At 47.0% G+C, this 143,680-nt stretch overlaps 2 protein-coding genes, 4 long non-coding RNA genes and 1 pseudogene across 7 annotated transcripts; 3 read left to right on the top strand and 4 right to left on the bottom strand.

Moving 5' to 3' along the window:
- The first annotated feature begins 2,813 nt into the window (after window positions 1-2,813).
- On the top strand, window positions 2,814-3,572 carry LOC148120257 (large ribosomal subunit protein uL16-like). Its single transcript, XM_087912240.1, has one exon. It carries the CDS (start codon window positions 2,851-2,853, stop codon window positions 3,493-3,495), a length of 645 nt encoding a protein of 214 aa, XP_087768366.1. The 5' UTR covers window positions 2,814-2,850; the 3' UTR covers window positions 3,496-3,572.
- Window positions 3,573-36,988: 33,416 nt separating this feature from the next.
- LOC146892197 (uncharacterized) lies at window positions 36,989-39,375 on the bottom strand. Its single transcript, XR_015004669.2, has 2 exons — window positions 38,748-39,375; window positions 36,989-38,287 (listed from the first exon to the last, which is right to left on the bottom strand). It is a non-coding gene; the product is annotated as an uncharacterized LOC146892197 (long non-coding RNA).
- A 9,415-nt stretch (window positions 39,376-48,790) lies between these two features.
- LOC146892198 (uncharacterized) lies at window positions 48,791-61,895 on the bottom strand. The gene is made up of 3 exons (XR_015004670.2): window positions 61,767-61,895; window positions 60,205-60,288; window positions 48,791-49,937 (listed from the first exon to the last, which is right to left on the bottom strand). It is a non-coding gene; the product is annotated as an uncharacterized LOC146892198 (long non-coding RNA).
- Window positions 61,896-85,193: 23,298 nt separating this feature from the next.
- LOC125392207 (uncharacterized) lies at window positions 85,194-86,026 on the bottom strand. The gene is made up of 2 exons (XR_007229432.3): window positions 85,923-86,026; window positions 85,194-85,483 (listed from the first exon to the last, which is right to left on the bottom strand). It is a non-coding gene; the product is annotated as an uncharacterized LOC125392207 (long non-coding RNA).
- A 1,772-nt stretch (window positions 86,027-87,798) lies between these two features.
- On the top strand, window positions 87,799-120,334 carry Serp2 (stress associated endoplasmic reticulum protein family member 2). Its single transcript, XM_085698314.2, has 8 exons — window positions 87,799-87,931; window positions 89,305-89,448; window positions 90,590-90,727; window positions 95,890-95,973; window positions 96,662-96,779; window positions 102,326-102,398; window positions 113,297-113,468; window positions 119,904-120,334. The coding sequence occupies exons 4-7, from the start codon at window positions 95,912-95,914 to the stop codon at window positions 113,299-113,301; spliced, it is 258 nt and encodes an 85-aa protein (XP_085554440.2). The 5' UTR covers window positions 87,799-87,931; window positions 89,305-89,448; window positions 90,590-90,727; window positions 95,890-95,911; the 3' UTR covers window positions 113,302-113,468; window positions 119,904-120,334.
- LOC146892199 (uncharacterized) lies at window positions 97,977-104,685 on the bottom strand. The gene is made up of 3 exons (XR_015004769.2): window positions 104,403-104,685; window positions 101,632-101,776; window positions 97,977-98,289 (listed from the first exon to the last, which is right to left on the bottom strand). It is a non-coding gene; the product is annotated as an uncharacterized LOC146892199 (long non-coding RNA).
- On the top strand, window positions 113,318-120,334 carry LOC146892200 (uncharacterized; annotated as a pseudogene). The gene is made up of 2 exons (XR_015004768.2): window positions 113,318-113,468; window positions 119,904-120,334. The product of XR_015004768.2 is annotated as an uncharacterized LOC146892200 (transcript).
- Window positions 120,335-143,680: the final 23,346 nt, after the last annotated feature.

Raw genomic sequence — 143,680 nt, 5'->3', positions numbered from 1 at the left:
GCCCAGTGATGTAGGAAAATGGGCATAGGCTTCCCTGATATTGAATTTGCAAGGATAAATTTAGCAAAGCTTGGGGAACACAGTTCTGGGCGTGGCTTACAATTCTGTTCCAGAGAACAGAGTAATAACTACTATCAGACAGCAGACACGTAAAAAAGCAGGCAGCACCCAAGACCAAACTCAGTGGCCAACAGCGGTAAGAAAAGCACAGGGACCATAGCCATCGGATCCCAATTGGCTGCGCACTGACCCAAACAATGAGAGGGATATTTATTCCTCGAGAGTAAGCCGTGATCCCAGAAAGAATATGTCTTCAAATGAAACATTACTCTTTCTGGTTTCGCTTTTCAAAGACCTCCAAATACTCCATTTGGTTTTCTTCCTTTCTTTTCCTTTTCTGTGAGCTCACTGTCCTTTTGGAAGCTCAGGGGACATCAGATTTCTGCCTGATCTGGGGTCACCAAGAAATGACATCATGCTAAGTGAAAGAAGTGAGCCGCAGCTGGCCACTTCTGGGTGATTCGGTCTCTACGCTGCACTTTTAGACTTGCCCCATTGTTTGTCTTTGTTTTTTTGCTTCTGGGGGTTTTTCTTGGGATAGTGTCACACTCAAGGATTCTTTTCTCAGCCACATTCAGTCCATGTAAGAATCATCAAGTGAGTCCTATCAACCCTCCAGAAGCATTCTTTTGTCTGCTCAGGGGTTCTTTATCTGTGGCATTTTCCTAGCCATTCTTGGAATTCCCATTCCTCAGCTTATGTTACCCAATAAAGCAGTTTCCCCTGAGGGCAGACCTAGTTCAGAAGAGCAGAAGGCACTGGTTTTTTCAGTTTAGTTTCTCTCTTCCTTCTGACAGAAATGTGAAGAGATCCCCCCCACACACACTATTCACTATGAGACCGTAGTTGGGCCCCTGGGGTTAAAACTCACAAAAATGTGATCCCCTATAGAGTCCCTCTGAAGGTGTTTTAAGTGGGGTGTGAGTGTGTGTGTGTGTGTGTGTGTGTGTTATATGAACATGTTTATATAAATGTAGATGAATGCATGCACACATACATGAGGAGGCCAAAGGCTGATATTGGGTCTCTCCCTCAGTTGCCTTCTGCCTATTTTTTAAGGGTTTTTTTCATTGAACCTGGACCTCATGGATTCAGCTTGACCAGATGGCCAATGACCCCTGGGGACCCCTTGGTTCTGAGTCTATAGCACTGGACTGACAAACACACCATATCTGACTTTAACATACGTCTGAGGGTTAAACTCAGGTCCTCATGGTTGCATAGGAAGCACTTACCGCTGGCTAAACCATCTCTCTGTCCCCTACGCTCTCCCAATGTAGGTTTTGTTTGCCTTGGTGTGATTTTTTTTACAGATGCTGGAGGTGGTAGAGATGGTGGAGGTGGTGAAGGAGATGGTGGTGGAGGAGGAGGAAGTGGAGGTGGTGGACATGGTGATGGAGGTGGAGGTGGTGGACATGATGGTGGAGGTGGTGAAGGTGGAGGTGGTGGTGGAGGTGGTGGAGGTGATAGAGGTGGAGGTGGTGGAGGTGGTGGAGGTGATGGAGGTGGAGGTGGTGGAGGTGATGGAGGTGGTGGTGGTGGAGGTAGAGGTGGTGGAGGTGGTGGAGGTGGTGGAGGTGGAGTTGGTGGAGGTGGTGGAGGTGGTGGAGGTGGTGGAGGTGGTGAAGGTGGAGGTGGTGGAGGTGATGGAGGTGGAGGTGGTGGAGGTGGAGTTGGTGGAGGTGGTGGAGGTGGTGGAGGTGGTGGAGGTGGTGGAGGTGGTAAAGGTGGAGGTGGTGGAGGTGATGGAGGTGGAGGTGGTGGAGGTGGTGGAGGTGGTGGAGGTGGTGGAGGTGGTGGAGGTGGTGGAGGTGGAGGTAGAGGTGGAGGTGGTAGCTGTGTTGTTTTGTGGGGAAAGGCAATAAGGAATTATGCTGGCTGGCTGTTTATTGACAAAGGGTCTCATTCTGTAGACCAAGTTAACCTGAATTCATGAGTAACCCAGGCTGGCCTCAAGCTCACAGAAACCCTCCTGCCTCAGCCTCTTGCATGCTGAGATTAGAGAAGACTGAGTTAATGGTAAAAGCCTGTCAGTTTTTACCCTCTGCACCCACAGAGAGCTTTCCCATGAACTGTGCTACCTGAATGACAAAGCAGACCGTGTACGTCTCTCTCAATGCTGGACAGTCTGTGGAGGTGTGCTTGTCATCCGCGATGAGACCAAAGTTCATGAAGGACAAACGATAGATTTTGGCGTCGTTGCCACCTTACAGTGGATATCAAGTAAATATTTACCAATTGAGCAAATACCAAGAGAGTCCTGCCTCCATGACACAGGGCACAGTAAGCTAGCCAGAAATTGCTCCCACTTCCCACGCCCTGTAGAAATGCATTGCCTTCCCCAAGGAAGTGTCTGTGCTCTCAAACTTCTACACCAAGTTAGAATTTTTTCTTTTTCCTTTCAAAGAAGGAAAAGTAATGCTTTGAGAATTTCATACAATTTACTTTGATCACGTTTACCCTCTCCCCTAATCCCTCCCAGATGTACCTCTTGTATCCTCTTAAAAAAAAAAAAAAACCAACAAAACCTCAAGTCCAATCAGTGCAGCTGTATAGTCTCAGATGTGTGACCATCCACTAGAGTATGGTCAACCGACCACAGCCTGCACTTTTAAAGAAGACTGACTCCCTTTGCAGGTGGCTGTCAACTGCCAACAGCTCCTCAGCTCTGGGGGAGACTCTGCACTCGCTGCCCACCTGACTTAGGCTCACAGAGGTCATGTGCATGTTGTTATAAATGCCCTGAGTTCTCTTTTCCTCCAGCGCGCTACCGACGATCCTTTTGTCATCATGGGTCGCCGCCCCGCCCGGTGTTACCGGTATTGTAAAAACAAGCCGTACCCAAAGTCTCGCTTCTGCCAAGGTGTCCCTGATGCTAAAATCCGCATCTTTGACTTGGGGCGGAAGAAGGCAAAAGTTGATGAATTCCCACTTTGTGGCCACATGGTGTCAGATGAATATGAACAACTCTCTTCCGAAGCTCTGGAGGCTGCCCGTATTTGTGCCAACAAGTACATGGTAAAGAGTTGTGGCAAGGATGGCTTTCATATTCGAGTGAGGCTTCACCCTTTTCATGTCATCCGAATCAACAAGATGTTGTCCTGTGCTGGGGCTGACAGGCTCCAGACAGGTATGCGTGGTGCCTTTGGGAAGCCCCAGGGCACAGTGGTCAGGGTTCATATTGGCCAGGTCATCATGTCCATCCGCACTAAGCTGCAGAATAAGGAACATGTGATTGAGGCTCTTCGTAGAGCCAAGTTCAAGTTCCCTGGCCGCCAGAAGATCCACATCTCAAAGAAATGGGGCTTTACTAAGTTTAATGCTGATGAATTTGAAGACATGGTTGCTGAGAAGCAACTGATTCCTGATGGCTGTGGGGTCAAATATATTCCTAATCGTGGTCCCCTGGACAAGTGGCGAGCCCTACACTCCTGAGGGCTTTCTTGGTGCTCTCCTATACCCTACCAAATCATGTTCAGTAATAAATCTCACATCCAGCCTGAAAAAAAAAATGCCCTGAGTTCATCTGTGCAGCTTCCCTGGAGTCTCTGGAAGTCGCCTACTGCCTCTGGCCTCACAGCGTCTCTGCCCCTTCTGCAGTGGTCCCTGAGGTGTGGGAGGAGGGGAGGTGATAGAGACTCAGAGATTACCTATTATATTATTTAGACCGATACGGGATTTGAAGAGGAAACAGTGCACAGTTTCTTATTCTCTGAACCTTGGTTAGTTCTAAGTCTCTGTGCTAATAACGTTTCTCTGAGGAGGGCTGAGAAGCGCCCTAAAATCTATGGGTATAATGATAAAGTCGTTAGACATCAGTGTAAGGCTGTATCCATTAGCAGATTATTAGTAGAAGGTTCTCCCCTCGGGCCTGTGATCTGTGTAGTCAGGACATTCAACATGCCTCTTCTCAATACGTGAGTTTGTAGTCAAGGAGCTCCAAAGAACCCCCTCCCAGACGCTGGCAAAATCCCCATGGCAACGACTGCAGCAGGGGAGGCAACAGCTTTTGCAAGGATGGCTGTGACACCAGACAGATGTGCAAAAGAAGTCTTGGAGGCACAGACAGCATCAGAAAATAACAGTTGACCAAACGATTTCCGATGACTTTGCGTTGGTCCTGGTTAGGTTGTGTCAACTGACACACACATAGATATGTCTGGGGGAGAGGGACTCTCAGTTTAGGAGTTGCCTCCACAGATTGGCCTGTGGGCATGTCTGTGGGTTTTTCTTTTTCTCTTGATAAATGAATCATACAGGGGGACCCAGCCCACTGTGGGTCATGCCACCCCTAAGCAAGCGGTCCTGGGGTGTACAAGAAATCAGGCTGAGCCAAGTGGTGGTGGCACAGGCCTTTAAAGGCAGGCGGATCTCTGTGAGTTCGAAGTCAACCTGCTCTACAAGAGCTAGTTCCAGGACAGGCTCCAAAACTACAAAGAAATCCTGTCTTGAACCCCCCCATCCCTCCCCCCCCCAAAAAAAGAAGTGGAAGGAAAGGAGGGAAGGAGGGAGGGAGGGAGGGAGGGAGGGAGGGAGGGAGGGAGGAAGGAAGGAAGGAAGGAAGGAAGGAAGGAAGGAAGGAAGGAAGGAAGGAGAAGGGAAGGGAAGGGAAGAAAGAGAAAGAAAGAAAGAAAGAAAGAAAGAAAGAAAGAAAGAAAGAAAGAAAGAAAGAAAGAAAGAAAGAAAGGAAGGAAGGAAAGAAGGAAAGCAGACTGAGCAAGTCAGGAAACAGTATTTTTACACGGTTTTTGCTTCAGCAAAACCTGCCTCCGAGTTCCTTCCCTGACCTCCCTTGATAATAGACTGTGATCCTGACATGAAAGCCAAGGAAACCCTCTCCTCTCCAGCTTGCTTTCTCATGAGCTTTATCACTCCAATAGAAGGCAAATTATGATCTGCTTGACCAGTATGCATAAAATAAACTCACTGGGCGTGGTGGTGCACACCTTTAATCCCAGCACTCAGGAGGCAGAGGCAGGCAGATCTGAGTTCAAGGCCAGCCTGGTATGCAGAGTGAATTCCAGGCCAGCCAGGGCTATACAGAGAAACCCTATCACAACAAAACAAAACCAATTAAAACTGAGCAGCTGCTGAAGTCACATCTGGCAGTCTGTGTCCCTGAGACAAGCCTCCTGAAACGAAAGGAACAGCCAACCCTAGAACTGATGAGAAGGGACAGGGAGGGTGTGAAGCACAGAAGACGGTCAGACACACCTAAGAGCAAAGGCTTGGAAACGGGCAGGACAATGACTCCCTGAACATAAGCAGGCTACTTTTCATATTTACAGTCGTCTCTGTGTTTATGCTGAAAGCCAAAGACATAAATCCTCAATCCAAGTCCAGTCATTCCCAATAAGTAGTTGCGTTTGTTTCACACAGTCTGACTCAAAGATCTCCGGGTTTGCTCACAGATAGACCTCATACGGGGAGATCAGAGATCCCACACTTGCAAACATGCCAGCACAAACATAGGGACATACACACACACACACACACACACACACACACACACACACACAGTTCTACGGAAATAACACTTCAGAGTTCACAGAACCACATGTGATAAATAACTAACTCCCTGTACATCTTCCTGCTGAAGCGGACTTGGGGCGTACTGTCGGGCGTGGCGTCGTCTTTGCTGAGTGTGTCTTGCCTACGCTACCCCGTGTGTGGAATGACTCAATTCTCCCACCACTTTCCTCACTTTCCTTGGCGCCAACACCTCCATTCATGCCAAGGCTCGTGGTGTCGTTCGCCCTTCCCCAGCGCGAATTTGATCACAAATGTGGGCGCTGGAATTGTGTCTCGTAGCCCTGCTAACCCGATCGCCTGCTCGTTCTACTGAATCAAACCTATGATTTTTATTTCTATGATGAAGGGGAGGCTACTGTAAGATTGCAACACTTCACACTTGAGAAACATTCAAGCAGGTCTGAATGCCACCCTGGTAGCATCCTCCTATCTGTCCAACTTCTCATGGCTTGTTCCTAATGGGAGACAAAGGAGGCAGCTCCTACACCATCAATCTTGACAACATAGAAGAAGGTACTTCCAGCCAGGCGGTGGTGGTGCACACCTTTAATCCCAGCACTCAGACGCAGGCAGATCTCTGTGAGTTTGAGGCCAGCCTGGTCTACAAGAGCTAGTTCCAGGACAGGCTCCAAAGCGACAGAGAAATCCTGTCTCAAAAAATAAAAACAAAATTAAAAAAAAAAAAGGCACTTCCACTACAAACTTCCCCTATGTGTCATGATGGAGGGATTCTCAGGAAGCCTATGTCAAAGACTGGCCCACCCCTGCTCCCAGCAAACCTCCCCTGACCTTGCTCTGATGACCACACTCGACTGTGTCCCCAGGCATCCTAAGGTACTAAACAAACAAAGCCATTCATTAGTGAATTGTTTTAGAACTGCCTTTTCTTGACTTATTTTGATTTCCCACATTTTATCTATAGCAAATATACATACATGTAGCAGTCACTTTTTCCGTGGGTGCAAACACTGAGCATATTCACACTGGTGTGCAAGTGCTGCCTAGACCCTTCTCATCCTGTAGGGCCTAAGTGCTGTGTTCAATACACATGAGTGCCTCGCTCCCCGCATCCTCAGTCTTTGCTTCCTGCTTTCTGCTTTAGAGTTTGTCTGTCTTAAGGGTCCCTATATAACCAGGGCTGTGCAGGATTCCCTCATCTGTGGCTTACCCCACTTAGCACAGTTTCTCTTCACAGTCCATCCATGTTGTATGGGGTCAGAACTGCCTTCCTTATGAAAGCTGACCGGTTGCCACAGCCAGGGTTCAGGTCCTGAGATGGCGAGAAAGGGGCGTCGGCTTGAGATGGGGAAGGGGTGTCAACATTGAGAAACGAATTGTCTGACCTGCAGGTGAGTTTCACACAAGAGACTGGCCTCTTAGAGCTCCAGCCATCTTTATTTGTACATCAAAAGCAAGCATGTTTTTCCCAATCCTCCAACATTTTCCAGCAAAAATAAGTTTGTCAAATCTGTTTTTTCCCAACTCTTACATCAAAACATCTTTAAACCAAAACAACACTTACCATTTTGTTTGCTTGGCCAGGTATATCTCGTCTTTACAAAACTAAGAGGTGACTGACTTAGGCACAGGTTTTCAAGAGCAACCATCTCATTCAAAACAAATTTATAAAAATAGGGGTGATCTAACCCGGATCTTGTCAGCACTGATTCAAAACAGCTCCCAGGGTCTAAAGTGACAACTGACATCCCCAGACAAGAAACCCGAGAAGCATCAGCTCCCAAAAAATTTTAGGGAAAGATACTCAAGAAAAAAATCGGGTTTCCAGGAATGACCACATCTATCCTCTTCATGGTTGACAAAATAACACTAAAACCACCAAGAGAATCATCAATATTATGAGAGCGAAGTGAGCATGCAGGCCGGGTGGTTCCAGCGGTGTTCTGCACTGTCCCAAAGTCCGCTGGTCCTTGCAGGGTGAGACTGTCCCCATGGGCTTTTGCCCCATCTGGGGACCCATTGACAAGCACTCATACACTGGTTCAAAACTAGGCCCCATGGCTTCCAACAGTGCTTTCTGCCAAACGCTTTAGTTGCTTCTGTATTTGGATTATTGTAAGTATAGCTGCTGAGAACACGGACATATTTAATGGTTTTTTTTCCCCCTGAATTGTTTGAGTTCTATCATGTTTTCTAGATATGCTAAATCCCCACCGAGGCCTGGGAGAAATCGCCTTTAGGACTTGGTGGCACGTCTTTCCCACCAATGTATAATTTCATGCACCTTCTGTTCCAGGCATGGGCACAAAGCCGCCCGGGGTGACATTTTAGTGGGCTATGCTACAGAATGCCCCACATGCACAAACAAGAGCGCATGGCTCGGCTGCAGTGGAGAGGAGCTGAGCAGGTCTTTAGGGTCACTCTCGTCATTGGCACGGGTCCTCACGGCAGTGTGGAACCATCCCGCATGCCCTTGCGCGGGCTCTGCTGGAAGCTCCTCCCTCGTCGATTTTCCAAATGCTAAAGCAGAAGCTGTGTCTCTTGTGACTGATAAAGGCAACCCAAAGTTAGCTGCTCTTGTAGGTGGAGGCTGTCATTCCCGTGCGAAGTCTCCTCCAAGAGTGACACATTGGAACGCGCTGTGCCTTTCATGGAGAAGTACTCAAAATGCCACCGTCGATCAACTGCCCAAATTGACGTACACCCAAACATGTATGCTGGAACATACGCACACACAGAGCATGCATGCATCCCACAAAGACCCGAAGGTAGAGTCAAGAGCCTGCTGACCTTCTGAAAACCATTCTTCCAAAGGAGGGGCCATACAGAAGCTCCCTTTCTCATGGCCCTATTTCCTACTGGTCAGAGGAAAGACATCTTCCTGGTCCTATTTGTTTCTCCCAGTGGCTTCAGGACAAAAGGAAGTGAGTGGTTCTACCCCCACCACAGAAGCAAATGGGCTTTCACGAAAGGCAGAACCCCAGAGACCTCTCCCTTGTCATGGGTCCCCCGGCTTTCCCAAGTGATCAGCCCTCTCCGTGCAGCCCTGGGACCAGCTCATGGGAAGCTGGAGGGCAGAGATGCTGGAATCAGCTCTTTACAGATGGATTCACAGTGGGCTGTTCCCTCCTTCACCTATATGCATAGCTAATATGAAGAATAAGCATGAGTTACAAAAATGTTTCACAAATGCTAAAATGCTTTACAAGTAGAATGCACCGTTGCTTGTTTGAAGCCCAGCTTGAGAAGATGTTTCTTCTCTGAAATGCTGCTCAGGATTCTCATGCCTGCCAGGTAGGATTCAGTCTTAGGAGTGAGCAGATGATCAAACCAGGCTCCGTTCTGCCTGGCCTGTTGCACGGCCAGGATCACAAGGCTGCTTTAAAGAGCAAACAGCTCGAGTCCAGAAGCAAAGCTTGTACAAGCCTCACCTCCTTCTTAGAGAGGAGCCGGCTCTACAGAGCAGCTGCCAGTGTCCCCCCTCCGTGTTCCCAAGCAAATCCCACTTTCATTTCCTTCCATCCCCTGTGAGCAGTAAGAGCTTCAGGGGCAAAGTTGGGAGAGAGGCTGGCAGGCGTGACCTGCACTTCAATTGGGGGCACGGAAGGGGGGCCTTCTGGCCTCCCACACACTTCTCAAAATAAGGGACTGAAATGTCAGCAGCAGGAAACCTCTCTTTAGGAGGAAATTCAAGTGCCTGCCTTTCCTGTTCTATCACGAACTTCCAGTAATAAAATTCTGCTAAAAATAGGTTTACTTGCGTTCCCTAAGTTTCTTAACGTCTCCCTTCGAGCTTGAAAGAACACAAAACCGCCCCCACTTCCATCCTCCTGCCAATGGTCACCACATCAATCAGGAAAATGAAATCTGCATATTTTCCTTTTCTTCAGTTACTCATCCATTTCCAAGACTGAAAAACCTAATATTCACACAACTGTTGGGATGCTATCTCACAAAGGAGCTTACTTGAGAATGAGAATCAACAATACAGCGACCTTCACCTTGGAGGATACCAGCAAGAAGAAATATCTTAGGACTCTTGGCTCCACTGCATCTAAAGGGAGAAGCAATAAAACCCTCCCACGTATTAGTTCCAACAGAGTTCTTCCCAAGTACCCTATTCAGCTCTATCAACCTGATGTGGTCTAAAGTCACCCGAGAAGGGTCTAATTGGAGGACTGTGTAAATCATTGGGCCTATGAGTATGTCTTTGGGGAATTGCCTTGCTTCTTGTTTGATACATTAGGGCTCAGCCCACTGTGAGTGGCACCTGGGCAGGTGCTCCTGGGATGGCTAAGAAAAAGTCCAGGATAAGCCTGCGAGCTGACCCAAAGCAGTGTCCCTCCATGGTTTCTGCCTTGTTTCTGCTTGTGCTCTTGCCCTGACTTCCCCTGAAAGAAGGACTGTAACCTATAAGCTAAAATGAACCCCTTTCTCCCTAAGCTGCTGTTGTCCCAAGAATCTTATCACAGCAACAGAGACAAAACAAGGACCGCTAGCATCTCTGGAACGTCCACAGGAGTCCCTTGGATGTTACAGGTGAACCAACATCCAGGAAGCTGCTACTTCCTGGCCAGGTACTGTACACCCCAGTGCTTCTTGCTATACTTTTCCAAGTCCTTAACTGTTGCCTTGGACTTTTCTGTGAATACCCAGACCTCGAAACAGGCACGCGCTTTCCCGAACCAAGCCCATGAGAATGGATTAATATCCTAAGGGTTGAAGCACAAAGACAGCAAGAGACCTGCTCATTCACCAAAGAGTAAATGGCCACTTTATTAAACTCAAGTCGGGTATATATATACTAGTGGGCAAGGGGGCAAAAGGGCAAAGCCCCCTCCTATCAGGAGAAGTGGAAGAGGATAACAGGTGCCCAGCACCCTAGGCCAGAAGCAGCTGCGGGAGGCAGGCATGGCAGGTGTACAGGGCCCTGGGCTGGAACCTTGTTTACAGGTGGAATTACCATAACAAAAGAGGGCCAAGTTCTTTCTAAACTAAACCCTCAGGCCGGTGCAAGTGCAGAAAAGCCAGAGAGCCAGAGGTCAAATGACCCTGCAAATCACCACGAACAAAAGGGGGAAAGACCTGTGTACCTACACTTAACAGTTTTCTCTAGATCACTGTTCCAGGGTAGCTCTGTAGCTGTGAACCCTATCACCTCCCAACCTAGAAGCTCTGGAGCCAGCCAGCTCCACTGTCCTCTTTACAATCTATGGTGTGACTGCTCACGCCCAAATGTCTGAACAGCTACATCAAGTTCGTCCTCACTCAGCCTCTCAGGTACCGTCCCAACCCTCGGAGGGCTCCAAAATAAACCTTCCTCAAATGTTGAAGCTATGTCCAGCTGAGAGGAGGCAATCAGAAACATGCTGAGGATTTATGGAACTGGACCAACACTTCAAAAATGTTAATACGGAGCCAGGTGGCACCTTCTGTGGCGAGATAAGAAAATATGGCCCACAGCTCAAGGGTCACCTGGGCTGAACAGTAGTAGTACTGTCAGAAAGGAAGAATAGAGTTTTTGAAAAATTACCTTAATGTCATGGAAGGATATAAAGTGTCTGTAGATCTGTTCTCTAAATTAAAGGAGAATGAAGAGGTGTGGCAACTGAGTCTGACAACTTGTATTAGATCCTGGCATGTCCTTAATGTCAATAAAATAGACTAAGTGGATTGAGAATCTGAACCTGAATTGCACAGTAAACAATATTTTATATAATTATAAAAATCTTTTGGTGGGAAAGCTATACCGTATTTACATTGCCCCCTAGAATGTCAATAAAAGTATTCAAATATGAAATATCATGAAGCCTACATACAGCCAACTCTCAAGCAGTTTTACAAAACCAAACACCTGCGTATAATCTTAGTTAGGTTTCTATTGCCATGATAAAACACCATGAGCAAATGTAACTTGGGGAAGAAAGGGTTTATTTCACGTTTTGCCTCTCGGGACATACTCCATCACTGAGGGGAGTCAGGGCAGGAGCTCACAGAAGGGGCCTGGAGGCAGCAACTGAAGCAGCCAGTATGGGATGTACAGCTTGCTAGCCTTATCCTCACGGCTCAGTCAGTCTGCCTTATGACATTCCCTAGGACCACAAGCCCAGGGAAGCACTGCCTACAGCAAGTTGGCTCCTCCCACACTAACCATCAATCAAGAAAATGTATCATAGGCTTGCTCCCAGGACAATCTACTGGGTGTGCTTTCCCAATTGAGGTTCCTTCTCACCAGATGACTCTGGTTTCTGTTGAATTGATGTAAAACTAGCTAGGGCATCGATACACATGTATGTGCATATATATGGTGCGGGAGAATTGTACGTGGCCAACTCAGAATCTTTCTGGAAACTAGAAAACTCTACAGCTGTAAAAGGGTCACATTCATAGGGATTGCAATTGTGTTTGGACAACGTATGCCTAGAGACGGTATTTGCTGACCATACGCACTGACGATGAGAAGTCTTGAAACGTGGGAGCGGCTTCAAATAAGTCTCGATTAAGTCTTAAACAAACCATCACAGTCAGATTTTGTTTAACTTTGATTCACATTCCCCAACGGAATGAGTGAGGAGTGGGTGTGTGCACGTGAGGAAAGACCAGTGGTGAGTGCGTGCCGTCGGGCAGACAGTGGTGGTCTCCAGCGATGGTCTGGTTTTGTGCCACGATTCAATGTGCCATTTAAAACCAACTCCTTTTGCACTCCTCTCTCTCCCTTCCTCATTCTTTAGCCAGTCTGAACCAATGCCAATAAGGATAGCAGAGCTGTAGTCTTCTTGGCTACAAGAAGCACCCTAAGTGAACCAAGGAAGCTGAACTAGAGTGCAGGCCTGCTCAGAGAAGCCCAGAAGTCCCTCTCAAGTGCAATACAGATCCACGGTGATACTTCTGACACACACAACGTAATAGCCAACAACTCTCGAAAACCTATCAGGTGCCAGGCATTTCTCAGACATTACCTCATTCAACTACAAGATAAACATTAATAATCTCATTTCACAAATAAGAAAATTGGAGGCTCAAAGGAGCCAAGTATTTTGGCCAAGACTTCTCAGCTAAAAAGTAAGAAGCCAGAATACAAATCTCATTTGTGGGGTTTTTTTTATTTAATACTTTTTTCAGCTGTACCAACCATTTCACACACACACACACACACACACACACACGCTGGGGGGAGGGTACCAAGAATCCCACAGAGAATATCATACATGCCAGGGCACAATCAGAAAGCAGAAGCCCTGCTGGTGATTTTAACAGAGAGAATTTAGCATAGGCAAGCGGCTACATCCTGGGACTATTGAGAGATGAGTAGGTAACACTGAGTAACAAAAGCTGGTAACTGCAGGATGGGCACACCAGCTCTGGGGCTGGGCAGGCACACGAAGACCTTAGACCTTAGGAGGTTGGCAGTGCTTAGAGCTGGGACTCAGATTCAGAGGAGAAGACATGACCCTCCCCGCTGCTGGTCCAGGGAAGCAGGTATGCTGCTACTCCCTCCACCAATACTGTCTCCAGAGTGGAAGGCCTATTTTGTAATGCTCCCAGGAGAGCAAGGAAGCACAGAGGGTGAGTTTGTCCTCCTGTTTTGTCACTCAAATGCCCTCTGGTTGACAAAAGAGACAAGCGGTGGACAGAGTCTAAAAGGGTGTCTTTGGAGTTGAGTGGGAACAGCTCCCCTACCAGAATGACGCTGTGTGTAAGTCCCATGCAAGTGGTTTGGGACAAGTGCAAGAATTACTTCTGCAGTAACATTAGCCACCACTCCTGAGTACCCGAAATGTGACACCCACAGCCTTGCTCCCTGCCCGTGGCTCCACTCCTTGTCTCCTCACACATTGTGCACAACTGTGTAGATGCACAAGCCAGAGTTAAAAGACACAGAATGATATGCAAAAGATCAGGAAGAGGAGAAGCCAAGTAGTCAAGGACAGGCCTGTCTGCATACTGAAACCCTATGACTCTTCCCCAACCTGAGGGTTCATTCGCAAGCATTGCTGTAACAGCATCACCAACCAAAAGGAATGGGACTTTAGTTGGACACGTTTTTGGAGGTCTATACCTCAGTATCTTACCACCATACTGTGTGAAATGACTCCCGGCTTAAATGCCCTTCTCAGCAAATCCACCCACAAGGAAACCTGTATTCTTGTAGCGTCTTGGGCATCTAGAGCAATGTCTGGTAGGCAGACACTGTACCATTTGTTGTTTCTGTCCCTTTAAGCTCTCTAGTCCCCTCCCTAAAGTCAAGCATGCAATGACATCTTTGGTGGCTCATGTCACCTGGAACAACAAACCCACCCTGCTTTGCCTCATCAACCCGTGATCTCATTTATCTGGAAACAGCTGCCTCTCTCCCCTGTTCTGCCTCAACTGCTTCCTTTGACTTGAATTTAGTTGGCATTTGCATCCTGCCCTCCCAGACAGAATCTTCTGGCCACAATCGATTCAAGTAGTATGGTTCAGATGAAATCAGTTCATAATCCCCTTAGCTATAGGAACGGAGGCTACCAAAACCTCCATCCCTCCCCCCTCTTCCCGTCCTGGCCAGAGTCCGCCCTCATTCTTAAGCCTTTACTCAATATCCCAGTGGGCGGGCCTTCAAATTCCAATTTCTCTTCCTCGTTGGAGAAGAAGAATGGCCCAGTTTGCAGTTCGCCTAGATAGGGACATAATTTGAAAATCTGCCTGCCATGCATATGCATTGCTTCCCTTCTCCTGTGTGTGAGTTGCAAAAAGATCTCTCAAGGAAGCCAAGTTTAAGGGAGAAAGGTACGCGTTATATTTTGCAAGACACTGTGAGCTGAGAGATCCCTAATGCATAATGAAATGCATTGCCTGCTCTTGGGCTGAGAGAACGCACAATGCCTTTCTTGCCGTGTAAGTATGTCAGACACGTCGTCCTCAGTGTCTGAAGTATTTATTAGTGAGTACTTCCCAGCATGCCTAGCACCAAATCCTTTGGATATAAATTCTGACGTGTTCATATTTTGCTTCCAGAAAGAAAAAGAAGGAGTATATTAAAAAGCAAAATCCTGAAAACTGTCCAGGGTTTCTGTCGGGTATGTGAATAAGTCACCAGTATATGTCTGAATCTTAATTTTCAGAAAGTAATTTTCTGCCCTTACAAACACAGCTATTGCTAAGACAATATTACTCCTCCCACCCCCCACCCACCCACCCCCCACCCACCCACCCCCCGCAAAGGCCTAGGAAACATCTTCGCCCATGGAGGACACGTTTGACGTTTGTCAAGATAACCCCTCAGCCCTCAGCGTTTCATTTCTTTCCTGCAAGCTCCTCCTCATGTGTGGGTTCACAATGTGCTTTTCTTTTTTTCCGGCAGCAGATGAGAAGGGCAGAACAGATTGTTTCAGACATGCCCCCACCCCCCACCCCGCACTCCTCCTCCGCCACCCCTCCCTGGTTTGGTGCCCTCTATTAATGGGAAAGTCGTTAAACCTTCAATACCACATTGCAAGTTATTAGAAACAGAAAGAAAAAAAAAGACTTACAAGGAATTATTTTATGCAATCTTATTTCCCAGTATAGAGCACAAAGAGGGGGATTTTTAGGGGGACAGAATTGCTAAAACAGCAAGCCATAGCTCCAGGCCACATTCTGCCACACCCCTCAAAGCTGGGTATAAGCCTTCAACTCCAGTTTGCTGAAGAGAAAGCAGGGTATTGTTCTAGTTAAGTTCCCCAGGTCGGCACTCCTGCCAATCAAGCATGCATCCTCTCACTTCCTTCAGAAACAGCAGCCATGCGGTTTCACGGCCCTTGGATAATTCAAGAGACCCTCGGTCACAGGAAAGATGTGTCCCCAGGTTTCTTGCTCACCACTGGCGTCCTGCTTACGGCCGAGACACCTCTTCCAAGCAGGTTTCTTGTCCACAGATCCAGCCAAGACAACTTGATACATATTGGCCAAAGGCAACATGACTGAGTGGGTAGTTTGTGAAGTCCAGAACTTGCTAGTACCAGAAAGATGAGAAATAGGGGTGAGGGTTACATATTCTCCATTCTTCCAGAGAACCATTTTGTTTGTGTTCTCGCTACCCGAAATGCTGTTCTGCCTTCTAATGCTGAGCGAATCTCTCCACCAATGTCCAAGGATGTCTAACCAATGTCTGCTGGCAAAATTCATGATGCTCAGAGGTATAAGTCCAAGTTCATAAAAAACAAAAACAAACAAACAAAATGTCAGATGGTGGTGGCACACACCTTTAATCCCGGCACTCAGGAGGCAGAGGCAGGTGGATCTCTGTGAGTTCGAGGCCAGCCTGATCTACAAAGCCAGGACAGCTAGACTGTGACAGAGAGAAACCCTGTCCCCCCAAAAACCACACACACACACACACACACACACACACACACACACACACACACACACACACATTAAAACCCTTGAAGGATTATGAGAGACGGTGGGAAGAATGGGGTGGACATCTGTTGGGAAAGTGTGACAGGATGACGCAGAAAGACAAGCCTACGTTTGTGCGTCTGTATGTGTGGCATCTCTAAGCCGACACATGCCAAAGAGGCTGGATAAAGATGGGGGGAAGAGCTGGAGATGATGTAACCCCAAGCCCAGGTGCCCTGGTTCGTTTTGTCAACTTGACAAGCTGAAGTCGCCTGGAAGGAGGGAACCTCAGCTGAGAAAATGCTTCCATAAGATCAGACTGGACACAGACAACCCTATGGGGCATTTCCTTAATTAGTGGTTGATAGGGGAGGCCCCAGCCCATTGTGGGTGGGACCACCCCTGGGATGGTGGACCTGGGTTCTATAAGAAAACAGGCTGAACAAGCCATGAGGAGCAAGCCAGTAAGCAGCACTCCTTCATGGCCTCTGCACCAGCTCCTGCCTCCAGGTTCCTGCCCTGCATGAGTTCCTGTCCTGACTCCCTTCAGTGATGAACTGTGGTGTGGAATTGTAAGCTTTCTTCCCCAACTAATTTTTGCTCATGGTGTTTCATTCCAACAGTAGAAACACTGACTAGAACAGCAAGGAGCAGCAGGCATTGCTATGAACCTCCACAAGCATAGCAGATGGGCATGGAAGAGGTTCTCAGAGCTTTCAAAAAGAACCAATTGCTAATATCTTGATAGTACATTTTTAGCATCTAGACAGTGAGAAAATACATCCCTGTTGTTTTAAGCCACCAGATATAAAGTAATTTAACACAGTCACTCTAGAAAACAAATAGACATGTTACCCTAGGCAGTCAGGAAGTATTGGTTTAATGAGTCCCATTACAATCCATAATGTATTTAATAAACAGTTTCATAGCTATAATGGTTAATTACCATCAACTGGATAGATCTAGAATCATGTTGACAAACTTCTGGACAGACTGTGAGAGAGAATTTAGATTAGGTAACTTGAGGTGAGAAGACCCACCCTCACTGGAGAAGATATCATTCCACTGGTTGGCACCCTGGATTGAAGAATAAAAAACTAGTAGCGGGTCGGTGTGCGCCGGGTCGGTGGTGGCGCGCACCTTTAATCTCAGCGCTCAGGAGGCAGAGAGGCAAGTAGATCTCTGTGAGTTTGAGGCCAGCCTGGTCTACAAGAGCTAGTTCCAGGACAGGCTCCAAAGCAACACAGAAAAACACTGTCTCGAAAAAAATAAAGAAAGAAAAGAAAAAAGAAAGAAAAGAAAAGAAAGGGAAGGGAAGGAAAGGAAAGGAAAGGAAAGGAAAGGAAAGGAAAGGAAAGGAAAGGAAAGGAAAAGAAAAGAAAAGAAAACTAGCTAAATACTTGAAGCATCATCTCCCTCTCTGCTTCCTGACTGTGGGGCACAATGTGACCAGCTGCCTTCCACTCTGGCCACTGTACCCTCAGACTGTGGCCCCAAAGGAACCTTCCCTTCAGCTGACTTCGTCAGATATTCTGTTGCAGCAGAGAGAAGAGTCACTAAGGCAGCTATTGATGGAAGACCTGCCTGCCAGTCTGCTTTTTCCTGACTTTGGTTAAGTAGAAGTCATAAATCAATAACTACAGCAGGGAGTGTCAGATGACAGTGGAGATCAAGGGTCCACAGAAAGGAAACCAACTCTGTCAGCCAGAGAGAAATCAGAAAAGACTAATGATCCAGGTCTGATGGTGCACAAAGGGCTAAAGCAGGCCGGACACAGCAAACACAGGCCAGAGCACAGCAAACATGGTACCAACACAGGCCGGAGCACGGCAAACATGGCACCAACACAGGCCAGAGCATGGCAAACATGGCATCAACACAGGCATGAGCATGGCAAACACTGGCAGAGCATGACACACATGGTACCAACACAGGCCAGAGCACGGCAAACATGTCACTGGCAGGTTTTGCCTTTACCCTTCTCCCCGTTGCTAAACTGTTGGGTGGCATTTCTAAAGCTAACCCCCAACATCTATTCCCTTAATTTGGCCATTGACTCATTCTTGAGACAAAACACCAAGGTCCAACAATCAAAACTCATTATGTGTTTCCCAAAATTCATAAGTGGGACATATAATCCACAACCCAACAGCGTTGAGAGCTGGGACCTTTGAAAATTGAGTAGGTCATGAGGGCTGTATGAATGAGTTAACGTCATTATGACAGGAACGGGCTCACTGCCAAGAGCGCGATTTAACTATTAGTCTCTGCCCTCTCTCTATTCTGCTTTCTACCAGGAGATGAAGCAGCAAAACCAGAGGCAACTTCCCACTCTGAGATGCCCTTGCCTCCAGAGCTGTAAGCTAAAGAAACTGCGGCTTGTTAAAGTCTTGAAGCATAAGACAGAATGATACACACACACACACACACACACACACAGCCCAATATGTCATGGATCCACTTCAGATCCCCAAACTATTTCTTAATTGCCAGCATTCCTATACATGGGGTGTGGGGGGAGGGGAGGTCATTACTGTTGTATACTTAAGGCACCTGCTGGTAAATTGCTGTGGGTTCCTCATATAAATGATAAGAATCAGACAAGCCAGCAATAAAGCTAAATGCAGACAAGTTTGGACCAGGAGTCGTCCTGAAGATTAGCGATAACACATCACTGCACTAAAGCCTACACAGAGAATGGGCTACCTGGATGCCTAAAGGTAGTTTAGCATCGCAGGAACGGTATGGACTTGCGGGTTGACTCACCGTTGTACAACTAACAGCCGCACAAGCTTGAGGCTTTGGACAACTCTCCATAATGTAGAGGCACTCACCTTGCTGTGTATTTATAATGAGATGAAATAGACGTACAAACCTGTAGAACATAGAAGCTGCCAAAGACAAGAACATTACTCTGGTGGATGGCCCAACCTCCGTGGACGTCCTGGCAGCCAGACTCTGAGTTAAAGACATGAACTTTAATGTCTTTAAAGGCGAATTTAATGGTAGGGGATTTAATGGAGTTGGAGCAAGCACTGAGAAGTGGATATGATCCAATCAAAGCGTATACAGATAAGAAATTCTCAAAGAGCACATTAAAAGTATATTTTAAAAAAAACAGAATACTATACCTCCATGAGGTAGGCTATGTTCTAGTTTCTGGCTAAGCCTCCTTGTTCATTCACACACACCAATGAGAAAGCCAGAAGACAGCCAATAGCAGGATGGCTCACAGGTAGTTGCTCACTAGGAGTCAAGGTCTGATCGTACACACCTGTCATCCAAGCTCCTCAAGAGACTGAGAGGGCAAGATCACAAGCTCAAGTCCTGCCTGGTTAAGTTCTTGAGAAACTATTTCAACATATAAATGTATTTCAATTTATAAAGGGGGTGGGACTATAGCTCACTGATGAAGCACAACCTACCATATTCAATGCTCGGGGGTCCACCTAGTCCCCAAACAGAATCAGCTTATTGGTTTGTCCTCCTTATACTTCATTTATGTGTTCATTTACTGAGCATTTATTATGCTACTATACATATCAGACACTAGATCTAGGCTTCTATGGCTTCCCAGCATTCCCAATATGCACTGTGAAATAGACCTGTGTCTCCCTTTGGGTTTCTCCACTGTTACAAGTGAGAACCCCTGAACAGGTCCTAGACTCCCTCAGACAGTTGCATAGACTCTTCAGAGCTTCTGGGCCGCGGGACGATCATAGTTCCTCCTTAATGCTTCTCCTCCCGCCTTCACGGGATGCTTTTCTACACGTTATGCTAGGAAACAGTTAAGGCAGCAAAATCTAAGATCCAGACTGGGTATGGAGTAGAGGAAACACAAGATCCTTCAGCCTGGGAGGTCCAGCTCGCTTGACAGCACTAGGCTAAGAGACTGGCAGACTTAATATTGGATAACTACAGTAATAACAATATACACTCGATCCCCTCTGTGGCCATGGGTTCCACAATTGGGCATTCAATCTAGCTCACCTTGAAAGCATTTGGGGAGGAAAGCATCCGTCTTGAAAATCTACAGGGCTCTTTCATCCCATAAACAATAGAGAACAATAAATTAGCGGCAGAGTAGTTTCATCATATTAGGCATTCAAAGAAATCTAGCAGTTATTTACACTGCATGGGCAAATGTGTTTGGGTTATGTATAAATACCACCTCAATTTCTCTGAGGGCCCTAAGCATCTGCAGGTTCTACTTTCCCAGGGAGGGGGTCCTGGCATCAATCTCTCAAGGATACCCTATAAGAGGTGACTGTATTTGTAGCCCCTTTTAATTCTTAAGGGAATCATGTGGCATATGTTGTCCTCCACATTTTATTCCTGAATAAACAATACCCCCCAACAAATTAAAGCATTATCTCAAGGCCCCAGAGCCGTACATACCTACCTGACCAAGGATTGACCTCAGTGCTCTGACTTGCTACTTGTTTCCTCGGGAGACCAGTAGTCCCCAAGCACTGTCCAACAGAACTGTCTAGAATGGTTGGGTATTCCAATCTGTACAGTCTAATACTGCAGCTACCAGCCCAGTGTGACTTCTGAGCACACGACGTGTGCCTAGTACACGGGACCATCTAATTTCTTTTTTCATTTTCTTTCATTTTAATTGATTTACCCACATGCAGCCAGTGGCTGACATTTAACTCAGCATGGGACCTTAACATTGAACTTGAGCTCCACAAAGTGTCTGCGGGTCAGTCACTCCTTCCCCTACAGCTCTAGCCCAAGCCCCATGCCCATGTGAGGCCAACCATGAAAAATAACTGAGTATTCTTGGGTTCTCTGGAGGGCCTGAGCCTAGACAAGCTCAGTCTACAGGCTGTCCTGAGGTTTGAAGAGTCCTGGTGTCAGTGTGATGCCCAGCCCACCTGACGGTCAATCATCCCCAACTGGGCTTTGATTTTTTTCCCATCAACCTCACTATGGCCAGGTACTGGACACTATGAAGGCAAAGGGTAATTTGTCTCTTTCTTATGACCAGTCATTTCCTTGGGTCATAAGAAACCAGAACAAAGTCCGTAAGAAACAGAAAGACAAAGGGTTATGGCATTGCTTAGGACAGAAATGCAAAGGAGAGGCCTGCAGGAAGTTTAGCCTGAAGCCTTATTTCATTGGTCAATACACACTATAAGTAAAATAAAACATATCTATTATTAAAACTCATTGGCTCTCAAGTATTTAAGTACTGTGAGATTTCAAGCAAGTGTGTGTGTGTGTATGTGTGTATGTGTGTGTGTGTGTGTATACATCTATGCACCATGTTCATGTGTATTCAGGTGCAAACGTGAGGGTGCATGTGCACCTGTGTGGTCATGTGTGGAGGTCAAAGGACAACCACTGAGGCTGTCCTTCTGATGTCATCCACCTTGTTGTCCTGAAACAGGCTCTCTCATTGGCCTGCAATTGTTGAGTCAGCGGGTAGATGGCTGGTGAGCCCTAGGGATCAGCCCGACTCCACCTGACCGCCGCTGGATTTAGAAGCACATGTCACACACACCACCTGACTTTTTTCTTTTTTTAACCTAGGTTCTGGACCTTGAATACAGGTCCTCACATTTGTTTGGAAAGCACCTTATGGACCAAGTTCCCCAGCCTCAGTGAAATGTCTAATAACAGTTGTTCTCACTCCCCTCTTGGAGCCACCTTGAAATATCCAATCCCATGGGCATCATTTGCCTCAACCCCACGACAGCTGTCTGCTGAGGCGGTCCCCACTGACAGTGCTGGTTGCCCCAGCAACCCTCTTTGCTCACCCAGCTAACCTGGCCAGTATCTGCAGGCTTTCGTGGGTACAGGTCTGAACCTACCTCTGGGGAGGGCCTGGAAGGGTCCCACAGTGCTAGTGAGATACCTGAGACTTTGGGGAGACCAATAGAAGGAATGGATGTTAGGAGAGAGGAAGGGGTAACAAGAAGAGCTGGAATACCTCGAAACGCTATAGCCTACCTCTCCTGTTCTGGAAAATGCCAGTTTGTTTGCTGCTTACTTAATAGCTTGATTGACCATCCCCCTAAGTGTTTTTTTTTCCTTACTCTTTCTTCCAGTACCTTCAACTATGGCAACCACATAAAAAGAACTTGAAAGTCCTTTCTAACAAAATGGACTCACTTCCGAATTCCCCCACTCACGCTCGAAGCGATGGTTTCAGTCTGTCATTTTCTCCACTGAGCCCTCTGGATTCTTTCCTCGCTGAGTGCTGAGTCTTGTGGTCATTCCCCCACCGTGCTGGTTACTTGTCTCTAGGACTCTGCCCACAGCTCTGTCAAATGCCACACCACATAGGGACCATCCCTTCCCTGTCTCTCAGCGTGGTCCTGAAGCCAGAGTCATACTTATTGCCGAAATCCTAGTCCGGTATATGGCTTTGACACATTTCCTTTCTGTTCTTTTTTGATTCAGTCTTTTCCCTTGAGATGTTCTCCATGCCTGTGAGAAAGAGCTCGAGGCTTTCCTACAGCCAGTGCATCCTTTGCCAAGAGGGGCTTTGAGTTTCTGTATTCTATACCCTAGCAACTGGCAATGTCTCTGATACACAGTGGGAGTGCTCAAAGACACAGTTCTAGGTGAGGACCAGACCAGAGGAGGAAGATGTGAACAGAACAAGCAACAGAATGCAGTCGCTAGACAAGGAAAGGGTTAAGTAAGCATGCGTTATCTGTAGCTGCCAAGCTCATGCCCTAGCTCTACCAGATTGGTTAGCTAGCTCACCAATCTGATCTTCTCTTCTCTGGGCCTTGAAAAGCAACGAATAATACACATACTGTCAATCAATAAAACAAGCATCAGGCAGATGGAGCAGCACTTGGCAGGTGAAGCACAGAAAGGTACTCCGCCATCCTGGTCCCAGGAGCTCGTGCAGCAGAAACAAAATGGTTAGATGCATGAGGTTCCTTTAGAATTGTACCCGTTAACAAAATGGCCGTGATGGGAAATAATGGCTCATATAACATAGTTCAACATGATAGACTATTCTCAACAATTAAAATGTTTGTGAGGACTGAACACCCAGACAATATGCCACCCTCAGTGCGGTTCTGGCAGGCCCTTAGAGTCCAGATCTGCTCCCACTGAATTCAATAGCAGGATTGCTGGATCACGTGGTCATGTAGAGTCAAATCCAAGTCTCCAAAACAGAAGTGACAGTAAACTTTCCCGCCAGTGGTGTGTGCGAGTCCGCCTTCTTCTACCCTTCCCGGCACTTACGATGGTAAATCGTTCCCATCTCAGCCAGGCTGAATGATGTGCACTGTGTCCCCATACAGCTTCTTGTTGTTGTTGAGACCGGGTCTCACATCCTAGAATCTGCTAGGGTAATTTGTTTTCCTCCTATCTATTCTTCAATACCAATGGGAACCTGCCTGAATTTCTCTTCAAGGTCAAATCTTGTAGTCACAGCATCCTGTATCTACCTCTACTCCGATGTTTTTACATCATGGTACCCATGTGAATATTCTTGTCTATTCCCCTTACTTGGCTTGGAACATCTTTTAAAGTCATAGCCTGCTTTATTATGTTCTTAATACCATTACCAGGGCTTGGTAAACATTGCTTAGCAGGTATTTAATCTCTGAGTGAGTGGGTGGGTGAGTGGGTAAGTGAGTTGGTGGGTGAAGGGCAAGGGAGATCTCTGAGAAGAATTCAGTCAGGATCCAGAGGTGTGCCCCCTGTGTTCAGCTCTGTGAACGTTTGATTTGGCTCCGTGATATGGTTGCACGGCCAAGCCTGTGCCCTCTGTGAACTTCCACCTCCATCCCAGGGTGCAGCCGGCAGAGCTTTGCCAGTTCCTACCCTGGAGTCCAGAATCAAAACTTCCAAGACGATGTGCACATGAGGCAATCAAGAGACACTGGATCCAGAAAAGCCTGTACTGAAAGATTTGTGGCAACTCCTCTGCTCCACACACAACTCACCAATCTTACAGCACATTTCCCCATTAAACAGAAGTCCCTGAGTGATGAAACCCAACTGTATTTTCATTTCTAAGCACACCTATTTATTTAGAATGCACTCTTGCCTCTTGATTCCAACAAGGAGATGCCACTACTATTTGCCCAGGCAGACACGAAGTAGCTCTGCCCTCACAGAGACCCCTTGGGGGTACTTATTTGACGACATGGAGCTGGAGACAAGACTTTCGTGGCTGTGATCCACTCTCCTCACCCTTGCTGGAGCTCTCAGAAGAAACCTCCTCTCTGTCACCACCCCGTCACTGACCAACATGTCTTTTCTGCTCCCCTTTCTGCCTTGTCAACACCACCTCCAGCCTGAGTGTCCCCTGGGTGGAGAATGGCAACTTGCCTAGATGTCCCCCTTCCAAAGGAAGGCATTTCCCACATCATTCACACTCTTCACCTGCCTTCATTTTAAAAGTGCTTCTTCTGCGGTAGCTGAGGCCCACGAGAGACCCGTTCCGTGTCTGAGGCAGCAGTCATTGGCCTTCTTTGTCACTGTCTGACACCTGGACGTTTATTACCTGGTGAGGTCTGACCACAGCGAGGAACCTTCAAGTCCATACGCAGGGGCAAGTAGGGGAATTCCTACAGAGGGTCTGGGGAAAGCTGCCCAAGAGGCTAGAATAACATAAAACTTGGAATTGAATTTCAAGTCCTTCCCCTCACCCTCCACGCTGTGATGGGAAATTCCTTTGTTTGCCCGTTTGTTTGTTCTTACAATCTGGAGAGACCTATGGCCTCCTGGGAAATTGCCAAGGCTGGCCTCCTCTCTAACATGGGTCCAGGCTTCCAGTTCTATCAGAGACACCAAGTCTCTTGAAACCAACTCCTGCTCACCCTGGAGACGGACGCCTTGCACGCATTGGATGGATACCCAGGGAGCTTCAAAAAATGGTTCTTTTGGGAGAGAGCCAGGATATGGAAAGGCCACTCTCAGCAATACGTCCACTGCACAAACAAGCTCGCGCCCCGTGAGTGCCAAGAAAGGCTTGGAATGCTCGCTCGCATTTTCCTAAAATACCCAGTGAACCATGAGCCTGAGCTGCACACCTGAGGCAAACTGGGAGCTGCTATTTTAACAAAGCGCAGCTTAGGAAACAGTCTGTGCATGTTCTGTGACTTGAGCCAGCCCCAGAGGGATCCCTGGCAGCATTTTCTGGGTGATTGGCATTCGAGTTAAAATCAGCGGGGTTTTCCAAACAGCTGCTCAACAGGCTGACTTCAGTAGGCCCCGCCTCCCCAGAGCTGAGGGCCTGTGCTGCTGGGCAGACAATGGCCCTCTGACGACGTTCAGGGATGTTATGGTCAAATCGCGGCTTGTTTCATTTCATCTACTGACAGAACTCTTAGGACGAGAGAGGAACGTGCAACACAGGCCAGGAAAGGCACCCGTTCATCCTACACCAGCTAGGGCAGAGCTCTGCTCTCCAGATGATGCAACTGGGGACCAGCGGGCGACTGAAGCATGGTTGAACAGGGCAGACGTGAGAACAGATAATTAACACAGCCAAATGCTGAATAAGGTTTGTACTGATGGCTGAGGGAACACAAAGAGGAGATAAGTCATTTTGCCAGAGGGAGGCATGGTCAGTTGTGTGGAGGAGGACCTCTGGATGGCATCTTAACCAGGTAATCTAGAATGCTCAGGAAAGAAAGAAAGAAAGAAAGAAAGAAAGAAAGAAAGAAAGAAAGAAAGAAAGAAAGAAAGAGGGAGGGAGGGAGGGAGGGAGGGAGGGAGGGAGGGAGGGAGGGAGGGAGGGACAGAAAGAAAGAAAGAAAGAAAGAAAGAAAGAAAGAAAGAAAGAAAGAAAGAAAGGAAGAAAGATGTTTACAAAGACACAGAGGCATGAAATCCCCTGAGATGTGTGTGGTGTCTGAGGTGCAGGTTACATGGGAACAGAGCCAATGTGAGTCTGCTACTCTAGGCTGGGGTCGGATATGAAGGCACACTATGAAGTCTATAGTAAATTCTTTGGAAAAGCAACTGAGGGTGCCAAGCGTGGCTATGATTTGTCAGATTTTAGAAAGACACATCGGGCAACGAGCAAACTTTGGCATGTAGACGGAAGGCCAAAAGTTTGCATCAAGGGTCAAATAAAAGATAATGGAAGCCTGAAAGACAGGAAGGCTTTATGTTTGTGAGAAATTATCCAAGAAAACCTTTTTAAAGAAGAAATTTTTATTTTGACTTATACTTTCAAACTCTTCAGTCCATGATCATTGGTTTTATCTGGTTGAGTCAAAGGTGAGGTCAAAAAAAAAACATGGTGGCATATATGTTGTGGGGCAAAGCTGTCCTTGTGGCAGCCAGGAGAAAAGAAGGAGTGAGGCAAGAACCTGGGTCCCAATATATTCCTTCAAGGATTTCATCTTCAACCACCTCCTCTCCCCAGCAGGCCCACCTCCTGATGGTTCACCAGATCCCAAAAGTGTTGCCATCTAGGGACGAGTCTAAGGCATAGGAACCTTTGGGGTGCTTTTAAGACCAAATGCTAACAGGGTACCAGGCAGGAGGTCTTCAGAAAATGGTGTCGCTAACTCTGAGTGGCGAATTAGATCTGAAGAGTGAGGAGGTAGTTAAGGGTGAGCCTAAGATGTCTAACTTGGCTAACTGAGTCAATGATGATGCTGATAACTAAGCTAAGGAGTAAACAGCCCAAGTAGGCAGAAGGCAGGAGATTGAGACATCAGGCCTTGCCCTTCCAAACTGCTTTCTGTCAGCAGTAGGATACTAAATGGTCTAGTGAATGACAGCTTCATTTAGACGTCACTTTTTTTAATCAACTGCTGTATACTTAAGATATTTTCTATGGTTGAGGCTAGCCTTAGGTACTGTTCTCTAAGAAGACCCGTCAATGCCAATGTTGGTTCAGGGCCTTTCCCTGCCCTGTTTGGTTCTCAGGGATCAGTGCTACTGGAGACCACACACTGAGCAGCAGGGACCTTTAACCCTTTACTATTTTCCACACCTCCTGAGTTCCTGGGTCAGATGAGATAATGGGAAGAGGCATTGCAGTGCACACTCAGGGCCAAGGATTCTCACGTGAACGCCCGGGGAAGTTGAGGTGAGACTGTGGTTGTCACCTTGGTAGATTTAAGAAGTAGAGGTGGGAACAAGTTGCCCTAAGAAGGCCCTGTCTCACCTGAGAGAGTGTCCAGGGACCTCAGAGTTACTTAGCCCCTTTCCGGCCCTCCAGTCTGAACAGCTTTAAGCTGCAGGGCTGATTGTCACTTTGCATAATTAGCCACTCCTTGGCCACCTCCCAGGGACAGCCTTGGCTGGGAGAACAGTGACGTCCCTGTGTATCATCTAAAAGGCTTCTGTCTGAAAATCCAAAAGTGTAAATGTCTAAAGGCATTGAGATGGGAATGAATACACCAAGGTACAGATAACCTGCGGGAAGGAGATGGCCCTGCGCAGGGGTAGAGAAAGGATGGGGGCAAGGGGAGGCTGTGTGGTGAGAGAAGATGAGCCTTGTCCTGTGAGAAGGAGGGAGGGCATGCTCAAAGGGTGACGGCTGGACCAGCGGTAGAGCCAAAGCCTCAGATGGACGGACAGCTTTGATGGAAGTTCCAGCCTGGTGGCAGACAGAAGCATTCTCGCTGGCGGAAGGTGAGACCCTGGAGGCTGCCCCAAAGGGGCAGAGCAGACTGGGTTTTCATTTAGCTAACTGGGAGCCAGCCAAGGTATCTGAACGTAGATCTGACTCTAGAGGGAGGTCCGTTTAGCAGTAATATTGGATATATATAGACAAAGGAGAAATGACAGGCAAGATCAACGAGGTGGCCCCTGAAAGATGGGGTGGGGGAAATCTATGACTTTTATTAAGTCATGTGCAGGACGAAGGCGTGTTTTTTACACACTGCTCATGAAAGGACTTCTTGTTCTGATTTTAGAGCTAGGCTAGGAGATCCTCAGTGAGTTTAAGAACACCCCTACGTGTGACATCATCAAGAATTCACATCCCATTCTGTTGGACTGCCAAAGCCATATTTCACTTCGCGGCACTAGAGGAGAGAGGGCTAATGAGACAGGCAGAGTGACGTTCAGCCCAGGCTGCCCATGTAGATAGGTCTGGGGAGCTCTGAAAAGCTGGGATACCCAGGACCAAGTGTGGTGGTCGCACCTTCAGTCCCAGCACTTGGAAGGCAGGAGCAAGCATGAGTTCCAGGCCAGTCTAGTCTAAACAGGGAGTGCTAGGCCAGCCAGCGGTGTACACGCTGGGGATCTGCATAAACAAACACACACACACACACACACACACACACACACAAATAAATAAGTAAATAAATAAATAAATAATCAAACAATCAATCAATCATGATACCCAAGGCTGGAAGGACAGCTCAGCTGGCATAGTACTTGCTACGCGCCCATGGTAACCTGAGTTCCATCCTTAGAATCCACATTTTAAAAACAACAAACAGTGTGGGTAGTTCACACCTGTAGTCTCAAGCACTTGAAGGCAGAGACAGGCAGATCCCTGGGAGTGGCTGGGCAGTCAGTCGGTCTTGCGTACTTGGAAAGTTTCAGGATAGTTTGAGATTCTGCCTTTTTAAAAAAAAGGGGGAGGGGGAATGATGTAGGATCCAGCAATGACAAACTCAATAGAGTTTCAGATTACCCCAAGGCAATACCTGGTTCCAGGAAAGACCACAAACTGAGACCACCCAGGAACAGGTCATCCAAGGAGAAAGTGCCTAATTTCCAAAGGAAATTCCTAACCTTCCAACCATTGTAGATAGAGGATCACCTGAGTCCCTTAGCCCAGCACACACCCATCCCCTTTCCCCAGGATACCCCTAGGCTAATGTCAATCAGTCAGGTGTCCTGAACCTTAGAAATCCCTCACCCCAACCTCTGCTATGATAAAACCCCCAACCCAACTGAGCTGGAGGCTCTCTGGTCCTGCCAAAGCGTGGGACACATGGAAAGTCTGAGTTCAAACTTGAATAAAGATTTTTTTTTTTTTGCTTTTATATATGGAACTCGGTCTTCTTGTTGGTTTTTGGGAGACTCTGCAATCTGGGCATAGCAGATGATGCCTGGGGAATGACATCCAAAGTTGTCCTTTGACCTATATGCACAGGCACGCACGCAGGCACGTGCACCCACACACAAATGTTCACACAGAGTTAATCGTGATGCCCAGGTCCAGATACTACACATTCACAGATTGGGACACCCAACCACAGATCCCAGAGTTTAAAAATCTCTCCCAGTGATTCCACACGCAGCCAAGTTTGGGAAGAAACTGTAATCCCTGTTGCAAAGGAAAACCTGACTGAAAATTGTGGCTGGGAAAATCTGAAGCCCCAGAGACCAGGTGCAAAGACAGCGTCAACTTCCTAACTCAAATAAAGACAGAAAGGGTCGCTGGCGGAGAAAAGAGGAAATTACTTTCACCATTGTTTATTTATCATATCAATGTGACCTTCAGATAGAAATGCCCCACCTGTGCTGGACAAAGTGAGCCAGACGTTTCCAAAGAGTTAAGGCCAAACCAAGGTCAGCACCACCAACGCTGTGTCCTGTAATTTCAGTTACAATCGCTGAACAGGGACAGGCAACTCATTTTCTGAAAATTTGCAAGCCATTTGTTAAAAACTCAGTCATTATTAAGTAATAAACCTTCACGATTACCAACATTACATTTCTAAAATTAAATAACTTCTCAGAATTAATTTAAGACATATTTTTGATTATGTAAATGTGTGTGCACATATATACATGTATTAGTACAGGCACCCACAGAGTCCAGGAAAGGATGCTGGGCCCCCAGGAGCCAGAGTTAGAGGTGGTTGTAAGCATCCAATTTGGATATGAGCTTGGGTCCTCTACAAAAGCACTTTGTGCTCTTAACCATAGAGCATCTCTCCCGAACTCAATTCACAATGATTTTACTGAGCTTTATTATTAGGTAATAGTGTAATTCGGCGATACAAATTTTGGTTATGTCTGCCTTGTCCAAATAAGGAGCAGACCAATGAGGACCTACTGAGTCTCTTCCGGGACTCCAGCATCATCTGTTGCAAGCAGCCATGGCTAAGGAACATATGCATCACGAAGACGGACTTGTGCTACAGACTGGGGCTGCTGCCAGGCCCGGACCCCCAAAAGGCCAGTGTTAATAATTCACCAGCACACCCCTGCCAGCAACTGTGCTGCAGGCTGCACGGAGAAGATGGCGTGTGAGCATGCTAGGAACCTCATTATGGCACAAACAAAAAGAGCAAGACAGAAACGAAAGCGCCACGAGTCAAGGAGAAACCGATGCTAAAAACAGCTTTCCCCTGCCTGGCGGTCCCCAACATGAGCTTTTCATACTGCTCCAGTCCGTGAAATTGCTCCTATTTCACATAAATGTTTTATTTAGCTCTGTGAATAAGGCTGTTCCAGCCAGAGAAGACAGAGCTTAGAGGAACGCATGAAATCCCTCTAAGCAGAAACTCTTTCCCTTTAAGGCATTCACGCCAATCCTCTCTCTTCCAGCAAACACGCTGGGGAGGTAGCCTGTGGCAGAGAAAATGGGGAAGAATAAAAAGGATGTTGAATTAGAAACCGTAGCATTACCTACCCTCGCTGCTATTAAGGAAGAAATTTTCTTCCCATCCCGGGAAACCTCTTTAAGAGGGTTCTGAAATTAGTCTCCTATCACCGGCATTTCTCAAAGGCAACTCACCCGTAGCTTTCTTTCTCCCTCATTCCCTGGGTTCCTCGTTTCTACCCTAACCAAGGACAGGGCTGGAGCCTGAAACCTCACGTTGTGGACTCCATGGCCTCAGAAATTTCACTCAGGAGCCAAGGCCAGGATCCCTAGATCAGGGGGTCTTCTTGCCTGACTTATTTTGTCACTGAAGACACCTCCTACTATACCTGCTACATTGTCCCATGTGGCCTCTTGCCCATTGCAAACAGGCCTCTGGAACATTCGTCAATTTATACTTAGTATCCTTCCCATTCTCCCAGGACTCAGCTGTGCAGCCAGCCCAGCAGAAAGCACAAGGTCGCTGATAAAATGGATCAAGGTTGAGAACCTGGAGCTGGGGTATGTGCTTACCGGCTAGATAAAGGGACTGAGAAGGAAGGAGATAGAAACAAAGGGCAGGAGGAAGGTTTGCAGAGCCAGTAGGGGGTTCCTAAACAAAGAAGCTGTTTTGTCTGGGGTTGTTTTGTTTCTAAGAATCGCAAGAATTTGTTGAATGTGTTCAATTGCTGGGAGGATAGTTTTGTGTTGTTGTTTTTGTCGCCCCTCCCCCAAGCAAAATTTCCTGAGGACTAATCCTGGGTTCCACCCAAACCAGATCCTCACACACTCTGTAAATCCTGAACAGCCTCTGGGAACAGCTGGGCTGGACAGGAATGACATGCCCAAAAGACCACTAGTGGATGTTGGACTAGGCAGGACCCAACTATGTCGATAGCAACAAGTATTCTTTCAGGCTGCCTGGACCGAGCTTCTCATTCAGATGGGAAATACTGGGGTGGAGAATTTCTCTCAGGAACCCACAGAGTCACTCTTGGGGACCTAGACAAGACATGTAAAAGAAATAGACCAACTGAGACAAGCAAGATCAGAGCTGGGGAGATGGCTCAGTTGAATTTATTTGGTAAATGTGAGAACCCGAATTCAGATCCTTAAACAGACAAAAAGCAACATGTGTTTGTAACACAGTGCTTGAGATGAAGACAGGACGACCCCCAGAAACCCATGGGTCAGTTACCTGCATCAAAAATTCCATTTCGAACAAAGTAAAAGTCAAGGAACAACTCCTGAGGTTGTCCCTCGGTCCCTACATGTACACCGTGGCATGTCTACACCCGACCGCCACATGTGCACCGTGGCATGCCCACATCCGACCGCCACATGTGCACCGTGGCATGCTCACATCCGACTGCCACATGTATACCGTGGCATGCCCACATCCGACTGTCACATGTACACCGTGGCATGCACACACCTCACCACCGCATGTGTAATGGTTTAAGTAAAATGCTACAGGTCCCTAAGTGGCGACAGGCAGTGGGCAGTGGGCAGTGAGTCCCAAGACTATGGCAGGCCACGAAGGCAGCCAGGTCCCAGGCAGGAAGCCGTGTGGCGGGTGAAAGACCGTGATGAATAGGCACATCATGCAGAGTGAAGTTGGCTATTTATTTAGTGGGTTATGAAAGGGAAGGGGAGAAGAGGGAAGAGCAGAGAGAGAGAGAGAGAGAGAGAGAGAGAGAGAGATGGGGCGCGGGAGGCTCATGCTAGAAGCAGATCAGCTTGCCTAGGCAAGACAGAGGAGGGAGTGGGCGTAGCTTGTCTCTTAAAGGGACAGGATTGACCATTACAAAGGGCCGCCCTAAATCTTCCTATGCATCCAGAGGGCCTCCCTAACCTCTCTAGAAGTGGGGAATCCAGCTTTCACTCAGTAAAAGTGATCAGTCGGCCTTCTCCCTCCTTCGCTTGTGATGTAGGTGCAAAGCGGTCTAGCTGCACCCCTGCAAAGAGGTGTGAGTGCTCACAGCATCTGCCATGATGGAAAACATTCATTGAAGATGTCCGTCTACTTTGGACACTAAGGCAGAGAGGCACAACCCAGCTGCCTAGAAGTTTCTAGAACCTCTTGCCCACATAAAGGGCAGACAGCTGAGCAAACACTGATAAAATGGAGCTGTCAGCCAAAGAAACAGAATGTAAATGAAGGCCTGAAAAATGGTGGGTGAAAATCAGCAGAGGCCTTTGCTGGGATGAAAGACTCTGCCCCTTACTAATGCCTGGAACACGCCTAAAGTCATGAAACCAGTGTGTGTGTGTGTGTGTCGGGGGGGGGGGGGTCTCTGAGAATTTCTCTCACCCACACACAGGACAATCCTTCTCTCCCGTCACCGCACCTTAACGTCTTCTGTCAGAAGCCTTCTATTGTGTTTTTATCAGACTGAGAAAGAGTGAGAGATGCTAAATGTGTGGCCGAGGAGAACTGAAGGAGGGCGGAGTCTCCGAGGCTTGCCCCCACCCGCAGCTATCTTGGCTGGATCCCTGATTCTGTCAGGTTCACAAGCTCTGACATAAAAGGCAGGAAGTTACCCGTGCTACACAAAGCTCCTTAGATGTCAGGAAATTAACCTGGGAAATCAGAGCCAATCGTGATGAAAGACAACGCAGCCTGAGTTCAGAATCGGTATGGTGTTAGATCAAAAGCCATTTGCTGGGCACCCCAGGCTGGGCGCTGCCAAACTACACACCCCCTAAAAACTCCAGGCAACAGGGCTGCCTGCACTGTGCTGGGCATTTTTCCTCTGGTAGGACTTAATCCTCAATCTGATCTGATCTGTAACTTTTAACTCTGTTTCTCTTGGAGGTTTGCATGCCTGCCCTTGGTAAAACTGCCCGCAGGAGAGCTGCTGGCTGGCCACTTCCTTATAAGGGAAGAAGAACAAGGGGTCCAGCAAGGGGCCCCAGAAGAAACAAAGAAATGCCTTAAAAGGAGAGGGAGGTGAGGCAGCCTGAGGATTCTGACCTTCCCAGCTAAGAAAACAAACCGCCTTGTGGAGGGTAGAAGGTCAGACTGGAGCATACCGCAAGGCTGTGAGAATCATTATTTACACACACGCGATAATAACATCATTCCAAGTCCCCATTCTCTTATCTTTACAATGATGGGGTTAGACCAAGTGTCATGCCATCCTGGGATGTGTGAACAACCTTGACATTTACGTCCATCTAGAAGGCCTAGGGCTTTTTCTACACTACCTCCCTGTATCTCTAGCCCATTAGGATACCAGGGGACATGCACCCATTTTACAGAAGAGAAAATGGAGGCACTATCAAGGGAAAGGGCTTGCCCAGTGTCACACACTGAACCCTTGGGTTTCTCACTTGTGGCCCCAGGGAGGACGATTGTGACATGTACCACGTTTCTTATAAACGCGCTTTCAAATGTTGGCAAAAATAGGCTCACCGTGGTTACCACCTCTGGCCTTTCAAAATCAAAACGTGGAAAGGTCAGAAGGGACCCAAGTCAGGAAACAGCACAAGAGATGCAAACCCCACAGCAGTCCCACAAGCTTCAATCCCCTTTTTCTGAGAGGGCAGAGGGGTGGTAACAGCGGCTAGCAGAGCCCTCCGAGAGGAAGAAACCTCCACTAAGGAAACACCTCCACGATCAGGCTACAGGCAGCCGGTAGGGCATTTTCTTCATTAGTGATTGACCACACAGAACTCAGCTGTAGTGGGTGGGGCCGTCCCTGGGCTGGTGGTCTTGGGTTCTAGAAGAAAGCAGGTTGAGCAGGCCGTGTCAAGCTAAGAAGCAGCACCCTTCCATGGCCTCTGCATCAGCTCCTGCCTCCAGGTTCCTGCCCTGTTGGAGTTCCTGATCTGACTGCCTTTGCTGAGGAACGGGGCTGTGGAGGTGGAAGCTGTAGAAGCCCTTTCCCCCTCAATGCTTTCGGCCGTGGTGTTTCATCGCAGCAATAGAAACCCTGAGACAAGGAGGAACAGTGCTTGTCTGCTCCTCACTCCACAACTCCAACTTCAAGCTCCTTTCCTGCTTTGATGGGGAGGGGGGGGAGTTCTAAGATGTCATGTGACTGGAGCAAATCAGAGTTGCTCTCCTACATACAGGTCAGGTGTTCAAACCTGGAAAACACCCCAAACCTGAAGCCATACAACTCCTGTTCGTGTGATGGTTCCCAAGAAAGAATGGAAATAGGGTGTGTGCTGAGGCTGGGTGGGAGGGGGGGTTACAAGGAATTTGTTCATACAATTCTAGGGCCTACAGGTCCTAGAGTCACAGGCAGGACACTGGAAATCCAAGAGAATGGATGCAAAGCTGTGTCTGTCATTTAAGAGGCTGTCCAGTTCTAGAAGGAGAGGGACAGCCTTTTTGTTCTATTCCCGGGTTCAGTTGATGGGAATAATGGCCCAGGGAAGATACAGATATATACCCACTACTGTTTTGCTCAGCACGCCAACTTTCCATTACTCCGACAACCTGAGAAAATCAACTGAAAAGAAGTTTCTTCTGTGTCGTGGGTTTAGTCTGTGGTCACTTAGCCCTGCTGTTTGGGCCTGTGGTAGCGAAGAACACCATGGCGGAAGCACACGGCAAGGGAAGCCTGTTCAACTAACTCATGGTAACTGGAAAGCAAGGAAAGAGGCACTCAAGAGCTTGCATTTCCATACCACTTCCGATATCTCTCCCATCCCCCCACTCCCCCATCCCCTCACCCCCCATCCCCCCCCTCCCCCCCCATGACTTAACTTCCTCTTACTAGTCTCACCTTATAAGAGTTCAGTACTACTTCCGAGAGGCTGGAGACCAACCCTTTAATGCATCAGCCCTTAGGAGACATTCCTCTTCTAAACTATAGCGCTCACATAAAACATCCGGCAGAAACACCCGGAACAGCATTTGACTGTCAGTTTGGGCAGCCCTGGTTCAGTATAATTGACACATCAAATGAACCATGACGATCGTGTAGAGAAGGGCCAGGTCAACACTGGGGCATGCCAGAACCAGAAGAGACTGAAGGAGAAGGTGCCGGAGGGTGCCAGCAAATTCAGCTTCAAGAGAGGATCAGGCATGATTCTTGGTGAGAGACAGAGGGGCGGTGGGAAGGAGGGAGGGATACAGTATGGAGCCTTTCCAGGTCCCCACGATGCCTTGCCTCTCGCCTCCCTGTCCCTAAGGAGGTCTGTGAGTGGGGCTCTTTGCTGGCCTAGCTTCCCTGCATTAGAGCAAAGGCATTATGAATCCTCCACACATTGTCAGGGGACCCCATTCTCAAAGTTTAGATCAGCCGTGTATCATGGGCACATCATGTAGGTGGTGTCACGCCACACAGCACACATTCCCGTTCCTAGGTAACTTCTGTTAGGCTTTCACTACCCGCAAACAGCCAGAACAATTGGAATAAAATGTGAGTCCAAGGGCTTGAAAATGATTTTGATTTTCTTTCAAGGAAGCGTCTTAGGCATTCCAGGTTGGCCTTGAACTCGTCTGAGCCTCTGGACTCTGCGCCTAGGATGCTGGGATGTGAGGTGAGTGCCACCGCTCCCAGATTACATGATGCAGAAGACCAAGCACAGGTTCTGAGCATCACAGGCAAGCCCTCCACCGACTGAGCTGCACCCCCAGCCCTGAGTAATGCGTTCTGATCTGTAAGGCGTAGGTGCAAACAGGGAGTCAGACAGCAAGGGGGCCACATCCAGTTGCCCAGCACCCACACCACAACCCAGTTTTGCTCTTTTAATTGTTCTGGAAGAAATCAGATCTTACTGATATCAGGGTTTTTTTTTTTTTTTTTTTTGGTTTGGGATTTTTTTGTTTGTTTTTTAGAAATTTCTCTGTCTTCCACATTAGGTCTTTGGAGGACAAAGCTCCGTGATGTGTACAAGGATACGACCTGAACAGGACACAGTATCTGACTTGTATTGTAGATACAATATATTTTTTAAGTTCACTTTTGAGAAAAAGCCCATAGGGTAGTCCATGTTGTGGTCAATGGTATTGGTCAGTTTAAGCAAAATGCTGCTGCAGTAACGGACATGAACCCTTCAGGGATTACCTCATCAAAGGTTTACATTTTAGTAACACTAAAGGCTCAGCTATAGGTCTTCTAGAAATTCTTCACTCTAAGACCCGACAAGAAAGAGAGAGAGACAGCAGGACCACAGTAGGACTTGGTCTCGACAATGGTGGCACAGTTCCCTGCACTGGGTTTTGCCAGCCAAAGCAAATCTCCAAGCCAAGCCTGACGTTAATAGGGCAGGGATACAATCTTTCCACAACAGTGAGGGATGCCAAGACTCACAGGGCCATGCCTGGCACTATGGGACAGGACTGCATAATCCTCTATCAGATAGAGACAACAGGACAATTGGGACCTCAGACAGTATACAGTATGGCCTCTTACAAAGAAATGCAGGGAAAGCCATGTGCGCGGTGGAGGACCTAACTCATGGAAGGACAGAGTCTTTGAAGCAAGCCTTGACTCCAGAGCCAAGGCTTTTGTCCCACTCCACCACAGCTGTCTCCAGCTCTTCAGGCCGAGAGGCACCTGCCCAGCCCTGTGGTTTATGTCAGCCTTCAGGGGTGTCACATGGAGTTGTCACAGGGAAACATTTGGCCCTCGAATGTTTTATTCATAAAGATCATATGTCCAAGGGAATCCAAACTAGCCAAGTCAGATGAAATTAACAAGCATAAATCAAGAAATGCAGATAGAGCCAAAAATGGGAATTTTCAGAAAAGTGAAGTAATCGCAAGTGTTGCCTTAGCTTACTCAAGGCTATAGACAAACAGAGGGTTGGCGACACCTGAGGAAAACAAGCAGCTGTCACCCTCCGAGGGCAAAGGAAGAGACGTGTAGGCGCCGCCATGGCAGACTTTGGCGGCTGGCTGATTGCATCCTGTATGAACTGGAATGAAGAGTCGGGGAAGAACCTGGCACCAACTCTTCAGAAAGGGCCTTAACCGTGACCTTCCCCGCGTCTCCAGACGTCTTATTCCCAGCATCATGAACAGCACCAGTCTCAAATGGGCACCCTGGTTGCCCATGCTTAATAGATCTGTTCTCTGGGGCCAGCAGGCAGCTTAGCGCAAAGAAAACGCCTGACCGCACACAGATCCTCAAGTGGAGAAAAACAGCAGAATCAACTATTATTCTAAACCTCGTCTCACCTCGTTAAGTTGCCCGATGGGACCCTCTGCCTGCCTCCGATGGTGACTATAACAGCTCACTGTCACCACATCAGCAACGGGGACTTATGAGATGCCTGCCCCCTCGATTCACCAGTAACCTTTCCAAGGACATCAGGTTCGATTAAAATACACAGGGCTAGGCAGGCATCCAAACAGAGCAGGACGTATCAGGTGGGCCAAGTGTGATCTGGCACATGTTGTCCTAGGTGGTCTCTCAAAAGAACACAGAAGATGCTGTCCTTGGCCAGAAGACAAATTCCTTTCTGACCCCACCACCCTTCACTTTGGACCCAAGCACCCACAAGCCACGGCTTGCCGATCACAGTCCACAGTACCACGCTGCCTTTTCAAGCCCTCCACAGCCTGGTCTGAGTCCTTGCCTTCAGTACGTGAGGAGAGACAGTATCGGGGACACTTTTCAGGACAAAAAGGCTCCACGAAGCCACTTCCGTGGCATCTTGCTTGCTAGCTCTGCTCTGCTGTAAAGCAATTGGCAGGCTTTCGTACGAGGGGCTTCTCAAAAACACAGTCCAGAAGGCAGGCTCAGAATTGCAGCCTGGCTGCAGGCCACAGCATGGCAGATGCGCGTATTCATCAGCACGTCAAATACATCACTCCACTCCTAAATCACAGGCCCAGCACTGATCAGGGAAGTTGGACACTGGGCAGCCCAAAGCCTCCTGGGAGTGGCTATAACGACTTTCCTGTGGGTATCGGTGCTGGTGGAACACAAAGGGACACAGAAAAGTTATCTCCATTCTTGGAGAACAGCAATCATAAAGGACATTGCAGAGTTCAAGCATGCTAACACAAGAGTGCTCAGCAGACAGTGCAGAAAGCAAATGGGTTTGCAGCTGAAGCCTTTCGTCTTTGGGCTGAAGCATCTTTGGACGTTCAGTGTACGTTTGCTATGAACCCCTCTATAGTAGCCACCACATGGGGTACAGTAGAAAACAGAGATAAATGAAACCGGGTTCCCATCAGATAACAATGACATGTCTGCATCATCTGGGGAGACAGCTCCCCAACACTGGTGAGGCTAAGGACAGCTCCCTGGAGAAGAACCGAGTCTTCCAAAGGATGCAGGACCAAGTAGGTGGGGGGAAGAGAGCATGTCCACCGTAGCCATACGGTTGTAGAGGTGTTCTCCCAGACCCCTCTTCACCATGTGGGACTCACCTTCTGGATGCTAAGATTTGGCGGGGAAGGGGCATTCACAGCCGTTCTTTGTCTCTGAAAGTTTCCCTTTGCCTGTCACAGCACTTCACCGGGACATTGAATATGAAACATCCTTCCCAGGCTTGGGTGTTAAGGCCTTCATCCCCAGCTGGTGGTATTGTTTGGGCAGGCTCTGGAAACACGTTTAGGAAGTGAGACCTTCGTAGGTTATCATGGGAGAGACCCAGGATAATAAGTCCACGGCCCCTCCCGTCTCTCATGCTGATTCCTGTCAGTCATGAAATTCAGCTCTTGGTTACTTGAAGCCCTGCCCACATGAGGCCCTCCCTAACCTGCGTAATTTTAGTGCCCAGCGATGTGTTAAAACATGTATCTATTTTTCATTTTTTTCTTCAGACGATGACATCAAAGCTTAATCATCAGAGTCAACGCAATCACTTTCAAAACGCTCATCTCGGGTGATTAATCACTTCCTCCAGTGTAGCCACGGCCCATATAATTTAGGGATTCCTCATCTGCCAGAGTGCTCTCCTCAGGCCGCTGAGCATGGCGGCCTCCAGAAGTTCTGTCCTTTTAGGTTAGGGAGTCAGTCATTCAGAACCGCGACCGATGACTGGGAATTCCAGAGTGTTCACCTCCAGAGTTGTCCCTGGCTCTCTGAGACGACTCCTTCCACCACGCTGCTCTCCACCTATTCCAGCCCAGGGGTGGCAAATATTTGCCCTGGAAAAGTGACTTTTCAGCCATTTGGATCCTTGCCTGGTGAGTAACAGGTATTGATTCATCCGTCTAACAAATATTTATCAAGAACTTCCTACATGTCGGGCAACGCCCTATGGTGAAGCTGTAAAACCCAACAGATTTTACTTACATGGAGGCCAGATTCTTTAAGAGTGAAATTACCAGTAAATAGACAATATAAAATAGTGCAATGAATGTCACCATACAGACACACTCAGGGATACTGGAGGATAGGATGTTAGAAAGGTAAAGAGACTCTTGGGAGCTCTGTTTTGAAGAATTATTAGGAATTTGCTGAATGGAACTTGTCAGGGAGGTGAGGATATGAGCCCCTAAGACACAGAATTTTGAGGTCGTGAGGCTCATTGTAGACTCTGTATTAAATGGGGGGCTAGTAGAATAAGGATGGAGAAGAAAGAGGTCACGGTGCTGCCCAATTTCTTGAGAACAGTGGGTAATCAGTATAAGGCTTCAGTAAAAACCTACCGATCAGCCAAAGCCAAGGGATGTGGTTCAAAGCTGATGGGATCTTTTTGCTGTGTGTGCTCAGGACTTCATAGTGGCTCTTTCCTTTCCCTCACTTCACAGAAGAGAATCAGAGACCAGGGAGGCTTAGAAACCTGTCCAAGGTCACACGGTAGTAAGTGATACAGTTGGGATACGATGTCCTGGCCCCCAAGCTTAGGGTAACCTCCTCAAAGAACCCCCACAGATAGTATGAACGGTTAACACCACTGGAAAGGCAATTTTGAGCTCTTACTAAATATACAGTGTTCAGCAAAGGCACGGTCAAAGCACTGCCATGTAAACCGATAACACTAAGCCTTCTCATAGACACATATGTAACAGGCATGTTATTAGCATGCACAACAACATTTACCTTGCATCCCTCCTCTGCATACGCTGGTGAGCATATGGTCTGCATATCTAGCTGTGGAAATAGTGCGATGTTGTAGATCAGGAATCCTAAAAACAATCACGTCCTTTCTAAACTGAGAACAGCCTAACTGTCAGGGGCTGGGGCAATGGTTTGGTAATTGCTTTAGAGCAAATCAACGGAAAGCTATGTAGTCATTGAATGTGCCCTTTGTGAGGACAGTGTGATCCTATAGGCACTAAGGGGAAAGCAAAGGAGTAAATTGTAGAAGAGCTGAGAAGAAGGGCCCCATTGGCCTTCAGAGGAGAGTGGCCCCACATCCCCACAGATCCCCAGTTTGTAAAAACAACCCCCATGCAACCTCCCCCACCCCGTACAGTGACAGAAGTATTAAACTTCCCCAAAGACTCAAATGAGCCCATGAACTTGGTATTTGCTTATAAATCAATGCAACTAAATTCTGCCAATAGATTCTAGGTTTCATCACACCGTCAGCAGGCTGCGTACCTAAGTCTGCCTAAATCTGTAAAGATGTGCCAACCTTTCCTTTCCCCAGAGTTCCTTCAGAAAGCACAAAGCTGAGCTGGCCCTGGAAACAGTGGCCGAGACTAGTTCATAAGCTGTGTGAGTCTCACCCTCTGGCATACCATCTTTGAAATCTAGAAATGTCAAAATAAAACCCCTAAAACTTTAATTAAACAAACAAACCACAACAACCACTATCATCTTGGAAATCCAAAGCAAACAACTGAAATAGAGAATATCCAATTCAGGAATGTCCACAGCCTATGACCCTTCCTAGGTGTGTTGTGGCTACCGTGATTTGTAAATGTAGAAGCTGTGTTAAAAGACAAGCAATAAGAAGAATCCTATTTGGGCGAAAGAATTTTTAGTAATGTTTTTCTCTTCAAACCCTACAAGTATATTTTTGCTTCTCAACTAGCAACATTCACAAGTGATTTATTACTCCGCTGCTACGCTCCAGTAGGTGGGACTCATTCGGCTCAATAGTAAATAGTTTTACTACCTTCTCAGGGAATTCCAGCAATAAACAGGTAAGGCCTGGAGGGTAGAATTAAGCAAAAATTGGCCAGAGAACTAGCCTCCTGCGCTGCTATGACGGTGCTATGACGGTTGACCAAAGGTTAACCCAAAGAGCCCCGTCTCTGTAGTCACACACACACTGGCAAAATACCCCAGGATTTGCTTGGCAAAGTGGGGCTAATGCTCTTCCACTCAACTAAGGAAATACATTCATGGCTCCTGATACCTTAGAAGGACTTGACAGTGACGAGTTACAGCCGCAGTTGGATCAAGGGGACACCGAGAGCAGAGAAGCAGGAAGAATGGAAGGAGGAAGGCAGTTGTTCTGCACTCACGAAAACAAGTCCTGGGAACCAGTTTCCTTCTCCCTTTTCACAGCTCCTAGCGCCCACCTCCAGGTGCCATCCTATTTGTCGCACGGATGTGTCGCAGACACCAGGGGAACAGACAAAGCCCATGGGAGCCATCTGCCTACTATTAGCACAAACCGTGCCTGCAATCCCTCCTGGGGACTCTCTGTAGAGAAATCTGAGATCTTGTGTCAATCACTCTAGGGCGCTGTGACAGTGTATGCTGCTGGGTAAACACCATGACCAAAAGCCACTTATGGGGGGGTGGGGGTACTGCTTCAGAGGGAGAGACCAGACAGCCAGGGGAGCCACGGCAGGAGGTGGCCAGAGCAGGAAGCTGAGGGAACAAACCCGAAGTAGGAAGAAGAGCCATAAACTCTCAAAGCTTACTCCAACCCGTGACGTTTTTCCTCCAATAAGACCGTGCCTCCTAGAGGTTCCATAACTTCCCCAAATAGCGCCACCAATACGGGCGACTGAGTACAAATACCGAGTCTATGGGGGCATGTCTTATGCAAATCATCACATTCCGCTCCTTGGCTGCCATAAACTGATGGTTCTCCCTGTGTTCTCACATGAAGAGAGAGGACAAACTTCTGGGTGTCTCTTCTTAAAGGGATACTAATCCCATGGGATTAGACTCAGTTAACCGTAATTACTTCCTAAGAGGCTCCATGCACAAATACAGCCACGGTGGGAATGAAGGGGTCAGCACATGAACCACAGGGACCAGGGCAAGAACATATAGTCCTCAATGTGTAAGCCTTCTGTCTTTGCGGGAGGGAAGAGCCACAGCTGTTTAGATGCACCAGGCTTGCAATTTTCAAAAGCCTTATTATTCCTATCTGAGGAGCTATTGGCAATTGATGGTGGCTGAAAGAGAGAGCCTCCTTTGGTAGGTTGCTCACGCCCCAGTGAATTCATTCGTGTGTGCATGTGGGGGGGGGGCAATATTTGAACTTAAGAGGTTATTAGTAACAAAGAAATTAGGGATAAAAAGAAGACTTGAAGTTGGGAAAGAGATGGGATAGGGGAAGCAGAGGGAATTGAAGGATGCGGTGGCAAGAGGGTATGGTTCACGTACATAGCATAATTGCATGGAACTCTTAAAGACTAAAAGGTGCTAGTTTTACAAGTGCCGTTGTCTTTTCACCGAGTGTAAGTAACACGTAATAATAATGCAGAGAAGGTACTGCATTCTGATACTAAGGGATGAGATAACCTTAAAGATAATCAGTAACAAAGACCAGCAGATGTAAGGAGCAGCAAGAATCGCACTGTCTAGCTAAAATCTGAATGAAGTCACACGTTTCCAAAGCAAATCAATTTTTCTTTTTAATAATTGGACTCCATGAAACTCTAAATGTCTGGGGGGTTTGTATTTTTATTATCAGCTGTATCAACAGGAAATGTATTCAATAGGGAGATGGGAGAAAGATTAGAGGCAAGAACAGAACGTTGGAAATCGGATGCATCAGCACCTCATTTGTTCCCTTGCTGTCACTGTCCCTGCAGGGAAGGACGAGAGAGCGGCAGAATTAAGCAGATTTAGTTTGCACCTCTGAGCACCAAGACCTACCTGTCAGTATTCTTCATACACGAAGGACACACACAACTAATAAAGACTAGGCATCCTCCACTGCTCAGGCATGTGCATCTTCATCACGCTGCATCTCCGGATGCATCGTTTCACAGGTGAAGACAACGAAATGCAAGCTAATTGGGTACCACAAGGAAAGCATGGTGGGGGCCTCTCTGATGTGCATAAACATGATGCCAATGGGAAGCAATCAACTGCTGCGGTCCCAGGAGAAACATGTACAGTCATGTCACTGGGACACACATGCTCTAGAGAGCGCTTAAAGTTTCCCCTGTTCTGGAAGCACCCCAGAGACCCTTCTCTATCCTCTAGCAATGATGTATTGTATCCTGCTCCCACAATGACAGTGCCAAGGGTTGGGGGAGGTGGCCACTCAGTAAACTACCTGTTGTGTAAGCAGAAGGACTGGAGACTTTGGAGTACTAGCATGAAAACCCCCGGCAGAGCCAGGGAGCTAGAGACAGGAGTGGATCTAGTTTGCTCCTTGGCTAGCTAGCCGAGCCAAATGCGTGAGTTCCAGGCTCAGTGAAGACTGAAAAAGTGAATGTAGAGAGCGATAGAGATAGACATCCAGTGTTAACCTTTGGCCTCCACACACAAATACATACCTACATACAAACATGGATGCATGCACACACACGAGAGATGGATAAATGACAGATGACAGATAGATAGATAGATAGATAGATAGATAGATAGATAGATAGATAGATAGATAGATAGCCAGTCAAGGCAAAAGGAGGGGGGTCATGGTCTTGAAGGACATCACTAAGGGGTCCATGCTCCAACCCAGAGCCAGCCCAACTTCTGGACTTTGTGTGCTGTGAGATACTTGGGAGAGCAGATTTCCTAAGTCTATGGTATCATTAGTCAGATTCTAGTTTCCTTTCATCAAAAGCATTCTGGGTTATACAACAAAAAGGCAGACTCCAAACTCAAGTCTGGTAATTACCAAACACCTCTGCATCCCCAGAGTCCTCAGATGGGAGAGGATGTCTCTACAAGTTCTTCCCGGTTGCCAAGTGACAGCTTCAGTGGCCCTCAGTCACAGCTTCGGATGCACTCCTGGCTCTGCCATTAATTAGCTGTGTGGTCATGGGCGAGTTTCCCCTCTGTATGCCTCATCCGAGAAACAGGGGCCAACGAGAGCACCTGCCCACAAGACTTCCAAGACACGGCACTCTGAAGCAGCAGAGATATTCTGTGACTGAGTGCACAGATAAAGGGGCCTGCGCAACACAATTTTTTTTTCTTGCTTTTTGCTCCTGTCTGAACTTTTGTTTTGTGTCTTTATTTGGTTGTTTTGGGGTTGGCAATATTAGGAATCATTTGCTAGGCAAGAACTCTATCAGTGAGCGCTCTCTCTCTCTCTCTCTCTCTGCTCTGCTCTCTCTCTCCAGTTAAACATTTTTAATTAGTTAGCTGTCCTTGTTCGTTTCAAAGAAGACATTAAAGGAGGCATTTAAATGCTACTCATGATGTCTCTGCTATTTTTAGAAATGCTTCCCAAAGGTCCATCTGTTAAAGGCTTGGTTGTAGACTGTGGGGCTATTGGGAAGTGATGGACCCTTTAGGAGTCGGACATGGTGGAAAGAAGTTAGGCTATTGGGGTGTCACTAAAAGGAGTATTATAAGAATTCTCTTCCCCTACAGCAGTCACCGTGAGCCCCTCCCACGAGGACCATGCTACCCCAGTCCTGCCAAGCTAGGTGACTATGAATTGAAACCATGAGCCCAATAAACCATTCCTCCTCTTAAACTGATTTTTCTCAAGTATTTGTGAGTGGTAGGAAGTCAACTAACACAATCATACTTTCTATTCAACTATTTTCCCCCTCACACTACCACTGGCGTGCACTTTCTAAACAAACATGCTCTTTTGCTCATTTCTAAATATAATTTAAATGAATTTAAATATAATTATAATTTAAATATACTAATATATATTCTTTTTTGCTTTAATAATTTTATAAGACTAGAACACCAATAATTTACTAACCATTGTCCTAGAATTTAAAAAAAATACTAGGGTCTCACTATATAGCCCAGGGTATCCTCAAAGTCACAGGTATCCCTCTGTTTTTGTCTCTTGAGTGGAGTGATGGGATTGATGGAACGAACCACCACACATCACTCTAAGGACTGATATTTCTAGTATACATGAGTATCTTTTTTTTTCATCTTAAAGATGACAAAGCCCTGAACATTTTGCATGTACTTCTTTGATTTCTGTACATTGTTTCCATGAGAAAAAAAAATCCTTGAGGTACAATTACTGGGTGCTTTTACCTCCTGCTAAGCAGTTCTTCCCAAAAGGAGTGCTCCAGTTTGTAAGTAGTGATATTATCTGAGCTGCACAAGGCTAAATGGCAGTTTTTCCAAATAGGTGGTCAGTTTGAAATATCGTGTGAACCTTTGTACTGTGGGGAAGTCAGTGTTTTGATTGCCTTGGGTTTTAAGTTTTATAAGTTCTTTCTTCTGCCCAAAAGCTCCCTCCTCAAAGGCAATGGTTTTTATGCCTCATGGGCCCCGGACATTTATATGCCTGTCTGGTTTTATCTTCCTTCTCTCTTCATGAACTAGATTGGATCTATATGGGACCTCCCACCAAGAGGGCATAGATGGTTCAAGGACGCTGTCTTAAATGGATGGTAAAGACTTTTCTCGTGTGCTCCAAACTGCCATTTGGGAGTGAAGCGGAGAAATCCCTTTATCCAGATAGAATAGCCCCCTGACTGCTTCATGGAAAACTCAGGTATGAATTTATGAATAACTAAGAAAACTCTGTCCAACTGAAAGTCATGGCCTGAGCCAGTCTCCCATCCAGCAAAATATTTGCCCCCCTTTTCCCTTAGCGTAGGGAATGAAACGGATTTAGTTATGTCAGGATAATTCCCTGGGGAGAAGAAGTCCCTCCCTTTTTCTCTAGTGCTAAATATATCTGACTCAAAGGCAGATGCCTTCAAGCCACAAGTGAGGTGGCTTACAGGTCCTCTGATGCTTCTACAGGACTTGGTTTGGTTTTTGGTGAGGTCCTTCTGTCTTCCCATCTCATGTTTCTAACAGGATCATCACTCAGATCCAGGCAGAGACAGTGTAGCACCACACCCAATGCTGGGTAGTTATTCAAGGAGCACAGAGCACACTTATGTTCATTATAAAAACCCTGATTATTACAGATGTGAAAACACACCATTGAAACATCCCAATGGAATTCCAAAAGTCTAGAGATCATCGCAAACCCCAGGTTAAAAAACACATCAAGTTCAAGAATCTAGAAATGTTTGAAGCAAAAGTCCAGATAATAAATATGACAGACATTGAGGACAATGCAGTCTTTACGCCAGCTGAGCAACTCTATTAGCATGAAGACAACCACACACAGCAGGCAAACAGACAATTATAGGTGCTGGACAACAACAGACATATTTGGCCCCCAAGCCGCACTTCGCCAGCCCCTGCTCTGGCACAGGGAGGTATCATGGGAAGCAGCCCCTCCCATCAGCTGTGTTCTTCCTACCTTTGGTTCCCACCTTCACTGTCTGTCATGAGCTGCAGGTTTAAGAGAATAAGAATTCTTTCAAACATTCGAGTCCTGCCAAACTAAGATGGTTTTGCTCCTCGAGCCTCCATGGACATTAAGTATGACCCAAGACTACCCTTTACGGTGATGTAAGAATTGTTAAGGAAATAAATATTGGAGAATAGCAAGAGCCAAATCAGTCACAGACCTTGGAACAACAAGTGAATCCAGGCTCCTGGAGATGTGGGCAGCCTCTTCAAGTAGCTTCTCTGGGTGTCAGAGAAGGGGGGATGGGACGTGATCTGATCATCAGAGGGCATTCTGGGCCTGGGACTGATTGCTGATGCTGATATTTTTTGATATTAAAATAAATTGATGTTGTGAAACTTTGGGTGAGGTAAGTTTTCTGAGATTCAATTTCCTTCACTACAAAGCTAAGAGAGTTGCATCAAATGAATTGAATCAGGCAAGTTCTAAAGCTTTGGAAGCTTTGAACACTAAAAAAAAAAAACTGTCAACCAATTTATGCTGAAAAGCCTTCAAACACGTCAGAGAGCAAGAACTTTACCAGAGAGTCTGGTCTCTGGTGAGTCCAAACACAGTCTACGGCGCTCTCTCGCTCTGTATTCTCCTAGAACCAAGACAATTCATCCGTCTCAGTGACAATGACTGTGAAAGTTCCCTGTTCAACTGGTGCAGAAAACAGACTGTCAGCTGCTAACTGATACAATCCTGGGCAGAATTAAATAGAAGAATAAGTTCTGGGGGAGCATAGAGGGGAGGTACTATTCAGGGAAGCTGTTAAGTTCGAAGGGATGCACAGATTTCCAGAAACATGGAAGGGTATGTTGGAGCCCACAAGACTCTACAGTGAATGCACAGCTGACAGATCCATGGGCAGATCCACAGGAAGTACATACATACATGTCCACATGGAATAATCTGTTTCTCAGAGCTGCGGGAACACTTGTCCTTTGGAAAAGTCACAGTCATATCTGTAAAAACCTTGTGAAGCAACGATTCTTCCCTTCGAAATGGGATTTGTTCCCAAAACACCTCAGCAGTGTGACTTCTGCGTGGGTAATGAAATGACCTTGCTCCATTCCCACACACCACAAGGCCTTGAAGCAATGGTATTCACTCTTTGTTCTAACAGTCAAAGTTACATAGAGTCAATCCTACAAAATTACCTGCTAACCGACCACATAGAAATTTCTATAGAAGACAGGCACTGAGCAGGAAGGCAGCATGCCCCACTTTTGCTAATTTACAAATCCGGGTGATCCCAAAACTGGTTATCACAAAAGAGATTAGCTGAGGAGAATGAGTGAATCCAGGATTCGGGGATGTTTAGTAACAACTTTATCTAACAGTTTGGAATGTCAGGTACTTCCCCCTGAATGCTGACTCTTTCTTGGGTCAGGTCACCTGTTATGGAGTACAGCTTTGTCCAGGTTCTACCTGCCCTTTTTGTGATTTTGATATGCATATTATCATTGTCCTTGCCTGTGGAATTTTCCAACTGTGTCTGTAGAAACTAGAAACCTCGTAGAGATCAGCCCTTACTCTTCTTCTTCTCTTCACTACTTCTACTTCTTCACCTTACTCTCCTTTCTTCTCCTTATCCCTCCCCTTACCCTTCTTCTTATTCTTCCTCTCCTCTGTACCCCCTTCACTTCATTTTTCCCCTTGCACAAAAAATAAAGAAGATGCAGAGATAATGTATTTGAGTTAATGTTTTACCCTCAAATCCTTGCCTGCCATAGACATCCAATTCTGAGCCCTGAGGGGGTACTCAAGGCCCCCGATAGTCTTAAAAGTGCTTGCTAATAAAATTAGTTCAAATGGAGAAATATGGTAGTTGTGAGTCAAACCAACCAATAGAAAACAGGTAGGTAAGTAGGTAGATAAATAATATAGATAAATTTATATGAGAGATTTATCATAGCAATTCCCTAACAGGGTTACACAGTCTCCAAATCTGCTGTTGGAAGCTGGAGCGCCAGAAAAACCAAGAGAAGGTTGAACAAGTAAGCAGGGGTGGATCACAGGAGGAAGGAGTCAGTCCTGGATCTCACGGATCGATGTGATTCTTCGGCTCAAGCAGTAAGAAAAGCTGCTTCTTCCTCTGTCGTTTTTTGTTCTGTCCGGGGTTTAGGCAAACCGGATGATGCCACCCACCTTGAAGTGGGCGGGGCCATCTGCTCTGCTCCCTCCATTGATTTAAATGGTGACCTCCTCCAGAAACGCCACCAGAGATGCATTCAAACAATTTCGGTATTTTTAATGACTCTCTGGGTATTCTTTGTCCCAGTCAAGTTGACGATCAAATGAACCATCACATTGAGAGCATGGAAGCATCAAACAGAGCCGCAGTTCAGAGCAATTGACCCTCACAAGCAGATACATTGAACAGATCCTTTTTAAATTTGTGCCGATCGCCAGTGGTTCATCGCAGAAGTCATTCGGGCAACTATACCATGAAGAGTTTATCATTTGGGCTTTTTATAACTTTTCAACACGGCATTTGGTTTATCCCTTTCATCTGGCTGACCCTGCCGTGGTTTAGAAGCAGGTGAGGTTAAAATGGAAGAACCACGCCTGTGCCAAGCACAGCAACTTCAGTGTACCCAGGAGCCATGCTGGCAAGTGGCATGAAAAACAGATGCCTTGCTCTACAATTAAGCCCAACGCAAGCAAGTCCGCTTCCACCAAACATCGCCACACGCATGAAGCGGATGTTGTCAGGTTAAATGTTTTCGTGTTTGCATTTAACCGGTAAATATTTTCCTGATGGTGTAATGGGCATGAGTGTACGTAATGCACAGCTCTCTTCCCTATTCGTACACTTGTATATAAGCACTGTAATAAAAAATAATTTAAAGTCCAGACTCGGGCTCTGTCGGAATTGTTCAAAGGTATTCATTACCAGCGTTCGCCAAGCATCACATTAAATGACCTCGGAGTTTCTTTCTTCGCCTATCAGATGGAGATGATAACTGTTTATTTGGCAGGGCTATTTAGGAGATGAAATGAGGTAACAGTTGGAAGAGGCCTGGAAAACATAAAGTGTTACATAAAATCAAGGAGGTAAAACAGTATTTACCATAACACGCACACAGTTTAAAAGCAAAACAGGTACTCTGCACCTGCCTCCGGGGCCACGACACAGCTCTGGGACGGGACTGTGTTTACAGGCAAAGCGCAGTGACTCACAGCCTATCTGCGGTCCCTGGGGATTCCTGTATATGCAGCAGAATGTGACCTGCCTCTGCCTGATTGCATCACTGTCTCCGTGAACACAGAGACACACATTTACACAGGCCGTCTCTCCGCTATTGGAGTCAAAATCCCAGCCCGGGACCAATGCAGCTGCTAATGCGTGAAACTGAAGCATTTCAGAATGGCCCGCAAGAAGCAGAGGACACACTACATCCTGAAGCCTGGGCTGGAAGGCTTTGAGGAAGGCAGGTGGATGCGGTTTCTACGGTGCGCTGTGTAGCATCAAAGGGCTCGGATGGCGTGTGCACATCATAAAACACCGCAGCCCAATCTGAGGTCAGGGAAGGGGGATGCCTGCAGGACCTTCCTGTAGGACCTGAAGGTTTCATCTGAGCACATCACACAGACGGCAGTGACTTGGGTCAGGATTCCTGTGTGACACCACTTGATGACACTGCAGGGTGGGTCTGTACTAAAGCAAAAGCAGGGCACAGCACCCACTATAGTAAAGCTTGGATAAGCACAGCCCAGCAGTAGCGGGATTGGAATTTTGATCTCTAGGGGTAGCTTTGCCCTTCTTTACTTAAGGCACACGGATGGATTCATAGCTCAAGGGTGTCCAGAGGATGCCTGGGCACTGAAGGTCTGGTTGGATCATTTCCACGACGGTGACATTCTCTTTGCCGAGAACAAGCTTCTGTGGTCTCCAAGAATCTCTGAGTTTCACAGAGGTAGGATTGTGATCATTACTGGCCAGTGGTATCTATGGCACCAAGCGCTTTCTCAAAGTCACTGAGCAAAACCAATTTTCGTGATGACTATTTCCTTCACTCACTCAGCCCAGCCTAGACTGTGGCTATCTCCAGACCACCAGTCATGCTCCTTGTCTGTGAAACGAGGGTCGGGAGCACAACCAGAAGTCTGTGGCCACAGCGAAAACGTCCTCTGGCCACCCGCAGAGAGAAGGCTCGAGTATCAGCGTTGGTTTGTCCAGTGGTCACCCTCTCTGTGTCAAGATGACCCCTGGAAACGAGGCTGGTGATGCTTCTTCCTTAACAACCCATAAGGTGCGGGCTAATGAAGTTGAAAGTGACTGAAATGGCTTTGCAAGCAGAATAAATCTGGGGCTGAGCCCCAGTCGTAAAGTCACTCCCCGGCCCTATGCCTTTTCTGTGGCATTGCAGAATTCCCCCTTCTGCACCAGATTTCCCAGGGAGGTCTGAGGGCTAACATCCCCGTCTGCAAAGTGTGGGTGGCCTGCAAAGGGGAAACCCCAAAGAGTTACGGTCGTTGTTAAAGCAGGATTGGAGAGGCGTAAGACTTTAGACAAGGGATCAAGAAAGTTCTCAAAGAGAAAGAGCAAAGTCAAGTAGCATGTGAGGGTGTGTTGAGATAGTCCCTAAGAGGTACGAGCCAACAGCACTGAGCCAGGTACTAAATGTTCAGCTGAGGGTGCAGAGCACAAGCCGTAATATACGGACCGGCTGCTGCCTGGTCATTCTCTCTCGTGTGTATGTGGTTTTGTGTGTGTGCATCTGTGCGTATCCGTGTGTTTGAGTGTACTTCTCTTTCACACATTTGAAGGTCTCGCCCTCTCAAATCTCTCCACCAACCGAGGGGACTGTTGTCCATAAGGACCATGTTCAGTGCTCTGGGAAGACAAAGTAGCAATATGTGGACTCAGCCTTTGTGGAACACTAGTTTAGAAGGAGGTCCTCCAAGTCCACATTACAAGGCTTGTTGTACCCCAGCATATTAGGGAGGTGGCGCCCAGTAGACGGCATTCAGGGTACTGGGAGCATACTCTAGAAGGAGATTATGGGATCCCAGTCCTTTTCTTATCTCTTTGTGTCCTTGCCATAAGAAGAGAAACGTCTCTCCTTCATCCCTGAGAGTGACAGGGTCCACTGTAGCAGAACCTCACAAACCTTCCATCTCTGTAAACCAATCACCTCCCTGATCTGTTCGTCACAGAAAGCTGACTGACCTAAGAGGACCCCAAATAAGCCAGCCCAGACAGCTCATGTGCCTGCCCATGAGTAGGGGATGCTTCTCACGTACTCAGACTCAGGAACCACCTAAGACATTGTTCACAGTGCAGACTCTGGGCCGGGGCTGGTGATACAGGACTGTAATTCCAGGCACTCCAGAACTGAGGTGGAAGGGTCACAAGTTCGAGGCTTGTCCGGCCTACAGATTTAGTGAGATGACTCAAAATGAAAACATCAAAAGTAAGTACCTCCCAGGAACAAAGCGCTAGGGTCTACAAAGCCTCTACCCGATCCCAAGTATCATAAAAAGAAAAGATACGCTCCCATTCTGCAACTCTGGCTGGGGTGTGAGATGCTGTTTATGAATTTATATTCATTGTACATTATGACATTTCTATACATGTATAAAATGCATTTTGACCATACTCCCTCTCCCTTGGCCCCATGTCACCTCTGATTCCCTTCCTCCTGCCAACTAACCCTCCTCTACATGTCTGCGTGATTGTCACGGTTTTACGGCTGCCTGAAGGGACATGGGTCAGGGTTGTGGACAGGAACATGAACCCCTTTCCAGTGGCTACACCAAAGCCAGCAATTCTCCCTCCCACATCAACCACTGACTAGGTCTAAATCTTGAAAAAAACATGAGTCAACATGATCCACTCCCCACTCCATGACAGGGCGTTGACGGGACCAATCTTATACAGGCAATCCCAGTTTTAGCATTCAAGAATGTCTCAGCTATGCCATGCCCAGAAGTCAGGATTCCATACCCACGTCTTTACTTCCTCTGGATCTTACATTCTCTCTGTCCCTTCTTCTAGATGTTCCTCGAGTGCTGGGGTGGTGTGTGACACAGATGGCCCCCCTCACGGCTAAGCACTTAATAGCCATCCCATTCTTGGTACTTTAACCAGTTAGGAGTCTCTGCGGTCACCACTGACCACTGCCGAAAGAGTCTTCTCTGACCAGAGCCAACGCAGCACTAATCAATGGGCATAAATAAGTTACTCAGAAGGCAACTTAATGGGTGCCTTGAGTAGCTTCCCAACTAGGGACCATGACCCCCCCCTCCCCCCACCACCGGCCACAGGGTTTGACCTGATCAAAAGTACAGTACCAGACATGAATTCCCTCCTGTGGAGTGAGCATCACATCCAATCAGAAAGCTGTTAGTTACCTCCCCATAACAGACTTACTACTATTGGACCGGTAAGCCTGTCTTGCCCGGATGGGTCAGTAACCCAGCATACATGGTTGACAGTCAAGTAGGATGTATAATGAGTGGTAATGACAGTTCTCCCGGTAGCCTGCATGGCACCTGCCAGCCCTACCAGGGCTAGCCAGGATGGAGAACGCTTCAGTCTCAGCTTGATGTTTCTGTTTCTAGTGATGAAGGCGCGTGTTTCCATCAGTAATAGACTCTCACCATCTAATTCTGGTGGCCAATGAACAGCAAGCAATGACCATGTCTGAATTGTTTTGGGGGACTCAGCAGCTTCCAGGACCAACAACTCAGGAAATAACCCACACCAGCAGTGGATTTCTTTTATTTAATAATTTTAGACCTCTGGGGAAGAGCTTCATGAACCCAGAAGGTGCTTCGCTTTAAATCTTGTAGATTTTTATTTTTTGACTAGGTTACCGTATCAGATTTCCTTATGGCTTTTTTATGCATCCTTCTTCGTTCATCCTACCCCTAGTTTTCTCTCCCTCAGCTCCCTTCCCCCATCCCTGCTTGAGCCTTTTAACATCCACTTTTGCATCACATACATTTTACTACACATGCATGCACGCGTACGTGCGTGCACACACGCGCGCGCGCGCACACGCACACACACACACACACACCCACACACACACACCTTAAAGAATCTTTCTTCCTTACGTGGGCCCCTTTCCCATTTCCTGAGCTCTGCCGACACATGTACATATACAAGAGAGGCTACAATCTGCATATGGTTACCTCACTTAGTATTTCCCCGTTTCATCCACTTTCCTACAAATTTCATAACTTCATCTTTCTTTAGCGATGAATAAAATTCCCTTTTGTCTTCATGCCACGTTTTCATTGTCTGTTCATTGGTTTGTAACTGGGGTGCTGGTGGTGGTCATCTGGAGGATCACCCAGTTAGCACAAAGACAGAAGATCAAGCAGCTGACCTTCAGGATGGGAGGGGCCTTAAGGCTGGCCGTTTGCTAAATGGCCTCGAGTTTGGGTATTTTATAGGGCCTCTGGATTCTCCCCCTTCTCCTCTTAGTCCTGTTGAGACCCCCCCCCCCAACCATGCTTTCTGGCTGTATCTTCACACAACAGCTTCTGGGTACCAGCCGCTGCCATCTCAGAGAGCCTGGCTTTGCTTTCTTTGTCTCCTATACCCTCCTAACTCTGCTTCAGTGTCAGCCCCAGCCCTGCCCCCCACCCAGAGATCTACGCATACATAACAGCGCCTTTGTATAGACTGTTAAATCATGAGATTTGGCACATTCCCAAGTAATCCTTAAGAAGAAAACACAAGACATTCTTTACATGGTACATGAATGATCTGCCATATTTGTGCTTTGATGTAGAATGAATGTAAGTGGAGGAGCTTTAGATCATGAGAGTTGGCGACAGCGATTTCACTCTGGCTGGTTTGTTCCCACTGCCACAGAGTCAGTGGGCCAGCTGGACTCGGGAAAGGGGCTTCTGGGGAACACTGAGACAAACATGTTTGGGTCTAGAGATTGGGCCAAATCTGATCTCTACAGTCAGCTCCCAGCGAGCTCGGATATCACAAGAAATTTTGCAGATGGCATTTGTTTTTCCATCAAACTGAATTAGTGCTTTACATGGAGTGGGAGATTTGCTGTTGGATCAGTGACAATGGGCTGGTTCTGAAGCAACTGTCCTTATGACCATTATAGATCTGTCCCAATGAGTTTTAATCATCCAGATAAGTCTTATCATTCATTGGCTAGTATAGTGATTGACCAGAAGCAGGAAATAATTTCCCCTTTAGAATCTTTCAACCTTATAAGATACATATATGATCAAGGAGGATAAAGCCAACAAAAGACTATCTACTGATGTCTAACCTAAGACCCTAGGTTAGACTCGTAGTTCCCTACTCCCTGACAACTGTATCCACAATCAGCCGTGTGTACACCTCCACTTGGAAGCAGACAACCTGAAAAATTTACTATGCTTTAAGGATGCAACTGAGTGACAATTCTGGGGGAATCTTGGAGTTGGTTGGTCCCATCCACATGACAGAGGAGAAAAGACAGGGAAGTATTGAGTCAGGGTTGCTCTTCCCCTACCCACATTCCCTAGCCCACCAGGCATTCTCTAGCCTAAGAGTGGGGATCAGCAAGTGTCTAGACTGTCCCAGGAAGAGGTGAGGACTAGGGAGCGGGGCTTCCATGTCTGCCCGCAGCTTTGTCCCCTGCCATCTCTCTGTTTACTCCTTTAGGTGTTCTTAGAGCCACCCTGTCCTTCCCACAGGGACATGGTCTCAGGTTGCTCATAGTTCTGTTTGTATCCAAGATTCTTGATGTCACTGCTCCTCAGGATGCTCGTCTTGTCACAGATCCACTTTCTATGTCTCAATGTGATATTTAAACCACACGAACCCCGAGAGGCTCCCGAAGCCCCGTGTACTGAGTCCACCTAGCACGTGCTATGTGATGGGTGCTGTCCAGTGGTTTGTAACTCACTCAAGTTTATGGAGCTGGAGTCAGAGGCAGACGTAGATGGTAAGCCGACTCTTGCCATTAGAGTACAAATGGCCGAGCGCCTACTGGGGAGAATGCTTTACAGGTAGCTCTAAGAAGTTGAGAATTCAGGTTCTGCCTCATTCTGGGGCCCATACACCGACCCATGCAGAAATTCTTCTAGTGTCCTTTGCAGAGATCTCAGAGAAACAATTAGAATTCCTAGCCCCGATCAGCCACAGCTGCCATGGGCAGGGTTGGCTCTCCCTCACAGGTCTGTCTCTTGTGCCCATCACATGCCTATCTGGTTCTCAGATGACCATGCTGGAGGCCTAGCGAGGAGATGACTTGTGGTTATGTAAACTCCGTCTTCTGTAACTTGGCCCCTGCCTCTGCCCATGCTTCAACAGAAACTGGCTACTCAGAACCACCTCCCCTATTGTCTCTCACTATCCAGTCACGAGGCCAGAGTTTTCAGGCAGGAAATAGTCACAGAGAGGGTGACCCTTCAACGGGGAGAGGCCTAAAACTATCCTAGCGGAGCAGGGCGGTACCCAATTAGAAGGGAAAGTGGTCATCGTCTCAAGGATCATCAGAACAGAAGGGTCCACCATGCCACCAGTGGACGTCTTTGAGGACACTCGTGGTTGGCCAGCACAAGGATAACACCATCCTCTGCCCTCCAGAGATCCCATGACCAGGCCGGGGTCAGCCCAAAGGGGTGCAAGCTAAGGCAGAAAAGCATCAGGAACAGGGCAGAGGTGATACTAGATGTCCCACAAGAAATGAGAACCTAAAATGAGGATCCCTCACTGTGGGGGCTCAGAACACTGCCTTCTGACCCCAGATCCCCAGCGCTTAACTCTTCTTGTCCTGGCCTCGCAGGCATGAATGGTTTCTGTGACACCTAATTCACCCCTCTGTTGCTTCGAGGGGCTGCCCTGAAAGTGTTTTCTTTTTGGACAACACTTAAAGAAACTGTGAAGTACTCAGAAACATGGGGACCCACCACAGTCTCCGGTGCCTCACCCAAGCAGGAAACCAGCGCATCCAGCTCTCCGTCCTCAGCCGGGATCCACCCACAGCGGTGGAGACTCCCTGCCCTGCTGGCTTACACATTTAGTATACTGATCGATTTTCCTACCCAGACCACTTTTATATTCTCCAGTTTATGCTTAGGCACCTGGGCAGGGAGTCTTTGTTGATGACTCTCCATCGAGACAAGATAAATTAGAACCTTCCAGAAAACCACACACACACACAGTCCTCTGGTGAGTTTTTGTAGACATGGGAGTAGATTCTCGTTATCCTCTCCTTCCTAACTAGTGACCTTTAAGAAGGGATGCCTGTTGACAATGTTTTCTCTGACCAATGAGATGTTTTAATATCCCGTGACCTTAATGAACTCCCAAGCTTGTCTTGCCCATGGAAGATCCCCGATTCAAAGAATTTCTGGAGCAAATATTCCCTTTTGCCTCAATTTTACAACTTGAAAGCAAGTGTGATGAGCCCTAGAGTGAGCAATTTACCCACAATGGAGAGAATATGGGATGTTCTTTTGCCTTGATCGGTTTATACCATAGCCAACTGGAAAGTGGAGGCAAAAATAGGGGTGTCCGGAGTATGATGGGGCAGAAACAACAGCAGTCAGCAAGTATCAGATCCAAAGGAAATTCCACTCCCCCAAATTCCAAAAGGCAGTCCAAGTATGTGAGCTGAGGCTGGACTATAGGACTCCTGGGGTATAGATAAATGCCAGCATTGCTCAGAAACTTGTGAAACCAGTTCCCATCTACCGGAAGGGTCATTTCCCTTACCTCTGGCAGAAGGGACAGATGGCTACCCGACACCTCTCAGTATTATCAAAGCCCATGCTGGTCTCCAGGCTTCCTCGGCATCACAAAAGTACCTGTTATACATTTCAAAGTTCACCCTAGCATCCTGATCCTTCTCAACTGCCCCCCTCATGGGCTTCTCTCTCCCAGCTACTCCTCCTTATAGCCCAGCTATTCTCACTAGTCTCTGCTCTTGTTTTTATTACGCTCTCTCACTTGCTCCCACTTAGTCTCTCTTATGCTCTCTCTTACGCTCTAATCTCTATCTCCTCTCCTGGCTTCCCTGGTCCTGGCCACGTTCAGTCTTTTCTCTCTCTGCTCTTGTTTCTCGCTCCTCTTCCAGACCCCTCTGGCAATATTCCTTCTCCCTGTCTCTCTGTCTCTCTCTCTGTCACACACACACACACACACACACACACACACACACACACACACACACACACACCTATAATAAAAACCTTGACCATATCATGGAGAGGTCATGTCGGCAGTTTCTTTATTGTGCCCCCTTGAATACAGTGAAGATAAACCAATAGGGCAAAACAGAGAAGCAAAAGGAAAGAGCAGGCTTTAAGACCCAGCAGAGCCCTCATCTCCAACCTCCAACCCCAGGCAAACTGATCCCGCCTTTGCCTCTAGCTGTTCTAGCAGCAGCTTTGGTTGCACCTGGCCCTGGGCCGCTGGAAATTCCCGCGAGTTCCCCAGGGTTTGGCCTCTAAGGCTAGAGACGCATGGCTGGGGAAACTCTAAAGTCTCCTTCAGGAATCAGTAACTCTCTGAAACTGAGGTGCAGAGGCAGATGGTCCCTCATTTTCTCTATGGATTGACTGTTGCAGGGCTGGGGGTGGAACCCAGGGCCTTGTGCTTAGGCTAGCTTCCCACTGCAGAGCCCCACACCGGGATCTTGTCATTTTCTTCCCCTGAGGACCTTCAGAGTCCAGCGGCTTTTCAAGGCCAACAGAGAGCTTTGCACAGACAGCATGGACACGGGGAGGAGGAGCTGGAGAAGGGGTGTATGTGTGGCGGGAACATCTGTGCTGTCACCACCACGGAAGCCACGTGGGCTCAGGACAGACAGCTAAAGCCCCTCAGGGATGCCTTGCTACAGAGACAGAACTTTTCCCTTCTGGTCACTCCCCGCCATTTGCATCTCAGGCACTCCCCACCTTGACCACAAGGAAATTTAGAATCAATTTCTTTTCTCTACACTAGAAAACTTCCAAGACTCTTTCGGGATGGCCTCTATGCTAGAATGGATTAAGACACAAAGCAGAGTGAGACAGCACCCCCTCCACACACACACAGCCTATTACCAGGTGCCAACACTTCAGTTACCCAGAGTTCAAGCGCCCAAGAGTAAAGCAGTGACCTTCCCTATGGACATTTCCCAGGCCTACAGTGTGTGTGTGTGGCGGGAGGGGGGGTGGGGAGGGTGGGGTGGCAGTCTGTGCCTGCCCTTCCTTCCTTCCTTCCTTCCTTCCTTCCTTCCTTCCTTCCTTCCTTCCTTCCTGTAAAGTTAAATGTTCCTGGGGGTCTGGGTCCCTGTGTTTCTTGGCTTAGGAGAGGTGGCATAAGCCTCCACCCTTGTTCTAAAAGAAAAAACCTGTTTGGCCTTGAGAGATCAATGCCTCCATCCCCACTGGGGAGGAGGGCGTCCACCACCTTCCATATTCCCAGTGGAAACAGAAGACGGGGAATAAAGTACTACATCATGCTCTTGGTGTGTGGACAGAGGGAGCTAAACAGAATCTGACTTGGGTAAAGAGCCCCTGGGTCCTCCCCTTCCCCTTATTGGTCCTGTTTAGATACAACCCACCTCCAACCCAACCTCCAACCCCCATCTGCCTTCCTAGTAATGTTTTCCTTGTCAATGTCTTCCAAAAACAAGCAGGCCCCATATCATAGAGCCTGCTTTCGCCTCCCTTATCTCCCTGAGTCCCTCTCACTCTCCTTCACGTTGATGGACATCTAGGCCAATTCCATTCCCTTGGTATAAAGGAGCAAGAAGCATCAATGTGCAAATACTTCTGAAGTAGGATATGAGTTGCTTGGGTGTTCACCCAGGAGTGGTGTAGCTGGGTCATGAGATAGCTGTTTTTGGTTTCATAATACACCTCCACACCGACATTCTAGTGGCCGTACCAAAGCTACACCCCTACCATAGGAGATAAGGTTCGTCTTTCTCCATATCCTCGCCGGCACTTGTCGTCATTTGCTTTCTTGATGATAGTCATTCTGATTGCGACGAGAAACAACCTTAATTTTCGTTTCCCCTACGGCTAAGGATGTTGGATACTTTCATAAGTCTATTGGCCATTTGTATCACTTCCTTTGAATATTCTATTTCGTTCCTTATTACATTTTTGCTTGAGTTGTTTTCCTTGCCTTTTAAAACAAACCAAAACAAGGTGCTTCGTATGTTGTGGTCATTAACCCTCTGGAAACTGAGTTGGAGACTGAGCAGAGAGCGAGCCCTGTGAGCTGGGATGGCTGGAGAAGCCTGGGACTGGCGACGGTGGAGCAGGCACTGAAATACGGACAGGGTGCTCAGCCCTCCGAAATGAGACGGGAAACATACCTGCAAGGGTGAACATCTCCAACAGAGCGGGCGCCACAGAAAACATTCCGGAGCAGTTCCTGATCTTGGCTCCTCTGCAAAGCCCTGGAGTGGGAGAAATGTGAATTTTTTTTAAAAAAACAGTTGGGTCTAGGAGGAAGATATTCTGAAAGGTTTGGGGTGGCTCGGTCCTGTTGCTAAGCAGGGAGTCATGGAGGGCACTTATTAGTGTTGCTGTTGCTAGCTGTAGGAAAAGCTGGGGACACGTGTGGCTTCAGCAGGGCAATCTTGGGGCGGGGAAATAGATTCCTGTCATTCAAAGTAAAAGATATGAGTAATTAAGAAAGACAGACTCTTTGTGACATGTGGAACCCATGAGCGGGGCAGCCAGAGTGGAAAGAACTGGGGGAGCCCTTCCTTTTCACTAGGGTATCACCTTTTAAAATCCCAAATTCAAAAATGCTATAATGGGGGCATAAAAAGAAACAGGTATGCCCCCTTGCACAGTTTGAGCTGGGCCCTCATAGTGTCAGGGGGTCTTACAGCAGAAGGCTACCTTGGGAGAATGTGTTCCCCTCCTTGGCTTTCTGCACCGGAAGCTGCATGTGGGAATAGAAAAACCAGCAAGGAAGGGCAAGCAAGTGTTCAGGCTAATGTTCATAACTATTTAGAGCAAACACTGAGTTGCAGATCTTCTAATCCAGAAAAAAAAAAAAAAACAAAATAACAACAGCAAACCATTTTCCAAAAGAAGTAGAAAGTACTTAGAGGAAGGAGGGGTCCACTTTTTGACACTCACTGAATTCAAGTCTAAACAGCCCAGCCAGCTCCCTCAAATGCACCCCCCCCAGGTAGAGTGTGTTTGCAGATCAAGCTGTGAAATGCTGTCCTCATCTGCCACGCCGCTGAAAACATGGCAGTTGGACCGCAACTCCGAAGCCAGCAAGGTTTAGGCAGGAGCCGTTCATGGCAACAAGCTCGGCTTCACGTATTCTGCACAGTCGCCCCACGAGCAAATATTTGCCCTGGTTACAGCTTTGCACTTATCATGTGCCAGCTGTGTTCGTGCTGGGAAGCCCCGTCAGTCCCAGTTTTAGTTGGTGGCCTTGTGAAGAACCGGATGGGGAGTCACAGAGTGCCCCTTGGGAGGTTCCAGGACTGCAGGACTGGCAGTTAACTGCTTAGCTGTAAGGAAGCACATTCTTTGCAAAGCTCCAAGCCCATGGCTTCCTTAAAAGCATAGTCCATTTATGAGAATGCCAGTGGTTACTTGGGCGCCTGGGAATATCTTGGAGCATTGCTGTTGCTTTTCTTTCGTTCTCTCTAATTCCTACAAGTAGCCTGTTGTCCTGGCACGGGAGTAAGAAGGGGAGTAAGGGTATCTATGAGCCAAGTGACAGTGGGCAAAGTCTTCCCAGCTCTGCAAAACCAAGGTGTTGTGGGATGTTTTTCTCCTTTTGCTTTTTGAGGGACCCACACCCAGGTCCCACATAAATCACACATGGAGACTCATTCTTACTTATGAATGCCTGCCCTTAGTTTTGCTTGTTTCTTGTCAGTTTTTCTTAAATTATCCCAGTTACCTTTTGCCTCTGGGCTTTTATCTCTTCTTCCTTCTGTATGTCTTTCAGTCTTATTCCATGACTTGGCTGTGTAGCTGGGTGACTGACCACAATGTCCTCCTCTCCTTGTTCTCTTGCTACTTGGTCATCCTTCTATTGATACCCTGCCTACTAGCCCCGCCTATCCTTGCTCCTGCCTCGCTATTGGCCGCTCATCTCTTTGTTAGGAGCATCAGGAGTTTTAGACAGGCGCGGTAACACAGTAACACAGCTTCACAGAGTTAAACAGATGCAGCGTAAACAAAAGTCCCACACCTGGAAATAATCTTCCCCAGCAGCTGAGTCAGAGGAGGCCCCAAGTAATATGTTCCATAGCCCAGTTAACACCGTTTTGTTTTGTTTTGTTTCTTAAAGACAGGGTTTCTTTGTAGCTTTGAAACCTGTCCTGAAAATCACCCTGTAGACCAGGCTAACCTCGAACTCGCAGAGATGCACCAGTCTCTGCCTCCCGAGTGCTGGGATTAAAGGCATGCGCCACCACCGCCCAACTTCCTGTTGACACCTTTATGTCCCTCTCTCTATGCCTTTATCTCTTGCCTCCTATATATCAAAACTTCCCCTGGTCTCATATGACCCTGAAATCTCAACCCTGTCTCTTCAAATCCTGGTCAGCTTCTTGCCCTAACTATGCTTTGCTCCCTCCTGAGGGGCCTGATTCTCCTGCATGCATCTCAAGTGGTGCCCCATTGTATATATGACCGGCTCCTAGTAATTCGCTAGCCCAGCCAGGCTCCCCGCCATCGCATTCCAGACCTCCCTATGTTGTCACCTCTACACACCCTGTACCTGCCCTCAAATCTTGACGATTTCAGCAGCAGCATGAGTGACACCATCTTCAACATCCCTCCAGCGACAGGCAGACAAAGGGCTCCGGGGATGCCCAGGTCCAAATCCCTCTGATGTGTGACTACGTTACACAGTGTCATGGGGCTGAATTGTGTCTTCCCAAAATTTATATACTGAAGCCGTAAGCCACAACACAGCATCATAGAGCTGTACTTAGAGGGGCCTTTAAAGGTGGACTGTATTAAAATGAAGCCTTCCTTCTTCTAGCTGGAACTGTGATAAGACCAGACCAGAGGTTTGACCTGTACAGGCCTGAGGAGGCTATAGCATGAAGGATGCTATTTACACGACAAGCAGACAGATCTGGGAAGAAACCAGAGCTGCCAAGGTTTCTGCGACTTAAGCTTGCAGCCTGTGAGGTTTGTTATGGTCGACCTAGACCTAGGGACATGATATAAGGAAACGGGGGAGTTAGGTGGCAGGCAGAATGAAGACTGCTAATGAACTGGCTTTAAAGGAGGTAGAATGTGGGGGAGGGGTGCCGACTGGATGTTGGCATGCCGGCTGTGCAAGCCTGAGGTTCTGAGCCAGGATCCCCAGCATCGACACCAGGTAAAGCTGAGCTCAGCCAAGTGCATCTGTAATTCCAGTGCCAGGAGGAGGGAGGAGCCACGGGGAGGATCCCAGGATCTCAATGGCCACACCCACTAGTTAAATTGATACCTTCTGGATTTACTGAAAGACCCTGTCCCCAAAATTAAGGTGGACAGGAATTAAGGAAGACACTCTGTTGACCTCTGTCCATGTACACACCTATGAAAGCATACACTCACGAACATGCTCCACACATGCACACATGACATATATATATATATATATATATATATATATATATATATATATATATATATGGTGTCAAAGGTTAACCAAAGTAAAACAGAAGCAAAGTGTCCCAAAGGAGGACTCCACTCATTGTCAGTGTCTCTGAAGATGAAGGAAGAGCCCACCAGCCAAGGAATGGAGGTAACCCTGCCCAATCTGCAAAGGACAGGAGACAGTCTCCAGGTGTGATCCCTCTTACAGCCCTCGATATCAACCAAGGGATGCCTAGGTTAGACTTCTACCCCAAAGAAAATAATACATGGCTTTTATGTGTTTTAAACCACTGAGTTCCCATGGTGTGCTACGCCAGCAATAGGAGATTAATGCATCTTGGCACATGCCCTTGTGATTTTAATATTCACACAGAATAGGTGAAGCTCCCAGTAACTAAGTTCTCTCTGCTCACTGATGCTCTCCCAAGGGTCTTGACCTGCCATTGACCTCAGGACACGCCCCCTCGACCTCACTACTGCCTACCCCTCCTGTGACCTCACATCCAATCACCACCCTCTTAATTGTCACATCTCAGACCTTTCCACTTTGCTTCCTTGGGTCCAATTCCCAGACCCCAAAAGTCCTTCCCCTATACTTTCTCTCCCCCAGCTAAGGTATTATGAGCCATGGAGGCTTCCCTGCATGCACCTTGTTCAATTGTACTCTCCTTTACTTCATCCTCATATGGAAAAGAAAACCAAATCCTGGGAAAATCCACCACTCCCACCCTTGTTCTACTCTAAGGAAAATTCTCTGCAGACCCATCTGGCTCCACTTAAAAGGATGGCGCCTCCCACGAGCATCCTCGGTGCTGCCAGGGTCCTACCTCCTTCCACTCTCTTCCCACATCTCCTCTCCTTGATAAACATAGCACACCTGAGACCCAAACGAAGACACCACCTCCTACAGGAAGCCATCCTTGACCTCCACCCCGACCACCCCAAGGCTGTATAAAGTGTCTTCCTCGGGGCTCTTAAGTATTCTGTGTACATTTTTTTCCTCCACCAGCTCAGGGTTTATTTCCAGACCCATAGGAGGGAAGTGGCCACGGAACTCTTCTACATCTTGTTCAATAATGCTTGAAGAAACTAGAGTTAACGGGAAACAGCGTCTGAGAAACACCAGCAACATGCAATTTTATGCGGTGTTCCATTTTCTTTTCCTCTGGACCACTTTTCCCCTTGAGGAAGAAAAACTAAGGTGGCCCGCCAACTGTCCAAAGGCCTTCAGTGCACGAGGTAAACATCTTGAGGTCACTGAAGTAGACGCTGCACGTGCTTAGTCCCTTGGCGATTTCTCAGATCCTCTATCGTGAAATCTCAGAGTAGGACAGGGTCTTGGGGTCAAGTGATGACCTTCTCTGAGCTTCCACACCCATCCCCAGGACAAACCTTGGCTTCCAAACAATCCTGTTTGTTCTCGGTGTTAGTAAATTTACCACCATAATAATTCTTCCGATCCCAAACTCTTGAAAACATCAAAAGGGCATTGGAAAGTGGAATATTCAACTTAGAATAAAGCAAATGAAGTGCCTGCCGTCACAATTGTGTTTGTTCGAAACACTGGACGACACCAGAGAGAGATGTGAATCAAGGGCCGGAAAGCAAGACTGATTCTGCCCCCTGGGTGTGCTTGTGCAAACCTCTGATCCATTTTTGGTTTTCATCCCATACAATAAATGGTATTGCACCTCCCATCTCTCCTCCTCACCCAGACTACATTAGGTAATGCCTGTAACTCCACTGAGTCCCTAGAGAGCGGATCTGAGCAAAAGTTATACTGCTGGAAGGGCGCCTTAAAGCACTGAGGAACCAATGTTCTTCTTTACTATTCCCACATACATACACACACATGCACGTGCACACACACATATATAATATATCTTATTTATATATATTACACACACATACATACATTAATAATAAACCGCATGAGTTGACCCAGTCAAGCAAGAGAAACATCCCTAATGATTTGACCCAGCCAAGCTGTGAGAGGCGCAGCTGGCCATCCTAACCCAAGTAGAAACGTAAGTATTTTGACTGCTTTTCATAAGAAAGAAGATTTAAAAGTCAAAATAAGGGCATATGCTGCTTCCCTGAGGCCCTCTCCGTGCTGTCTGTGGTGTTAATGGTTTGGACGTCCACTCCAAAACTCGGGTTTATATTTCATTGTCTTTGGAACAGCATGAAGAGATTTGGCTCTTCAAGATGTGCTTAGAGGTGTTAGAGCCATAGCTCAGTGGTGGAGTGCTAGCCTAGCATGCCTGAGGTCCTGGATTCAATTTCCAGCATTGTGGGAAAAAATATTAGATCATAAAGACAGTACCCTTATGATAGATTAAGGCCATTATCACAAGAGTAAGTTATGTACAGAGGGAAAGAGTTCAGCCAAAGCATCTCCCGTGTCTCACACACATTGCCTTGACTCGCTGGACCCCATTATAATCCAGTAGGAAGGCCCTCCTCACCAGCCAGACATCCTGGACTTCCCAGCCTGTAGAACCACAAACTCAACTTCTACTGTTTGCAATTTATCCCGCCTGGGTGTTCTGTTATAGCAGGGGGGAAAAATAACTGGAAACATATGGTGTAATTGTTCATTGTTGTTCTGTTTATTCTTCTGCCTGTGAATAATGGCAGGGCTGGTTCTCATGTCATAGCTGCCAGGGTGAGGACCAGCAGCCCCTCCGCGCTCTAGTTCCCAAGGCTTTCACCGGGGCGAAGATTTACACCCTCGACTCCGCTGCTTCTCATCTCCCCAGGCTCAGACTGATTTATGCCACTGGCTTTCCTCATTCTCCAGTCAGCGGGCAGACCATGGGACTTCTTGGCTTCCCTAACTATGAAAACCAATCTCCCACAATAAATGTGTCTGTCGTCTTCCAGCGCATTATGCCTCAGCCAGCACAACTTTGGGACCAGACCTGACTGCGGTAGAGAAGGAATAGAGAAAAGACAAACATAGGCGCGTGGACAGAAACACAGGCTCACGGAAAAGCTGAGATCAGACAGACATTCTGGGTTTTCCAATGGGGGTCCTTCGGCATCCTGGAAGTTCATCAAGTGCATCATATAGAGTTGAACAGAGAGGCAGTTTATTGCACACAACAGAACAATGAGGCAGGGTGTATGGTGCCCAGCTGAACTGGGAGGCGGGGTTTGTGGTGAACAGCTGAGCAGGAAGGCGGGGTTTGTGGTGTACAGTTGAACTGGGAGGCGGGGTTTGTGGTGTACAGCTGGATCCAGGGACCAGGTTTAGCTAATCTCAGTAGGAGAAGCCTCTGAAGGGAAGCAGTCTTCAGGATGTAAATATCCTGGAGGGGTGGGAGTGGGGAGAAAGCTGTGGCTGACTTTTTCTGCACACAGTATCAACGTTCACAGTGGGACCCCCCAGGAAGGCTTTGCCACCCCTCTGACCCTGAGGCTGTGAGTCCTTGGCATGGCTATCCCTGTGTTAATGGCACGTATTCACTCAGGGCCTCATTCACTGGGGGCTTCCTCCGCTTCCCATAGTGTCATTTAGCCATCATCCACCCATCCTATTATTTCTGTTTCTCTGGTTAGCTGTGACTAGCACATCTTCCTCATCTCACTGGAGGAATAAATCTAGTCGCCTTCAATGATCCCTAGGACCCTGCAACAACCTGGCTTCCAATTTCCCTTCTGAGCTCTCTCTATCCCCTTTCCTCACAGGCTGCGCTAGAACTTCATGGGCATCCTCGCCGGTCCTTGAACCTGACACTCCAGCCCCAAGACCTTTCGGCTCGCCATTATCTCTACCCAGGATGCTGCAGTCTAGGCACCTGAATGACCTTCCTTCCTTCATATTCCACCTTTGTAGGGGTGCTGTCCCCAACACCAGCTACATAAAATCACTACCTCCCCCTGATTTACTGCTCTCCGTAGCACATATCAGCAGCTAATGTTATATACTTTTAAATTCCTTTTTGTGTAGTATTGAAAGACCCCCAGTGTAGGGAGACTCTCACTCAAGTCTCAAGATAACACGACCCCCCCACACACACACACCACCAGTAACTCACGAGAGACCATCCTTGCTGCAATCACATGAGGTTTATTTGACAGGACAGGAACCAGTGCACTGGGGCCGAGACTCATAACCCACGCAGGGGAGAAATCCGACCTCGAGTAACTGGGAGAAGGAGTTTTTAAGGGAAGAAACCACAACCCAGTAATCCAAAAGAGGGCGTCATTGAAAATTCCGAAAATACCAGTGACAATCACTTGGGGGGGGGAGGTAACTCCCTGTTTCTCAAGATTATAATCTAACTTTATCTTCAGCTAGTTCCTGAAACAGAATCACTGAACCTAGATTTTTCGCCCTATTTTTCCTGCTAGAGGGATCTGGATTTATCCAGGTCTTTCAGTATCTGTGTAGCAGTGTTACTATTAAAGCTCATTAAGCAAGAACTTCTGTTGGGTGGTTTTTTGTTTTGTTTTTCAAGACAAGGCCCCACTGGCTGTCCTGGAACTGTCTCTGTAGACCAGGCGGGTCTCAAACTCAGAGCTCAGAGATCTCCCTTCCTCTGCCTCTCCAATACTAGGATTAAAGGCGCGCGCCACCACCACCCGGCTACCCGGAGTTCTCTTCCCAGTCTCCTGCTCAAGGGCCAGAACTCCAGTTCCCACCCTCTCTGAAACCAGTAGATGCCTGAGGTACCGAGGAGGATCCTGCCCTCTTCTACCTGGGGCCAGATGAGTGCGTCATCGCACCGGGCAGGAAGATGAACACATCCACAAACTGACTCCTCACCCAGCCTTCCACGTGTTTACTTCCTAATTACACAGGCTGTACTCACGTCCTTCCGGACAGACTGAGCAGGCGCAGAGTGGTCCTAGCCACACTGCCAGGGAGGCCCCGTCTTCAAAGCCTCACTCCCCCAAACGAGTGGAGGTCTTCATGCAATAGTGATGCGTCTACCCTGTCTACAAATGTGGGAATCAGAATTAGCTCCGGACAGATACCTGCTACCCCTTAGCACCAACCTGGGCTGCTCCCGTAATGATATGCTTTCTTTTAAGGTGTTGTGAAACTTTTAATTGAGAAGTGGACCCTGGTGGGAGGAAGTAAGAATCAACCCCACCCCACCCCCCCCACCCCCCACCCCCGTTAGCTGGAAAGTCTCAGTTGTTAGGGCGATGAACAGCTGGCAAGGCGGTGGACTAGTGAGAGCCAGCAAGGTGAGCTCAGATAGCGTGCAAATCAAGAGGCAGATAGGCAAGTCTGGCAGTGGTGGCACTAGCCTTTAATCTCAGCACTTGTAAGGCAGAGGCAGGCGGATCTCTGTGAGTTTGAGACCAGCCTGATCTACAAAGTGAGTTCTAGGACAGTCAGAACTGTTATACAGAGAAACTGCTGGTTTTGGCTAGTTTTGCTTCTACTTGTAAGCCGAGAAATAATCAATTCAATTCTGCTGTCTGAATAACAAGAATTATTTACATGGTATATGTTTTTAATATGTAGCTTTCCTACACCTTCTAGTATTAAAAGCAGCTTAACGTGGTGGAACACATTTTTACTACCAGCACTTGAGGGGCAGAGGCAGGGGAATGGATCTCTGTGAGTTCAAAACCAGCTAGTCTACAAGTTTCAGGACAATTAGGGATGTTATACAGAGAAACCCTGTCTCAGAGAAACAGCAAAACAAAAACCAAACACCAGCTCCAAGGCAAGGAAAAACACAAATAGCCCAGAAAATTTCAGTAGACAAGACACGAAGTCATTGTTTTGTCTGTCTCAATCGCTTTCATAATTCATTCTGGAAAAGCTGTTTATTGTTATTGTATTTAGTTTTGCAGAGAACGCTTTTATGTATAGAAAATGATTTTCTACTTAGATTACTGAATGTCTTTCAGCCTTTTTTTTTTACATTTGCAGCATAGTTACAGGAAAGAAAATGTGAACTTCCCACAGTTTAATATGTGTAAGAATCACTTGAGAATCTTCATTAAATGAAGGTCGAGAGCAGAGCGTGGTTCTGTTTCCCTGGTAAGTTCTGGCTGATGCTTCTGAGATAGTCTATAGACTACCCCTTAAGTAGCAAGACTATAGCCAGCACTGGAGCAGGCAAATGAATGAATGAATAAATAATAAATCCTACTGTGATTAAAGTTTGGGGCAGTTGACACCATCAAATGAGACGAACTGAAAGGTTGAAAGAATACAGTGCCAGGATCAGAATCCGTCATTGGGGTCATCGTTTTGCCCACCGAAGAAAGTAACTAAGGAAGTCCCTCCCAGCAAGCAACTTCATCCTCTAGAGTAGAAACAATGGGGCAGGAACCCTGCTACAGGTCCCATCTCTGTCTCTAAGATGCTTGATCATTTGTTATTGTTGTCATTGTTGTTGTTCTTCAAGAACTTGCATGTTATAATCTTCCAAGAGCACAGAGTTGCTGCCTTCCTGTTGGATGAGCTGTCTCTAACAGCCTTTGCCCTGAATCATTCAGGCAAAGAGCAGATGTCTTGTGTTAATCAATTTTATGAATACAAATGGAAAAAAAAATCCTAGGCAACCTGGGCACGGTGGCATACATCTTTAACCCCAGATTTGGGCAAAAGGATTTCGGTGAGTTCAAAGTTGGTCTGATCTATGAAGTTCTAGCAACCAGGGCTACATAGTGAGACTCTGTCTCAAACAAACAACAACAACAAAAACATATATATGTTTTTGGTATTTGGGCTCTAATATACTTCCATTATGTATAGAGAACATTTAAGAGTTTACTGTCTCTCTTGAGTCATTTCTTCTCCACTTATCCAAGGGTGAACAATGAAGAAACCATCTCTTATGGAATTCTCGAATAGCTCTGTACGATGCTTTTTTTCAGTAGCGTAGAATGGTCCCCTTGAGGTCAACAGCTGGAAGACACAAACAAGCAGACCAATGGACTTTACAAATAAGTTCCTACTGGAAACTGCCAAATTTTAGAAAAGCCCTGACATCGTAGGCACTGGGGGAAAAGTGTACCAGACTGAACAAGAGACTGATTGTATGAACACATGTTTTAGAAAGGCTTTAGGGATGTATAATTTGAACACCATAAAATTTACCCACTTTGCATATGATTTCATGGATTTCAGTAAACTCACAGAGCTGGCAAACCATAGCCTCGGTCCTGGTCCTGATGTAACCAGCATCCTTACATCTGTTGGTTCTCAATCTCCAGTTTTACCTTTTTTCAGGAACCTCACATAAACTGACCTGTACATTATATAGCCTTTGATGACCAGCGGGGGACGGGGTGGAGAAGGGGGCAGCTTTCTTCATCTCGTACAGTGCTTGTGAGTCTCACTCATGTTGATGTGTTTTTATCATCTGTCCTTGTTACTGCTGAGGACAATGATGTGGCATGACTGTATCACTTTCTCTGCCTACTCATCTGTTGACTGACATTTGGAGCTGGTAGGAGCATCATACACAATTCTTTGTTGGATATGCATTTTAATTCCTCTTGGACTTTATATATAAAAGGAGAATTGCTGGGCTGTATAGTTATAGTATGGAGGAGCAGGCTGCATCCCCAGCGCCCGGCTAGCTTAATCCCTGAAATAACCACACGGAAATTGTATTCATTTAAACACTGCCTGGCCCATTATCTCTAGCCCCTTATTGGCTAACTCTCACATATTATTTTAACCCATCTCCATTAATGTGTATTTCCACTTGACTGTGGCTTATCGGCATGAGTCTAACCAGCGTCCGTCTCGGAAAGGAGAGCCATGACGTTTGCCACACTGCCTTCTTTTTTCCAGCATCCAGTCCTGTCTTCCCTGCCTGTCTAAGTTCTGCCCTATCAAAAGGCCTAGGCAGCTTTTTTATTTGACCAATGAAAGCAACACATAGAAAGAAGACTCTCCTACACCAATAGTAAATGTATACTTAATTTTTGTTTGTTTGTTTGTTTGTTTTGAGACAGTGTTTCACTATGCAGTCTTTGGTGGGCTAGAACTTACTTTGTAGACCAGGTTGGTGACAAACTCACAGAGATCAGTCTGTTTCGGTCTCGACCTCCCAAGTGCTGGGATTAAAGATGTGGGCTGCCTTGCCCAGCTTTAAATCTTTAGTAGCTTTCTAAAGAGACTGGACCATTTTTAAAATTCACACCAGCTGTGTGAGGGCTCCTGCATGCCAGTCTCTCCAGCGCTTGGTGGTGGGTTTTTGTTTTTTGTCTGTTTGTTTGTTTGTTTATAAAGGGTCGTGTACTGGTTTCTCACAATGTGTGTGTGTGTGTGTGTGTGTGTGTGTGTGTGTGTGTGTGTGTGTTTCCCTGGCTAATGAGATAAGTGGCTTCCTCCAAGCTTTTGTTTGCACTTTGCTTTCATGAACCTACTGGTGATGTATCTACTTAAACATGTTTAGTGTCATCTTTAAGAAACTATTGCCTAACCCAAGCACACAAAGATTTTCCTCCTATGAGGTTTTCCTAGAATCTTCTGTCCAACTTCCCTTTCTGTGGTTATGATAAAATATCCTAATCAGAGGAAGGCTGGGTAAGGAAGGGGTGTATTTGGCTTCTACTTCCACATTTACAGTTCATCATTAGGGGAGTCAAGCCAGGACTTCAAGGCAGAAGCCTGGAGGCAGGAACTGAAACAGAGACTATGGAAGATTGATGTTTCTTGGCTTGGCTCCAACAGCTTCTCTTCTACAACCCTGGACCACCTGTGCAGCAGTTGTACCGCCCACAGTAGTCTGGGCCCTCCGCCATTGGTTAGCAATCAAGATGTTCCCCACAGAGGTGCCTACGGACTCATTGGAAGGAGGCAAGTCCTCTGTTTTCCCAGGTGTGTCTAATTTGCGTCAAGATGACTAAACAGCATAGCCTTATGGTTCGATCCCATATTCAGATATGTGCTATAGTGTGGGTTCATTTGTGTGCACAGTGTACATGACGGATTGAGGTGAATGAAAAAAAAGAAATAAAAATGTAAAAACATGGCTACTCCTGGATATGGAGGAGGAGAAGGTTTATTGCAGATAGAGGGAGAGTCTAGCCAGAGAAAGAGACATCTGGGAGAGTCCCAAGTGGACATGACCCTGAGCCAGGCCGTATGGGGAGACGGGGGAAAGGGGCAAGAGACCAGTCAAGGGAGAGGGAAAGGACCAGGTAACCAAAATGGCTGGAAGAGTAACCCCACCCCTGGGCTGGAAAACTTTAGGGTAGGGGGCAGGATATGCCAGCCATACCCGGTAACAGGGAGAGACTGAAGGATGCTGGGAGAACCTGGTGTCCAGGTCTGCTTTGTTATGCTAAATAGGCATCATGGTTAGCCTTTTGTCCCATTGGAGACCTAACATCAAGCACGTCATTCATCATTCTAGTCATTATAAAAATAGATATCCAATTTCCCCAAAATATTTTCCTCCATTGTACTAGTGCATTTCAAAATTGACCACAAATATAGCAGTTATTTCTAGATGCTGGTTTTTATCATTGATTTATACACTGTTCCTTTTGCCAAAACCACAGGTATTTTGCTTATTATAAAGTATTGAAATTGAATCATATACGCCTCTAACTTTGCTGATCTTTTGTGAAACAATTTTGACAATTTCAGCAACTTCAATTTTTCATAGTAGGATGAAAATAGGAAAAGCATGGTTCTCTTCACTATACCTTTTATCTTATGGGAACAATGTAGTATTCTATTTTTTTTTTGAGAGAGAGAGAAAGGTCAGAATTCAATCTGATTTGAACAAAAACGGTTGTCAGAAGTCTCAAGTATATAAAGTTGATCTTGGGGTAAAATCGGCACTAAAGGGGGTACACACTTCTTCCCTTCTACATCCCAGCTTGCATTTCCACCAAAACTTAGACTTCAGAAGAATAGAGATGCAAATCCTGCATCTGCCATTAACCAAGCATAAGATCGCAGGCACGCCACTAACCTCAGTGATGTTCATTTCTGTACTGAACAAAGCAGGAAAAAGCAGCCAACCTACGGCCTTGTTGCAACCATCAAATGTGATGTGCCAGGGACATTAGCAGGTTTATCCTGACCATTTATAAATGAGTAAATAAATACAGGGAAGAGTCAGTAATTAAAGTAAATCAGAGAATGAACTAATGATACTCAGAGGCTATGTGAGAGCAGAGAGTTCATCTCTAATTTCCCATAGGCATTGGTGATAAGAAATCAGTCTTCTAGATTCAGCCTGCCTCCAGCAAAAGATAGAAAGGATATTAGCTGACACGGTCTCGGGAGTCCTGGCTAAGATTCTAGAATTTAGGGATCAGCTGTTCTCTTTCTTGGGTTCCATCTAATGCCCTTGCAGCTTAGTACTTTATTACTCTTCTGACAAAGGACTTATTTAGCCAACAAAAGAATTACTAAATGCTCAATTAACATGGATTTTGAGTAAACAAAGGACAATTTTTAGTATAAGTAGATCCCGTGCAATATTTGGGGCATACTTAAATTAAAATGTTACACTAAGTATCGCGTGGGATATAGCTATGTTGAATAACAATAATTAAAATTTAACTGCCTGAACTGTTATGTAGAGAATGCTACATACTAAAAATGTAAGTAAAAATGTAAGTAAAACAAATAATAAACGCAGCAAAGAAATCCACCAATATTCCGGCAACATATTTTGAGTCTTTTGTACATAATATTCAATGGTTATTTGGATCTCTATTATTAATCTAAACATTTTCAGCACATCAGAAATCACAGACATGGACAATAACACATTCAGTCAAGTATGCCATCTATCAGTTCAGGGAAAACCTTTTTTTTTTTCTTTTAATTTTTTCGAGACAGGGTTTCTCTATGTTGCTTTGGAGCCTGTCCTGGAACTAGCTCTTGTAGACCAGGCTGGCATTAAATTCACAGAGATCAGCCCGCCTCTGCCTCTCGAGTGCTGGGATTAAAGGCGTGTGCCACCACCGCCCGGCTGGAAAACCATTTTTTATTGCGTATCTTTCCACTTGCGGCCAGTCTGCCTGATGGGCCGCTGTAGCACATTTTTCTCACCAGCTCTTAGCTCCTCCGCTGAATTGTCGATGGTTAGACTTGCGGGCCGTGCTTCTCCACCGATCGGACTAAACATCACACTTGTTCGTGCTGAGCAGTCTGAGAAACCCACGGGAGGAAAGAGAGCAGCCACGATGCTCTGGATCCCCGGATAGAGTGAGAAGGTAGCAGCTGAGAGCGGCTTCCCGCACTGGTTTCAAGGAAGCTTGGCTCTCGCAGCCCTGCTGAAGAAGCAACATCGAGGCGGGGAGTGAAGACAGTGTAATATGTCTACGGGTGCCCACGGAGTATGGAAGAGGGTGTCTGTTCCCCTGGACCTGGAGTTCCAGGCAGTGTGAAAGAAGACAGAACCAACAAGGTCCTCAGGTGCACAGCAAAAAAAAAGCTTTGCCTAGTCATTGACCTCAACCTTCTCAGGGACAGAGTTGGGGGGCACCTAGGGGTAGGTTATCCTCAAATGAGAGCCACATATTACTTGCAGCTGAGACTGAATCTAAGGCCCTGCCAGGAAATGCAACTGAAACTATGCCTGAAAAGCGACAAGAAATCACTAAAACTAGACACAGCATGGCCCAGAAGGGCAGACGCTGAAGAACTAAAGGCCAAAGGTTTGCTTTGCATAGTTGACTAGCTGTTGCCTGGCTCTGAACTGCCAGAGGACAGCATTCCAAGAGACCATCAGTTTTCTGCTCCTGCTGGAGTATCTGGCAATAGCCCTCCCTTCCTGGTGCCCTTTGCCTCTAATCTGCAGGAAGCTAGGTGCCTCACCCTGCAGCCAGGGTTCTCCCTGCCCTGCCCTGCTCTGCCCTGCATCCCTACCTTTCCAGCTTCCTCTGCAGAGCCCCACCCCTACCCAATGCCCATCTACTTTATTACACCCAAAGAGCTGACAGGCCCTCCTGAGCTGTTCCATAGGTTCACGCTGATCCCTCTGCCTTTGCCCCCTCCTATCCTCTTCCTGCTTCTGACAGAACAATACGAACCTTCAAGGCCCAGCCTAGATCATCAAGAAAGCAAGACACCAAGTAAGGACTCAGGAAAAGAGGCCCCCTCTACACCAATGACTGTGAGAATCAGTATGAGGCTTCTCAGAATGCTAACAGTAACTACTGTATGACCTAGCTGTCCTAATCCTGAGCTTACACCTGCAGGAATCTAAGTCAGCATCATAGAGAAATGCATACTCATGTTCACTGTGGCATGAGTCACAACCGCCAAGATAGGAATCCAACCAACAGATGAATGGATAAAGAAAATGTGGTAACCATATGCAAATGGAGTTTTCTTTGGTAGTAAAGAAGAATAAAATCGTGTTTGCATCAGATCTACTCAGAGAATGAAATCATGCGCAGGAAAACATAGATGGGACTAGAGGTCCCCATGCTAAGCAAAATAAGCCAGACTCAGAAAGACAGATCATATTTTCTCTCGATGACAATGATGACGATGACAATGACAATGACATCATGATGATGACGATGATGACAACGACAATGACATCATGATGATGACGATGATGACGATGAAAGATGGAGAAAGACTCATCACGGTACCACTTTGGGACTCGTGGACAATTTCAGTGTTTGTTCCTAGTGTCTGTCGTGCCTAGCACAGGGTCGGCACTCAAAGCTGTGTGCTGCCTGAATTGAACAGAATCTCTCTTGATCTTTTCATCACCAATCAGAAAGCAATGTATTGTCTCATTTACGTAACTGAAAACAAAGTCTCAAAAGAAGTTTCTAGGCCCAGTCTATTCTGTCTCCTGAGACACACAGACGGCTTTCTACTCTATTCTGAGTGCTAAAGTAAGTGGCTTTTTAAGAAAGAAGGTTTCACCAGCTATGAATTCTGTTTGACAAATAAAAAGTGGCCCCCACCTTTGACGCTATGAAGCAACAGCCATGCAGTTAAGCATATGCCTTAGCCAATGAGAATTGTTTCCGAATCTTCCCTTTGCATAAAGTTGAGTCGGTATCATTAGTTGGGAAATAATTACATAGTTCAGGGCACTCAACCCGCAGGAGTCTCTGCTTTGTTTTGATTTTTTTTTTTAATCAACCCTTTTACAGGAAGTTGGTTTTCACCCAGGTAACTGTTGCAAAATATTTATCCAGGTAAGAAAAAAATATATCATTCGGCCAATCAGAAGCCTCTCTGTGGTGAGACTTCATCTACCTCATTACCGTTTACTACACTGGCCATCTAATTACCTTCAGTATGGAACGTATCCTGTTTCCACTTGCCCAAACTCTCTGACATGCCCCTTGGCTTTCCAGAGCTGGTTGAGGAGGCTAGGGCAACAGACAAGCTGGAGACAGCTCTCTCAGCCCAAGATCTTTCTCGGAGCAACACTGCAATAGAGTCAAACTTGAATCACCCCAAGGGATTAGTCACGCCTCTCACTTGGGGGTGGGTGGGTATTTTCACTCAGACAATAAACACTAGGGTGAGCAGAAACCTGGCCACCAAGAAAGGAGGGTGGCTCCGGCCTTGGCACACTAACCAGTGCCCTGGGGCTCCCACCTGTGTGCCCTCCTCTCCACACCCTCCTGCTCTCCAGGAGAACTGCAGACCAGCAACAAACAGCGGCCCACTTACACCACCAGCGTCTCTGATAAGCTAATTTTCTATCCATGGACAGGACTTAATGAGCAGAAAATGGGCTTGGTCGTCTTAAAAGGCTGTTTTTAAGTACCTGCCCTGCCTCTTTGCAGCCCCAGCGACCTCGGGCGAGTTACTCAACAGGCTTGCTCTGCTCCTGCTGCTGAGAGAGTAAGAATACCGTGTACCTGTAGCAAGACAGTGTGTTACAGCACAGCACACAGTTGGCAGGTGCAAAACCAAATACTAAGCCTGCCTCTCTTTTCCCTACTCCTGCCCCTGAACTCGAGACCGGTGGTTCTCAACCTGGGGGTCGCGACCCATGGAGGCAGGGAGTCACATATCACCTATACTGCATATCAAATATTTACGTTACAATTCATAACAGCAACAAAACTACAGTTATGGAGTAGCAACAAAAGACATGCTATGGCTGGCGGGCTCACCACAACATGAGGGACTGTACTCTGTACTAAAGGGTGGTGTAATTAATTAGGAAGGCTGAGAACCACGGCTCTAGTTAGAGACACTACAGATCTAACCAGAGAAAGATGGCTTAAGGAGCCTGAATGAGCAAGTGGCCAGGAAGACGACCAGAAAATCCAGATCCCTGCCAGGTCTAAGATGAGTATGTGTATATACGTATACTTTATTTCCAGTGTGTGAGTGTATATTTTAGAAGAGTTTCCTATAGTCTCAACTGGAACTGAATGTACAGTGTAGCAAAGAATGACCCTGAACTCTCGAGTCCCTGCCTCCACCTCCCAAGTGCTAGCATTACAGGTGTGCCCACTGGCTCCAATAACATTATTAGGCATGCTCAGTGTATGTACATTGGAGAAATGAAATAAGAGAACATGCCATAGAGAGAGAGACCTCTGGGGATTAGCTATATAAGCATACAGCCGGCCCAGTGTTACTGAAACTAAGGGGTATTTTTGTTGTTTTTCTTTTTGTTTTGTTTTGTTTTTGCTTTTTGGAAATACAGAAAATCAAGACATTCATTGAAAGTCCTCAGTTTTAAAAGCTGTGTTAAATTAACATTTGAAATGTGTTACACAAGTCAAAGACCACATGACCATGCTTATGAAATGGCTCCGTGGATAAAGGGACTCGCTCTCCGATCGATGCCCTGCTTTTGACTCCTGGGCCCACACGGTTGAAGAAGAGAATCTACTCCCACAAGTTGTCCACTTGCGGGCTTTGTCATGAGCTCGGCTGCATGCCTGCGTGAGACAGAGCATAGAAGTAAGCAAATGTGGTGTTTAAGAGAGTATGTTTCTATATGCAGTCTCCAGGAAAATCAAAGTGCGAATAGTGCCACGCGCCGCATAGTGAGCGAGACTTCACAACGCGTGCAGATCCTGAGACACCTGTGTCGTTTCCCAGGCTCTGCAAGTCCACACACAAGCCAGATACTGAGGCCCACAGGTAGATAGCTGGCATTTAATGAGCTCTGGCAGAGTGACTGCGTTCCTTAGCTAATCCCCAGGCTCCTGGGCCACGGGTGTTAGTAATTACGATCGCTATCTCACGACTGATAGCGCGTTCCCAAGATCATCTCTCTGTTAACAGGTGGAGTGGAGACCAACTATCTGTTTTCCAGATCCCAGGGCCCTCAGCACCAGGCAGCATCTAGCTGGGAAAACTCAGTGTGAGCAGAAAAGGGAGGAGCTTGTCAGCAAGGTGACACGGGGATTTAAGATGACTTTGAATTTACTGTGTGGCCGAGGATGACCTTGAACTCCTGATTCTCCTTCTTTGGCCTCCCAAATGTTGGAACTAGAGGCGTGCCATCTGGCTCAGAGGAGGTGATGTGTGGATGCAGGGAGCTAGGAACCGAGAGAATAAGCTCCCCACGCAGAGGGACCTCTGAGTTACCAACACACAGACATCTGACCTTATGTTACCGATGCCTACGTTCTCTTGAGAAATAAGAAATCGAGGCATTCACTCAAGAGCCTTTTATTACCGTGGGTACTTGGCATAAATTCCTGGGCATAAAGTGTTGCTCTTGTCTGAAAGCAGTGTTTCCTACTGACTTCCTTTATAGCTGTAGGCACTTGGACTTCTGCATGTTCAGCCAGAAAATGGCTTCCAATGTGCTCAGCCAATAAACACAGAGAAGCCGACACTTAGGAAAATTGGGGACAATATTTGTTATGGTCATACAGTCCTGAGGACTAACAGGATGTGGGCACAGAGGCAATCAACAGAGTATGACACACCTCCCACATCTTGGGGGCCCCACCCTGGCCTGCCCACCACCGCTGTCTGCCTGGAACACTGAAGTAAGGCTGGAGGGTGGGTGGCAGTTGTGACTCCCACCAGGCTGAGGCTAGCAGTGCTGTGGGCATAGCCTACATCCTGAGGAGGCCGGCACACACTGGCAATAAACCATCAACAGGGAATTAAAACAACAAACAGCACCCAGAACAGTTGTCTGCCCCGCCCCCACTTTGGCGGCTTGGTCTTGGCAGGGTTCTGCCTGAGCAAACCTGTCAGGTCTAACTATGGGGCCAGTTCCACTGTGAAAGTCAAAGCTAACTCGGGAACTGTAAATGGAGAGAAGTCCACCAGGGGTGTAGGACTTGTCAACCCCAAATTTTGACTTTACATTTAGGGAAAGGAAAATTGAAACTTCACCACAGGCCAATAAGAAATGAAGTACAAGCTGGGCAGTGGTGGTGTGCACACCTTTAATCCCAGCACTAGGCAGAGGCTGGGGGGGTCTCTGTGAGTTCGAGGCCGGTCTGAGCTACAGAGCAAGTTCCAGAACAGGTTCCAAAGCTACACAGAGAAACCCTCTCTTGAAAAACCGAAAACAAACAAACAGAAAACAAAGAAGTACAACACGGCTCAGTAATCTTTGCATTTAGACAAATCTGGACTTAAGCTGCAGAGTTTTTAAAATTATTTTTGAATCATTTGGACTCATCTGTATCCACACTCCTCTCTACCAAATATGAAAAAAGATCCTATTCTGGAAACTAAATGAATTTTATTTTTCATTTATTTTTTTTTTATTTCTCAGGCACAAGAAATACTGACAAACATCCTATATTTAAAATATTTGAAATCGGAACTGACCCGAATCAACGTATTGCAAAATTCTAATGGGGTGGGTTTTCCACATTTTCTGTAGTGAACAACACCAGCCTGTCTTACACCTGGAGGAATTTGACCTTTCTGTTTTAAAGAATAACTATGCATAAAGCAGACAGATCAGCAATGCTATTTTAGCCTAATCTAGATGGCCAGTCCAAGGAAAGTACTCACGAGACTTAATTTCTTACCGTTTACTTCCGTCTCTCTGCCAGTGGTTCTTAACCCTCTTAATGCTGGCCCTCTTTAAGACAGCTCCTCGCATTGTGCTAACCCCCAACCATAAAATCTGGTTTTGTTGCTACTTTGTAACTGTAGTTTTGCTACTGTTATGAATCCTACTGTACATATCCGACATGCAGGATATCTGATATTCGACCCCTGTGAAGGGTTATTCGACCCCCAAAAGGGTCGAGACTCACAGGTGGAGAGCCACTGCTCTAGGTGAAAGTGGGGGGACTAGTGTGATGGGTAGCTGTTTTTATTTTCCTTTACTCTTGAGGGCCTGACACCCAGCTCTCAAATAAATACCCAGAGACTTATTCTTACTTATGAATGCCCACCCTTAGCTTGGGCTTGTTTCTAGCCAGGTTTTTTTTTTTTTAACTTAAATTATCCCATTTCTATGTATGTTTTGCCTCTGGGCTTTTTACCTTTCTTTATTCTATATATCTTTCTCTCCTTATTCCACGGCTGGCCGTGTGTCTGGGTGGCTGGCCCCTGGCATCCCCTTCTCCTTGTCTCACTTCACCTTCTCTTCCCTAGATTTCTCCTCCTATTTATTCTCTCTGCCTGCCCAACCTACCAATGCCTCTCCTGCCTAGCTATTGGCCATTCAGCTCTTTATTAGACCAATCAGGTGTTTTAGGCAGGCAGAGTAACACAGTTCTATAGAATTTTTTTTTAAAAAAAATGTAACATAAAAGAATGCGACACATCTTTGCAACCTTCAACAACTATTCCTCACATAAATGAATGTCACACATCTTCAGCTCAGATTCCACAACGGTGATGCCAAGTCTGATGACCTGAATGTGATCCCTGGAACCTTCATGGTGGAAGAACACCAGTTTCTTCGTGTGCCATGGCACATGCATAAACACACAGACATTCACACAGACATGCACACATACACAGGAGGAGGAGGAAGAAGAGAAAGGAAAGGGAGGGGGACTAGAGGAAAGAAGGGGAGGGAGGAGTAAGCCTTAAGAAACATATATGATAAGAACATACATGCCTTATATTTTCCAAGAATCATTTCCAAAAAAAGTCTATTTTATTCAATTCCACCACCACTTTGTAAATCAAGAAAACATTCTCATTTTACACACCCAACAAATGAAATGTGAAATGAATGACTTGCTAAGATCACAATCCCGAAAGGGTTGTAAATGTTTACATTCCTGTCTCAAGTTCCTTTTCCATCTACTCTGAAAGTAACCAAGAGGAGCGCACTTACAGTTTGGTTCTGAGGTCTGTTCTGAGATTTGCACACCAAATGTGTTATTAGGCATCTGGCTTTCTGACCAACTTGTTTCAAAACTGACAGCAGCCTTGAATTCTTTTTCTTTCATCCCAATTTATGAGCCCATAAGACCATTTCTTAAGGAAAATAAACTTGACAGTCCATGTGACAGCAAAGCCAACGTGCTCACATTGGATATATCAAAGTCTGGCAATTTGCCTGTGTCTTCTGACATATTCTGACGAAATTACGATTCGACTTACGGTATCTGTCCTCACAGACCTGAGTGAATTCCCCTGCCCCATGAATCTGTATTTTCATCTAGCCAAGATGTCAATTTGATATCTTATTTTCCATTCTGCCTAAGTCACTAGTAACGCAATCTGTGAAACACCACATCAAAATGGAAATTGCTTCTAGAATATGTAGTCACAAACATGTGTCAAGTGGATCGTGTGGCAGCTTTTTAAAAATACAGTTCAGATAACATTAGGATGTGCGGCATCAAAGATGGATCCGTGTTTATTTTTAAACCGAGACAGAGAGATGTGCAGAGCTCTGAATTTAGAGGGCTGATTCTGATATTTAATGGACTTCTTTCTCTCGCCCTTTCAGGTCAAACATCCATTATCTTTACGTGCAGAGAACGACGGGAGGTTAATTTGTATTCAGCGGAGCCGCCAGTCAAGGCATTTGATTGATAATAATTACCGGTTTTCATTGCATGCCTATTGTACACCAAGTGTTTTATACACCACTCAAGGAGACGCAGAACAACTGACCTGACGTTACAAGTGAGTACAGTGGAGGTTTGGAGAACTTAATAAGCGTATTTGGATCACACGGTAAGTAGGTAAGTAGAAATTCAGGAGTTGAGGTGCAAACACAACAAAAGGCAACTTGGTGAGGAAAGAGTTTATTTGGCTGGCACATGCCAATCACAGTCAATCGCTGACTAGTTTAGACAGAACTCAAGACGGGAGCAGAGAGAGTTATTAGCATGAGGGAGCCCTGTTTAGTGGCTTGCTCGGCTTGTTTTCTTGTATAACCAATCACCACCTGCGACCCACAGTGGGCTGGATCCTCCTGCCTCCACCAATGAAATGTCCCCCACATTTCTGGCCCCCCAGAAGCCAAACTGATGGAGGCAATCATCAGGTCTGGTTCCCTCTTCCCGGGTGACCCTAGTTTGTGTCAAGCAGACCACCAAGGAAACAGCAAAACACAGTCATTAGGGTCTCCAGCTGAGTCTGGTGGTCAGTGACTTCAAACCGTGTTTAGTGTTCCCTGCTGACTCGATCTCACGGGAATTCTCCTATTGCAAAAGACGTTGTCTCCCATCTGAGCCTAAGAGTGTTTGAAAGAGCGCATCCTGTTTATGACTTGAATGGACAAGATGACAGGGGAAATAGAGCCAAAGGTGATGAAGAAAATAGTAACCTGGGGTGGGGTAAGAAAGGATGTAGTCATTTACCAGTAGCGGTCGAGCTGGGGAGCTGTAAAGATTTGGATTCCAGCAACATTTTCCATTTTAGACCTAGAAACCTAAGTGGTGCTAAAATGTCTTAGTGGAAGCACTGTGCAGATGAAATATATGTGTATGAAAAAACATATACATATGGATACAAGGAGAATTTGTCTGCCCTATGCTATGATAGCAATTTATGATGAAATCACTCAGTGCTTACTCTGTGTCCCTACACTCACCAACTGTTGAGTAAGCCTGTAAGGTGGGCATTGTTGGCACTTTCATTGGACCAGATGAGTGTCTTAGAGGCATGGGCAACACAATAATGCTGAGCCAGAATTCAGAACATTCTACATACAGTTGTGGGCTGTATTCTGCATCCAGTTGTGGGCTGTATTCTGCATACAGTTGTGGGCTGTATTCTGCATCCAGTTGTGGGCTGTATTCTGCATACAGTTGTGGGCTGTATTCTACGTACAGTTGTGGGCTGTATTCTGCATACAGTTGTGGGCTGTATTCTATGTACAGTTGTGGGCTGTATTCTGCATACAGTTGTGGGCTGTATTCTGCGTACAGTTGTGGGCTGTATTCTGCATATAGTTGTGGGCTGTATTCTACGTACAGTTGCGGGCTGTATTCTGCATACAGTTGTGGGCTGTATTCTGCGTACAGTTGTGGGCTGTATTCTGCGTACAGTTGTGGGCTGTATTCTACGTACAGTTGTGGGCTGTATTCTGCATATAGTTGTGGGCTGTATTCTGCATATAGTTGTGGGCTGTATTCTACGTACAGTTGTGGGCTGCAGTCTTCATACAGTTACGGGTTGTAATTTACCTATGGCTGTGGACTGTATCAGTCCATAGATGAGAACACTGCTGACAGTCCATACATGAGAACACAAAGCCTTCCTAAATCACAGAGTTCTAGAACAGAAACTCATGACTTTGGGTCCCAAGTGAGGCTGCCTTTCCACTCTCCTCCAGCTGCCTCACACAAACCTCAAGAGCTCTCTGCTTTGGAGCCTGGGGGTAAGGAGTGAATTCCCACTGGTGCTGAGAAGAAAGGAGAGGCCCTGACAGGGAGATGAAAGCTGGGGGCAGGGGCACCAGAAAACTGTAACCAGCTAGTCTCCTTTGCCCTGAGAAGACCTTGGAATTATGAACGATGGTCATCTGTGGTTGCCAGGTTTGGTGTTGGAGAAGGCAAATGCTGGGCACTCAAGGTTCTCGTCCTGCAAGAGTGCCTTAGGGATTAGGTTAAAGAGAGTGAAGGCTTTTTCAAGTGATGGACAGTGTCTGTTGGATGACTGACTCAGAAAAAAGGAGTGGCAAATCTTGAGTTGTCAAAAAAAGACTTCAAGACTCCAGGAAGGATGATGGCGATGGGAACTCTACCCAGAATCCTTGTCTGCTCTGACTCATAAATACATTGATCTTAATTTGTTCTGAACCAAGATGGGAGATGCATTCATCTTAACTTTCTCTAAGAAAAAAAAAAATAAGGATAACGACACGTTCCCCAGCTATGGCATGGAGACGGCTGTCTGAACAGCTCCTTCCAAAGCTTTGAAAAGAGCCCCGAGGAGCACACTCTGAAATGAAGCCAAGCAGCACTGTCCCCACCCTACCCCGCCCTGTTCCCCAATCAGCATCCCCTGGCTCTAGGAGGTCGTACCCACGGAATGTCTTGAGAAGCCAACTCTCAATATTGGCATGTTTAGTGAAGTGGCTTCCTTAACCACTGTTAAGAAGTCACAGAAGGTGGGCCCTCAGCTAGGAACCTTCTGGGCTTTCAGTCTCTGTGTACAGATCCAGCCAGGTCACAATGGGTTTGTGGAATGAGAAGTTTTACGTATCTCCTCCCTTCAGGTACAGAACCCCTTTTCTGCCATGGAGTGGGGGCAGGGCTTACTCAGTGGGCTCAGGAGTTCCATTAGAGATGGGGGTGCATGATAGTGTCACACCAACGTGTGCGTGTCCAATGCCATCAGACCACATAGCCTTAAAACTGGCTAAAATGATAAATGTTACATGTGTTTTAACTGAGAGGGAAGAGAATTTGTCTTAGAAACCAACTCATGAGGTTGTGAGGCGAGTTCTGGGCCAATCCCGTCTATGCACAGGCAGACCTTTTCTCAAATGTTTAAAAAAAAAAAAGTGAAGTAGAATCAGAGTCACAAGAAGGGTAACTGGTACCATTTTAGTAAACTTTGGAAACCATCACAAACGACCGGAAGAAGAAAATCTTCTAGTGGGCACAGCATGAAGATGATGCAAGCTGTTTGCTGGAAGGCGAATGAGTAACTCAGGTGAATCACGCCTGCTTCCTGACTGTTCAAAGATCAGTCCCATGGTCCACTGTGTGATCCAGAACCTAAGAGGAGAACATCAGATTTCTGGGCAGTGGTTTTCAGCTAAAGAATCCAGGCATCCAAACCCAGTCTCAATGCCTAGAACACACCACATTACACAGAGAGAAAACAGACGTCATGGGCGAGGGAGAGAAAGGGGGGTTCTTTTTAAATAGGTTCAGAGTTTTCACTGGCCCAAGAAAGTTCTAGAAATAGGGTTGATTGTTACACAAAGATGAGTGTATCTTTTAGTGTGCAATTGGGTCTTATTTTGTGTGAATGTACTTAAAATCAACAAACTGTACCTTTTGAAATAATTGTACTGGATTTTACCATGAAACAAACTAAAGATTTTTTTTAAATCTTAAAGGAAACGGTTATTAAAGAACTTGTATCTATTGGGAGAGGGGCTATATTTCATAAAACAGGTTGCTATAAATCTGAAGCCCATTTAGACCATACCTCAGCAAACATCCGACCTGCGTCATTGGCTAGCAAAGTCCTGTTAGGCAGAAGTTTCCAAGAGACCCAATCCTTCTTCTCTGGCCTCTTAGATCTTTCCTCCCCCTCGACTATTTGGAGCCCTAACTGGACACTTTATTTTATATTGGCACGCACCCATGTAAAACAAACAAAACACACAGGATGGAGGGGGATGGTGAGGTCAAGGCCCATTTCAGACTTAAAACAAACAGCCAAGAAAGCACAAGCGACCACGGTTTGATTTGGACAAGTTCAGCTCTGGGAGTACGTGTCAGACAAGCCAATTGTTTCCAGATCTCAACAGGCCAGAGATGGAGAGAGCAAACGGTACCATTTATCAGAGCAAGTTCACACAGGGTGGAGTCGAAGTTAAGGGGATAGAAGGGGAAAACAAGAAGAGGTGTTAAGGCTGCCTTTCAGTAAGCTGTCACCGAGAAAGTCCAACGTGTTCTAAAACCCTGCTGGATGCTGATCAGACTGGGGCTGGGGGCAGGGAAAGAAACGGATTACCCAGGTGGCAGCAGAGGAGGCAGGAAATGGTGACTTTAGGGCCAGTGGGAGCAGGACACCTCCCTGCCTCCCGGGGAGCTGAGCAGAAAGGCTGCAACAAAGCCATCACAGAGAACACACAGCCAGTTACTGAGTGGGTCGTAGGCTGCCCAGGTCTGGATGGCATCCTAGGAGTGATGTAGAAACCACAGGAAGCGTGGGTCTCTTGCCTTCTTGAGGAGCACCGAAAGAAGACAGACCTAGACGACCCGTGGGTTCCATGAGCTCCTCTCAGGAGTTTGGGCACCAGGACAACAAAAGCCAGGCACAATGGCATGTGCCTTTGATCCCAGCACTCAGGGGGCAGAAGCAGGTAGATCTCTGAGTTTGAAGCCAGCCTGATCTACAAAGCGAGTTCCAGGGCAGCCAAGGCTACACGGAGAAACCCTGTGTCCGTAAGCCAAAAGGAAAAGTCAAACAAAGCCATCAGGTGTGGCTGGCTGTAGATGAACTCCACAAAGCCCCCATGTTCAGACCAACAGCTGCAGAATGAGCCAGACGTGTCGGTTTGGGGATCTCTAAGCACAAGCCTGGCTTCCTCCCATAGCGTGGCGCCAAACCGTTGGCCACGAATTGGGACGATTCCGCTCTTAAGACAACTGTGTCAGTTTGAAGCCAGTGCGTCGGATGGTCTAGCCGTCTTTGACATGCCCACTGAACCCTGCGCACAGCAGGAGCCATGGCCGGAGAAAGAGAAAAAATAATAATAGCGAAAGCGTCAATCAGATGATGTGACCCAAAATCCCAAGTGTGACAAAGAGGTACAGCTCAGAAGGAGCCCCCAGAGAGCAGAAGGACCCGGGAAGCAGAGTTGAGATGGTTCCTGGGGAGCCCAGCTTACTCAGAGATGCGTAAATGCTTGGGGGTATTAATCCAGTGTTACTGACGCTGCCCACAACTAATAATGAAAGAAGTGTATTTTTCACTCCTCCAAAGGATGGAAAACAAAACCTTACTTGGATTAGTCTTATTTTCTTCCTTTTAAACTTTGTTCCTTCAGCTGCCAAATTCTCTGACTTTTTACAAGGATTATGATTAGCTGTGCTAAATGAAATCTGTTTTCACTGTGTGCTCTGTAGACTATCAAAATGAGAAAGCGACAGAAAACGGGCCCCACCCACCCACCCCAAACACACACTCTCGAATTCACTGAGCCACGTGTTTCTATCTAAAAACCATCCGTCTTGTTATCAGGCCCCCTCCATGCTTATGTCCCTGCCCACTGATGGTTGTTTTGCACCCTCTTTATTGGGAGGGTTGAACCCGACACTCTCTAAGATCCTTTCCAACCCCAAGTTCCCATGAGTCTGTGTGGAACGTGGGGTTATAAATTGCACAGGGAGCTCTGAGAAAGGAGCAAGGGGCACAGCAAACTGAACCCTCACCCAGTCCTGGCATGGGAGTATGGAACGGCCCATCTCCTCCCTGTGACATCATAGGTACTGTGGGATACGGATGGTATCAAGAAGGGGAGGGGGACAAGGCAGCTGAGGTTTCCCCTTTTATCAAAAGCTCTGTGCACCCCTGCGACTGACCTTTCCTCCCCACTTCTGACCTGGTCCCTGAGGTCCTTCCCCAGAGAAGCCCTAGCGATTACCATCTGCCTGCTAGTGTGCCGATCTCCCAGAGGTGATGCTGCGAGGATCAAGTCATTAAGCCTGCCTGTCAGAAAGAATTCGCGCTACTCCCGGAGGCCCGGCCCAAGGCTCTAGCACATGTCACCCTAGGTCGGTATTTTGTCACACTTGGACAAAGGACAGTGGAGTCAAAGGGCAGCTTAAGCCACATGCCCAATATGAAGCTGAGGGGAATTCTTGGGATTCATTATTGCTGAGGATGGCCAACTGGCCTGAATCACCTTCTCCCTTTTTTTTTTTTTTCCCCATGGATTGGCTCTTTCCTGACTTCTGCTCCCTGATGAAATGGTACAGTATTTCTGTCTATTGTGGGAGAACAGCCCTTGACCTGTCTCTCTGCCTTCATGGCCAGTTGATTTGGGCTTTTTCTTCCTTCCTTCCTTCCTTCCTTCCTTCCTTCCTTCCTTCCTTCCTTCCTTCCTTTCTTTCTTTCTTTTCTTTTTCTTCTCTTTCTTTCTTTCTTTTTTTTTTTAAACTAGTTTGTCTTTTCAATTTGGGGTTTGGGATTTGTTTTTGTTTGGTTTGGTTTTGTTTTTAGAAACTGGGTTTTGTTATGTAGCCCAGGCTGAATTCCCCTGCCTCTGCCTCCTAAGTGCTGGGATCACAGACAGTAGCTGTGCCGGCAACGTGAGAGCTCTAATATTCTTTCTACCAGAGACTAGACAGCCTTCCTTTTTCTAGTCTCTACCTAGTTCCTCAGTTTGCCAGAGGCTCCCTTACAATATTTAGCAACTTTCAGGCCACTCTTGCCTAAGAGGTAGCTCCACCCACATAAAGTTGGAGAAGCCACTGGCCTGGGGGTGTTGTGTGGTTCAAAAGTCACCTTATCTCAGTCAAAACAGCTCTCCACACACCTGGGGTTTCTGCAGATGGGTTAGGAATCCACATATATCATTGCCAATGTGGTCCTTCATAAACTCAAGAGTATGTTAGATAGGACAGGTTTTAGGAACTTTTAGCAGCTGGGATCCTGAGTTTAGCATAACTGCCATTTGGAGAGCCAAGACATTCCTGAAGATCTGACAGCTTCATTCAGCAACTTATGATGAAGTTTTTGAAAAGGACTTGAAAGTTGATTGATAGAATTAAGAATAAAAACTGTGATGAATATGTTAATTGGATAAAGCCTACATGTTAACGTGTTTTAAAATGGTAATTTTCCCATTTCTATGAAGATAAACACATAAACCATTCAAGACGGGGCGCCATCTGTGTTTGATGCCTGATGTATAAGCCTGAGTTGTGTTTCCAGCACAACTTGACCTGTGCTCTGAATGAATGAAATACAGACCATCTAAGCCACTGGATGGACAGCTTATGTAAGTAATGCACGACTGTCTCAAGTCTTTTCAGGCCTTGTGTCACCGCGCTAGTCTCTGAGGAACCCTGGTGAACAGTCACGGCTTTATCTTGGCAGTCCATTGCCTGCGTATCTGTTTTCTCCTCTGTCTTTATGTAATTCACAAACCACCATGCAAAGACGTACTTTTGATTAGGATATGTCAACAGATGTGGCCTTGGTCTCATAAATACAGCACTCAATCTAACTGGTAAACTTTATAAAGGAAGAGAAAATATAGTCTATAGAAAATATAGAAAGTTAGTCAAGGTTGTTTACCCAATATCAACCTAAATGTGGAAAAAGCAGTATGGACTCATAAATTATAAATTAATTATAAGTTATAAATTAATGCTACACCTCAGAAGGACAGATGGACACTGTCCTTTACACTATGATGAGTATAACCTGTGAATTACTCTTCCAGAAAATTCTCCGATGGTTATATGGATGCACATCTACAAAACACTGCACAAGGATGTTGTTGGCTTGTGGTAGGAAAAAAAAACCGCAACAGCCTAAGAATTTCCCAGTAGAGGATTGGCTTAATCCATTGAGTTATCTGAATACAAAGCGACGCTTTGCAACCATTTTTAAAGATTACATTTGTTATTGTGTGTATGTGTGATTACAATAATATATTGTGTGTGTGCGTGTGCATGTGTGCGTCACACCTCTAGAGATCAGAGGACAACTCACACGAGTCAATTCTCTTCTTCCCCTACCTGAGTACCAGGGATCAAGCTTAGCATCAGGCTTGGTGGCGAGCACTTTCCCCACTGAGGAATTTTGCCCCTCCCCCCGAGCAGCCATTCTTAAAGAACGAAAGCTATCCAGATGGAAACAAATGGCTGTAGATTAAATGTTAAATGAAAAAAAAAACAAAACACAAATTAGACACATATCAACCTAAGAAGTACCCTTGCAATCATACCCATTTTACAGATGAAGAAAGAGACTTTCATTACAAAAGCAAGCAGAGGAGCCAACACTGGCTGTTTTCAGGATCCATGTGCTTACAGGGTCATGACAGAAGCAAGAAAGAACAGATGACCTGACAGGTTTGGCCTTTTTAGGAAACACTCTGGGTCTGATGACTAATGTCACTCCTTTCCCTCTAGGGAACTCTTCCAGACACTGCAAGTATTTACCTGGTTGAATGGAAACAAGGTGTGAGATAAACTGTAAAGTTTTGGCCGGGGCCTGGCCACACTTGAGCTGGGACATGTGTCAGCACCTCTCACGTCTCATGTCTTCAGGTACCCGTGTGCTGCTATGGGGTGTCACCAGGGAGAGGGCTTCGCGGGCTGTGTTTTCCTTCCCTTCGGGATACAATGGCTTTACAGTTATTAGTACCAGATGTGGCCAGGCAATTAACCAGCTCAAGCGCTGGTGTCTCCTATGTTAAAGTTTAAACAGATCACCTCTCAGGTCAAGGGCTCACACAGCTATCACAGCAGTTCAATTCTGTCTCTTGCCATCATTTGGGGACTGACATTCCTCTGCAATGGAGCTTGTCTTTGCTATGCGGTGAGCATGTATGTGTGCACACACGTGTATGACTTACTCTCTCATACATATGCCAGTCACTCCAAAGCTCCACCTCTCAAGAATTTGAACAACCCTTCTTCCCACTCATTTACCTGGCCAAAATGGAGGTGGGTCAAGAGGCTTCAGTCCTGCTTTGTGTTCTGCTACGGCTCCCTCTGCAACATCAAGGCTCCTGCTCACTTGGGAAATTGGGCAGTCTCCCAATGCAGGCTTAGCTGTCCTGCCAACTGAGAGCTCCCTAAAGCAAAAACTACTAGCATTTGAGTTTTCACAGTTAAAATGGTGTCTAACACACAACAGGCACTCAGTAAACACAAGAGTAAACGACAGCTCAAGTTTTCTACTTTCAGTCCAGCATGTGTCCCCAGAACCATCATGCAGAGAACTGAGTGGACTCGAGGTAGCACTAGCTGTCAGCCTGCATCCTATGTTTCTCTATCCACCGCATACCAGCACAAACCTTTCTTAGCATGGAGAACATTAAGGGGGCTGCCTTCAGGTTTCCCTGATTTTTCTCTTCTCCAGCAGAATTATGATTTGAGAAAAAAGGAGGAGAAGGAGGAGGGGGAGGGGAGGAGGAGGAGAGGAAGAGGAAGAAGAGGAGGAGGAGGAGAAGGAGGAGGAGGGAGGAGGAGGAGGAAGAGGAGAAGAAGAAGAAGAAGAAGAAGAAGAAGAAGAAGAAAAGAAGGGAGGAGGAGGAAGAGGAGAAGAAGAAGAAGAAGAAGAAGAAGGGAGGAGGAGGAGGAGGAAGAGGAGGAGGAAGAGGAGAAGAAGAAGAAGAAGAAGAAGAAGAAGAAGAAGAAGAAGAAGAAGAAGAAGAAGAAAGAGAAAGAAAGAAAGAAAGGAAGGAAGGAAGGAAGAAAGAAAGAAAGGAAGAAAAGAAGGTGATGTGCTGACTTTACCTGAACAGGTGATGCCTGTTAACCACACCCAACCATACTGAGGAACTGGCCTCTTACAACACTATGACCTCAATCCTCCATGACCTCTATCCCCATTTCCCCGCAAGGGACAAGCTGAAGAAAGACCACTTATTATCAGTGCCTGATGCTACACCTGTCAGTCTTCCCAGATGTGGAATGGAACATTCCAGCACTTTGTGTAGGTGGGTTTGCTTGTTTTCATGTAGTCTTACTTAGGGTTTAGGGTTTCTATTGCTGTGAAGAGATGCCATGACCACGGAAACTCTTACAAAGGAAAACAATTGGGGCTGGCTTACAGTTCAGAGGTTTTAGTCCATTATCATCAAGGCGGGGAGTACGGCAACAGGCAGGCAGACACGGTGTCGGCTACATCTTGATCAAAAGGCAGCAGGAAAATGGTCTGGGTACCACATTGAGTGAAGAGTGAAGATATATTAGACCTCAGAGCTCACCTCCACAGTGACACACTTCCTTCAACAAAGGGCATACCTACTCCAAAAAAGTCACCTCCTAATAAGGCCACTCCCTTCGGGAGCCATTTTCTTTCAAACCACCACGCGCATGTGTTCCAGAGTTCTTGCCTCTGGGCAACAGAAGCAGATGGGGAACTGACGGTGATGATTTCAGGTAGCAGAGACGTATTCTATCGCTGGATTAACCACCGCAGCTGCTCGAAGCCCTTGCCTCTGGGGACTCCAGCACCAGGATGAAGTTTAAAATCTCCCTTTACCTTTTTTTTAAAAATCACTGGATCAGAAATTCAATAGGAACATTTGATTAACGAGCTCTAGTTGTCAGGGATCCAGAGACCAAATGTGCTTCTTTATGTTTCCCGGTGGGAGGGACCATCCCAAGATTCATGATGGGGATGGGGAGTTTGCACATAACCCTGCTGCAGAGAAAAATGTCAGACATCCCCAACATCCTAGCTCCACAGAGCAGCTTCTGAGAACTTTGATGATGTATCGTTTCTTTTAAAGGGAGTGAAACCCAGGCTCTCATAAATCCAAATAGGACAGATTTCAGATTAACGTATGTTGGTTTGTGAAGAATTCATGCTTCTTCCCCGGATTCTGTGACCAGCTGCCTCAAGCTCCTGCTGCTGTGAGGAATGACCCAGGGGCTATGAGCCCAGATAAACCCTTCTTCCTTAAGTTGCTTCTGCCAATCATGTTGATGCCAGAGTGAGGAGAGTGACTAACCAGGGCATGCAATGTGCTAGAAGGGTTCAGGGAGCCCAGGGGAACACTGAGCACTTAACCATAGAGATTTTTACAAAGTTGCAAGTGAGCAGCCAGCTGGGAGAGAAACATAGCTCAAGGTAAGAGGGTAGCCCAGAGCGTCCGTCCCAGAGCGTCCGTCCGTACACTCCATGACCCTCCCTGTGCTCTGCCACCCAGTGACTCAGTGAAATCCTTTTGGGATTCTATAAAGGCTTTATTACACTGATGTGGTTGATTGCACCACTGGTTATTGGTTACCAACTCCACTTGTGGCCCTTTTTCCTTCCCTGGAGGTTGGGAACAGGGCCAGAAGTCTCAACTTTAATCATGCTTTGGTCTTCCTAGTGAACATTCTCCATCTACAAGCTACCTAGGACCCCTCCAGCCCCAGGGTACTGGTTAGCACACAAAAGGTTTTCTGATCACAGACAGCAGTGACTCTGAGGCTGGAGAAGCTTGTTAGGAAGTCCAGTTAGAACAATAGATATACGCTGCAATATCACACAGATAGACCTGCAAGAGAACATAAAAGCACAGGCACAGAGGTGCTTTATTGAGTGTTGCTCAACCAGTCAGTAAATCATTTAATGAAGGGTGTTGGTAATAACCTACCAGGACCACTGTTCGAAGTTACCGTATGTTCGTTTTAAGAGCGAAGTACAAAAATAGTGTATAGAGTGATATGTTAAGTGAGGAGACAGCATGGTGACAGAGGGGTGTGGCTCTATTTGTCTTGGAGGGTTTGTCTTCTTTTTAAAGTAGGGTCTTCATATATAGCCCAGGCCTGCCCTAAACTAGAGATGCCCCTGTGTCAGCCTCCCAAATGTGGGAGCAGGCATTCACCACCATACTTGGCTTCTGTTGGAATTTTTGAAGGGACCTCCAATAGGGAGATTGGTGACAGATGATAACTAGATGAATAATAGAATACTAAGAAAGCAACTTAGGACTTACTTTCCGTTGGCCTTTTCACTGTGAGCATGCCCTCTATTTATAATCAAAACTAATTTAAAATGCCATAAAGTAAAAAAAAATAATAAAGGAGTAAAATTGATATCTAACAAGCAAAAAACAAAGAACAAAAAAAAAAGTCTTCCTCGATAAGATTGCCTCCTTGACACTAAGAATATTCTGCTTCAAGTCCCAGAGGGAAAACTGCCTGTCTAAGGTCACTACCCTGAATGTTCCCAAGAGACTGGCCTCTAATCAGCTTTGGTGAGAATTTACTCTGATTCTTGCCCAATTATTGAAGTAACTAAGTCAGGCAGGAGCACCTTTGGGTCTCATGCAATAGCCAGGCTCAGCAGGTGGCACCTACAGGGTAGAGATGGCCGATGTCCCCTTAATGAAAGCCAATGGTCCTTACAAGCAGGAGCTAGAGTGGAACAGACTCGAGTGGGCCTGTGAAGATGATGACAGTTATGCAGCCTGCATCCTTCCAGAGAAAAGCATGAACAAATGGTGCTAATGCCCCAGATGACTGGTTCTTGCTCTGGTTTCCAGAAAGCAACCCACTAAAGGCCTCTATTGTGTAGAGGCCCAAAAATGTGAGCCTATTTCACCTTGCCTGAAGGTCAGAGAGTCTTAGTTTGTTCAAAGTTGTTGACAATAAGGGTGGCTACCCACCTTCCTCGGTGTTTTGAACATTAAAATGATCCATACAGGTAGATCCACTCCACCTTGACCTAGGTCAGAGAATTCAAGCAAACTTCTGCTCCTTCCTTTGAGTTAAGAGGTTTGACCTAGCAGGTTGGCTGTTTTCAAGGGTAGGTTCAAATGCCTCAACAATAGAATGCTTTTCTCAAGGATTAATGGCTTTATGGCTCAAAGTATTGAAGCAAGTAATTGCTCTAGTTGTCCTTTGTATCATGTTAAAGCAGTTTTTTGTCTTCTTCCCCTTATTGTATTGTGGTATAAAAGTGCAGGGAAAATAAATATTGGTGAATTCAGCATTCATTGTTCCGCTGAGTTGCGCTCCCCATATTGTCCTATGTTTTAGTGATTTTTTTTGTTTTGTTTCTTTTTTTTTTTTGTTTTTTGTTTTGAGACAGGGTTACTCTGAGGTTTCTCTCTTCCTTATCTCTGTTCCTCCTACTTAACATTTTTCTAATCCTCGTGCCCCTACCCTATAGTAAGTGGTATACTTGTCGAAGCATGGGAAGAATGGTCCCCGACACTACTGAAGCTTGGATGACAGGAGGGTGTGGGACAGGCAACCAGTTGATGGAAGTGCATCAACAAAAGAGCTCTTCCTAACTTCCTGCCCACATAGGACATTCTGCTCATACCACAGCCCATGGAAACTCAGTCTCCAGCGCCTGCAAGATAGAGCTGCGTTAGCCAAATCTGGTCTACACCGCTCTTCTTTCCCACCCTGGGGTGCTACTATGCGTCGCCCTAACCCTGGATTATCACTTCCCACTTCCCCAACTCTTTCTTTGTTCCCCCCTTTCCCCAGGCTCCAAAGAACTCACTCCAGGATTTTCAGTATGGAAAGATGAGCGGTTAAGCCCCTCCTCCCCTTTCTACAGCTCAGTATCAGCATCTGGAAAATGCCCAATGCTGTCTGAGAATCCATACTCAGCACCCCCTGGAGCAAGGGTGGCTGGAGAAGGTCCACGATGCCCCAAGGCCAAGGCAGTGTGGTGGGGGTGGGGCAAGGTGTTCAAGCCTGGGCAAGGCTTTGGCTATGGGCACTGAGCACCAAATCTTCCTGTGCTGTAGGTTCACTTCCACTAGATCCTCTATGCGCCACTCAGCTGGTTCGCGGGCAGTCTTCCAGCGTAATGCCCACCATCCTCTACCAAGGTGAGAAGGCCTGCTCTAACTCCTTCCTTGAGACCCCTCGTCCACATCTGCCAGGGACTGGAAAGAGGCTTCCTGGTGAAACTTTCTATGTCACAAAGGGTCTCTTCGCACAGTCCTGTAGAAGGTCCCTTAGTGGAGTTCCCTCAAACACCTGAAGAGCAGGTTCCTTTGGACTGTCCCCCAGCAGCACTATCCAAACCTGGTCAGGTTCAGCTTGCCCTGAAGCATCAGTGCCCCAATCTGTTGCCTAGCCTGGGAGGTTAGGTCACACAGTCGGGGGTCTCCAGGCCGGGTACGGCTGCGTCCCCACCCCCCACGCACGCACAAACGCGGAGTGGCCCGAACCCTGTGCCCCGCAGCGTTCGATCTCAGGACCGAGACAGCCTGGGCTAGGGTCCCCTTGGCTCGGTGCGTTGCGCTGTAGCAGCGCCCGCCTCCCGCTTCCCGCCTCCTGCCTCGGTGGCCGCGCAGGGTAGGTAGCTGGGGGGACCGGAAGGATGGCGAGGAAGTCGGAGAGGGTTTCCTGAGATGAGAGATTACTTCCGTCCGCGCGCTGGCCTCTCTCTGGAGCCGGCTGGCTGGGGCTCGGGGAGCGGGGTGTGCGGGGCTCGGCCGCGCCTTGCCACCTGCAGCGCCCGGGCAGGCCGCTGGGACCTGCGACAGCGGCTCACCCCGGCCATCCTTGCAGGTGGGAGTCGAGAGCATCTCCAAGCGCCCAAGCCATGGTGGCCAAACAGCGGATCCGGATGGCTAACGAGAAGCACAGCAAAAACATCACCCAGAGGGGAAACGTAGCCAAAACCCTGGTAAGGCGTGGGCGGCGCCGGCCGGGCCGAGCTGGCAGGACCCGCGGGGCGGAGCGGGGCGGAGCGGGCGGGCCTCGGGCTCAATGCCAGGCCTCCCGGCCCCTCCTCCGGGGTCCCGCAGACTGGGGGACCCGGCTGGGCTCTGGGGGCGAAGACTGCTCTGCTTTCTCATGGGCGGAGAGGGCTCTGGTTGGTGGAGCCCCCCCCCCCCCCAGGAGAAAATGGCCCATCGTCCTTGGAAAAGGCTTAAAGCTGCATCTTAGGGTCCAGTGAAGCCAACTGGGCTGAGAGCCTAGTAGGTGAATGTGATGAATGAATGAATGGATGGATGGATGAACGAATGATAAAATGCTTCCAGACTCCGCCCCTGGACTCTTCCCCACCCCCATACCAAGATTCTCTCTCTCTCTCTCTCTCTCTCTCTCTCTCTGTGTGTGTGTGTGTGTGTGTGTGTGTGTGCGTGATGATCCGTCTCTTCTTCCCATATATATATTGAAAGGGCTTTTAAAAAGTAGGGCGTGAGATTCTGACCCAATGTCTCTCCATCCTCTTTCTCTTGCAAAATGAGGCCTCCAGCCTCCACTGGGCTAAAGCTTAAGTGTAAAGGTGCTGTCTGTGACTCTCCCTATGGATTCGGTCTCTTTACGATGCCGTGACTGTAGAGAGCAGCTTATTGCCAGGGCTTCCTTACTCCCAGCATTGTGGACTACAGCTTTACTCCTGGCATTTTAAGTAAAATATGTACCTTAGGTGCAGATATTTATTTCCTTCAGTAAACTAGGTTGTCTGCTACAGAGAATGTCAGGCCTGTGACTTTGAACCATCCGAGGCTTGAGTGGGTTGCATCGTTGCGGAGAGCTGGTTTGCAAAGGCGCCTGGAATCTATTATCCCATAAGATGAAGGGGAAGTCCAGCCGAAGCTTGGGGTTTGTCTGGAAATGCAGACTTGATGAGGCAATGCCTTTCAGCCAAAGACATTATGTTGGTTTGATTAACCGAGGGAAAAGCTGGATGTGCAGTCATCACACCGAAATTCTTGCACAACCAAGCAGAACTGTGGCAGAGAAGGCAGAGATCAAGCTCTACTCAGACCTTTCTACACTGCTCCTGGCTAAGTAACCCTTCAGATTCTGTCTTTGGGGGCACTGGAGTGTTTAGCTGTGATTAGAGGACACAAAACGCCAAGGCATCGTGGAATGGGAGCCATACTTTTACAGAGATGTTTACCCTCTGTGTTTTTATTGGGTGGGGGCAGGGAGCCACTGCCCAAGCTGACATTAAAAGCAGTTACTTTGTGTTCCCAGGAGATCAGATCTTCCTCCTCAAGGTGTCAGACCCATTTTCTGCTGAAGTGGAGATAAGTAGATATGGTTCTTTCTGATGAGCTGAGGAATCAGAGTTCAGGTGTTCAATGAATTCAGACATGAGGGCAAAAGTAACCACACAGGAACTAATTTGTGGGGCTGTTTTCTCCGCCAGGCCTCTGTAGACTCGAGAAAATGTTGGGAACCTAGAACAAAACAGTAAGTTACTGGCTCCAAAATGAAAGATAATGAGAAAGCATTGTGTAGTGGCTGAAACTAGTCATCTGCAATTCAACTCAACTTTCCCTGTGCATTTAAATTATATTTGATGTGTGGTATAAGTGCATTTAACAGGTTTTGCTATACTACTGACGACCCGCCTCAACTGTGCCTGGCGCCTACAAGGACCTGCCAGTAATTGGCCAGACTATCTTTGTAATGAAAGATTTCCAGGCCCCAATAAACGTTTGTTTCCAGTTGTTTTGGAAGAGTCTTTTGGTTAGCTATATTGTAAGTAGATCCACATCCAAAAAGAAAACATTTTTCTCTGTAAATGCTGAATCTTGTTTTTCTAATTACAAGTCAAACATAGTTATACTTTGATAGAAGTAGGTTAGAAAGGGCAGCTAATTCTGGATAGACTTCAGTAAATGGGAACAGAGCTGCAAGTTTCCATTGAAAATTCAAGCTCCGTGTTCAGAAATCAGCCTCCATCACTGTATACAGATGCTTCTGTCTGTCATGATTAACTAATGGCTTTGGGATAAATCAGTGTTTTTCTCCCAGATAGATGGATACAAGGAACAGAAATGGAAGGGCTGGTTGGGGATTGGACAGTAGGGAATTCTTCCAGAGTGGAAGCGAGGTTTAAATTGCAGAGTTCTGAGCTGCCCTGCCTGCAAAGATCTTATCAAAGAAGAAGACAGCCCCTCACAAATTGGGGCCTTGTGTTTGAGGCGATCCTGGTTCGTTACAGAATGGCTGTAGAACCATTCCCCCTGCCTTTTGCAGCAGTAGAATGGGGCTTATGTAAATTGTCCCAATGAGGTTGTACAATGAAGTTGACACCCTTTCCAAAAAAAATTAAGACTCTCCAAAGGGAATATACTGGCATCATGGTCAGCCATGTGTTCCAGGCTCTGAAAGTCCACAGCTAATCTCCATTCACTGGGGAATGCCTTCCAAGAGGGTTCTGTGTTAAACCCTTCAGGCCACGCGATGATAATTTGTGTTTAACTGTAGGTATAAAATACAGGACTCCATTTGGCATCCGTGGTAGCCCAGTGATTCATATAGAAGCTCCTGGATTCACTTATTGGCTTTTCTGGGAATACAGCTAAGATAAATCTCTTTATAATGTGCCGTGAGCCGCGCCAGCAGCAAAGCAGGGAACTAGGGCAGTGACGTCTGAGAAGAGGCAAGGACAGGTAGATATCACACTCCGCTCAAGTGACTTTGTTTACAATCTCGGATGTTTACTTGATCTGAGCCTGACCTAGTCTTATGTGCTAAGGAGTGACACGGTAACGTTCTATTGTGCGATTCGTAAAGACGTATTTGGTTCTCTTTTCGTTCAAGAGCATCAGCCTGTTATATCATGATTCCCCAGCACACATGCTGGTCAAGGCCAAAGAATGAACGGCTTTAATCATTAGTCAAAATTGAGCCACTGGTCTCTACTTCAGTATCCAGTAAGTGGGAAACAATGACCCACCAATTACAAAGTATCACTAGGAAGACAGCTGATCAAGTAGCTCGGCTGGTAGACTGCTTGTCTAGAATGCAGGTAGCTCTGGTTTTGATCCCTAGCCCCATATAAAACTGGGCGTGGTGATGCACGGCTGTAATCCCAACATTTGGGAGGTGAAAGGGGAGAAAAAGAAGGTCAGGTCATCGTTGTCTACATAAGTTGCGGAGGTCAGGTCATCTTTGGCTGCCCATTAAATGCAAGGCCAGCTTGGACTAGAAGAAAGCCTGTGTCTACATAAATAAATAAGAAGACAATGCTCTCTGTAGACTCACATTTTACCTGACCTGTGGAATCACGTTTAATGAAACATGCATGCCCATTCATTCTTTAATAAACTTGGATTATCTTCTTTAAGTCTATGCCAGGCTTTACTATACATTGATACTATACATTTCTTCTTCGAAGAAACTCATTGTTGGGCTGGAGAGATGGCTCAGTGGTTAAGAGTGCTGGCTGCTCTTCCAAAGGTCCTGAGTTCAATTCCCAGCAACCACATGGTGGCTCACAACCATCTGTAATGAGGTCTGTCACTCTCTTCTGGCGTGCAGACATACATGAAGGCAGAATGTTGTATACATAATAAATAAATAAATCTTTTTTAAAAAAAAAAAAAGAAAAAAGAAAGAAACTCATTGTCAGCCCTTATGGCTTTTGTCACGGAGAGATTCACCTTAAACATGTTTCCCTAGGAATCAACAATTCCAAACTATAAAAAAAGTCAAAACATACAAATGGTCATACAGATAACAAATGAACCCGAGTGAGGTAGAGGGAGGCTAAAGATGTGATAGGTAGGTTGACACTTAACAAACTTTAGTCTAATCTATAAAATAATGAAAACTAACTAACTTTTTTTTCCAGTCATGGGGACTAAGCTCAGGGCCTTGTATATGATAGGCAAGTGCTCTACCACTGAGCTATGTAATGAAATACGGTTGTCCTATGTGGCCCGTGCTGACCTTAAACTTACTCAGACCACCCTCAAACTCACATCAGACTGCCTTAGCCACCTAATTGCAGAGGTTCTAGGTATGTGCCATCATGCCCATTAAATGGGGATTATTATTAAATATGGAATGTCAGTCATCAATGAACACTACACGTTTTGTGTTTCTAATACAGTAAACTTTCTAGGAGAAAAGCAAATCGAAGAGAGAATTTACTGTTTTGTTCAAAACTTTACTCAGCCTTGCTCAACATGTCAGAAAACTGCATCCCCAATACGGTCACATTCATTTTCCTCTTCCATACTGATATGATATACCCCCTAAACGTGTAGCTGTCAGATCTGCATAGACAGGAACCTATTTCAGCCCATACTGTGTAATACTGAGTATCTATTCCAATGTCCACAGCCCGTAATGGAAACCCACAGCTTGCGCTTGTGATTTACTCCTCGGCTTCACAGATTTACAGATCACCTCTCTACCATGTGCTTCACGGCAAGGTCTTCAGCTTACACTGCATGTAGCCAGTCTTTTGCTCAAGTCATGGAGGATGCAAGCTCACCTCCTCCCCCCCCCCCCCCGCAGCACAGTCTTTCTATGTCTTTTTTGTTTGATAAAGCCCTGCTTGTTCTGGTGTCTTCCCTAAAACCTGGGGGTGTTCTGTTCATGTATTTGGTCTTAAGGAGCGTCTGCACTCAGGCCTAGAGGTGCTGCTGAGGGATATTCTTGTAATACCCTTGCTCTTGTTTTGAGAAGAGCACCAGGTATGCCAGGCTCTTGCTGCAGATCCAGCTGTCCTGCTTGCCAGTGTGCGGAGACTTCTCAGAGGTGCAAGCACCATTAAGGCTTACCAGATTTCTTAGAACATGTGCTCCCCTCTCAACCACTCCCCAGAATGATGCATGACTTCTGTGGTTACAAGGACTTCTGATGCACAAACGTCTTTATTTTTAATATATTGACGGTTAGTGGAAACATCCTTGCTCTCTGATCCTTCTGGGAATGCACAGACACAAGAACAAAAAGTCATAAAAAACACTAAAAAGTCATAAAAAGCTATGCAAGCCCATTAATAAATTGAATCCCATATCTTACTCATTAGCAAACTTTGAACCTCAGGTTCTCAACTACAAAATAGGAATAACAATAATCCTTGCACGGATTATTGTTTGCACCGTTTGTGCTGAAGCTAACATTCATGGACTGCCTAGACTACGCTTTCAACACATGGACACAATTATTATAATTATCACTAGCCTTTAAAATCACCACGTGTATTTATATATTTATACCTCATTTGCCCCTACAATACTTTAGAGCACCAAATTCATTAATATTAATAAAGTAAGAAGTGACTTGTTTTACAGGATTGATCCCGATTGTTTGTAATTAGCTTTACTCAGCCATATATCTACCCACTGAGAGTTGGCGCCAAGTCTACCATTTGTACACATTAGGATTCTCAACACATCCAAGACATAGCAGCACCCTGGAAATGTTTGCTGAATCAATGAACCTAACCTTAACATTTCTATTCCCTTACAGAGGCCCCAAGAAGAGAAATATCCTGTTGGGCCATGGCTGTTGGCACTGTTTGTTTTTGTTGTCTGTGGCTCAGGTATGGTATTTCACTGAATTATAGCCCACTGTCCTGGAAAAACCATGCTTTATCCATAACCTACATACACAAAGAAGTATTGATTCGGGGTCCAAGTCCATCGCTGCCTTAAACCCTAATCTTAATGGGTCTTCATGTAGTTTTCTGTTGCAAGTATGATGAGACAGAGTTGATACACTATCAAATTATCGTCATAAAATGATTACAAGAAATTAAATGTGTTTTGTATATGCTGTGAAGTTCAGTCAAGTTATACTATACATACACAGCATAGATAGAGCATTTGGAGCTGAAGGTGAAATAACCTGACTGATCAAGATAAACTCATATTCCAAAGATAGGGAGAAACCTTACGCCATAGAGCATTCTACAGAAAGGCCAAACAGAACAGACCTTTGACCTAAGCCACAGATACGGGTCACTTGCTTCTTTGGGGTGTCAGTTCAGAGAGCTGTGCTTAAATCCTTGCAGATACTATACACATATGCATGAGGGACACGAGCAAAGAAAACAGCATGCAATTCTCTTCAGTGCTGTTAGTGGGGCTTTGTCTGTGCTCCTGGTTCCCATGGACTAAGTTTCTGCAATACTGATCAGCAGATATCACTTCTAAATTCAGGGCATAGCTTGCTTCAGGGGTCCCCATCCTCCTCTGTCTTCTCAGTGTTTCTGCAGACAGAGAGTGTTCGAAACCTATGCTGCAGGCAATTGGCCTCTTTGGAAAGACAATGTGGTTTAGTTTTTGAGACTAAACCATATAAAGCTCTATGATTTTAAAAACTTTTCTTGTTGGTTGTCAGTTGTCTTTCCAAAGTGGCCAAGTTGACAAGTGTACAGAATAAGAGGTCTTCTGACTTTATGATCTCCTATGCAATATGATCAATGCCATTACCTGGTGTGCTCCACGTATGGCTCCTCGTCAGCACTGTGTGCATGGAGACAGTGTGCACAATTGCATGAGGTACGGTCTACTAATGCAGAATTTCCCACTGTGTGTGTATATTCACCTGAATTTCACAGCCTCTAATGTTCTGCCTCTGATTTTTCACCTTTAGCAGGTGCCAGCCTACACTGAAAAGTTATCTGTGTTCTTACGCTTTATGACTGTATATGGACAGATGGGCTTGAACCTTGAGCTTTTAATATAATAATGCTCTCCCAGCTTTATGATCTCTGAACGTACTTTATAGTTCCAAGTCACCGATGAAAGGTCTAGACTCGGAGAAAACAGTCAGGCAGCGTGAAGCAGACTCCTTCACCTTGACTTTGAACCTCTGTACCTTTCAGTCTGGCTCTGTGTTGGGTTAGGAGCTTAGGACAGAGCTTGTGGGTGCTGGGGAAGGTGCGGGGTAAGGGGTGGTGCAGTCTGGAGATAGCACACCACAATGACCATATTAGCTCAGCGATGTGGATAAGGGCCTTGCCCATCACATATGCTGGGGCGGGAGGGACCTCCCTGTGGTTGAGCTGAGTTTGAAACGGAGCATTCAAACAGATGGGGCAAGGAAGGTGGCCACACAGGAGGGAACAGGATACACCATAAGCACAGAGGCGCCCCACAAGCCCAGTCACAGTACAGTGCTGCCCAGTATTCCTGTTGCCCAGATCCTAAGTAATCGCGAGCTAATGCATGTTTATTTCCTAACATCAAGGTTTGTGAAAGGACATTTTAGCCCTGCAGTGTGTCTGTCTGGGTGCAGGTCAGTAGAGCATTCTAGTTTGGCTTCTTTTTCTCAAATCCATGCCCCTTACATAAATATCACATTTCTATGACACTCCTAGAGTTTAGGCATTTCTTAGGGACCAGAAATATACCTTTTCTATGAGCAATAAGGACGTCCTAGAACTTTGAACCAAATGGCTCAGAGAATAAACCACTTACTGTACCCCACCTCTTTTGTCCTTTTTGGGGTGTGACAGATAAGATTTGGGGGTGTGACAGAGATTTTCCCATGACAGATAAGACCTCCTTCCTGTCAGAGATTTTCCCATTGTGCCACATACCCTGCCCTTCCACTTTTTATGGAAATCTGTTCTGTAGATCAGACTGGCCTCGAACTCACAGAGATCCACGTGCCTCTGCCTCCCGAGTGCTGAGTTTAAAGGCCTGCGCCACCACCGCCCGGCTCCTTCCACCGTTCTTATGGCACCTCGTTCAGTCTCTCTAGTTAGACCGTTTTGCTTCTCCGGGCAGGTGAGCTCTGGAAGCTGAGTCGCCTTGCTTTTCCTGCCCCCTCTTCATGTGCTGCCATCGCCCCCGAGCATCAGAGCGTCGGACTCATCTGTTTTCAAGCCGCAACTAAAAATAGTGCGCGCGTCGCCCACCCCCTCCCCACTTCTCCTTTTAACAGCTGTAGCATTGGTTTTACACACCTCGGCTTAAGTCGGCCACTGTGCTCACAGAGTTGTGCCGCTCCTCCCAGTCCGTCCTTGGTGACTACTCTTCCATCTTCGCTCACGTCCCTTTCTAAACAGAACGCATCACGAAAAACACAATCGCGCCAGCTCGCCAGGATGAGGCCGTTCATCTTGCAGAACCTTTCCCGCTCTTGGCTCTCTCCCCTTTTAGGGTCATGAGCTACAGCTCCCAGCCCTCTTTTCTCTCTATTTGAAAAGATGTGATTTTGTCAACTCTCCCCCATGGGTTGCTCCTCTCCTTTAGAGAGACGAGCCTTCCTATGGCACTAGCGCTGGAAACCCTCATCTCTGGAGAGTCTGACCAGTGTTCCCATTCTAAAATCCAGTACAGAGGAGATGTTCCCCTTCCCGTCTCTCTGCAGCATGGACCAAAGCATCCCCTGCTGCTCTTGCCTGCCATGCACATGCACTGGAGCTCTGGGAAGGAGCCCCACACCTCTGCACCCTCTCTCCCTCCTCCGTCTCTTCTTTGAACATGATATACCCCCTAGTGTAGGCAAAAGCGTTGTCCCACCAAGTTCCCTTGTTAGCGTACAGGTCTTCTTGCCATCTGTGAGCTTATGTATTGAGTTTCCTTTATTTTGTGGATTTTCATACAGACACCGGGGACAAGGCAACATCTCGTATGACTAAAGATATTGATCATCCGTCCTAATCTCTTGAAAGTCCCGTGGCTTTCATTCCCTTATTTTGTTAGCCTACTTTCCTAGATGGCGATTGGTTGAGCAAAGTACCCGTTTTAGACATAGAGTCAGCGTACTGATGGTAAGTAAATATTCAGGTCAGGCGGGTAGTAAGACACACACATTTTCTTTCTTCCTTTTTTTCTCTCGCTGTAGTCTCAGAGAGAATTAGGGCTGTGTGGGAGCTAGCATTTGGACATGCGCGTGTGTACTAGTCACTCTTGCTCCATTATGGGGGAAAGCTGGTGAACAAATCTCTGAAAGTCCCATGCTGCTTCCCAGTGTTCCCTCCTCTGGCCGTCCTCGTTCGGTGCATTCGCCCTTTCTGGAGTCTTTATCCAAAAGCTTCAGCACAGACCCACATCGGGGAAATGCCACCCCCACACTGAGAAGTCAGGTGGAGCAGCAGGCCCCCCTGCTCTTGCTTCTGGCCGAGGTAGTCGGCTGTACCCTCTAACAATTACCCCCGAAGAAAGGCAAGTATGGAGGTTGCCTACGTGCACCTGCAGAATAAATAAATCTCTGCTTTCTGAGACTGCAAAAGGTGCCTTGAGCAAGGGACTTCTCAGCAGCCAATAAGAGGCCTCAGAGAAGAGGGTAGATCTGCCAAGATATGATGGTTCAAAGCTTCAAAGTAGGCAGGTGAAGTACACTGGACAAGTTAGTACTGTCTCCATGTTGCTCCTCCTCCTCTTCTTCCTCCTTCTCCTCTTTATTATGTGTACAGTGTTCTGTCTGCAAGTCAGAAAAGGGCATCAGATCGCATTATAGATTGTGAGTCACCATGTGGTTGCTGGGAATTGAACTCAGGACCTCCAGAAAAACTGTGAGTGCTCTGAGCCATCTCTGCAGCCCCGTGCGACTTTTCTTGTTGAGAAAATGGAGATAAGAGCCGGGTGTGATGATACAGGTCTGCTATTCCAGCACTTTACTCAAGAGGCTGAGGCAGGATGATCATGTGTTTGAGGTTCATCTGGAGTATGGAGCAAAATTCTGACTCAGAGTGGGGGTTGGGAGAGGCAGTCTACCACAGGTGTTGAATGGCTCTGGGGATGTGGCCCATCACAAGCCCAAACCTACCATTATCCATCACAAATACCCACACCTTGTAGAAAATGTCAGTCCAGCTATGGGATGCTCAGACTCACCCTTCTCCCAGGCTGGGTATCTAATTGGCGGACCCAACCATAACGTTCCATTCTTGATCTATCAGAAAACCATCAGCCAGCGTGCCTGCCTGGCTCTTGCCTCAGAGGGTGAATGAGAGCCGTTCTCAAGGCTAACCCTGTTTCCTCATGTGATAACACATGAACCACCACTCCCACTCACGAGGAAGGAAGTACCACCATATGGACCAGCCTCCGAGAATAGTGGTTTATGCTTCAAATTGAGCATAAAAAACATAGTGTGTTTCATTTCCTTAAAGCAATGCTAACACACTCCCCATTTTGTATCGTTTTCCTTGTGAAATTCAAAACACTAGGAATCATGTATTCTTTTGTGACTACTGATGCCCAGCAGGGCCGTCTCTGGACCATTTCTTGTTAAACTTAATGCTGCAGTGAGCTTTATTTTTTATTAATATTATATAGATTATGTCTGAAATGGAAAACTTATTTCTCAGTCGAATACCTGCTCTTAGTCTGGAGTTCGGAAGTTCTTGAACCTGCTGAACTGGCTGGATTTGTTTCTCTCTACTTGATCTCTTCAGATCCAGCCCCCTATTGAAGCCTAAGGCATTCAAGTGCCCTGCAGGAGCTTGTGCCCCCTCCCTTGTCCTGCTTTTTATCTTCTGTTTTTTCAGGCAATGAGGCCTCTCTGCAGATAAGCATCTCCTGGAACACTCAGTCTTGGCTTTTCCAATCACCTCCACTGGAGAAAGGCTCACAGCGTCCTCAGAGGACTGCTTGGTGTTTTATCTCAGGACTCAGAGATGAGCATCATCCACAATGTCTGTCTGTGACTGGTCCCTGCAGAGATCCTGTCACACAGACACTCCAGCTGCTGTCTGCTGCCGCCTCAAGCCTCTTGCCGACGTGCAGACTTGATGCCAATCCCCAGACCACTGATGGCTCTCATTGGGACTCTTTGTGCATCACACTATAATCCCCTGGTTCCTCCTCCTCCTCTTCTTCGTTGGTTGGTGTTTTTATTTTTGTGATGTTGGAGACTGAACACATGTGGAGGGAAACACTACCATTAGGCTACACTCCCAGCCCTCAACTCCTTAAAACTTTCTCTGAAAAGATGATTCTTAGACAGTAGGTAGCAGTTGATTAGTGATGTCTGCCAAGAGCATGCTGTGGTCACCAGAGCCCAGTCCTCATCTCTGTTATCCCTGAACTAAGCTTTGTGTGGTATTCACATTGACCAAAACAACTTTGTGCAACGCTTTCCACCATCTTCCTTGACCAGATGTCTCCTAAACATTCGGTCTTTTCTTAATATGCTCTCTGGGCAATTCTTAAATTTAGATTTAGCACGTGCCTGCTTCTGGTGGTCTTACAATACGACTTCCCTCTCCTGAACTAAGAGGCAAAAAGCAGTGATCTGAGGCTTTCTCCTTGTGGCAGAGATGTAGCCTGTTCCAGCCCCAGTTAGACCAGCTGAGATCAGCAGAACCATTTAATCCCCGGCATCCTTTGCTTCTTTGCCAGAACCTCTTAAATCCCAGTCACACCCCAGTTCCTTCCCAGGCTGTTTTTCTCTTGTGTTTTTCTCTCCTAATTTCAATTTTATTTCTCCTCTCTGGCAAACCTTAATATTGATTTCCTAATTAGAAGTTGAGAGGTTTAAGGGCCCCCAAAGTTTGGGCATTCTTGAGCTTCCCCATCAAAGGGAACTTGTAATGGACAGGATTAATTCATGATCGTTATTTTCCTCCATAATTTTCTGTGTTGTATGAATTTCCCATGAATGTGTAGTTTATACTCAGAACATTTTCTGACAACAAAACCCTGGATGAGTGCGTTTTAGCCCTTTTTTCTTAGGAAGGCTGAGGATTTCTGCTAAAAGCCTAATAAATTGAAGGGCAACTGTTGTAATTGAAGTAGTGGCGTAGCTGCTATGTGTGTCTATGTATGTGTTTATTGTATACATGTGTATTAGTCAATGCATAGGTTTCTACATGTGTATAAGACATTTAGGTTCTGTTTCTGTGCTTACATATGTGTAACATGTAGGGGCCGGGCCTGCTTGTTGGGGTTTTTGTTCTGCCCAGTACCCCCAGCCTGTTTAGTCCCAGAGAAAAATCACACTGAAATCTCTGTAAGTTATAAAGCTGATTGGTCTGTTAGGTCAGGCTACTTATTAACTAACTCTCTCATCTTGATTAACCCATTTTTCTGATCTATTTTAGCCATGTGGCTCAGTACCTTTTTCAGTGGGGCAGATCACATCCTGCTGCTTCGGTGATCTGGGCAGGAGTGGGAGGAATCAACTTCCTCCTCCCCAGAATTCTCCTGCAATCCTTGCATCATTTCCACTTCCTGTCTGGTTTTCCCGCCTATACCTCCTGCCTGGCCAATCAGCGTTTATTTAAAACATGATTGACAGATTACAGACAATTCTCACATACCACTTCCCCCTCTTTTTTAAAAAAACAAAGGAAAATATTCATAGTCCATTTTGGGGGAATGTGGGTGTAGTATTTCAGACTACTTCCAGCTGGTTGGGGGCGCTGATAATCTTATGGGGACCTAAAGAAAATTTAGAGTTATGATCAAGTCCTGACTGAAGTATCCTGTGAGTCTTGATCATCTCAGGCAGCAGTCTTGAACCTGTTCTGGATGAAGAACTCAGATATCTGGGCCATCTGTTCCTACCGGAGATTGCTCAGGTGGTCTCCCTTGGTCAAAGATGATTTTTCTTAACTCTGAATAAATCCACAGCCTCTCATTTTCTGTGGAAACAAAAGCAAAATCTCTTCTCCAAAGCAACATAGCTTTTTCAAAATACCTATCTTGGATTAATTCTGCAGCATTTATAAGCAAATATCTTTTAGCAGCTGTTGCTCCTTCCTCAGCATTTAAACAATTCAAAGACAACATAATAGCATGCAGTATCAAGATTCTCTGTGTATTTTCCATCTTTACATGGCTTTATTTTAACCTCTATTTCTTTTATTTTTACTTTTAACTTTTGGCTTTTTGAGACAGGTTCTCTGCATATCTTTGTCCTGGAACTCCCTCTGTAGACCAGGCTATCCTTGAACTCCCAGAGATCCGTCTGTCTCTGCCTCCCCAGTGCTGGGATTAAAGGTGTGTTCCACCACACCCAACTACTCTCTTTCTTTCTTTTTTATTTTAAGGCTTTAAACCTTTTTTTCCCAAGCCTGCATATATTTTTAACACACTGTAAACCATTTAGAGGTTTTCTTATTCTTTGAATCTCTCCTTACTGTATATCTCTCTTTTTCTGATCACATGGGTCTTTAATTTGCTAAGGAATATGGAGAAGACAACAGTCAAAAGCTCTTAAGGCGTTTCAAGGTCCTTGCCAGGAAGCAAGCTGCAACAGTGTTTTCATAGTCAGGACCGCCTGCTTGAAAGAGTCAGAGTTTTCCCTGGCCGGATGGCCCAGAAAGCCGGCATTTTAAATCAGCGCAGCTTTTTTCCTGCTACGACTGAAAACTGAATTGCTTTAGTCTAGTCTTTCCCAAACTTTCTCAGGCTTCTTGTGGATGCAGCTATCCATGTGGGCGCCATTCTGTAACATAAGGGGGCCTGCTTGTTGGGGGTTTTCTGCCCTGTCCGGCCCCCCACCTATTTAGTCCCAGAGAAAAATCACACTGAAATCTCTGTAAGTTATAAAGCTGATTGGCCCTTTAGGTCAGGCTACTTATTAGCTAACTCTCTCATCTTGATTAACCCATTTTTCTGATCTATGTTAGCCATGTGGTTCAGTACCTTTTTCAGTGGGGCAGCTTACATCCTCCTGCTTCGGTGGTCTGGGCAGGAGTGGGAGGAATCAACTTCCTCCTCCCCAGAATTCTCCTGCAATCCTTGCATCATTTCCACTTCCTGTCTGGTTTTCCCGCCTACACCTCCTGCCTGGCCAATCAGCGTTTATTTAAAACATGATTGACAGATTACAGACAATTCTCCCACATCACATATGTTTTTGTGTATCTATGTGTTTATATATGTACTGATATTCTATGTGTTGATGTGTAGGTTTCTATATGTGTGCATTTACATATACACAAATGTATTTCTGTATCCATGTGTTTACATGTATATATGTTTATTGATGTGTATATTTATATATGTATGTGTGTTGTGTATATTTGTGTGTTTCTATGTGTTTGCATTTGTTTATATGTTTGTGTGTCCATGTATACATTTTCTATTTGGGCTGCTTATATGTATGCTTATGCATATGTTTAGATTTCTATGTGTTTGTGAATGAATGCGAAGTCATATGTGTTGTATGTGTCTGTGTATATGTCTGTGCATGTGTGTAAGTTGTGTGTCTGTGTATGTGGGGGGATAGGGTGTGTGTTAAGGAAAGTGTCTGTGCATATATGTGTCTATATGTATTGTGTATATGTATAAATATGCTTATGAATGCATGTGTGTGAATATGTATATGTGTGCATGTACTTATGTGTAGCCTGTATGTATGTGAATGTATCTGTGTGTGTATCTATCTTTATGTGTGTGTTTGATATCTGTGTGTGTCTAAGTATCTTTATGTGTAGATGTGTTTGTATGTGTCTATGTGTATGTGTGTTTGTTTGTATGTATCTGTGTGTGTATGTATCTCTATAACTATGTGTTTTTATGTGTCTATGTTTTTATCTGTGTGTGTGTGTATAGGCCTATTGCCCTGTGTTGCTAGATTTTCTGACTTTTGTATCTACATGTGGAAAGCAGCAGCCATCTTGGCTCACTAAATCGTCAGTTGGATCTGGCCTCTCACTCCAGAGTTAAAGCTTGGAGAACAGAGTCGGCTCTGGTTATTTGGCACTATGCAGCCTGCCAGCTCCTCTGTTTCCAGGTGGGGACATGGCTTTTGTTGGTCAGTTGACAGACTGCACTCTCCTGCACTCCCTGGGGACTCTGCCTGGGGAGCTGGTGATGCGGACAGAGATAATTTGTCACAGGCAGCTTCTCTTTCAGGACAGCCATTTTAGAACTGATGTGAGGTGATTCTCTGGATGTTCCTGACAGGGCCTGAACTCTTCCCCATGCCCAGACTCCAATGTCAGATAGTCCAGCTCTGTCCCTGAGTAGATGCCACAGGACGTCTATTTCCAGTAGGCCCACACCCCCACCTTGCTTAAGGCTGGCCTTTTATGTTCAGAATGCTATGGGGGAGAAAAAGGGCTGAGTCATGAATAGGCCAGAGACCGTCTCCCTTTTGTGTCTTCTATGTGCTCCCTGTGTGACCCTTGTGTGGTCACCAGCTTTGTGGTGACATGTCTTTGAACCCAAGGCTCAGTCACCCAAACAGTACCTTTTGCAACAGCTAAGGCCGCTCTGAGTGGCTGCTGTTCACTGAGACCTTCCAGGAACCCAGCGAGAAGGTGTGCATTTTAGAATGTGTTGGTTGCAAGCCACCAAGTGGACAGAGTTAGCTCAGTGGCTAAGAGTTCCAACACCAAACCCAGCCTCTACTGAAACCTGGGTCTGCCACCTGCCTCCCAACGATGTGGCCGTGTCCAAGTTACTGATAGAAACTCTAAGCCTCGAGTCTCCCATTGTTAAAGAGGGTGGGACTGGTTCTGAACTCACAATCCTCATGACAGCTCCTCCAGATGATTGACATTTAACATACAAATGCTCAGTGGTTTTATGTTTCTTCTTATTATTGTAATCATGTATCTGGCTCTTCTTAATGGGGCCTCCCTCCACTTCCCCAGTTAGGTCGTGACCAAAGTTGTAAAGGCTTACACCTTTTTAGTAGCCGCGCTTCATGCTGGTGCAGACATGCATTGTGGAGGACGGAGCTCTGATGTAGCAAACAACAACCCCTTTTTGGTCAGCTGCATCTAACGGAGAGCAGGGGACAGAGGGAACCTATTCTCTGCTTCTAGAAGGAACACATTATGATCTAGCCCACGAGGTGAGAGCGAGGTCTCTTCCTACTGTTTGGCTTACCGTGTCCCAAGGACTCATTGTAATGCCAGGCTCTGTACATTTTATCTCCCAACCACACAGCCCTACAAGCCCTCCCTACAAGGAGGCTACTACACCCCTTTTCCAGACCATAAAACTGTCACACATGGAGAAAACCAGCTAGATGTTCATATCTAAAAACCGAGATAACTAGTTCCCAAATCTAGCTTTTCGAGACCCCAAACCCACGTGATCCTGCGGTCTAACGGTTAGTGCTCCGGGCTCCAGGGCTCAAACCCTATCTGCTTTCACTTGCCACACATTCTCTCTCATATGATTTTCCTAAAAGCACAAAGGAGCAAAAGTTTGCTGACTTTAGGCCTTGGGTATGCCTGCGTTGAAAACAGTTCCTGCTAAAGCATCCTCTGGATTCTAAACATCTAATCAGACATCTAACATCTGCTCCCAAATGGAGAGATCTTTCCCCAGCTACCAGCTGCTCTTTCATTGGTTCCCCAGACACAGACTGATCTTTCATTGGTTCCCCAGACACAGACTGATCTTTCATTGGTTCCCCAGACAAGACTGCTCTTTCATTGGTTCCCCAGACACAGACTAATCTTTCATTGGTTTCCCAGGCACAGACTGATCTTTCATTGGTTCCCCAATGTTCCACTCCCATCCCTCTCTCCTGGAAACATGTTCCAGGATAGACTTGAATCCACCATGTTTGCAGGTTGACCACATAAATACTGGCTTTTCCTGAAGACTGGCAGAACATTCTGGAAACTGCCCCCAGAGGGAGTCACCCCAGAGATCATCCTGAGGTGCGTGAGAACCGGACAGCCCCGGAGGACCAAGATGGATGGTCTAGAAGAGACATCTCAGCAACCATCAGCTCTCCTAAGGTGACCTGTGACACTCTTGTCAGTGTGCCTCTGTGTGGGGTCTCTTCCTGGGAAGACATCCCAATCTTTGTTAGTGGTGCCTGCTTTTCAACATCTTCCTGTCCTAACCAGTCTGGCATCTCTAGCCTTTCTTCTCTGGGACAACGCATGGGAAATGGCACCTTGCTTGTGTCTTTGTGATTCTCCCTACAAGAGCTTCCTGGGTCGCCTTTGCTGGGCCTTATCTCCTGAGCTTCTGCCAGGGGACCTGCGCTTTTCTTTAACCAACCTTTTTTCCATCTTTCTCTTTATAAAAAATAAAGTTCAATTTCTGCCGTTATTCTATCTGCCTAAAGGATATTGAGCTGGCATGCCTTGATCTCTTCTTAACAACTCTTCTTGATCTTTTATCGTGAAGTATTTGTGTACGGTAAAAGTGGCCTCGAGCCTTCTCTTGGAGCGGATTCCCAGCTTCTGTCATTTTCCTATGAAATACAACCCAGAGGTGCATGCGTAGTCATGGTTACAACTACATCTAGGCTGGGTCCACTTCTTAGCTGTTTCAATAGTGAAGTTGTAACTATGAATGTGCGTGCACTTCTGGGGTGTGATGACTTCCGTGTGCTCACAACCAATTTATAGTCGCACCAGCAGTGGAGAGGGGTTTTCCTTTCACCATATCCTCACCAACATCTGTTGTCGTTGTCTCCCCCCACACACCATAGCCTTCTGACTGGAGTAAGATAGACTCCCAAAGCAGTTTTGATTTGCAATACCTTAATGGCCAAGGATACTGATCATTTTTTAAGAAGGTTTAAGAACCGTCTGTTCGGACGGTGGTGGCGCATGCCTTTAGTCCCAGCACTTGGGAGGCAGAGGCCCATGAGTCTCTGTGAGTTCGAGGCCAGCCTGGTCTAAAGAGCGAGTTCCAGGACAGGCACCAAAGCTGCACGGAGAAACTCTGTCTCGAAAAACAAAAACAAACAAACAAACAAAAAACTGTCTGTTCTGTTCATTAGCTGATTTATTCACTGGGGGTAGGGTTTTTGTTGTTTTTTTATTTGTTGAATGGGGATTTGATTTTTCTTGCATCTGTATTTCAATACGTTCTCAGAAGATCGTGGCATATGCTCACAGTTAAGATTGTCTGCTTGAGATGCCAAAGAGATTCTTTCTGAGGGAATACCTTTCGAGCTTATGGAGAAGGCAGGCCATGTGGCCGGAGAAAGTATGTATCTCAGATAAAGAATGGCCTGGGGTAAAGCCTTGTGGTTGAGCCAGGGAGTTTTGGAAATCATGAGGGAGTTTCTGGGTGAGGGGAAGAATTTTCCAGGTGACTCTAGACAGGGGCGCAGGCACCAGATTCTGCAGGTCATGGTAGCCCTTGAGAATTTAGCAACAAATCGTTCCTGGTTTGCTTTAACCCGGGGGTAATCTCATCTGATCTCCTTTTAGTTAAAGGCCAAATCTGAGTTTCTTGCAGGAAAGGGGTTGAAGAAGAACCCGAGTAGAGCAGTTGGAAGTCATTGCAGAGGTCAGGAAAGATGGTGGCAACTTGAGCTAGGGTGGTGTCTGGGGAGACAGAAGACTACATGTCCCAAGATTCCACAGGACATCATCAGTTACAAGGTCATGGACAACACTAGAGTTCTGTGTTTACATGGAAGATGGAGGTGACGTCATGGGTGACGCTAGAGTTCTATGTTTACATGGAAGATGGAGGCGATGTCATGGGTGACACTAAGGTTCTGTGTTTACATGGAAGATGGAGGTGACGTCATGGATGACGCTAGAGTTCTGTGTTTACATGGAAGATGGTGGTGATGTCATGGGTGACACTAGAGTTCCGTGTTTACATGGAGGATGGAGATGACGTCATGGACGACACTAGAGCTCTGTGTTTACATGGAGGATGGAAGGTGATGTCACCAATTTTGTCAGCAGAAGGCAGAATGAGAAGATGAGAAGCCCGACAGTAATCAGATGACAGACAGTGAAGATCTGCTGCTCCAAACAGTCAGGGACGGAGAGTTCCACTGTGAGTGCTCACCAGCACCTCTGTGGACTGGACAGGCCACCTCAGGAGAGAGAATATAATGAGGAGGGCAAATCACTGAGCAGGGCTCAATCTCAGTGCGTGGTGGAGGAAGATCACCCCTTAATCACTGTGACAGGAAAGAGCCCAGAAGAAGAAACAAAGAGGTCACAACATCCCAAAGGCCAAAAGGGGAGCACTCCAGATGAGAGCACCCAGTGGTCAGGAGGAGGGAAGCGAGACAAAGGGCTGAGGGACATAGAGGTCACTTGTGACGTCAGCAGAATATGCTTCTGTGGAGAGAGCAGCAGGTAGAATGAAAGGGTTGAGGTAGGACTGTGAGGTAAGATCGAGGAGAATGACGGTGAGCCGCTCCTCAGAGATGCGAGCCAGCCGTGGGGAGATAGAGCAGCAGACATGCGAGCCAGCCGTGGGGAGATAGAGCAGCAGACATGCGAGCCAGCCGTGGGGAGATAGAGCAGCAGACATGCGAGCCAGCCGTGGGGAGATAGAGCAGCAGACACACTGAAGCTTGAGATGGCTGAAACGGGGAGGGAAAAACCTTGAGCTGTGACCACCCATGGTCTCCGAGGGTCAAGGTCCCAGTCACACGGGCAGGTGCAGAGTCCATTCACTCCTGCGGTTCCTACTCCTGCAGAGACTTCCCTGGGCCTCTGTTTGTGCCCTGCCCAGGACCTAGCGGCTGGCCCAGAACGCCCGCCTTCCTGTCCTTTCTTGGCATCTCTCTTCCCCCCTGTCTAGTCTGCCCTCGGCCCCTCTCCTTCAGCCTGTTCATCTGTTTTCTCAGCTTTGTTCCCCCACTGTTAAGTTATTAACTTGTCAGGGTCTGGACTCCCTGCTTCCTTTCTCTCTTTGATCTCACTGCTGGCTCCCTTCCTGTCCGCAGCATGGAAAGTCGGCATTTAGAGGGCCGGGGTCACCATGCAGGTCAGCATTGGCAGGCACACAGAATTGCAGGCAAAATAATTGGTATAAAGTGTAGAAAACCTCTCGAAGACATTGATGCGAATGGAAAAGGGATAATAAGCGTTCCTATCGCGCCAGTCTTAGATGTGAACTTAAAATAGACGTCAGCCATTTCCCCAGAGGGAGTCGTTCTGTGGGCAAATTAAAAGTAGTAAATTCTCTGTATGCTAATTCATGGCTTCAGTTATGGTCAGATACTATGACTACTCTCAAAGAACACTCAAATAGGGTAACTGTTTAACATAGGTTTTGCCCCTCTGAGACTTACCAAGTTTGTCCAAGATTCCTTAGACTAACAGCAGTTCTGTAAGGAGAATAGAACAGCTTTATCTTGATCTAGAACTTCTAAAGCCCCAAATCAACTTAATATAAAGTGTGATAGATGAAGGCTTAGCCCATATCTTATTCAGTGGCCTATGGCCCACTGATCCTCAGATGAGATTAAGGAAAAGGTAACTTTTGGGGGGTGTTAATCATGCAGATTTTTACATATGGCACTATATTTATTCCTGGAAATTCATGGTTTTACAAACAGAGAACATCGAACTTAGAACTGTAATTTCCTAAAGTTCATACTTTATCAGGATGCAAATGACATGCGAGTGTTAACTTTCATGGGCATGCCTGGGCAAGCCGTGGTCACTGTGGTAACTGTAATATGGGTCCATTGTCTAATCCAAAAATTTGAAACCCAAAATGTTCCCAAATCTCAAAATTCTTCCTTTGACTTCAAGAAATGAGTGGGCCACAGACAACATTGAGGGGCCCTTAAAAAATTGTACAAAACAGTTTTTTAGGGACTGGAGAGATGGCTCAGTTGTTTAGAGCCCCTTAACCCACTTCCCAGCACCCACATCAGGTAGCTCACAACCCCCTGTAGCTCTAGCTCCAAGATCTCTCTTCTGGCCTCCAATGGAACCAACATAAACATGGTGCACATACTGGTGAGCAGGTACATACGTGCACACACTCACACACACACACACACACACACACACAAACACATACACACACAAATAGATGTTTTTAAAACAGAAGTCTTCAAGCTAGATATAATGCTAGATATAAAAGAAACATACAAGAATTTCATGTTTGGACTTGGGTCTCATTTCCATATCAGCACATTGTGTGTGTATAAACAACCTCAAAGCAAAAAGATAAAAAAAAAAAAGAGAGAGAGAAAAATAATCTGAACTCTGGACCATTTCTGGTCCCAGGCTGTGCCAGTGACTGCAGCAGGCATGACATACGGTGTGCACTGCGCTTTCTATGTGAGGAGCCCTCACACCTGTATCACTTAATGCCTGTGACGGTGCGGTTAATCCTGATGGGTACTTGCCTCCCAGGGGAGAAGAGGGACTAGCCTGAGAGACACTGAATTATGTGTCCACTCCTGATGGCTGTGATTCAACCCGTACCACCGTAATCTAACCTGCTGCCCTTTATAAAACCAACTCGCTTGAGATGATCAGGGTGACCCTGAGCCCAGAACGTGACAGGTGTGCACGTGTTTTCCCTCACGTGACTGAGTATGTAACTCCTTTGTGCCCTTCAGAATGCCGACTGCTTCTTTAACCTGCAGGTCTTGTCGGGCTTGCGGGAGGACAGAAACATTGGGTAGTTTTCCGCATTTGTAGGTTCTGGTAGGAAACGTTCCCATCAAGAGCGAGCCAAGAACCCAAAGCCAGCCGGGAGAATCTGTGAGCAGAGCCAGGATTAAATATCCTAAGCTGCTGAGCTGACTCCTTTGCCGATCCCAACAGTCTTTGCTGACATTGGCCCACAGCAGTAAAGTCACGGTGCATACGAGTGCAGTGACACCAGAGATGTGACCAGAGGCAACAATGAGGAGACAAGACGATAAGAAACTGGACTGAGATGTGCAGGTGGTAAAAACGCTGCGCCCCCCCCCCCAATAATGATGCCGTAGCAAAGGACCGTTAGCTGTCATTTTTCTTAGTGATACGTGTGCTCACTGGACATTCATGAAGAGATAATGTCATGTCATGATTAGGTTTTCCGGTTCAGGAAGACAAGAATACATATAAATGTATATACACAGTGTCTCTATAGAAAAACTTCCCCCCTCACAGAAAAAGAATACATTAGCATTTTATCTCCAAATCCAGCCATTCAAGGAAGGTTTCCCAGGGCCCTCTGTGGCCTTTCTGTCTGTCTCTAAGCAGTTCCTGTCGGCGTCACAGTGTTGAATGTCCCTACTGCAAACCCCTGAGATCTGGAATTCTCTAAAATCTCGACTTTTTGATGATGGTGTCATGCCACAAGCGGAATGTTCAACACCATGACGCTTTGCTTCATGCATGAAAATGTTGTGTAACGTTACCTGCAGGCTGTAAGTTGCCCATGAGACATAAACAAAGTTCGTGGTGAGGTGTGGAGCCCATTCCTAAGAACTCTCCAGTATATAGGCAGATATTCCAAAATCCAAAAGAGGACCCTGAAATCAACACTCGGGGCTCAAGAGCTCGGATAAGAGCTGTTCAGCCTGCAGGTGCTCAGTCCCGTGAGGTGATATCACCCCAAATGGCTAGTTTTCTCGGGGTTCCTGAGAGCCCAGCATAGGAAGTGGACTTCCCTGGGTATTTCCCCAGATGACTTTGTGCAGAGAATGGGTGAGAGTCCTGACAGTTCCATGTTTATTCTGTCTTTACCCAGTGATTCAATGAGGTGATGCCCAGCCTCCCCGACACACACAAAGGACCTTCTTTCCCTAAAAGCCAATAGCTAGAACCAGGCTAGGCATTGCTTAACTAGTTGTCTCCAGGTATGCCAAGTGCCCAGGAGCTCTCTGTGGGCTTCAGGCTCTTTCTACCCGGCTCCACATCGCACCAGCCCGGCTAATTAAAGGTGGAGCCCTAAACTCATCAGTGTTGCCCACAGAGACACAGTGGGCTTCAGAGTCACAAGGAGGCTGAATGACAGATGTGATCAGGGTCCCGGGCAGCAGAGGCCAGCCCTGTGTGTGTGCTCTGAACACCTGGCTGGCCTTCCCCCACGGAACTGGTTGCTTCACAGGTCACGGCCGTTTTGAACAGGCAAACTCACTGACCCGCTCAATGCATTCAGTTTCTGCACGAAGGCCCACATCTCTCTCCCCAGCAGCCCCACAGAACAGAGTTGGGGAAGGAGGCCAAGGCTATCTTCCATGCCTCGGGGTTTTCTGGCTGCAGCTCCTGGTGGAATTAGCAGAAGTTATTAATCCCAGAGGCACCCATCAGCAGCCAGAGCCCGGCTGTCTTTCTGAAAGAAACTCACTGACCCCTTGTGAACGTAACCTCTCGTTAGGAAGCATCTAATCAGCTCTGAGCCAGCCGGCGAGGGGCAGGGTCAGCAGGAGTGGGGTGCTGGGTGGGCTGGGTCTCCAGTGTTCAGCCGTCTGGTATCTGAGCCGTCTGTTTTCTTTCCTCTCCCAGCTATCTTCCAGATCATACAGAGCATAAGGATGGGCATGTGAGGAGGCCAGAGTGCTGGATGCTGCTGCCCTCCTGCAGGCAGGCGGAGGACCGCGGAGACCTTCAGCGGGTCTATAGCAAGCAAACTAGCCACGGGCGACAGAAAGGAGGCCCCCTGTTGTTCCCTCCCACTCCATGGTGGAGGTCCAACCAAATTGCCTTCTCACAGGACATCTCCCTGCATCCGTGTCCTCCAGTGGAAAGGACTCTGCTCTTGTTGGCACATTGGAAGCAGTGTGGGGGGTCGGCAGCCGCACTGTCTGCCCGGTTCCCCGTGTTTCACTGTGGTGTGCATGTGGCCCTCTGAGCGACTGCCCATTTGCATCCTGCCAATACAGTCTGTCCTCTGTCGGGAATTGGTTTTACAAATAAATGTCTTCATTCAACCTTAATACGGTGTGTGAGTTACCGAGCAAAAGTAAACAGCAGCAGAGCTCAAGATGGGCGGGGCCGGTAAGAGTGTGGTTATATAATGGGGCACCAGAGCAGGGTTTGCTGGATCCCCCACCCAGATGCCACAACATTGCCTGCATGCAGCAGTAGGCAATTTTGATGGTCTTGCTTTTTGTCGCACATTTATGTATGGTGTTGTGTGTGTGTGTGTGTATGTGTGTGTGTTTGAATATGTATTTATCTCTTATTTAGGTTTTGATGTTCTTTTCCTCTTTCAGCCCAGAAAAGGCTCCTAAACTGTGTGTGACAGGCTGATTAGCCGTTATCTCCCCGTGGTCTGCCGGGGAGCAGGGCAGACCAGATGTCTCAGGCCTCTTGGTGAGAACCACCCTACCCCAGGGCCCAGCGGCTGACTCCAGAGCCCTGAAGTGCACTCTGGGTGGGCAGGAGGCCCTCCTCTACCTCCCAGCTTTCTCACGGCTTCTTGAGGCGCAGTGTGGCCGGAGGGAGGTCCAGGAACAGCCCCAGAGGTCTTAGGCAGGATTAAGGATAGTTACACGCAACTTTAAGCATGCCTGTAGTTATTTGATTCCATCTTTGTATTGGTATTCTGTTTTTCACTTTTTTTAAAAAACATTATGAGAACTTTAGAAAGGGAAGTATTGAGGGGTTAGTAAGCCTCATTGAAATAAGTGGTATATTTCAGATCTCTAGTCTCGCCTGAACCTTTGGTGATGTTCTTGAAGGCTGTCTGTCCTCCCACCTTCTGAGTTCCCAAGTGCCCCTTCCCTTCATCCTTCCTACCCCACCAGAAAGGCAACACAACTGTCCCCAAATCAGCATCAGGTTGCCCCCCTGTGCTAGGGCCAGCATCCCGACTGCCCGTCAAGAGGCAGAAGAAAGCTTCAGGTCCCAGACTCCCTGCCTCATCACCCCCTTTGACTCCAGTACTGTGTTTTCGCCTTTCTCCCCATTGCCTTGATTAGGCGAATACCTACCATACCACCCCGAAGTCTGTTAGTAGGGCCATGGTATTGTGTCTTGGTCTTGAAGGGAGCTCCATTTCTGTCCCCTCGATAGGGACTTTCCCACAATGGCATCAGTCAAAGGGGATTGGTGATCCTCGTTTCGAAGCAAAGTTGAAACCTCTTCCTAAGTCAGCTCCAGAGGAACCCAGCTTGACTCCAAGTGATAGATATGGTGAACTGATTGATTTCTCGCCCAGCCGTGCAAATCACCTGCCAATTGGTCTTGTTAGTCTCCCGGGTGCCTCCTGGAAGGGTTTGTATGTAACACGCTGGTGACTGATGCGGTTGGTCCTCTGCAGAGACAAGAGCTGCTGCAAGCACCTGAGACTCACCTGAGATCATGGCTGATCCATGCTGCACGGCAGGGCATGTAGTCACGTGACCGACACCTAGTAAGAAACAGTCAGCTGACTGATGGGGAGCTGCTCTGCTTCATATGTTTTACGAATGGTGCATCCTCTCACCTCTAAGACACGCTGATCTTCTACATTATTTAACTTTTTAGATGCCATGCTTTAACAACTGATGTTACAATTCAGAAGCGGGTTTAGCCCCGATCCCCAGAAACCTTGAACTCCATGGGAAGTTGAAACACTTGCTGGGAGACAGGTAAAGTGGGCTCCACGGGTAGGAAAACTGGAAGCCGATTGATAAGCATCTAAGGTGACATCCCATCATAGTCCACACACCACTAAGGAAGTAATGAGCAAAGTGGTGTGTGCTGACTACAGTGGTTTTCATAGCATTCTACAATATAGACATAAACCAGATCATCATCAATGTATATGATTTATTTTGATTTTTTGGCATTTTGAGACAGGGTCTCATGTAATGCAGATTGGCCTCCGACTTGCTGTGTAACAGGAGCTGGCCTTGAACTCTGACCTTCTTGCCTTCACTTCCCAAATGCAGGCATTACAAGCACCAAGCACACATTAACTCCTGAGTGTTGTTTTGAGGTAGGATCTCACTATGTAAAGCTATCTGAATATCTACATAGAACAGGGCAGCCTCGAACTTGCAAGGATTCTGACTCTGCCTCTCTCTAATGCTGGGACTGCAGGCATGAGCCACCACAGCAAGGTCTATACAGCGCTGGGATCAAACCCGGGGTTTCTTGCATGCTAGCCAAACACTTAGCAACTAGAGAACTCCTCAGCCTCTTCCCCCTTATATTTCTTTACAGCTGGAATAAAGAGAGAAATGAGGAAGAAAGAACGGAGGGCAGAAGGGAAGAAGAGGGAGGGAGTTTGTTGGCATTTGAAGATTCACCTTAATCCTTCACACACACACACACACACACACACACAAACCCAGCAGATACAGCCTGTCTCGGTCAGGCTCAGCCTGGCATGTGTGCCTGTAGCCTGTAGCCCTGCCCTCACAGCCTCCACCCTGGGCAGCACGCCTAGGGCAGGGGAGAGGCAGTTAGTTGTAGGGTGGTGGCCAGGCATGGGAACACACAGCTGCAATCCCAGCAGGCCGAGCGCTTAAGCGGGAAGATCTCAAGTTTGAAGTCAGCCTGAACTACATAGTGAGAACCCCCCACCCATCTCAAAAATAAAGGAAAAGGAAAAAAAAAAAAACGGGGGTGGAGGAATAAAAACAGTTCCTAAAACTAAAATCCACATTGTCCTTATATGAAAAATAAAACCTCCGCTTGTCTTTTGTGTTCACCTGAAACTCTATACAGATATGTATGTGTACATGTCTTGTTGGCACACACTCATGCATTGGTTTCTGAAGCCTAGCCTTTCAATGTGGCACTCACTGGCCCAGAACTGGCAGTGTAGCCTAAGGGGCCTGAAACTTGCAGCAATCCTCCTGCTGCAGCTTCTGCCTCCTGTGTGCTGGGATTGCTGGCATGCAGCATTACCTGGCTTGGCTGTTACTACTCTGTTAAATGTCTTCAGCTGAAATGAGGGGTGGATACTAGAGTCCAGGTGACAATAGGATAAAGGTGTACTTCTGGTGACAGGAGGCGAACGGGGCAGACCACACACAGGATAGGGTTCACCCTGTGTGAACTAACAGTGGCATCTCCACAGCTCCCAGCGGCAGATACAGGTAGGTGAAACAGCCCAGGCACAGTTACGCGTCTCCTGAAGGTTTGTGGGACACCGTGGAACCTTGAGGAGCACGGCAGAATCCTGAAATCTTGGGCTCCTCTGTTCACACTGTACTGACTACAAAATAACCTTGAAGAAGTCAGGGTGGCTACCAGGGACACACAGTATGAAAACCACCCAGAAAATACCCATGTGGTAGATGTATGTCCACAAAACTGACATTTTCTCTTCCTCTGGGAAGCTTGTTTGGGGAAATGGGAGGAAGGAGAGAGGCCGCGACACCACTCTGGGCCCCACACAGGGACTCCCGCACATGTGAAGCCCCTGTGTTGCCTGTTGAGAAGCTAGCGCTCCCGCCTTGGGGCTTCTCTTTCCCAGCAACTGCCGCAAACAGGCAAGGGTCGGCAAAGAGCCACGCCGCTCCTGTGAATCAGAGCCATTCATGCACAGAGTCACCCAACCTGTATTTCAGAGGACATCTCTCCATCCGTCGGGTCCCGGATTGGCCTGTGTCCCTAATGGGGGCTGGGACCTGGCTCTGGGACATCCTCTGTGAAACCCATCCTCATCTTCCAACAGCACGGTTGCTCCCAGAGGCGATGGTTTATTTGTGTTGGAAAAGCTCCTGCTGCTTTCCACACTAGACGCTCCCCTGGGGCAGAGAGAGGAAAGCCGATGAGGTAACACACCCAGCTTGAGCTTCGCTGCCAGTTTCGGCACAAGGGCACAGGGGGAAGCCAGTGCATCACCTTCCCATGGCAGCTAGGCATAGAACCAACCAGACGAAAATAGCCTGCATAGTCCCACAGCGAGGAAGCCGTGCTGGGTAGCATGTCCCTCGGACCTCTCCTCTTCGTGCCCCACCGCCCCTCCCATTGCTAGTCTGTATCTTACAGGGCTACTTATTTTTGCCTTTTGGGTGCAAGCTGTGTCCAGGATTGTGGCCTTTAATATCAGTGTTTTCATAAGTTTCACCAACCCTTCATTCGGCGATCCAAGGTGTCCCTGAGCCAGCCAGAACCTTCTTCCCAAAGCCAAACAGGCAGCACACCGTGATCTCAGAAGCCTGGTCTCCTTTAGTTTCTGCTCTTGAAACAGCACAGCAGAGAGGGTCTGGGGCAAATGCAGTTATCTGGATGGGTGTGCTCCGTTCCCACAAGGGTGTGGGGGAATCACAGTCAATACAGCTGCCGTCCACACAAAGGACAGAGGCAGTGCCAGGATAGTGGATGCTGGGACCTGCCACCACAGCAACCAGCCTTGGTGGAAATAGCCCTCTAGCTGGCCACTTGTCAGTCTCCATCTAGAAACCAGACAGAAAAATAGAGTTTGGGACAGTAACTTGAAAAAGTCTCCCTACGATGGTATAGATGGCAAACTGGTCAGATGGGGTGGCTTCAAGTTCAGGTGGGTTCAGAAGGAGATGGACGAAGGAATCCTGGCAGGCCCTGGAGGGCCCTTCTCTGTCCTTTAATCCTGCATCTCTGAAAAGAAGCTCCCCTCCTGCCAAACGGAGGACAAGGCCCAGATGACTTCTGGTGACAAGGAGCTGAGCCACACTGTAGTTTCTTCAGCTTGGTGCCTCACTGCCCCGTGCCTACAGCAGGCAGAGTCTCCAAGCTCAGTCTTCCTTTCATCAACCTGAAGGGGCTTCCAGAGCAGAGCTCCTCTCTGCCTCCTGCCTGCCCTCTTCCTCTCCCTCCGCGTGTGCGTCTCTGCCTCAATAATAAAAACCACTGATGTAACCACTCCCGTGTGCTAGATAGCGTTCCCAGCTAAGCAGATCACTTTAGCAGTCTCTAAAAAAAATCTATGGGAGTCCTACCTGTGTCTCTAAATCACAAAGACCATTTCTTGCTACCTCTGTCTACATGCAGGCACACATGCACACACACATGCACGTGCACATGCACGCACACATATGCACACATTCACACACACGTGCACACAATCTAGTCTACTCCAGAAGCCCGGTAGCTGTCTCAGAGCATGTGGGACTCCTTTCATGATGCTGCTGGGGAGCCAATAGGAGGTGTCCAGTGCCCCAAAGAGGTCTCAGTCTTGACCAAGCCCTGAACTGCCAAACATTTGCAGAAAAGAAGGCAGCCCTTGCTGCTGTCACAGACTGTGCGCCGGTCACCCCTGGGCCCCTGGGCTGAGGCTGTGTCTCAGGAAGGGTCCATTCTTTCTCCTGCTCTGACCAGGACGGAGTCAAGCTGAGCACAGCTAAGAAACAAAGGAAGACACCGTCATTTCTGGCCACTGGCTTGGTGACAGCGGTGTTTGCTTGAGAAAGCCTGGATTCTGTCCTGGCTGGGCCACTCCTGACCCCTGGAAGTCTGGCAGGCCATTTACTCTGCGGGTTTCTGTTTTTCCCACGGGGAGCTCGATTAAATCTATTTTTATTTTAGGAGCAGAGTTGCCCTTTCCAACAAAATCAGAGGCACACACTGTGTAGAAATATGTGCCAGCAGTGGGGGAGGGAACACGCTCTTCTCTGCCCGTTCTCTGCCCTCCCTTCTGCGCCAACCCTGTCCAGATTTGCTCATCCAGTGAGCCTGGTGTGGACCACACCTTCCTTACACAGCATCCAGATGGGAGATGGGGTGCGGGGTCCCTGCTTGCCATGAAACATGGCAGCGAGGAAAGAGGGGCCACCACCTAACCAGTACAAGGAACTGGAGACACGATGAATGGGGAGGGTGAGCAGAGTGGGCACAGAGCAGGGACCCGAAATCGAACCTCAGGAAAGGGGGACCTGAAGAGATACTAGCAGGGTTAGCCACAGCAGGACATCAGGACACCCCCAGAGGGAACAGCAGCCAAGAGGTAAACGGACAACAAAAGTCAATATATTCATAAAGCAGAGCATGATTCCACTTTAAATGGGCAGAAGTTTCTGGAACGTGCGGCAGCATGAGGGAGCCTGTGCTAGGTGAAATAAGACGACTTCAACTAATCTAACTCATAGAAACAGAAAGGAGGGTTGGTGGCCATCGGCTTGAAGAAGGGGCTGGGAGTTGATACAGTTTCAGTTCGGGATGGTGAAAATACTCAGGAAATTAATGATGGTTTCATGGCAGGTTAAGACTGTCACAGGGCTAGCCACACCAGCGTGGTTCAGATGCCAAACTCTGCCATGCAGATTTTTACCACAATTCAAAACAGCCATTGTAAAGACTGGACTATAACTTCGTGGTCTATGCATGCAAGGTCCTCAATGGGACCTCATCTCTGAGGAACGATAGCCATTTGCAGGATGGTACTAGGAATTGGATCTAGGGTTGGGCACTGCTAAGCAATTGTTTTATTACTGAGCTACGTTCTTAGAACAAATATTAAAAAAAAAATCAGTCAGGGCTGGAGAGATGGTTCAGTGGTTAGGATAACTTGTTCCTCCTTCAGAGGGCCCAGGTTCAATTCCTAGCACCTACATGGTGGTCCTCAACTACGTGTCACTCCAATCCCAGTATCCATTTGATGGCTCACAACAGTCCAGTTTTAGGGACTCTAACACCACCTTCTGACCTCCCTGGGCACCAGGCACCCACATGAAACACATCCACGCCTGCAGACAAAACACTCATGGACATAAATCTTCAAAAATACTAACAAATTGCCCCCGTTTTGGCCTGAGCTGAGGGGAGGTGACAAGGGCTTGCTCAGACTGCCATGCTGAATCACCGACCTCTGCCCCCGGCTCTGGCTGAGAGTCCCCTCTTCACCACCTCGGGCTTCGGCACATGGCCATCCTCTCACTGAATGCGCCCTCTGCTTCGAATGCACTCCTCTCTCGCCTGAAAGACCATCACCTCCTGAAGCCCCGCTGTGCGGGTACATCACCACTGCAGCCACAGTTTGCACTGCACAAGTGCATTTGCTTACACTGCTCTGCACACAACTCCAAAGACTTGTGTCTGCACAGTGCTTCACACAGCTCCTGTGTTGATATGGACCTTGCTTATCTGATTATTTTGGGTCTCTCCTACTAGAGCACAAGAACACAAGGACAGGGCATCTGTTTTGTCTTCCGCCCTGCACTACCATCGTGTCTGGTCTATTGTAGGTTGGTAACCTAGTAGTGGTCGATGACTGGTAACTAGATGGTGATACAGCTTGCCAAGGCTCCCCCTTAGAGACAGAAACTAAACTCCCATCTGGTCACAGGTCTACATACCCTAGACTTGATTTTCTTCCGTTTCTCTCTCGAGAACCTTGTAAGGCAGTGATGTCTGCCTGAACACAGAGTTTATAGATTTGACTCAAAGTGGCAGCTAAAAAAAAAAATACCAGTGGCCCTTTTCTGCCCTTTAACTTAGTTCTATAATTTAGATATCAGGAGAATGACAGATAGGTCGTGAATCCGAAGAGGAAATTGGAATTTTTAGAGAAGATATAACTCAGTTGCGAGCCATACAATTTTGTGGTGGTCAGGCCTGCAGACCAGGACAGAGTTAGGAACACTAAAGGACCCTTGAGCAGCAACTGGAGCTGAAGGCCCTGGCAACCCTGCCAGGCAGGCCATTGTGCTTTGCCCGTCAAGCATAGAACAAAACCAGGCATTGGCAAGTAGGAGCCACTTGCATTATCAGGTCACACACACAGAGAGAGGTCAGGGACTCTCAGGCAAGCATCCATGGTGAGCTGCCTTCTTCAGGCTTGTTCTAGAACCCACTGGACCTGGCCAGCTCAGAGACCAATGGTTTCCAGGCACAACCTTCTGAAGAACATGAAATCTCAAATCACTTGTATTAGCATCCTGCCTACTTTGGGAAGTCTAAAATTAGACCAGTCTTAAAACAGGCTAAACCTTTCTAAAGAAAAGGCCAACGCTAAATAAAACTTACAAAAACCTCAGGATAGCCTTTATATCTGTGCTTGTTTGTTGACGTTTGTTTTTGTTTGTTTGTGACAAAGACACCAGCTGCCATTAAATGCATCACTAGGAAGATGCTGCTAAAGATGCTGGGATGGTGTGATCTCCACTGCGGAGGGAGTAACCAAGGTCGCCAGGTCGATGCTTTCTCAGCTGTCAGTTGAGTTGCCTTGTAAGCCATGAAATCATTTTAACACACCATAATGAGAAGTTAATTGAAAACTGAAATGGAGCAAAATTAAATAGAATGTACTCCATTGTGTCATTCTTTCAGAAAGCTAGGCCCTTTTCCCCTAAGATTCTCAGCCAGTTATGTGTATGTGAGTATGTGTGCGTGTGTGTGTGGGGGTGTTTGTGTGTGCAAGCCACACTGCAATATGAACTGCATGCCTTACTATGAGTCTTAGAAAAAAAAAACCAATTCGAATGTTTCTCTTCTAGTTCCTTTGTCATATAGTACTGAATAGTCTTTATTTTCTACACAGTACTGTTTTCCTATATAACCAGCCAATGTTTAATCATCCCTTAATTCCCTAATTTTTGAAATGCGTGTGGTGTGGAAGGCAATGAGCTGGGTCCCAGGACAATAAAGCTGAACAGAAGCCAGTGTTCAGCAAGGGGCCTGGCAGGAAGCAGGTGGCTTGTTGTGACTGTTTACCATGGAGAGAGAAAAGGATAGGGTGGGAAAGTGGGGGACAGAGCCACCCTGAAAGGGTGATGCACAGGAAAAGATCGAAGAGAGCAAGCGAAGGAAGCCGTGTTCAGACCCTGGCCTATGTGAAAAGAAACATGACAGAGGATGGTCCCCTCCGGTCCACCAGGCATCTGGCCACCAGGAGCCTACAGAGAAGTGGCTAGAGAGACAAACGGCTTAGCTCTCATGTCTGCTCATGAGCACAGGGCCTAAGTTCAGCAGAAGAGAAACAGTCCAGACATGTCGTCTGTATGGGCAGAGCCTGGCAGAGAGAGGTGAATGTAGATGGTAGAAGGGACGTTGTAGCCAATAAAATCTCGGCATCCAGAAGCTTCTGTTGACTGGAAGAACATAATCAATAATGACCACAGCAAAACAACTTATACAGGAAGAGGGAGATTCCTGGGAGCTTCCGGAAGAAGGAAGGATAAAGGATGGATTCTTGGGGGAATCAAGGCAGGGAAGCTTAGACAAGTACTGCAGTGAGGGGACAGAGGAGCCTGTCCCTAGCATTCTCATTTGGAGAGCTGCCTCCCTTCTTCCCTTCCTCCATAGTTCCAATAGGATCTCAGAGCGGTGCCTGTCCCCACTGCAGCGTGACCCAGGTGAGTGTGCCCCGTTCCCAGGTCACAGTTTCTAGAGCCCTCTCTGGGCATCTTTTCCTATACTGAAAACTGTTTATTGCCTCCCAATACAGGATACCGAGAGGATGCAAAGATAGAACTTTGCTGTCAGCCAGGTTGTGGTGGCGCACGCCTTTAATTCCAGCACTGGGGAGGCAGAGGCAGGCGGATCTCTGTGAGTTCAAGGCTAACCTGGGCTACAAGACCTAGTTCTAGGCCAGGCTCCAAAGCTACAGAGAAACCCTGTCTTGAGAAAAAAACAAAACAAAACAAAAAAAGAACTTTGCTGTCTCCCCACTCCCAGCAAGCTCCGTTAACATTTTACTAAGGGAAACTGAGGGTAGACTAGTAACTCTCCTTGCTGGGATACATTTTACATTCTGGGCTTTGTATTTGGGTCTTGTGTTATCTTTCTGTTATAAGATCTGAAACAGCCACCTTGAAGAGAGAAGAAGTCTCTTTATGGCTCAAGGTTTTGGGATTTCTAGTGTACAGCTGATGGGTCCTATTGCTTTAGGTCTGGGGGAAAACCATACATTATGATTGGAGCAGCAACTGATCTAAACTGCCTACTTGATGCTCAGGAGGCTGAAGGACTAGGTTCTTACAACATCCTTCAAGGACATAACTTCAGTGACATAAACATCTTCCAGTAGTCCCCAACTCTTAAAGGTTCTACCACTTCCCAGTAGTTCACCCTAGGGACCATGTCTCAAATACATGGGTCAGTGTTGAAATTAAGCCTGTGTGTATGGGTTACTGTGTGGGGGTTAATATGATCTCCTTCTGAGAGAGTTTGAGTTGGGTCTCTGTCCTAACTCTTCATGCAGAGGAAAGTGTGGTGTAGTGAGGTGGAGATGAGAAGGCACTTGGCACACTAAGAACCTATTGGGCGTGTGGCCTGCCTACCGTCTAAAATACTTGAAAAAGGAGAGATGTCACTAGGCTATAACAGTGGGCTTAGGAAAGATCATGAAAACCTCCGGCCAGGTGGTGACCATACAGATGTATGCTAAGAATTATAACAGGGAAGCCGGATGGTGGTGGTGCACACATTTAATCCCAGCATTTGGGAGGCAGAGGCAGGTGGATCTCTGTGAGTTTGAGGCCTGGTCTACAAGAGCTAGTTCCAGGACAGGCTCCAAAAGCTACAGAGAAAACCCTGTCTCAAAAAACTATAAAACGAGCAAGCAAGCAAACAAACAAACAAACAAACAAAAAACACAAAAAATTTTACAGGGAATGACACACATATGAACTTCTGAAAGTCTGACCTGAGAGCTGTGTTAAGCAAGGGATGGAAGGGAACAAACCCTGGGGGAAGGGATGGGACAGAAGCTTGTGGGAGACACATGGGCACCAGAACGCCGCTGTGGATAGCAAAGGGCATAGATCTAATAGCTCCAGTGCCTGGATCTAAGATACATTGAATGAAGAAAGAGTCTAGAATGAGTACCAAGTCCTGGTTTGAGAGACAAGGTGGATGGGACATCGAGAGGGTCTTGCCCTTCCCAGTCACCATCCCCTCAAAGCATACTCAACTCCCCAACTTCTCTAAGAAGACACGGGGGTGCACAGTAGAACTCCATCTGGAGCAGGCCCAAGGGGCAGCACCGTAATCAAGTTTTATGAACATAGCTGGAAGGCTTTAAGGATTTCCTACCCAACCATGTCACAATCATGACTCATGTGGAATCTAATTAACCCTCATCTCTGTGGGGATTGGAATTCCCAGGAGCTCCTGTAGATCCCAGAGTCCATAGCTACTCAGTCTCTTACATAAAAAGGCTTAGTGTTTTCATAAGATTTTATTCCCATCATCTTGCATATGTTAAAGGATCTCTAGACGGCTTATCATATCTAACACTATGAAAATACTGTCCAGTCATTATCCTTTATTGCTTATGGAATACTGACAATGGGATAAAAGGTTATCAGTACGGACATGTTCAGCATGGATGCTTTGTCCAAATGCGTTCTATCCCGGGTTGAATCCGTGGATGTAGAAGTCATAGTTATGGAGGGCTGAGGGCAGTTTTCTGTTCTGTAAATCTCTGTCCACGTCAGCTCTGAGTTGCTTTTTAATAGGCTTGTAAATATTTTCACAAGTGGAAAACTCTTTTTAGATGACTGATAATTTGGGCTTCCGTCATGAAGCTTTACTGTAACATCCTGAATCTGAGAATGGTAATCCCCTATTTCTCTGGATTCAAGCAAGTAGATGAACAAATACCAGAGAAGAATTAAGGAAAGAGCAGGGTCACACTGTTTCTAAGTTCATTACAATCTGGGAGTGGTGAGGAGAGAGACTCAAGGTAGTGATCACTCTTTGTGGAAGGCTGGTGAGGGTTACCATGACTCCCTAACATTCCGAGACTGCTTAGCATAGGAGTTCCCACACAAACTTTCCAGCTCAGCATCTCTGATCTGTTGCCATGAAACCTTCTTCTTGTCTGTTATCTGTCCACTCTGAGGATGATTCAGGACCAGTCAGTAAGCCTGGCAGCGCTGTAACCTTTCCCACAGAATGTGTCCCCTGGATCTGCAGATGGGTTCCACACCCCACCTTCTCTTTCTAGGGTTCAATTTGTGTTCACGTCCAACAATGTCACTGGTTCTTATGGGCGTGACTTACTTGAAGCTGCAATAAATGGCATTTCCACATCTGCCCTTGGCAAGTAGAAGATCGTCAACGCACCGTTTCCCCATCCCCCTCTCCGGGAAATTCGCACGTCACCGGCTACATCTCTGCAAGCTGTCTTCAGTGAGTCCTGCCTCCACAGTCACCTTCTGGTTTCTCTTGAGCCACCATTTATTCCGTCTATGTAGTTGAGTTTGCCCTAGAACTTCTGAACGTCCTGCCTCTACTTCTCTCCCAAAAGCTAGGATTATACTTCCGTTTAACGTGGTGCTGGGGATCAAGCCCTAGGCTTCACACATGCTAGATAAACATTTTACCAACTGACTATATTCCCAGCCCCTTGAGGGAACATGATTACTGGCTCAGGTTCCAAACTGTCTCAGGCCTCTCCCGGCTCAGGCTCCCGCTGAGCCAAACCATCCGTCAGAACCTTCAGCCATGAAGGGCTCCAATCAGCAGCTAATTTGCCTTGAACGCTTCTGTGTGCACAATCCTGTGTGACCTTCACCGCAAGCTTAAGCCATTGGCCCTTTCCCGTGGAGGAAACCAAGACCTAAAAAAGGAAAACAAAGTGCCTAGAGTTACAGGAGCTGGCACAGGAATCGCTCCGCTGCCTGGCCCTGGCTCCACAGTGGGTCCCCTCACCAGGACAGCAAAGTCTGGGAAGCTCAACTCTGGCTCAGAATTGGTCTGCCCTCCCTCCCGAGCTCCAAACCCCAATCCCAGTGTCCTCTGAGCTCCCCAAGACCATCTTTATCCCAAGCCTCCTCACCCCTGCAAACTCGGTTGCCCTATTATAGCATAGTCATCATAGGGCTTTCTTTCCTTACCTTACCCTTAACATCCTGCCTACACGCGTATTATCTCTCCAACCTCAGGGCTCCTCTTTCCTTCCAGACATGCCACAACCACGCATGGCCAATTACCAACTCTGTGCTACAGTGTCAAGTACGGCTTTCTGTTAAGGCCCCCATCTTCACTCAACCCGGCCCACCATAGTAACCCAGGACTTCTAAAGCTGTGTCTGAGCATCCGCTGTCTGTCTGTCAGCTCTCTCGGTGACCCCAGAGCCTGCTGCCTGCCCTGTTATTGGATTCCGGTGGTGATCCATTTTAACTGTAAAACCCCATTCCCCAAACCCAACAGTGCTGTTTTATAGTACTCTGCCTCTCCAGTATTTCTTCTGCCTGGAGCCCTGCCCTCCTCCAGCTCCTCGGGACAGCGTGTGCGACCTTCTTGGCTCCATCACTCTCTACTGCATCCACCACACTTGTCTGTTTTTCTGTCTTCTTCCAGACAGCAGAGGCCATCTTGATGGTAGTCAGAGCTACATGAACTATAGAATAGCTACACAAGAAACGGCTGTGTGTGTGTGTGTGTCATGTGTTGAGAGAGTGAGAGAGAATGTGTATGTATGTTTGTGTGTGTGTGTGTGTGTGTGTGTGGTGTATGGTGTGTGTGTGTGTGTCATGTGTTGAGAGAGTGAGAGAGAATGTGTATGTATGTTTGTGTGTGTGTGTGTGTGTGGTGTATGTTTGTGTGTGTGGTGTGTGTGTGGCATGTGTTGAGAGAGTGAGAGAGAATGTGTATGTATGTTTGTGTGTGTGTGTGTGTCTGTGTGTGGTGTATGGTGTGTGTGTGTGTGTGTGGTGTGTATTGAGAGGCTCAGAGAATATATAAATGTGGGGGGTATGTGTGTATATGTGCGTATATGGTGTGTGTGTGTCTGTGTGTTGAGAAACAGAGAATGAGAGAGAATGTGTATGTGTGTTCATGTGGTGTATGTGTGTGTTTGCACATGTATATAAAGGCACATCCACATATGTGTGGAGGCCAGAGTTCATGTCAGATGTTGCTCTTCAGAAACTATCTTGTTTTTTGAGACAATATCACTCTCTGGGACCTGGGGCTCACTAATTCAGGTAGGCTGGCTGGCTTCAGGGTTTGCTCTGCCCAAGCCCCCAGTGCTGGGGTTACAAACATGCACCACCATGCTCAGGGTGCTTGGAATTGAACTCAGGTCCTCACGCTTGCTTAGCCGCTCTTTACCACCAGAGCCATCTCCCAGCCCCCAAAGAACTCTTCAGACACAGCTGAAGGAAGGAAGGAACAAATGGCATTATGGTTGATTTCATGTGTCAACGTGACTGGGTTAGCCCAGGGAGTCAATGAACTGTTACTCCTCGGGGTGTCTCTGAGAATGTTTCTGGAAAGAGATCAGCTTTTGAACTGATAACACAGATGGCACCATCCAGCCCACTGAGGGTCTGAGGAGAACAAAGAGAAAATGGAAGGAAGTGTTTGCTCTATCCCTTGAGGGACACATCCATTCCTAGCCACTGCTTGTGGTTCTCACGTCTGTGTCTTCCCTTGTTCTCCAGGGAGACGATAGTGGAGAGTCCTGGCATCCCTAATTGTGTGACCAATCACCTCCTAGACATCTGTGCATCTCCTGTCGGGTCTGTTTCTCAGAACAGTCTTCCTGTGGGTGTAAAACCCTGCTGCGCTGTCCCAGACACCACAGCACAGTTTTCTCCTGCGGAGCCCATGGCCCTGCCTGGTCCCCTGCAGTCACTCTTGCTGCCCTTCGCCTCCTGGCACCACCCCAGGACAGCATCCTCTGAGCTGAGACAAGGGTCCCTCCCTTCACTGTCCACCCGCTTTACCTGAAGGACCTCCCTTAACCAAATGGAGGGAAACAGATGGCCTCTGACGTCGGATAACGAGCCTTGGGGTTCCAAGAGGGAGCCACACACCAAACTGTATCTGATGAAGACGCTTAATAAATATTTGCGGAGCAAAGACACGAAGGTACTAAAAATGTTTATACTGAAGATGCAAACAATCTCTGGAAGCAGTTTTTTTGTTTTTGGTAGGGCCAGAACACCACATCTGGAATTCCAGACATCGATGTTAGCAGGCTAGCAGACTCCAGGAGGCTAAAGTCTTATCAGGGGTGCCTCTGCACTCCTTGTCTGGAGCCATCTGGACCCTGCTGACAAACACTTCAAAGGCCGCCACCCTTGCCTCTCCTGGGAGAGAAGGAGGGAGTCTTCCTTAGGGCTTCTACTGCTGTGAGGAGACACCATGACCACAGCAACTCTTACAAAGGAAAACATTTAACTGGGGCTGGCTTACAGTTCAGAGGTTTAGTTCATTATCATCACCAGGGGGAGCACGGCAGCACACAGGCAGACATGACACCAGAGAAGTAGGTAGAAGTTCTACATGCAGCTCCACAGGCAACAGGAAGAGAGAGACACTGGACTGGCATGGACTTTTGAAACCTCAAAGCCCATCACTCCCAGTTACACACTTCCTCCAACGAGGCCACACCTACTCCAACAAGGCCACCTCGCCTATTCCTTAGAAAGTAGGGCCCTGATGACTAAGCATTCAAATATATGAGCCCGTGGGAGATATTCTTATTCAAACCAGCACAAGGAGGGAAGGGAGGTCTCTGGAAAGGGAAGGGTTCCCACTAAAACTCTAGGGGTCTGCAAGCCAGGAGCAGGCCCTCATTCATATGACCACCTCCCAGCCACAGTGGTAGCCTAGCAAACAGAGACCCAGTTTCACTGCATGAACCCAGTTTAACAACCAGACAGGCTGCTGTTACTTAATCAAGGAAGAATCTGCAGGGAGGGGCTTGGGGCCTTATCACGCCCAAACATTTCCTTTGCTTGCAGCACTTTCCTATTTCCTCTTCCCCACCCCACTCCTCCCTCCCATTCTTCTCTCCCTCCCCTTCTAGTCCCTTCCTTTCCCTCCCCTCTCCTCTTCTTTCCTCTCCACCACCCCCTCCCTCCCTCCCGTCTTCCTTTGTCATCTCTCTTGCTTCTTCATTTTTTTTTTCTCTTCATTATTTTATTTCTGCAACTTGTCTTCATTGTCCCCGCACACTTAGAGGCAGAGACAGGTGACGGATGTGATGGGAACTTGGACTTCATGGAGAAGTGCCACTGTCTGAAATAAAAGTGGTGCCCCCGCCCCCTTTCAGACACAAATTCATCGCTTCCGTCTTTGAAAGTCATTCATGGAAACAAGGCATGCTCCCAGCAGAATCTTCAGGGGAGCTGGTGATGACCTTACTAGTGACACAACACATCTCTGCTTCCTGTTGCAGGCTCACAAGGGCCCCACCTCAGTGTGCCTTCTCCTCAAGACCACAAGAGCCACCTTGAAAATGACAGCTGCAGACAGAAGCTCATCACCAACTCAGGGACTCAGCCGCTGCATCAGTGCAGATGGGAAAAACATCTGGTTTCATTCCTCTTTGCCAGCATCTCCTTGGGCAGCATTTACATCACAACCACATCGGCAGTAGTCTCCGGAAGCAACACAGCTGCTTCCGGTCCTGTTACACTTGTGTTAGGTGGTTGAAAATGTCATTAAACCCATTCCTGCTTCAAAATTACAGTCACCCTTGAAACCTGCTCCTAGACCTTGTTACTTAGGATGCTAATAAATAAGGATTTCTAGCACCATAGGGTCTTTATTTCTTAAAATATTATGCTTAATGTATTTCAAAATAAAAGTTTTCTTCTTGGTCCTGGACGTCTCATTTTAACTTGAAAACTTTGAAGAAGGGTTGGTTCTGTGGGTGTCGTACTTAGGGTTTCTACTGCTGTGAAGAGACACCATGACCACAGCATCACTTATAAAGGAAAGCATTTCACTGAGGTGGCTTACAGTTTCAGAGGTTGAGTTCATTGTCATCATGGTGTGACATGGTGGTGTGCCAGCAGACATGGTGCTGGAGAAGGAGCTTAGAGTCCTACGTCTTGGCCTGCAGACAACAGGAAGTGAACTAACACATTGGGCATAGCTTGAGCATATGAAACCTCAAAGTCCACCCACACAGTGACACATCCCTCCTAATAGTGGCACTCCCTATGAGCTTATGAGGGCTGATTACATTCATGCTACCACAGTGGGTTTCAAAGACATCAGGGATGGGGGTTCATGGCCAAGAAACCTAAGTTTTGGATTTTGTGCATGAAAGATTTCTATTTTAGATTCCCAGAATTTACTTTAAAGGCTTAGTAGTTACTCTTTGGATATTTTATTTCCCTTTTCCAGTTATCCATCCATCAATCCATTCATCCAGTCAATACTTAGCATCATTCTGCAAGTTGCCATCCAACAACATACCAAGGCAGCCCATCCTAAGACAGTCGCCGACTGTCAGTTGAGAGGAAGGGGGCCTCAGTTCTGAGAAATCAGGAAACACTCAAATGCAGCTAGCTGCTCATTGCTTTGAAATCCATGGACACTCCCTCCCTAAGGTATAAATTCTATCAGAATAATTAATCATCCTCCCCGAGAGTTCTCATCATTCTGTGACTCCCAGCCCATTCTGTCAAAACCCTCCACATCTCTCTCCATCCTAGCCCTGATGCCCTTCCCAGAAGTTAATCCCCTTCCCCTCCCCCAGCCCCACACTCCCCCCTGCAGATATTTGCTCTGTCACTTTTAATTTTCATTGTTCTCAGCAGTCTGACTTGCCTCTGGGATCCTGAGCCTTCTTGGTTGTGAGGAGAAATAGCCTCCCTCCCCTCTGCCCCCCCATCCCAGAACCTAGCTTGTCTGCTCAGGGCTCTGCTTCCTCCATTTCTTAGCAAATGACTTCTCCATGGATAGATTTGCAGCTCCCAGGAGTGAAATGGCACTCTTCCTCCAAGATCTCTCCGCCTATGTCTCCCACCCCACGGGAACACGATTTCAAGACCGGGCTCCCACTCGCTCAAGTTCTGCCCCCCCAGGCCATTTCCTTCTCAAACCAACTCTACCAAATCCCTCCCGGTTCATCTGTCAAGGCCCACAGGCATGCTACCCCGCCCCACCCCACCCCTGCCACGGGAAGGTCCCCTTCTGCTTAGTTCTCAGTTTAAGCAGCCTTCTGTTAGAGCTTTCTGCACCCCTCAACATCTCAGATAATTCACCCAATGGCTACGTCACGTCAGTAATCAGATGTTGTTTAAAGGCAGGGACCAAGCCATAACCGTATTTGTGACCCAAATACCTAAAAGGCTATACGAAGCTAAAAGAAGAAAGAGGAAGGAATGAGCAAACAGATGAGGGTCTCTCCTTTCCTCAGGGCATCTCTCTGATCGGCTGCGGTTCAGGGCTGCTCAACACTGACTGTGATCACGCGCGCGTAAGTGACACCACACCTCTGAGATTCACTGTCCCTTCTCTGAAGGCTGAGCAAGGGGTGGAGCTGGAAGCTGCTTCGTGGCTCACCTACTCATAGCCAGGTGATCCATTGTGTGATTCTGTGGGCGTCCCTGCTTGCTGGCCCAGAAGAGCCTTCCGCACAAACCATATTCTCTTCCCAGCACCAGGCTCCATTTGCTCTCATGGGAACTGAAAGACATCCTGAATATATGGTGCCCTGGCTGAACCAAACGCATCCTGCCCTTTGCCCACCCAGGCGCCAATCCTAGAGCTCAGTCTCCAGGCCATTAATTTTGGGAATTGTCAACTGTGAGTTGAAGCTCGCAAGGGCAACCTCAAGGTATAGATTTACTTTTGGAATCCAAAGCCATCACTTTCAAATGTTTCCATCTGTGAATCCTGAGTCTCTCCTCTGCCTTCCCCAAGTGCCCTCCCAGCCTTGCCTTCTGAGCATCGCATCCTGGCAGACCCCACCTCCTGATTCACACAAGACATCCTCATCTGTGCTCCTGCAAGTCCATGCACATTTGCACCCACCTGTATGTGTCCCTGCTGGCTCTGAGAAGCTGCCGGTTCCCCACCTCGTGGTTCTGATGTCTTCTTGCCCCACCAACAGCTGCCAATCTTAATATCTGTGATTCGTAAACACCCAAACTATCCTCTATCTTTCCATTTTCCCTCACTTCCCCTCTCTAGTTGTTTTTCCACTTCTTTCTCTGAGCTGGGTCCTTAGCATGCTGGTTTCTGCTGTCTCCTCCCATCTCCTTTGACCTTTTTACCTCATGGACCATGCCCCTCCAGTTGGGTTTTGCTTTAATGCATCTAAACTCATCACCCAACACGTTACTCGACAACCTTTGAAGACACTTAAGCTCACCTCTTGCGTTCATCCTAAGGTCAGGCACACTTCCAGACTTCTAGAGCTCTTTGGGCTTGCCTCTCTCACACTTGCTATTTCCTGCTTAGTCTCCTTTGTTGATCCCTCTTTCTGTCTCCTCAGCCCTAGGTTCCATCCCCAGTTATCTCCTCCGGGTTATACTTGTTCTGAGCCCTAGAATATTTACTTATCCCCCTAAATCTTTGCTACTGCATACAGTCATTTCTCAGAGAACAGAGGAAGGACCCCTATTCACTGGGGACCCTGTAGTTTGCTAACCACAGATAGCCTAATTGAAACCAGTGCAGAGAGAAGAGCCACACCCCAGGGTAGAGACGGGGCTGCAGGGCCTATGGGTTACTGAGGGAATGAAACCATGGAGTCACAGCTCAGTCCAGCTGTCTGTCAGCTCTATCTATTGTAGATCTACCTGTGAGTCCCACAGAGATGTCCAAGAGGAGCAGGATGAGGAGGGGTACACAAGGATCATGGCTGAAGTTCATCCTGATAGGACCAAGCTGGGTCCCTATGACCAGGTGTATCCATGCTACCCGTGGCCAGTTCTGCCCTCACATGAGGCCTCCCAAAGGCAGGAGGAGCCAACAATGGAGAGTGTGGCCCTTCTTCCCTCAACAAGTAAGTTGCAGGGCGAAGCTTCTTCCCCTGAGCCTCTTCCAACCTTTCCAAACCCACCTTGAGAGAATTAATGTCGCCCACACTTTAGTAAATGGTCCCTCATATAGCATTATAAGGATTCCCAATATATTTGACCACTGACCTGGGATTAGGACTCAAAGGCAAAAGTGTTTGGTTTTGTCTTTTCCTCTTTGGTACTCAGAGCACCTTGGGGCCTCCCTAGGCATGGTGCAGTGCTGATATTTAATTAGTATGCCAGTTTCACGAATGAACAAATAAGCAGTAACATTGCAAACAGAACCATTTAATCCCCTCGCACTGGGTTTTCTGTCAAGTATCTATATGGGATTGGGAAATACAGATGTATAGTGACATTTTATTTGTGTTTTAATAAAAGCTTGCACGAAGATGAGGAGGCAAAGTCAAGCCACTAGAAGCCAGGCAGTGGTGTCACACACCTTTCGTCCCAGGATCTGGGAGACAGAGCCAGATGGATCCCTGCGAGTTTAAGGCCCCCCTGGGCTACACAAGATCAATGCAGAAACAGATCCAACGGTGGTGGCTCCCACCTTTAATGTGAGTACTAGGGAGTCATACCTTTAATCCCAGAGCTACAAGGGAATATAAGGCAGGAGGAGTGGGAGGCTCCGTCTGCTGTCACCCGGCCTTGGTAGAAGTAAGACTTCTCTAGTGGCTTGGCTGTTTTGCTTTTCTGCCCTTCAGCTGTCTCTGGGTCTTTATTATTCATGCTACACAGATGATCCATTTCTGCTGTGTAGTCAGCTGAGGCCACATCAGGCAGGGCAAGGGGGTGTGATTCAATCTGGGATTTAATAGTCGCCTGCAGATCTTCTGGCTCTTGCATCTACTTGTCTTCCCTTTTGGCTCCTTAGGGGACACGGTTCCATGGGCTCTTGCTGGTCCAGTGATTTGATAGCCTCATAAGAGCTTGAGGCAGGAGCATCTTATGTATTGCTGTTTGCCGGAAGGGATGAAATTCCATGCTAGCCCCAAACTGCTTCCACGTGATCTCTCTTTGGGGCATAAACCAAGGGGGATAGAATGCCAGCTCTGGGATGGTTACAGAACCCCCAGATGGGCACTACTTGGCAAATATAATTGCCTGCTTGGGCTCCAGATTTTGGTATGGGACAAATGTGATTTGGGTCATCTATATTGTTTTATTTATTTATTTATTTATTTATTTATTTATTATACAATATTCTGTCTGTGTGTATGCCTGCAGGCCAGAAGAGGGTACCAGACCTCATTACAGATGGTTGTGAGCCACCATGTGGTTGCTGGGAATTGAACTCAGGACCTTTGGAGGAGCAGGCAATGCTCTTAACCACTGAGCCATCTCTCCAGCCCTGGGTCATCTATATTGTGTCCTATCATTGACACAGTGGCAAGTGACTTCTCTTTTCTGGTGTGAAGAATAAAAGATGCTCTCTTGAAAACACTTAGCACACAGTAAGAGCACAATACATGTAATAAGAAATGACTTCCACTTTCCTTTTCCTGGGAGGAGACTGTGGGTTTCAAGACAGAGCCTGGGTCAGCCATTTCAGATCTGCCAAGGCAAATCTCCAACTCTGCTCATCTCCAATTAGCCCAATGAGCAAAGCAAAATCCAATAGTTACGACAATAAGTTGTTTTTCTCTCCTTTAAGATGCCGAATCATATGAACTGTTACAAGATTCAGCCCCAAATCACTGAGTCAGCTATTCGAGCAGATGAGATGGCTCAGTGGATAAAAGCCCTGCTGCCAAGCCTGGTGACCTGAGTTATCACCCACAGCCCCACACGGCGGGAGAGACCCAACCCCCACAGTTCTCTGACCCACATGTATGAACAGCATGCACCCCCCACCTCAAATGAATCTTGCCTAGCGGTGGTGGTGCATGCCTTTAAGACCAGCACTCAGGAGGCAGAGGCATGTGGATCTCTGTGAGTTCAAAGCCAGCCTGGTCTATAGGACAAGTTTCAGGACAGGCTCAATAGCTACAGCAAAAACCCAGTCTCGAAACACACACACACACACACACACACACACACACACACACACACACACACTAAAAAAGAATTAGTTATAATCTGGTTTTGGAATACAATTTCAAGTGCCTACCTGTGCCAGGTATGATGTGAATGAGTGGTACATACCAGTGGCGGATGGTGGAGGCCACCATAGGGCCTCAGTGGCTGAGAGGTCAAACCTGGTCCAAGGTGAACAGCACTCACGACCTGCAGCAGCTAGCTACTGTCGAGGGAATTAGACTCAAGACTCCTTCAGCTCAGACCAATACCTCACATCAGGATGAATGTCACTAATTGACTTTAAAAAAAAAACCAACCAAACAACAACAACAACAAAAAAATACATCCGGAAGCCACATCAGGCCAGTGGGATGGAGATGACCCCAAACCAACAGTCTGACCTTTGATGGCAGCCAATGACTTGCCAGTGGTGTTTTTCAAAGTGAACCACACTCTCATTGCATAATGTTTTTCATCCCTACCATACAGGGAGACAATTATTTTGATAACTATGCCAAAGATTATTGTATAGTTTTTTTTCAAAGTCAAACTCAAGATTCTCTTTCAAGGGCTGGTCACGGTTGGTAGAGTGCTTGCTTGGAGTGCAAGAAGCCCTGAGTTTGACCCTTAACACTGCATAAACTGGGTGTGGAGGCACAGGCCCATAATCCCAGCAGAACGATTAGAAGTTCAAGGTCATCTTTATCTACTTAACAAGCTGGAGGCCAGCCTGGGTCTACAGGAGACCTGGTTTGCTCATCTGTCCATCTGTCTGTCTCGCGCGTTCGCAAGACACACACACACACACACACACACAGTCTTTTATGGACAGGGAGGGGAATGAGTTCATAGGTAAAATGCCTATTGCGCACGCATGAGGACCTGAGTTCGGATCCTACACACATCTGTAACCTTAGAGCTGGGGAAGAGGAAGACAGGCCAACCCTCTGAGTTTGCTGGCCGGTCAGTCTAGCCAAGTGGTAAGCTCCAAGTTCAATGAGAGATCCTTTGTTACAAAATAAGGTGGGGAGTAACAGCAAGAGAAGAGCAGTATTGACCTCTGGCTTCCACAAGGACATACATGCACACATGTACACATATACAAACACGCACACAAATTATCTTTTAGATATATTCATCTATTTCTGCTACCAGACTCTGACATGCTTGATTTGCACTATATAACCCATTAATTCACATTATTTCTTTGTAATAATTTCACACAGTGTAATAATTACACAATTACATACTGTGTAAATAATAATTTATACAAACCTATATAGGTTTGTGTACTAGTTACTAGCCTAAAAATGTAATGTATGTCTAAATTAACGATAGAAGTGTGTTTTTTGATCTTTTAGGACAGTGAGAAGTTTCAGTTGAGACTATGGGGGCAAGGATGCTCCATCAGTTGTCCAGTGCCCCAGGCTGGTAAGGCTAGCAGCCGCCTTCCAACTGGTTTGGCTGCAGGGGAAAGATCATCAAGGACGTCCATGGGAAAATCATATGAATCAAGCCAGGAAATAGTAAGTCAGCACTTCCCCCGCGGTGGCTCTGGGTGGAAGGTCTGGAAAGACATTCTCACTGCCAGCAAGGAAACAAATCGTTGGCCGCAGTCGTGAGCAACCATGAAGCCCGAAGAGCAGGCTTTGGGAGGAAGTCTTTGCCTGACAGCAGGGATGT

Source organism: Myodes glareolus, chromosome 12, assembly GCF_982192425.1.
Source record: "Myodes glareolus chromosome 12, mMyoGla1.1, whole genome shotgun sequence".
Lineage (NCBI taxonomy): Eukaryota > Metazoa > Chordata > Mammalia > Rodentia > Cricetidae > Myodes > Myodes glareolus.
The sequence above is the reverse complement of the archived record's forward strand: the minus strand, read 5'-3'. Positions and strand labels throughout refer to the sequence as shown.

Excerpts from the sequence above, each read along its gene's own strand:
- Serp2 (XM_085698314.2), top strand. The coding sequence starts at position 95,912 with ATGCGCCACTCAGCTGGTTCGCGGGCAGTCTTCCAGCGTAATGCCCAC. Across the intron at positions 95,974-96,661 it reads GCCCACCATCCTCTACCAAG|GTGGGAGTCGAGAGCATCTC; the intron begins GTGAGAAGGCCT and ends CCATCCTTGCAG. Across the intron at positions 96,780-102,325 it reads GAAACGTAGCCAAAACCCTG|AGGCCCCAAGAAGAGAAATA; the intron begins GTAAGGCGTGGG and ends ATTCCCTTACAG.
- LOC148120257 (XM_087912240.1), top strand. The coding sequence starts at position 2,851 with ATGGGTCGCCGCCCCGCCCGGTGTTACCGGTATTGTAAAAACAAGCCG.